The sequence below is a fragment of the Cydia amplana genome, chromosome 5 (assembly GCF_948474715.1).
Source record: "Cydia amplana chromosome 5, ilCydAmpl1.1, whole genome shotgun sequence".
Classification (NCBI taxonomy): Eukaryota; Metazoa; Arthropoda; class Insecta; order Lepidoptera; family Tortricidae; genus Cydia; species Cydia amplana.
The window spans coordinates 12,471,123-12,615,301 of NC_086073.1; the positions used below are offsets into that span (position 1 = coordinate 12,471,123).

Consider the following 144,179-nt stretch of genomic DNA (forward strand, 5'->3'; position numbering starts at 1 on the left):
CTAAACCACTTCGTGTTTGGGCTCGTTTGATTCGTCTCAACAAGATCTTTGACACAAGATAGTACTGAGGGTCTGATGATGGAGCTGGACGGTGGTCACCAGTACCAGTCAACCATGCAACTAAACCACTTCGTGTTTGGGCTCGTTTGATTCCTCTCAACGAGATCTTTGACACAAGATAGTACTGAGGGTCTGATGATGGAGCTGGAAGGTGGTCAACGGTACCAGTCAACCATGCAACTAAACCACTTCGTGTTTCGGCTCGTTTGATTCCTCTCAACGAGATCTTTGTCACAAGATAGGACTCAGGGTCTGATGATGGAGCTGGACGGTGGTCACCAGTACCAGTCAACCATGCAACTAAACCACTTCGTGTTGGGGCTCGTTTGATTCCTCTCAACGAGATCTTTGACACAAGATAATACTGAAAGTCTGATGATGGAGCTGGAAGGTGGTCACTGGTACCAGTCAATCATGCAACTAAACCACTTCGTGTTTGGGCTCGTTTGATTTGTCTCAACAAGATCTTGGACACTAGGTGATACTCAGGGTCTGATGTGCAGCTGGAAGGTTGTCATCCCAGACACGAAGTGGTTTAGTTGCATGGTTGACTGGTACCGGTGACCACCATTCAGCTCCATCATCAGACCCTGAGTATCACCTAGTGTCCAAGATCTTGTTGAGACGAATCAAACGAGCATAAACACGAAGTGGTTTAGTTTCATGGTTGACAGGTACCGGTGACCACCTTCCAGCTCCATCATCAGACCCTGAGTATCACCTAGTGTCCAAGATCTTGTTGAGACGAATCAAACGAGCATAAACACGAAGTGGTTTAGTTTCATGGTTGACAGGTACCGGTGACCACCTTCCAGCTCCATCATCAGACCCTGAGTATCACCTAGTGTCAAAGATCTTGTTGAGACGAATCAAACGAGCTCAAACACGAAGTGGTTTAGTTGCATGGTTGACTGGTACCGGTGACCACCTTCCAGCTTCATCATCAGACCCTGAGTCCTATCTTGTGTCAAAGATCTTGTTGAAATGAATAAAACGAGCCCAAACACGAAGTGGTTTAGTTTCATAGTTTACTGGTACCGGTGACCACCTTCCAGCTCCATCATTAGACCCTGAATATCACCTAGTGTCCAAGATCTTGTTGAAATGAATGAAACGGGCCCAAACACGAAGTGGTTTAGTTGCATGGTTGAATGGTACCGGTGACCACCTTCCAGCTCCATCATCAGACCCTGAGTATCACCTAGTGCCAAAGATCTTGTTGAAACGAATCAAACGAGCTCAAACACGAAGTGGTTTAATTGCATAGTTGACTGGTACCAGTGGCCACCTTCCAGCTCCATTATCAGACCCTGAGTGTCACCTAGTGCCAAAGATCTTGTTGAGACGAATCAAACGAGCCTAATCATGTTACTACATGGTTGATTGGTATCCGTGACCACCTTCATCATCATCATCAGGCTTCATCATCAGATGCTTAGTATCAGCTCGTTTCTAAACTTAAGATACAAATTAAAGGTTTTATTATATAGCTAAAATAGTTTCACTATACAACCTATACCATATGCAATGACGGAAAATGAAAATAAGCGAGTACCTAAGTAAGTACGTATAATTTCTTTCTAGTAATAATGACCTACATAAGTATGTATATTTGCACTGGATTTAGTATTTTCGTACCAAATAACATTTTTAGGACTTTGATATTAAAGTACAGTTAGTGTTGTTATGATTGATTTCAATGTGCTTCACGATCGGATCAAGAATGTTTAATCCATCATTGTAGTGCGACCGAGGGAAAATGCGGTGGAAGGGTTCGGCGACCTGAGATCGCGGGGCCTGCCGCAGCGCGTAAAATACCTAAACTCGCTCATCCCCGAAATGTAATAGCACTCTTAACCTTTGGACGCCAATGGCCGATATATCCGCACCGTAGGTTCAACGCCAAAGACCGATTAATCGGTCACAGATCACAGAGCAACATCGACCTAAGTTCAACACATACATAAAGTTCAACTTCAGTTTTGACACTTCAATGATGTGACAGCTTTTGTGTTTGACACGGCGTGGAAAAGGTTAAAAGCGACATGCCTGTTATACCAAATTGAAATCAATTTGTAAAGTTCAGACAGGTCCTTTGCTTCCGAATGTTAAGGGTACGTTATACTATTCATCTTATTACGCTTTCCCGTGCAGCAAAAAAAATCCACGATTAAGTGTATAGTGTAACCACATGTAACTATGCCTAATAGCTAGCGTTATTGGCCGCTACATAGTAATTGGCCTTTCCTAACAAATCAGAAAGAAACAAGCCAATTCAAACCTTATTGTTAACAGCGGCCAATCACTATGTAGTGACCTATAGCTATAGCAGTCACCATAATATATATAATGAGAAACGTTTTAAAAAGTCAATCTCTTTTCGGTGTTGACATACGGGTTAATTCACCTGGCCTGTGGCAGTATTTACATTTACATACAACCGGTTATCCATAGCTACAGATAATTGGTGAGTTCCTGTTAGTCATTGCACGACTTTTAGTACAGTTTTGTTTTTAACTATCAAAAGTAGGAAATACAAATTTAACTTATGTTGGCATTTAAGGCGCATAGTATTTGCCCAAACATTCGTGTTGCATAATAAAAAGGAAAACAGTTGAGGAGCCATATTTGTGTAAATATGTAAAGTGTCATTCAATAGAACTTGCTAACTATGTAAACAAAAGTTACTAGTAAATTGATTCAGTGTCAATTTTAGTATGGCGGTTTGTTTACATAGTTAGCAAGTTCTATTGAATGACACTTTAAGGTGAGATGAATTTCCACGATTAAACGAAAAAACTAATAAAAAATGCATAGCCGTGTCTTGCCGAAAGTATACCGGTTAAATAGTTAGAGTTGTTATGTAAATTATAGGTACTTGTTGTATTTGAAGATCGGTTGTCGCAGAGCTGTTAGCCCTATCGACAAGCCGATTGGGAAGTTGTTATCGTATGTTTAAATAAAAATAGAAGTTGTAAATATTGTAAGCCTTAATATATAATTGTTTACCAAAAGAGATGCTGTTATGTTGTATATAAGAGATATAATTATGGATAGTATTGGTTTATACGTAAATAAAGCGCTGCGATGATAGTAGAATCGATGGCAACACTCGAAAGTAAGAGCACTACAGTAATTTTGAAGTGTCCAGAGATAAAGTCACATTTTCATTTATCAGTATCACAATATATTTATGTAAACGTGGCTGTTGAACGTTGACGACTACAGGTGCATAAATATTTTTACCTATAGCAGATAAGATTGCTATCGCGCTCCGCTTGAATTAAGTTTTTTCGTTTATATTTGTTGTTTACAGTAATTAAATGATGCATACATGACTCAAACAATATACTAATGAGTAATACTACTAGTTTTACAGCAAATTACAACAATGTCAGTGAGTTCATTCACTATAAGTACTACAACGCACATGGAGGCTAGTACTACATCGTGTTTGTATTATTCTGAGTATTTTTTACTCAAACAACAGTGTTTTAAAGATTTTAAGATTATTTTGTCTACCGAGAAAACCCTTTAATATTGTGGATTATCTTACTCATAATGGAGTGTTTATTTTTACTTAATTATGTATGTGGCGATTTCAAGAAGTGTACTCAATGTCGGTAGTTATTAATACACATAAAATAATGATAATTTTTGCGTCACATATAGTTTAAACACTACTGTGCTGTACCTACTCGTAAACACGTTGTATAGGCGTGATGGCGTTAAAGTATTAATTTATTAAGTACAGCAATATTTTTAAATTTTATTATATTTTGAACTTCGGACTTCTTCTCATTGACTGATAAACCGTGTTGTAATGTTAACCTTTGGGGTTTGGGGGCATGTTTTATTTTACTTTACTGGTTTTATGATGTGAATTTTAAACAGGTATTTTACCAAAACTGTCACCGTACCAATCAGTAACTTGTCTTTTCATTTTTAAAAGTCTTATGACTATGTATCATTAGCGAAATATTACAACATGGGAACATAAGCTGGTTATACACCGAATATTGTTTTCTTGTAGCGATACTTACCTTTGTTCTTAAAAGGTACGTTGTACAAAGCCTTGTAGATAATTGAGTCCACAGGATTCATCGAGTTTCCTAATAATTTAAGATCGCGTGATGGGTGCGCATTTTTGGGGGGCAGCACGCGATTTCAGTACAGTTCAAACGTTTGATACGAATCACTGTAAACAAGTATAGGTATAGGTACTAGGTTCAGGAGGGAAAGAAAAGTTACTGTATTAGTACCCCATTATGTATTATATGTTTACTAGACAAATTGAAAATATGTAGGTTGTTATTGTGTGTATAATTATAGTAACAGATAATGTGGGTACATACCTACATACTGGTTGTTTTGTATATAACTAAGGTAAACATACCTACTAAAAATAGACGTAAACATATTTATTCCTTTGATAATTAAGTACTTATATATCGGATTTCACAGTGATATTAATATTAGGTTACATTTATAATTATCCTTGTATATTTCTTTGTACCGCGCTTGTTGCCCAATAAAGTTTAAACTTTATAATCTTTTGTTTGTTTTGCAAAGGAGAGAGGTCACTCATGATCACAATGTACCTAAGTGATACTTGTATACATGACATTTGTTTGATAAGTGCAGGAGTAGCATATGGTGCATGTGGAAATGAATCTGTCGCCTACAGTAGGCCCGCGGCGCGCCGGCTACTGTTCTGTTTTGATCTCTGAGAGCGGTCGGGCCGTCAGACGAGCGCTCGGGTCGCCTCAGTAAAGCGCTAGCTACCGTTGAGAGAACGCGTTGTCGTCGCGATTTCTCTTTAGTTTTCCGCGCGCTTTCATCGACTACAATAAAGTTGATACTTAAAAATAAATCATCTAGATTATTATATTGAAAAAAAAAATATATTCAGTAGTGAAAAAAAAAACTTCGATTATGCTGAATACGAATAACAATTGACTGATACTGAAAAAGTTAAGGGATTAAGTTGGTGTAAAAAAAAAGAAAAAAGCATGATGATGGCCAGTGCGAAGTTGGTGCGGGAGTGCAGCTCGGACCTGAGCTCCGACGTGCGGTCGCTGTCCATGTCTTCTACGGAGGAACACGACTCCACCACCACGGAATCCGAGTTTTCTGAGGAGGAGAAAGAGTATGAGCTGGATGACCTACAAATCCTTAAAACCATAGGTAAGTTTTTATTTTCCATTTTTCCATGTGCTTGATGAATTTCAGGTAAGTAGAGCGCCTAATCTTCTGCATGGACCTTTGGCGGTATTGTTTAAAAAACAATTTGTTTAACGTAACGTGTACCTATTTTCGGATTCAACGTTAATTGTTACACCAAAATATAGTTCAACTCAAATATTTGTTGGATTTTTGGCGTACAACGTTCTGATGCACACGCATTTTTTATGTTGTTTCATCCCAATCGGTATTTATATATTTTTCTATTTCTAGAATTACCTTCAGAACTAATAACGTAGAGTCTGTGCGGAAAGAGAAGAGTCGTGGAATGTATTGGGCTCCATACATTCCACGACTCTTCTCTTTCCGCACAGACTCTACCTACTTTAAACTTCGATGGGATATATTTCATTCATTATTTTAATGTTGCAACTTTAAAATAATGAATGAGTGAAATATATCGCAAACTGCATGACTTAAGAGTCATGTGCATGACTCTTAAAACTAATTTCTGGAATTTTATAAGGGGTCTGCCATAAATTACGTCACACGAATTTCAAGTTTTTTTATCCTTCTCCCTCTCCTTGTCACTCCCCATACCATTTGGCAATCCCCTTATCCCCTTGGTGTGACGTCATATTTTTGGCATTTTTGTTTTCAATGAAAGTGGCAGATCGAACTCGTAGGTAAAAATATTTATACTATAATATGTAGACCTATATATTATATGGACCTATACCTAACTATAATATATAGAAAAAAAAATCAACTAAAAGCAATATTACAAATTTTATGACTTGAAATCGATTAGGAATAAAAATTGACGAACAGAAATGATTATCATAACGAAAGCTATTTATTTAACTGTAGCTAATAACAAAAATCGAAACAATTTTTCTCTTTCCCCCTTGTCACAACATGTCATATTTTCTTGACACCCTCCCTCCCCCTAAACACGTGACGTACCTAATTAATGGATGACCTGACCCCTAATCCTCAGCAGTTATTTATATTCCTCCCTAGTTATTCATATTTATTTAAAAACTGGATCCCTAAATTGACTCTATGGTCTCTTGATGAACCTCGTTGGAAATCCTCAAAATATTTTTGATACAAACATGTATTGGGTTTTACTTGTGACGCATGTATTTCTAAGGTACTTATCTGCTGTGCTGTCAAAAGCAATCGTGTCGGGATTGATAAGGATGAGGCATAGAACTAGTATCATATTTTTTTTTTTTTATTAATTTGAATCGCTATGTCGGATCGGGTCGATGTTAGTTGTATATACATATTTAAGTTCATATACAAGTTAGTGGTCATGTCCCATAAGTTGCAACAGAGAAAGCCCGTCTTACTGCACGTGCGCAAATGACCGGAGTCATTGGAAGCCTGGAAAGCTCCTCACAATTACCTACCGTGACTTAACGTTGACAGACTGTTAGTTAGAGACGAACACAAACAAACATTACTGATTTCAATGGACTAGGTACCTACGTTAAACATAATGTTCACAACATCCGGTGTAGTAGAAAGTATGCAACTCTAGCCGGGCGTCTAGGAGAAACATCCTAATTAATAATCAAAACAATGTGATTTGGGTATGCATAAAACTCGTCGTCTTTCGTCGAGTTAGATGAACTAGATACTAAGAAACATCTTGGAAAAATACTGAATAGTAAAAGAACAGTTTTTATCAGTTTGTTATTAATTCGATATGTCACATCATTAATTAGGTAGGGATTATTAAACCAATATTTTCCTTCATAAATAATCCGTGCATATGAATAGGTTATAAGTATGTTAGGTAATTTATGATCTTTGGTATCGTTAGTTGACCTTCAGCTTGCACTTCAGTTAATTATTAAAAAATATGGCAGATTAGAAATATTGTATGTTACTGCTGCCGCTCACATGTAGGTAATCAGATTAAAAAATAATAATAAATATACAAATGAGATTAAGGCAACTGTTCTGAGCACAAACATTTACTGCCGTAGCAATTTAAACCATAATAAAGTTTCAAGGACGATGCAATTAAGAAGTAAAGTTGTTCATACATAATCATGTAAACTTATGAGTAACGCTGAATCAGGGTTACTAAAATTATGCTAAGGTTTTTCGTCGAGACGTCCCCGTAAAGTAGACACAGCGCTCATCAACAGGTGGGGCGACCGTGAATACCTATAGTAATACCTATAGCTACTCCGAGATGTGGCTACAAAATGCGCAATAGTTTTCTCAATATCAAATCACCATAAAAACAAAATATAGTCAGTGATAATCTATTTTTTATCTACTTAATAGGTATAGAGGCATTATTTCTAGGATAAAATTTGTTTCTAAATCTGTACCATAAGTAGAACAGACTTTTTAATATACCTAGATAAAGATTACACATCCATCGTCACAAATTCGCGTTCATGATATTATTACGTAGTACTCAGGTAGGTACCATTTACCTACAGTTAATTATTTGTTTCTTGGTAATCAAAGTAACATTACTAAATTACATTCAACCCAATAATATTGCCCGTACACAGGTTATTTGTTTGCGTAATATCGAAAATTGTTTATTAGTATTATCATCGAGCGTATAAACTCGATGCAATTGGAAGGGACGAGGTCTAATCAACCTCTCGACCTAGTTTCGCGGGCAGATATGGGCCAAGGGCGATCGACCTGCACAAGTAGGATGAAAGGCCCCGTGACATTTCGCTCTAGTTTTGAACATTCGTCCTTCGGAATTACGCCCGATAAATTCGCAATGGTACAATTATTGTTATGATACTGTAAAGGTACCGGTACCTATTTGCCGAGAAATATGCTAAACATGCTAATAATATACCTAAGTAACAATATTAAAGATGTCTTAAGTTTATATTGCCTCACTTATATTAGCGCTTTCCCAATTGTACCCTAAAGGGACCGCTTTGGCAACCTAATGCTAATTGACATAGGCACTAGTTTTTATGAAAGTGACTGCCATCTGACCTTCCAACCTAAAGGGGAAACTAGGTCATTTCTGGATTATTCCTGGCTTCTCACGATGTTTACCTCCATTGAAATACGTTGCAAGTCCCAAGATAGGTACTCATTGGTACAAGCAGGGCAGGGCTGGCTCGAGACCTCATGTTTGAATGTCGTACGCCTTAGGTACCACTAGGCTACCAACGCTAGCGCTCCGTTCCTGTTTACGGTTTCATTTTGAAAAAAAAAAGTACATAAATACAAATATGTATCCTATAAATAAATAAATTTGTATTTTCGACACCTAGCGTTGAAACTGGAACGGTGAAGTATCATTGTCATACCTAGTTGTAACTTGCTTTGTGCACCTTATAGTTATGTTAAATTAACGCGACGGAACCGTAGTTAGGTATGTATAAAAACTCTTATAGGCAAACATAGTAAATTCAGCATGAGCAAATTTAATATTACTTAGACGGTCGAAATCAGACCACCTGGTCCCGTGACTTATTCATTATTGCCCTCTCGGGTTATCGCACACCAACGATGTGCAAACATATTTTGACCGTGATAAATTGTAATATTATTTTCTTGCATCTTATTCAATGAAAACCAATCGGTTACTTATGTTAAAATCAAGTACGTAGGTACAATAAAGTCACAGGAACTGCATAAAACGTATTGCAATATATATGTAGTTACGAAAACGTGATGCTTAATTTGGAAACAGATTGGCGAAAGTCGCACCAAAATTACAAATAAAGATCCGAATCGGAGCAGGTTTGTCCATTAATTTGGTTGGAAGACACGCCTTTACGTTTAGTAATTTATGTGAAATTATAGTTGCGTGGAGTTTCGCAGTTAAACCCTATAAGAAATAAACGAGTCATCGTAAGTATACCGTCCATAGTCGGCTCAGGTACATAGTGAGTGACACCGGCTTTGGCTGTCTAGAATTATTGTGAAGGTGAAACAGAGCACAAATCGTCTCGAAGTTAGAATACAGATCTAGTTTGTGTATTATATTCACTCGACGCTCTAGTTACAGCAGTAATGATTGCAGTCTGCAACACGGCGGCGCGGGCCCAAGCTAATATTAGGTTCCGCTGACAGAACGCACAATTAAGAGTCCTTGGGACCAGTTATTAAGGAAAAGTCACTTGATTTGCAAATTCCTCATAGGAGAAAAGCAAAATATACGTTTAATTAATGTGTAACGTTTACTTAATAAGTTAACGCACGCGAACGATTGTGTTTTGTCACGCGCGATTAGAAACAGATATGTGGGTCAGTGTGTCGTGGCAAATAGAGTAAGGAGTTGTAGGTAACCGGCAAATATTCATTTAGGTTTAGTAAATGAATTCTATCACTGGGCCGATGCCACCTCGTTATCTTACACTTTCGAGGCGAGTTATTTGATTACCCTGCCAGATAATGCAATTGGTGTACAATTATTTGTAGACCACAAATTCTACTTCTATTCGGTTATTTACGACGTATTTGTCCTTCTCAATAGGTAAGTATATGAGATAAACTAACGTTCTTGGCTAAACATTGAAACTCCATGCGTGAGACGTTATTTGGGATTTGTGTTGTTTATGCCAAAGTCATAAAATTATCCTTGCTCTATTAAACAGGTGCCACAGCGACTAGGTTGCACTCTGCTATTAGGTACGTAATGTTTAATTTATATGACTGTATGGATCAATAAAACATTAAGTTACTGTCCGAGCTATTGTTCACTCGTACAAAAAAAAAAATTGAAAGCAATACTCATTCTTGAAACGAAGTTCAACACGAGCCAAAGAAGCTGATAAGACAAACTTGTTTTGAGATTGTTCTGTGACACTGTGCATGAAACATAAAAAATACACTACTGATTTACACGTGGAGTTACAGCCGCTCACAAGGCTAGAGAAATAAGAGAAAATCCTTAATGAGATGTTTTTGAGAGAAATTTATTTCTCACAATGACTATGCAGTCAAATTAAGATAAGAAGAAACTAAAAGACAATGCGGTGCGAGCGAGTCGCCCCGGCGCACGTATAACAGGGTCACGCGCATCACGCCGCTTGAGGAACTTTATGACTCTCACTAAGAGACGAGACAGTTGGACATATAGTTTATGAGATTATGGGCCCTTAATAGTACATTACTGCAGACGCCGGGAAAGAAGGGCTTGCCGGGAGAGTAGGTATAGCCGGCCGACCGTAGGGAGGCCGGATAGTGATACGAAGCCGGCAAGACCTTTTCACGGCTAGGCATGTATAGTGCTTTTCTCAAACATGCAATGAAATAAAAAAATACACCACTCAAAAAAACAAATTTATAATCTTTATAATAAAAATCCAACTTCACAACAAAAGTTTTTTAATTTTTCTTCCAATCACGCCATAATTGTTTTTTTTTTACGGAAGTCGTCCGTATTTCGCGTGTGTAGTGTTCGAATAGACCTTATTAGGGCCATTATACACAATCTGATAATAAGAATCTCAATTTCTATAAATAAAATAAATGCAGAGGATTTTAAATATTGTCTATGGTCTCTGGTGACTTACGTATAGACAAAATTTTAAATTTATTCATCTACACATTGAATCATACAGATTCGTATTCTTAATATCAGTACGTTCGTGTATAACAGGCGTTAACACGGATATTTTGGTCCGATAACCATTCATTCACCAAAAATATAAAAAAAATATATATAATTCGGCTGTTTAGTCTGTTCATGGACACAGACCCCATGTTTACATTAGAATTTAAAAAAAAAATTACTTCCCGGCCTAGGCCTTCAATTTCGTATGAAATTCCTTTACAGTTGCTCCGCCCTAAACGTGATACTTCGAAGCCTGATATAACGCCCGGAGCGACGACATTTCATTGCATGTTTGAGAAAAATAGGTTTGCAAGCGATAAGTTATGGGTACCTACTTGATTCTTGGGCATTTATGCAATAAACCGAACGTTAGAGATTTATGGTGTTATCCATTAACGTCTGTCAAATCTAACAAACCATTGATAATCCTTTGTTTCTATTCGTCATTTTGACATGTGTGTTTGTTTGAAAGAGACAAAGTAGAACGGAGGTTCGTTAAGCTTTATGAATAAATTTTAGTACATCAACTCCTTGGCCGTAATCCTCAGTCGGTATCTTCGCTGTTCATTACTTTTGCAGCCTGATGGGTATCGGTGAGGGGTGGGTAATGCGAATGAGTGACGGACTCAAGTGCTATCAACACCGATCAAAGCATGTTTAATTTTAAATCATCGCTTATAATATTAGAAGTGCGAAAATGCCTTACGGTTACCGGCTTTTGTTGACAGCTTTTCAAAGTGGTCGTTTGCAAAAATCCAGTTTCACAACACCAAATGGCTGAAGAGTGTACAATTAGTAACTATTGATAAGGAATTACCATCATCATTTATTTGTATTTGATTTGATTACTTACACTGTTTGTTTATATTTACTTACAGACCTACTAATAAGCTAATTTCAGAGGAAAATGAGGGAAACGCAGATGGTCTACATACCTACATACAGAATTATTTCTATATTTGTCATGGTAAAAAAAGCGACTTTAAAGCACAAAAGGTAATTTAATAAGAAAAAATAAGGGAATAAAGATGTTTTCCCATACTCTAGGAACAAATGAAATTAATTACTTTCTATTATTATTATTATTTATTTATGCTCGCAAAACAGGTTACAGTCATTACGTTTAAAGTCATCCCATGCGGATCCGGTCACTTACGGCCACATTAATTTTAAGGCCAAATATTATGAACGGCCACTTCCCCGATGGGCTACTTCCTTTAAGGGCCACTTACAAACAACATTCCCCGAAAGGCCACAATCCTCTAACGGCCTCTTCTCCTTAGGGCCACTTCCTCAAACGGCCTTTTCTCCTTATGGCCACTTTCTCAAACGCGAACTTCTCTATATGACAACCTTCCTCGTAAAGGCATCCTTTTGAATGAGCACAATATGAATGATGATGGTCATTCACATTCTTCTATAGAGATTGTCCCGGCTTATTGCTAATACTGCACCATTCTAACCCTGGAGTCCGCCTGGCAACCTTATCACAATAATTGGCGTGTGCACTAGAGTTTAAGAAAGCAACTGACATCGGAACTTAACAACCCGACGTTTAATTAGTACTCTATGAATGTCCAATGTAAAGTGAACCCTAAATGGCTCTTCAATTAAGTCCGTGATTGTACAGTACCTACACCAGTGGTTCCTAACCTGGAGGTAATTACCCCCGTGGGGGTAAAACTGGTATTTTACGGGGGTAATAAGCTAACCTAATATAACAATACAACAAACACATACACAACGGGTGGCCGGACTGAAAAGGTTAGGAACCACTGACCTACACTTAGGAAAATTGATTTTCGAAATTATGCTACGGACCCAACTATACAGGGTGTAATCGTTAATTGTAGCCCATACGATCACTCTGTAAATATAACAGATATCAGAAAACTTTAAACTGATATCGAAAGTACTAGGCTTTAGTAGTGTAGTTAGTAGTAGTGGCCAATCGGGGAATTGGACAAACTAGTTATTTTAACAATGGCCGTTCAGGGAATTGGACAAACAAGGAATTTTTACAGCGGCCGTTCGGGGAACTGGACATAGAAGGAATTCCAACAGTGGTCAATCGGGGAAATGGCCGGATAAGGAAACGGACGAACTAGGAAATGGACCATAAAGGAATTTGGAAGGTGGACGTTCAGGGAAGTGGCCGTAGGTGACCGGATCCCTTACATGCATATAGAGGCAAACATCGTTCTGAACTGGACTCTAACCCTAAATATGTGTGCACATTAAGAACAAAATTTACATGCGATAAACTTATGTACATAATTATATGTATCAACTATCAAATGTAAAAAAAAATATATATATTATATTATATACCTACTTGCGGCGTCAAAATTACAAACAATAGCGATAAATCATGTCAGTATTACATGTGTTAGTAAAAGTAAGGAGATACATAATGATGAAAATTACAATAGCATAAGTGAGTAGCATAACAAAGAATTACAATTTGGAACAAAATGTTCTTATAATACTAATTTTAAATTTAATTCTATGTCAATATTTCAATTTGTGTTTTTTTACAAGTAATCACACAACTATTAGCTAGGGGGCGCCACAAGCCTTCGGCAATTGTCATATACTTGGAAATGTTAACCCATGCCACCGAGCCCGGGTGGCAGAGCGGTTCAGGCTTCTTCTCAAAAAGTATAAGTAGGTACTATAAATGGTTGACCTTTTCCTTAAAGAGTATAGAATTGTATATTTAGTACCTACAAGAAATGGTACATTTGGGCAAATCAGCGAACAGAAACATCTTTATAACACTAAATTGCTTAAAACCGTTAAACGAAACGTGTCGGTTTAACTTTGCATTTGGCTCTAAATCTGCTTTCGTTTGGAATAATATAAAACGATTTCAGTTAAGTAGATCAAACAAAAGAATAAGTAGGTGCGCAATAAGGAACCGTAGATTTCCTATTCAACTGATGAACCATGGATGAACAATAGGGTACTTGTCTACTAGTCAAATCAGTTTCGTTTAAGTGTCAAAACGATTAGCCCCTACCTGTGGAATTTATATCTAGATAAGAATAGATATATTTTTCGCAAGACCTTTGTTTTCCTTTAGACGCGTAAAATTGATTTAGTGCGTAACCATCATACTCAGCAAACTTACATAATGCGAAGGAGCACTTCCACGCTTTACGCGATCCGACTACTCCGCAGTCGACATCCACTTTCTCTGATTAGTGAGTACCTACACCGGTGACATGCTCTCGTGTTCGGAATATAGCCAATATTTTATAATAATAATGTTAAAACGGTAGAACATTATACCTACTAGTATTAGCATGTAATAATAGCATTTGTATGTGGGGATTCGGTAATAAAATCTAAATTAAAACAAAATGGTTGACTGATAGATGCCATTTGGCACGAGATTATTTTATATAGGTACTAAAATTTATATTTTAATATTATTATAGGTAGGTACCTAATACATATAACAATTTTAAGAGAGCATCGTAATTACTATCGGAACAGGTTTGATATATTGTGTCTTGGATTTGAAATTTTCGTTATAATCGATTATCAATCGTTGCGTAAGACTACATATTTGAAGAACTCGGCTGTACATGCGCGCGGTGACGGAAAAGAGAAATGTTTGGGAGAGACATTTTAAAGCAAAGACAGGCAACGCCGGCGGAAATTTGTATTGCATTAAATTTCTCACACTTCCATAAAATAAATATAGTTACTTTCCATTCGATTTCGTAATGTTTGATTCTCTTTTAATATGATGGTTATACCACGTTATACCTATTATGAGTGTTATATATGGTAATTTAAATGAAATAAATGCTATTTTGCAGCTTCAACGAACTGTAAGCATATGATTTTATAACAACCAATCAACAGACTACTTTTTTTCATAGCATGATAAATAGGATGGGATCGAGTATCTACTTACTGGCATACTTGTCGATAATCGCGTATAATGAGGTTGACTTGTGCGAACCGAAAATAGCCAATAAAATATAAAAGAGTTCCCCGTTCTGGCGAATTTAGGCGACCTACATACGGTCCCACGTGGGTAAACGCCCACACTTCTGGGAAAATGCTCGTCATCTTTTTAATGTTATATAAATTAACAAGCGAATTACAGCGACGCGCGTTTTATATAGCTAACGTAAAGGACCCTATAATGGACGTGGAACCGGTAATGGGACATAAAACCACAAATCCTCTAAAATAAGTATGTAAAAGTAGTTTATAAACACTGGCAACATTTTACCATAAATAAGAGTCATAGAGCTGTTTAAGTTTGACTTTTTATTAATTTCGGTTAATTTTTAAGAAATTGGCGCCAACCCAAAAGTTGTCGTGTCACTGGAAAAAATAACCAGTAAGAATTCTTAACAACTTCGCTAAGAGAGGTGAGTTCATATATTAAATTGTAATTAATGATTACTTGGTGTAAACTAGAATGTGTTTTGTTAATTGCATTTACCATGAGATAAGGTATACAACACATTATGTTGTGACTCTAGAGATGTATAAAAAATAGTGGTATTTTGCCCAATCCCATTATAGGAGCTGTAAAACTGCATACCTCCTATGATGGGATAATTTACATAATTATGCTTGCCATGGCGTAATTTCATGTTTAAACAATACAGAAGTATAATGTAGTTACTCGTACGAACTATGTCAGGAGGTCTTCTCGGACTTCGGATAAATTAATATCGTTTTTACAAAATTTTATTTAACTTGCCCTGTTAGTTTGTATACAGGGTGGATTTTCTTTTTGGGTCAGTGAGGGCAGCTACCAGATCCCGTGCTGCGACGAGAAAACGGTCTTAGAAAACCTTCCCTCGATTTCAAATTAATGAAGATTGGCTTTTACAGATTTCGGAAAAAACATACAGGGTGCGAGAAAAAGGTAATTTTTGCCAATCTTTTTTTTTGATGCCAATCGATCCCATTCCTATTGAGGATCAAAAGCTTGTATGGAACTAAAAAAAAATTTCCGGCTAGAAAAGCCACAAATCGAGGAAAACTTTTCCTATACAATTTGTATGAAAATTAAAACTTTTATTTTTCACATGCTATTTTTCTATGCCAATTGATTCCATTTTTATCTAGTATCAATAGTTTCTTTGGGGTCAACTTACGATAATGTACTAAAAAGCCACAAATTAATAAAAACTTTTTCCATAGGTACATTTACTATGGAGAAAATGTGAAATTTAATTTTGACCCCAAAAAAACTATTGATACTGGATAGGAATGGAATCGATTGGCATACAAAAATAGCATGTGAAAAATATAAGTTTTCATTTTCATACAAATTGTATGGCAAATGTTTTCCTCGATTTGTGGCTTTTCTAGCCGGAATTTTTTTTTGTTCCATACAAGCTTTTGATCCTCAATAGGAATGGGATCGATTGGCATCAAAAAAAAAAGTTTGTCAAAAATTACCTTTTCCTCGCACCCTGTATGTTTTTTCCAAAATCTGTAAAAGCCAATCTTCATTAATTTGAAATCGAGGGAAGGTCTTCTAAGACCGTTTTCTCGTAGCAGCACGGGATCTGGTAGCTGCCCTCACTGACCCAAAAAGAAAATCCACCCTGTATTAGTTAGTGTGGTTCAAATCTTGGAAATGGCATTTGAGCCACTTTCGGATTTCCGATTGAGTTGAAATTTTGGATACGTATGCAAATCGGATGACAATGCAATCGGGTGACAAAAATGACTAAAACTTATTCCCTATTCCAATATCTTATACTGATAGGGTATGCCCATTATAGGGGGCCCATTACTGGATCCACGTCCATTACCGGGGTTCCATTACTGGAGCTTTGGTGTCCATGACTGGAGAAAAAAAACATACTTTTAATTTATTAATTATGTGGAAACTAACTGCAGTATCTTTGATACAACACGCCTGAAACATGAGAGAAGGATAGGATATTCATCTTTTAAGAAGCTAAGCGGTAGAACTTTTACATGTATCAGGGAAATATCACAAATACTCCAAATTTCCTCTTAAATGTCCCATGACTGGTGCCGTTACTATATAGGTATTTTTGTAATTTTCATTGTCAAGCGCCACGACGATATTTTATCGCTAACGGCTATCAAGAATTCTTGTCTTAATTAATCAAAGTGGGAAAATGCAACTGTGTTCAGTGCTGATATTACTGTATCGGCACCGAATAAAACTATACCTAGTTACCTATTTCATTTGGCGTCGAGTCGAGGCCGAGTCGATTATGGTAGGTACAGTTTAACTTAATTAATATCATATTAGGTACCATTTGTCATTAAATGTTTACGAATGCTTTTTGTCATTTCGAAATCATTTTTTTTGTATACCGAGTTTACCTATATTATACAATTGCAATTTTTATATTTCTTTTAAATATATGAGCCGTGGGAGCGGACAGGTTAATCAATATACACGTTTAAAGACATATCGTAGCTAAATAGAGTAATATATGCTTTGTTGTAGACTTAAGTTATAAATAAACTATTAACTGTTTATGTCACCCTATGGAACTTTAAAACGATTCACTAAATATACGAGTAATTGTAGTACATGGAAGTAATAAATAAACAATACATATATTGATTAACATCATCTTACTGTTCATATATCAAAATATGACTGTTATAGCGGCACCAGTGCAATAGCTGATGTATTTTTCTTGGAACGATTTTAGTATGGGTGTGGATCTGACGTTCGATATGGTACCTACCTCTCATGCTCAAAATTAACAGATATCTACCAAAATAATCATATTCAAATTTAAGCGATGATGCCGTTTTTGCAATAACATTAAAAATGCATTAGAAATTCAGTAGTGCTGTCCATTTGGTAAATTGACACTACATTACCATAACGAAAGTTAAGAAGATGGGTAGAAATTAGAATTGCAATTAAGTTTGAAAAATGTGCTCCGTTTTTTTAAGTCTTTGAGTCGAACTAGTTTTAAAACATTCTAATGCCATTGTAATGGCTGAATAAGCAGATTATTTTAGACTCTTTGCTTACTTATTTTATACCATCGCTGACACAGTTACCTAATTGACTTTATTGCATGATGTCTGCCAATGTGTTACTGTTAAATATCGAATGTATTAACACACACATCAAATAAACGTAATTGTTAGCATCTATGTACAGTTACAAAATACTCACGTCTTAATTTTCTAACAAGGATTGTAGTTTTATTTTAAATTTAAGTAAATTATCGGAGACAGCTACATTCTAAATGGCACTGGAGAAGCACTAACGACTTCGTCGTGACATAGCCGGTGTGTCGATAATTCTTTCGTCGAAGCCATAATAATACAGGTCATCCTTGGATAGGTTTTCAGAATAAAGATTATAGTGGGAGGAAAAGTGATATATTTAACATTGTTATGAGTGATTTGCGTAGCAGCCAACACGTGCCCGACGCAGGTCCGGTGCAGAGAACTCTATAGGGAAGTCTTACCAGTGTAAACAGGGATTTTGTTTTATTCAAGATACGTCATAACACTAATAACCGTTTATACTAGCAATAACATCCAGAGATTATCATAACGGGCTTCTATTTATGTTATTTATAAGCTATTCCAAGTTTTGTAAATTTAGGAACGTGTGCACCAATAGAGGCAATCTAGCCTTATTTTTATAAAGAGCAGTTAATAGACTAAGTATATAATTTGAAAGACGAAAGCAGGTGGAAGTAACACATTTATTAATAGGTTTAGATACTCGTAGAATATCGCAATGAGTAACGAAACAGAATATATGTGCGCGAATATTCTAGCCTGGCACTTGCCCTTAGTGTAGGTAGCGAAAAATCACCAGCTGCTGAATAGGGATTTAGTGAGCCAAAATGTAATTAGTACGCACTCTTGGCGATAGGAAACAATCTAATATACCTACCTTATTTATTACAGGGCAAAGCAGACAATAGTATTAATTCAAGTGTACTGAACTAATGATTCAATCGAACCAAAACCTCGAATTGTAAATTGACATATTAAAGTTAGGCTGTTGAACTGTAGGTATGTGTAATAAAACTTTGGAACGTATGCTTCGGCCCAATATAATAGTAGGTATTTAGATCTTTCGTTCAAGACAGTAAAGAAAGGTGTACATAAATTACATGAACAATGCGCGTATCCGATTCCGCTTGCGTTTAGCTGGCGGTGAAACGAAACTCTCGTATTTGTCGGGAAACGCGGTAAAAATGTATTATTAAAGAAATGTTCACACCGCACCGGATCTAAGGCTTGCCTGCGCATTATATAATGTTTATATTATACTTCAATATCTTTGTGTGTTAATTACACTCAGAAAAAAAATAAAGCTCGTAATTATAAAATGATTAATCTAGAATTACATTGACTTATATAGCACTTTGTATATTCTTATTCTGTTTGTTTCACAGTCATACCATGTAATTACTCACATCACAGTGATACATTGCAATTGACATTACATAATTTGTGTAACAAATAAACATTTTATTTGCGATTAAGTTGTCTTAAGGTTTCTTTAATTTCATTTTTCCTTTTAGTATGATTTAGGCGGTTATACATAGGTATAGGTATACATATTGGCGATAAATGCAGAGTGATTTAAGCCTGTTGAACCTCTGTAGGCCGCACATGAATATAAATCACCTCGCTACTGTAGACTCATTAAACATTCATTGTTTACCCGCCCGTTATTAGCATATTAGGGACTCACTTGCATACAACTGAGTGTACACTACAGACACATTGACTTATATAATTACAATGTATGTATACATAGAATTGTCTATTTATGGGAAAAGTGGTATCAACAATCAGCGTGTGAAAGAACCACTTGCATTTTTTCAGGTAAATTAAGAACTCTGAATAACACAATTATTTTACTAAATAATTGTGTTATTCAGAGTGTCTTAAAATAAATAAAAGTAATTAATAAATACAAATAATCGTTCAATTTAACTATCTTAATATTAAATTACATTATGCGAGCCTTCAAATGAAAACTCGCGTATAATAAACATGTTCGTGTTCTTTTGAACTAAACAATTATAATCTAACTAGGTATTTTACGGTAGTCGTGAACTTGATTATTGAGAAGTACAAGCCACACGGCCGAGGTTGAGGTCATCGGTTTAATAAGTTCTGACTGTTGTGTTGAGTCAACATCGCATGTAGCGGTCACTCTTGACTTTTTCCTGATCTACCTGGCACGCGATACAGGGAACATGAAAAACCTTTAAAACCTTCACCTTCGTCACGAAACTAACTTCACTTCCGCTAAAATAAAGTATAACCTGTTAGAAAAACTGAAAATCGATTTACGGGTTTCTTGTCTCACTTACAGTTTCTACTTAGTGTATTGTCCTGGACCGGTTTTGTAAATATAACATTAATTTGGAAACCACTAGACTAAATTTAAAATTACTATTGCTGTTACGGTAAATCATCCTTAGGTAATACGCAAATGTAAATACTTCTGAGTAACTGGTACTGAGGTATATACTTACCTATGTATAAGTAAACGTATAAAAAGTATTAATTATGTAACCAAGGTGGTATTGACTGTAAGCAGGGTTGGGCAAAATACTGGCTTCCACGTATTTGAAATACAAATTACAAAATACATTTTTAAAAGTATCTGAAATACAAAATACAAACTACTTTGGTGACGGGTATTTGAAATACAAAATACAAATTACAGTGTTTAAAATAATGTATTTCAATTACAAAATATACCTTTATTTATTTTTTTGTTTAGCATTTAGTTTTAACGTTAACGAATATCCTTTCATATAAACTTATAGGGTCATTGCGCTAGTTTTCGTCCAGCTCTAGTTTACGTCCACTTGACGAAATTTGAATATATACCTACATTCCTGCACAAATTTGGACTGATTTCAATCCTTATGTCTAAGGCGTCTAAGCAATATATCTGTCTACATATAACAATGATATTTCGCAAAAAGGAAGCGCTGATGGTGGCCTAGCGGTAAGAGCGTGCGACTTGCAATCCGGAGGTCGCGAGTTCGAACCCCGGCTCGAACCAATGAGTTTTTCGGAACTATGTACGAAATATCATTTGATATTTACCAGTCGCTTTTCGGTGAAGGAAAACATCGTGAGGAAACCGGACTAATTCCAATTACGGCCCTAGTTTACCCTCTGGGTTGGAAGGTCAGATGGCAGTCGCTATCGTAAAAACTAGTGCCAACGCCAATTACTGGGATTAGTTTCCAAGCGGACCCCAGGCTCGCATGAGCCGTGGCAAAATGCCGGGACAACGCGAGGAAGATGAAGATTTCGCAAAAAGTAGTAAATTAAAAATGAAATATATATTTGATAATCCGTCAAGTCGTCGAAAACTACTGCAATGACCCTATCCCCTAGATTTAAACGAAAAGTTCCACGCAGAAGTTGACCTAATATAGATCCAGTATCCAGCCAATGAAAATTGTATCTCGGCTGGATCGGAGGTTCGCGGTCGGCTCACAGCTTGTGCGAGACATTTTAGGATTATAGAATTTAATAAAATGTATTTATAGAAATGTATTTTGAAGCTTGAAGTATTTGAAATACAAAATACTAAATACATGTGAGTGCAGTATTTGAAATACCAAATACAAAATACTTTTGAGGTAGTATTTGAAATACAAATACAAAATACTAATTTGTATTTCAAATACGTATTTCAAATACATGTAATTGAAATACTGCCCAACCCTGACTGTAAGTAAGGCCAGTCGGGCATGGTCACGGGGGCAGTGCTGTAACCCTTACACCATACAGGATGTTTTTTTAATTACCGGCAATATTTTGGGATGTACTTAAATAAATATGTAGGTCATACTTTTACTAGGGTGCGTAGTATAATGAATACGCACTTTTGGTATAATTTCAGTTCACAAACGTTCAAAACATATACTAATCTTATGTTTAAGTAATGCACTAAATCTATATTTTCAATTAGTATAACATAAAAATAATATAACATACAATATACATACCGCTGTTTCGCATAACATACAAATAAACTAATTACATTTAATATAACATTCATTATGATATAAATTAAAATAATGAATAACATCTCATATAAGTATTTGAACAAAACATCAGTAAAATTATTTGGATAGCTCAGTATTTCATAGGTCATCGAAACTAATTACTGTCAGAAAAGTAGGTTAGGTTAGGTTAGAACTGTCACTCCCCAGAAAAAGAAACTGCTACCAGAAAAGTAGGTTAGGTTAGGTTAGAACTGTGACTCCCCAGAAAAGTAGGTTAGGTTAGAACTGTGACCCCTCAAAGAAAGAAACTGCTACCAGAAAAGTAGGTTAGGTTAGAATTGTTACCCCACAGAAAAAGAAACTGCTACCATAAAAATAGGTTAGGTTAGGTTAGAACTGTGACCCCCCCCACAGAAAAAACTGCTATCAGAAAAGTAGGTTAGGTTAGGTTGGAACTGTGACCCCTCAGAAAAATAAAAGGTTAGGTTTATTGCGTGGTATTTGTTTTGTAAATTATATTATTTCAACGTTATACCTTTTTATACTTATCATAAACGATATTATATGTAAAGTTCATTATTCATTATAAAATTATAGAATTCATTGTTATACGTATCGCACGTTATACTTATTGCACGTTATGCCATTCAAAATTATACTAATTGAATGTATATATTCTGAGCTATATGTTATAGGTTTGTATACGTTCTATTACTTACCCCTTTTACTATAAGTCAACCCCGATATCACGAATAAAAATTGGCTCTCCCATAGAAAGCATCTACATTTGATCAGCCAAAATGGATGAAACATTCAATTTTTTTTCGTCGAACAAATGCAAATACAAAAAAAATATTGGTACTTAACTAAAATATTGTTTTGTCTTAAACCCGTATAAGTGCAAACAAGCAGTAGGCTAGGTACCTAACGTAAACAGTCTAAGATACATATCGACTTATACTATAATATTATCTACATACATCATATATAGTAGACGGATACCACATTACCACAGGCTTACCGCGGCTTGCTATAAGGTAATCGCTGTTATGTCATAATTCCATTAAATAACTTTATTAACTTAGTCCACAAGCAATCATTGCAATCAATATTATTCGTTCGCATTCATTCCATAATACGTACAATTATATGTTACAAATGTATAGGTGTAAGATTTATGTTTAGATTCATATAAAAAAAAATTGTAGTAACTTAAATATAAATACAAACTAAATACATAAAAAATAACTACCTACTAAAGCCCGTCCCGGGCTGCCTCCGACGCTTATATAATTTGTACTTTTATAAATCAGAGTGGTACTTATATTAGTGGCTTGTGCCATTTAAAAAGAAACACGTTGTTCTGAATAATAGGCTATGTACTTGGTAGCCGATTGAAAGGACTGGCCATGATTTTGCATTCGATAAGTTACACGATTTATTATTAGGTTGCTGATCAAATTGGTATTTGTTTCTAGTGAAGCATGAAGATATACTTGAAACAAAATTACTTGTGTTTCTCGTGGCAGCGCTCAATGTAATTCAAAACCCTTTAAATCCAAAAGCGGCTGACATTATGTTTGTATAATTAAATGATTTCAAAAGTTCTTTATGTGTTTAAGTACTGGATTGGCATATTGGACTTCTTCCAAATGTATATTTTCCTGTCCATGACGATAACTACGATTCGGAAGGTACTTGTAAAGTATGAGACTACTTTACAGTCCGGAAATGCCTTGGTCCATGACCAAAATGGGGTCGTTAACGCCCGAGCAAGGTACTGCTAGAAGTTAGGCCCTGCCGTTAGGGGTAGGTCATAAGAAAGTCGACTACCTATTTTGATATCTAACTTTAAGCTTTTATATTTCCTCTCTGTACATCTTCTATTATAGTAGTATGGTCAATTTTTTTAGAGGCTATAGAAAAATACATTTAAATTGTGCGCTGTAGAGTGCAAAGTACAACTGTTGACCCGGTGTAAACACGCCCTAAGAAGAATCGGAAGCAACAATACTATCGTACCTATAATACCGACAGCATGCGGTAATGTTGCCGTTAGTGCAAGGCGACACCTGCATATTTGTTTAAGTATTACTTAATTCCACTCAGTAGTCATAAACTAATCATACATTATGAAGTACAGCCTACATAACTATTTAGGTATAGTTCGTTTTTTTAGCATTAGAAAGAAGGTAAGCGATCTTGACATGTCTTTTAATTGAAAAACGCTTTTTAAAAATCAGTAACTGTTATTTATGAAAGCAGAAGAATATAAATGATCATTGATCGTATTAGATTCATAATTGTTACATATTTGCCATTATTTATTTTTAAAACATGTTTTTCAATAAAAAGACACGTCAAGATTGTTTACCTTATTTCTAATGCTAAAAAAAACGAACTGTGGTACCTACTGCCTTTTATTAATGTATTAAAATGTATATGTCGCAGCCATCTGATTTAGTTAGGCCGATAGAAAATCACTCAACGTTTAACAACTTGGTGTATCTATTGTAAGTCAGCTCTTTGAAAACGACTTGTTCACTCAACTAAGTGATTTAAATGTAACCTATAAAAGAATAATGAAATAAAATATAATAAATTAATTAACAATATATGTAATACTAACCTAACTGAATGTCAAATTCATCATTGTCCAAATTAACTAAATGACTACACTACACGACGTTCAGCCATCTGGTTAAACGTTGCGATCAATGACTTGGCTGGTTATTCTTCAGCTGGTTAATTTAACCAGTTGGCTGCGATATATATATATAGGTAGGTACTCTTATCATAAAATGAACCTAAAACTTAATAGATTGTACATGTAGCATGTCATAGATAAAGATAACATGGAACCCAATTCCTACTGCCTCGCATTCTGAGGGTACCATCCTTTGATATAATTCTAACTGTAAGTGAAACAGGCTCCGAGTTATAAAATATATATAGTTATATAAATATATATAGTTATATAAATATATATATATAATATGTACAGTACCGAACGATATTTTTTTCATACGCCGTGCCGCCGGAAGATGGCCATAGTGGGCGTGGTCATAGACTGACCAACGATTAATGCGTTAAAATAAAAGCTTTTTAATAAATGACACTTGTCAAGCGTGGTTAGGTAAATACGTTTTGTCTAGTAGACAGAAGCAGTTGCGTACATACGTCAACAACTGGAAAGAATTTTGTTTATGGCTTCGTTGAATTCGTTCTTTATAAATTACTTCACTTCTTGATTTATTCAGCATCTATTCATAGATAAAATGGTTGAAAAAAATATTAGATTACACTGTAGTTCATAATTATTACCTTCTTATCTTGGGATATGCAGTTGCATTATATGTACATAGTCTTTTTCAATCTGGAAGCGTACGATGATAGATGTTAATTCAACACAATTTTGTCCCATTTGGCATTTTTAGGTTATACCTAAATTGTATGGAGATGACATTTATCATCGTCATCAACTTATCATCATCATAACTTAGAGCTTTGCTCTAGTCGTTGGAGTATATCATCGTACCCTTCCAGTTTGAAAAATACTTATACCTAGCCTGTATAGCATGTTTAATAGAGCTTAGTGAGGCGTTGATGAAAATGACGTATTTTTAGGGTTCCGTAGCCAAATGGCAAAAAACGGAACCCTTATGGATTCGTCATGTCTGTCTGTCTGTCTGTCTGTCCGTCCGTATGTCATAGCCGCTTTTTTCCGAAACTATAAGAACTATACTGTTGAAACTTGGTAAGTAGATGTATTATGTGAACCGCATTAAGATTTTCATACAAAAATAGAAAAAAAAAACAATAAATTTTCGGGGTTCCCTATACTTAGAACTGAAACTCAAAATATTTTTTTCATCAAACCCATACGTGTGGGGTATCTATGGATAGGTCTTCAAAAATGATATTGAGGTTTCTAATATCATTTTTTTCTAAACTGAATAGTTTGCGCGAGAGATAGTTCCAAAGTGGTAAAATGTGACCCCCCCTGTAACTTCTAAAATAAGAGAATGATAAAACTAAAAAAAAATATATGATGTACATTACCATGCAAACTTCCACCGAAAATTGGTTTGAACGAGATCTAGTGAGTAGTTTTTTTTAATACGTCATAAATCCCCTAAATACGGAACCCTTCATGGGCGAGTCCGACTCGCACTTGACCGCTTTTTTTTTATAACCATGTCGAATGCGGGAGGCAATGAATAAGAACATTTGGTTTAGTAATCAATTAATAATGTATGGTGATGCATTATCAAACAAAATGGTTATTAAAAATAGACAATAGATTTTTGTTACTGTTTATTTAACTATCCTTGGCAGAGTATCGGTTGATGCTGTAACGCGGGGATGTGAGACATTTGCGTCAGTGGCTACTGATTTGCGTTAGTAAGACGGCAATAATAAGACAAAACACTGTACTTATGTAAAATATGGCAGGTAATTCATGTTTTCATCATATTTAATAAGTGTCACATGCCGTTGGCGTCTTGTTACCACGACGGGTGCACCGGGGGCGTGGCGGTTCATTGTTCATTGGAGACAAAGAACAAAAAAGTTGATTGAGTGGCCTTGCCCCTTGTAGGCATTGGGCCGGTGCGATCGCCTTGTTAAATCAATAGACTGTATAACAACTTTATTCTAACAAAATAGTTAATTGTTTGATTGGCATTGCAAATGTGCACTTTATTTAATTCAATTTTATATACCTACCTACACTTACTTCCATACGTAACATATTAAAATATATGCACACTCATGATACTCATCAATAGTGTTCTTATTAACTAGATGCCATCATTGTAACATGAAGGTCATCAGACATTGCTCTTTGATTTATTTATCTTATACTTAAACAAAAAACACATAGTATTCCGTACATACATATCATAATATCCTCTACAAATTAGTGGTCATAGCAACAAGCAACAAACATCAATACCGACTCAGTTAATGCAATGCGAGCAGGTATACTCATAGGAGTCATAGGCAAAACATTTTCATATTGTAAGTAAACCTACACGTCATACGTGGAAATATTGTTTGTTTTGAAACGCATAATCACACACGGCGGTGTACAGTTTTGATCTTTAATGATCATAAAAATGTGCTGTTTATGTATGTTCGTTTATTTTAAGAGTAAACGAATTACCCGTTGTAGCAATTAAGACTGGGCTATATAGACTAGCTACAGATAGCACGTCATGCTCGTTGTGTATCTTGTTCATACTTCACGGTCGAATCTTCCGCCTCATTGTCAAAAGGCTTATGGGCTCCGACGCGTACGTAATCTGAGTAGAGTGACGTAAATCACTGTGAACGCTTCTCGAAGCGTGTCTTCGGCGCCCGCGCTGCGCCGTTATGAGTGCTCAGTGAAAGTGGTCCGGCAACCCACGGGGTCGTCTCGCCGACACTCCCACCGTGCCCAAAAGTCTCACATGTTAATTATTTGTTGACATGGGACAACTAATGATGGAAAATTTCTTGGTTACGTATATTCCATTTTTTTTTGTCAACCGGCTCCGTAATCCGTAGGTAAGGTTTAAGTGCTGATCAACACTGGATCTAAATATGTTGCTGCATTTATGAGAGCAGTATAAAAGGGGTCACTTTGTATAGATTTGTATGTATTTCCAAAACGGAAATCCGCCACTGCTTCGCAAACAGCCTTATACAGCTGTAAAGCCAATTATGCTACTCACTGAGATGAATAATATCTGGGTGACCGAGCTTCGCTCGGAAAACATATAATAACTCGGAAATGCGTGTTTTCTCAGAGATAAGACCTAGCTAGATCGATTTTTCGCCCCCGAAAACCCCTATATACCAAATTTTATCGAAATCGTTAGGGCCGTTTCCGAGATCCCCGAAATATATATATATATATAAATAAATAAACAAGAATTGCTCGTTTAAAGGTATTAGATAGATATCACCCGACGGGATGAGCTTCATATTGCTAACTGTAAAAGCAGTAAGTAGGATACTTAGATCTGGGACTTATTGCAAACACTGCGTAGCAAATAGAATAAAATAGATGATGCGTAATTAAGGTCACGGATTTCAGGCGGCACTAATAATAAATAGTGAATAAATACGACAGCTGCAGAGCAGGTTATATTTTCTGACTTTTTAGGTTTAGGGCTCATTTAGACATTGCGTCGTTTGATCGGTCGGCTGAATTGATGTACCCGCAATAGTCCGCAATGTAACTAAAATCGTGTACGAATTTCCGCGCCCTTAGTACCCTTAGGAAATATGGTAAAAACGTCCTCCGCGTTAGACAGTTACCTACTCGGCTCCTAAATGTTTCGAAATTAGTTCAGCAGCCCTTACAAATGTATATCAGTTTCAGAACAAGAAATTAAAATTAGAACCGGGCTCCTGATTAGTTTAGTTAGGTACTTTTTGAATACAAGAACATTTTTAAAGACCGAATTACAATTGACAATACGGGAGTTGTCATTTTTTACTTTGACTAAGAGCTCGGGTGGGTTGGATTGAGAAATTGTTTGGTATTAAGAAACAGATCTTTACAAATGTGCCAGCTTAATCAAATGATCATTGCAAAGATAAAAATGACTAACTTGTGATGAAAGTATTCAATGTCAATGTGTAAGGCGATTGTCATGTCGGTAGGTATATTGTGATAAAAAGTACCTAACAAACGTTATTTCATCTGATGATGTTACGTATCTTACACGCCTACTTTGAACTTGATTCGTTTTACAAGGAGAATTTTAGAAAGACAATACGGTTTAAGTGACAGTTTAGTTTTTTTTAGGGTTCCGTACCCAAAGGGTAAAAACGGGACCCTATTACTAAGACTCCGCTGTCCGTCCGTCCGTCCGTCCGTCTGTCACCAGGCTGTATCTCACGAACCGTGACAGCTAGACAGTTGAAATTTTCACAGATGATGTATTTCTGTTGCCGCTATAACAACAAATACTAAAAACAGAATAAAATAAAGATTTAAGTGGGGCTCCCATACAACAAACGTGATTTTTGACCGAAGTTAAGCAACGTCGGGCGGGGTCAGTACTTGGATGGGTGACCGTGTTTTTGCTTGTTTTGCTCTATTTTTTGTTGATGGTGCGGAACCCTCCGTGCGCGAGTCCGACTCGCACTTGGCCGGTTTTTTTTAATTTGGCTAGGCTGGATGAAGGATTTATTTAAGTACTGGTAAATTGGGGCATTGTTGTAAAGACTCAGGAGTTGAAAATACACTTGAAACAGTGTTGGTCTTGGTCGTTTATTTATCGATATGTGGTGCATTTAAGTCTGTTCATAAATAATTTGACTTACTTAGTTAATTTTCTGAAGACGTACTCATATTCCCGAGAAATTGAATACTAGTTTATTTCGAAAACATCAAAAATACCTCAAAAGAAAATCTTTATTTTATAATTTGCTTTAGTATTGTATCACGTAGCTACTTGAATACTTTTAGATAAAAGATAAAATGAAAATAAGTACGAGAAACTATCTGGCTGGGTTTTTTGAATAACATTTTTTTATCGGTTGGTTCTCATCAATCTTGTCAGGATCAGAAATAATAGAAACCTGCTGATTGTTCATCAATGTTTTCGTTGAAACCTTTGTGTGGTATATAGAGCCATCCTTCCTCATAAGATATTGCCTCGCATTTAGATATTTTTTTCTACTTCACTTATTATTTGGCTAGCGTTAATTTTGTTTAGTTACTGGGCTAGCCAGACAGACTTAAGACTATAATACATTTAACGTTATACCGAAACGGTGGGTCGAGACCGGACGATGAACTGTACGTGTAATAGCCAAATGGATATCTTCAGTCCCTGCGATTGCCACTAGACTGCGGTAGAGAGTGTCACGTCACGTGCAAAGGCAAATGTGAATCCCAAAACCCAGAATCTTATTTAACCTGTTGACGGTTGGCGTCCTGCCATACATATGTAAACCAAACTGAAATTTTGACTCTTTGTCAATTTGACAGAGTTAAATTTAGGTAAGCTGGCAAATTTAGAAACTCAGTCGTCAAGATGTTAAGTCTCAAATGCTAAAATTGGTAACAATTAAGTAGATGGTAGATGAATCCAAACCCAAATGCGTGTTGAGGTCTGCTCAACTTTACTGAATGTCTACGTTATGTTTTAGTATATTTTTCTTTTCTAAAAACGAAAAATAGGGCAAGGAGATTAAACATATCCATTTGTTAGCGGTTCAGGTGTAAAGCGAATGGTTTGCGCAAGGGCTATCGAATAGGACGCAATCATTCTCATCGTTTACTAGCCTATCCGAGGAGAAGCTAGAAGCTGTATAGGTGTAATCTCGATTACGCATAGCTGTTACGGATGTTGAGGTCCAATTTATGCTGGTTTGTCTGAGGTTAGCATTCTGTGAAGGGGAGTGTATCTATAGCTAGTAATATGGAATCTTACGACACACTCGCGTCACGGGATCTCGAATTAACAAGTGTTACGCAAAATTTACACTGGGTTAAGAATACCGACGATATTGGGTTAGCCGACCTTCGGGTTTGATACTGTGTATCTGGCAACAAAATTTATATATTCGTTAAGTCTTCATGTTATTGTCAAGTATAAACACGCGTAAGCAATATAGTTTTGATTCGTACCGATAAAATAAAATAACACATTTACATAAAAAATCAAATAAGTGAGTTGTAGGTAATAAATAAACCATTTAATTATCTACCTATTTGTCGATAACATCGTCAAGTATTAGCGTAACCATTTGAACAATCAAAAGTTTAAATAAATTGGACATGAAAGTGAGTTGTAACCTCATTTGTAACTGGATCACTAGTTCGCTAATAGCGACTGAAGTTCATTGAACGGACCGTCGCCTACTCCTAGATTATAATTAGGTTACTGTACAAAAATTACTAAAATAAACCTCTGGGCTAAAATTAAGAAACTGCATACCTAGGTGTTGACTGGCTTCGTCTTTACAGCTAATACCCTCTACATCGTTAATTTGATTAAGCTCATTTGTTCCAGCAATTGTAAAGGTCAAAATGATTTTAACATCTGGTGATTTTGTAAATAAGATACACTATTTAACGATGTTAGTTATTTTTTTAACCGTAATCTATTCGGTCTATATACGGATAGAGATTCTGTACAGGGAAAGCACCCAATTATCCAGATTAATCACTCTGACCGTGAATATTAAACTGTTCATTTTAGTTTCAAATAGCATTTGCATATAAATGGAACAAAACTGAAATACACCGTGTTGCTAAACAAGAGTAAACTTATCAGATGTCTAAGAATACCGCCGTGACTCACGCTATATTGATAGGTAAAGAAAAGCCGCGTATCTCCTTCCTCTGAACTTGTTGTAGATACAATTTATTGCTACGTTTACGTACCCACCGATACGATCCGAAACCTATCATCAATTGTTTAATTGCTACTCAAGCGGTTTGGAAATCCTGGAATTGCTTTTCTTTATTTTTATTTTGAGATACAATATAAGGCCGAAAATCACTCTTACTTAGATCAGAAATAAATCGCTTTCATTAAGTGGTTCGTTAGTTTTATAGTCCATGAAATGAATAACTTAAACAATCAGCATTGTTTTTTACAGGCACTGGTACATTCGGACGGGTCTGTTTGTGTCGCGACAAGGCCGCGGACGAGTACTTGGCTATGAAAATCCTGTCCATGGCAGACGTCATTCGCTTGAAGCAAGTGGACCATGTCATGAACGAGAAGAGCATCCTCGCGGAGATCAACCATCCATTCATAGTCAATTTGTAAGTGCTCTTTCATTTGTTTTTATCAGATTTTAAGTTGCTGCAACAGTGCAACTCATGTGGCAAAGTTCCCAACAGCTGGCAGCATTACCTCTCAGGTCGCTCGTTACTCCAATAAAAGTACCGCTTGTGTAGGTTGTCAAAAAATTAAACCGTGTCATGGGATATTTACGTCTTCGTTTAATGTGTTCACCGGCTTCTATCTACAGACCATTATATTTAGTTTAACGTTTTCATGTCGTGTCCGGCGGTTCCCTTTATGAGCTTGTTAACATGGTAAATCAGTTATAATTTAAAAGTAAGGCTGGTTTTATCCTTATGAAATTTTAAATAAGGCAATTTGTGTACAAAAAAAATTCCTATATTTAAAAATAACTGAGAATGTAAGGCTTTAATAGTAGGTTATAGTTATTGAACTTGAGTTCGGTTAGATTCTACATAAGTCACTGTCAAATAAACTCAATTATATTGTTAAGAGGTGTCTCTAAATAATTCTAAGTCATTATTTTTATTTATGATAGTTGTGTTCTATGGAAAGTTAAATAGGACAGTAGTAAATAAATTAACAGACTTAGTTTTATATTACTTACATCTCAAAACTTTTGGTAGAACGAGTGCATTGCGAGACTTGCATTTTTTTACATGCAACCTAACCATACCACAGCAAACGGCTGGACGAAGGATATACGTACCTACTTGCGTATCATGATACAATATGATCGGATTTTCATGGTTCTTTCACGCACATGGAGTTGCGTGAAATAGAAAATGTTATGATATTTTCATATTCATGTGATGCATTTTCTCACACCATGACCAAATGTTAAGATTATTTATGTATTCATAATTTTACCAAAAAAATTGTTATTGTTCTGGTACTTGTAATTAAAGTGCAATATGGAATAGCTGCCATAAAATAAATCACTACGTGCCACGTGTCTTACTGGGATGGATCTTAGGCGAGGAACCAGACAAGATAATATATATTTCGCCTTATAAAGCACGTTATAAATAGGTATGCAGTAGCAAGTGTTGAAATAAATGTGAAGATAAAAAAGTAATAAATTAGAATAAAAAGAGCAAAATGTACCTACAAAATAATTCCAACCCCCAGGTTTTTTAATAGAAATAATGATAAGATTAATGATTACACAGTCGTTTAAACATAGATATAAAGTTACGCGAGATGATTACCGGCTTTCGTGTTATCTTGTTGTAAGTAGCCTTAATACCTAGTAATAAAGTCAAATCACCTTTTCTTGTAGCAGTAGTTTCATTAAAAATAAAATCTACAACAACAATATTTAAACATACAACTAAGTTGACTATTATTTATGAGGCCTAGGCCTAATGATGATAGGATTGTGAGTTTGAAGCGCCGAGCCTGAGCCAACTGTTTGCCGTGCCGTCACATTTCAATCGCATGCCTTGCTGATTGCGGTCTGGCAACTTATCGGACACACTTTTATTTGACTTTACGTGCAGTGATCTATTATCATGCAACTGCGTACATTGATTTCGTTAATAAACAAGAGCGGTTCAAAGGACATTATATGGTGCTTTAAATAGGTAGACATTTTGGCTCTATTTTAAAGAACTCAAATAAGAAATCGGGCGTTATAGGGCTGGACACAATATCTCACGTACGGTGGCTGTCTGAACGCTCTATTCTGAGCTACTGTACCGAGTACAGTATCCATAACTACAGAAAGGTCCCTTTAGTTAAATACATAGAGATATACACTAAATGGGCCCATAATTGTAAGATGATGCGTAAAATTAGAATATATATTAGTTTCCGACTTTCTCTAGCAAAAAGACTCTTTAAAAATATTATAACTTAAAAGTCTAAAAAAGTCAAAATATTCTTTATTCAAGTAGAGGACTAACAAAAAGCAATTTTAAATCGTCATATACAAATATCATCATAGTCCGGAAATATATTATTATTTTGTTTTATTGCAGACGGTGGTGGACGCACGATGACTCGTGTATTTACATGCTGTTCGACTACGTTTCTGGTGGAGAGCTGTTCACATATCTGAGGAGTGCAGGACGCTTTAGCAATACTACTGGTAAGTCATTTATCGTCCGTTACTAACCGTGATTTATGGCTTCCCGTACTCAGCTATATCCACCACAACACAAAATGTATTGGAATGACAGATGTGAACGAAAAGTCACGTGATATTTGCTATATATATTATTTAAGTTTAATAAACGGTTTTTTTTAAACGATTATCACTTTGCTAGGTTCCTAGGTGTCCCAGAAAGTGTCGTTAAATCGAAATCGGCTGTTGCTCTGTCAGCTCGCTATCGGGTAGTACAGTTTCAAAAGATACTGTCATTTCTCATTTTTATGGTTATTCGTAGAGATAACAACCAAATTAACGGTTCTTATTAACGTGGACTAAAATGGGCAATGGGGTTGATTTTGTTAACTTATGTGCTACTCTGACTCTGAGCTCAGCCATCTTCGTTAAACCGTCGCTTAACGGGACACCTTGTTTACCGCCACATCCTTTAGATCATATACATGATGATAACGGCTCGAGAAACTAATGTCTCTAAAGTCTTACTCACTATATACTTAGTTAATCTATAACTAGGTTGCTGAAGTAAATCAACTAGGTAATCACGGGAAGTCATAATAACGCGGGCACTAATTTATTCATGTCGACTGACATTTGATTACAGTGCTCAATCAGTGTCATGATTACTCTTACCGATTGCTCTAATTTGATATGTACAATTTGTACACACATATATAGGTATGTTACTTCTAAAAGTAATCAAAAAACTAAACATATTGATAAATGAAATAAAATAAAATTAAGGTTGATTTGATATCAACGTAAATACATTTTTTGTTTGGAATATTCCTCAAGTAAATAAATTAGACGAAATATAATCTATATATATAAATGCACGTGTCCTGACTGATTGACTGACTGACTGACTGACTGACTGACTGACTCATCAACGCAGAGCCGAAACTACAAACGCTAGAAAGTTGAAATTTGGACACTAGGTTGCATTTATAAAATGTATAAGAGCTAAGAAGCGATTTTGAGAAATTCAACCCCTAAGGGGGTTAAAAAGGGGATGAAAGGTTGTATGGGGTGCAAGTTTTATTTTAAGCTAGGAATTTGAAACATTGTAAAAATGTACTATATTAAAAAACAAGAAAACTAATTTCTGCGTTTTCGAAAATTCATCCCCCAAGGTGGTGAAAAAGGGGTTGAAAGTTTGTATGGAGATCAAATATTTTTGTGAGTGTTGGACTTGAAACTTTGTACATGGGGATATTATTATAAGACGGGAAAAGTAATTTCAGCGTTTTTGAAAATTCATCCCCTAACAGGGTTAAAAAGGGGTTGAAAGTTTGAACCCATTACAAATGCTTTGAAACTTCTTAGAAAGACATAATAGCCGATGACAAAAAAAAAGGAATTGCGACGTTTTAGGTAATACAACCCCTAAGGGGGTAAAAAAGGGGATGAAACTTTGTCCTGGGGTGCAAATTTTATTTTAAGCTAGGACCTTGAAACTTCGTAAAAAGGTATTAAATTAAAAAACAAGAAAACTAATTTCTGCGTTTTCGAAAATTCATCCCCCAAGGTGGTGAAAAAGGGGTTGAAAGTTTGTATGGAGATCAAATATTTTTGTGAGTGTTGGACTTGAAACTTTGTATATGGGGATATTATTATAAGACGGGAAAAGTAATTTCAGCGTTTTTGAAAATTCATCCCCCAAGGTGGTGAAAAAGGGGTTGAAAGTTTGTATGGAGATCAAATATTTTTGTGAGTGTTGGACTTGAAACTTTGTATATGGGGATATTATTATAAGATGGGAAAAGTAATTTCAGCGTTTTTGAAAATTCATCCCCTAACAGGGTTAAAAAGGGGTTGAAAGTTTGAATCCATTAAAAATGCTTTGAAACTTCTTAGAAAGACATAATAGCCGATGACAAAAAACAGGAATTGCGACGTTTTAGGTAATTCAACCCCTAAGGGGGTAAAAAAGGAGATGAAACTTTGTCCTGGGGTGCAAATTTTATTTTAAGCTAGGACCTTAAAACTTCGTAAAAAGATAATTAATTAAAAAAACAAGAAAACTAATTTCAGCGTTTTTAAAACTTCTTCCCCCGAGGTGGTAAAAACGGGGTTGAAAGTTTGTACGGAGATCAAATATTTTTGAGAGTACGGGACTTGAATCTTTGTATTTGGGGATATTATTAGAAGACAGGAAAAGTTATTTCAGCGTTTTGTAAAATTCATCCCCTAACAGGGTTAAAAGGGGGATGAAAGATTGTATGGAGTTCAAATTTTATTTTAAGTTAGGAACTTGAAACTTCGTAAAAATATATGTTATTAAAATACAAGAAAACTAAATTTCAGCGTTTTTGAATTATCATCCCCTAAGGTGGTAAAAAGGGGGTTGAAAGTTTGTATGGATATCAAACATTTTTTCGAACGCGGGACTTGAATCTTTGTATTTCGGGATATTATTAAAATACAGGAAAAATAATTTCAGCGTTTTGTAAAATTCATCCCCCAACAGGATTAAAAAGGGGTTGAAAGTTTTAATCCATTACAAATGCTTTGAAACTTCTTAGAAAGGCATAATAGCCGATTACAAGAAAGTAATTGCTATTTTTTGGAAATTCAACCCCTAAGGGGGATAAAAAGAGGATGAAAGTTCGTCTTAGGGTGCAAATTTTATTTTAAGCTAGGAACTTGAAACTTTGCAAAAAGGTATTAAATTAAGATACAAGAAAACTAATTTTAGCGTTTTTGAAAATTCATCCCCTAAGGTGGTGAAAAAGGGGTTGGAAGTTTGTATGGATATCAAACATTTTTTCGAACGCTCGACTTGAATCTTTCTATTTGGGGATATTATTAGAAGACAGGAAAAGTTATTTTAGCGTTTTGTAAAATTAATCCCCTAACAGGGTTAAAACAGGGGGTTGAAAGTTTGTATAGGGTTCAAATTTTATTTAAAGCTACAAACTTGAAACTTTGTAAAAATGTATTTTATTAAAAGAGAAGAAAACTAATTTCAGAGATTTTGATAATTCATCCCCCGAGGTGGTGAAAAAGGGGTTGAAAATTTGTTTGGAGGCCAAACATTTTTTTGAGTGCGGGACTTGAATCGTTGTATAAAGGCATATTATTAGAATACAAGAAAAATAATTTCAGCTTTTAAAAAATCATCCCCTAAAATGATTAAAAAGGGGTTGAAAATTTGTATAGGGTTCAAATTTTATTTAAAGCTAGGAACTTCAAACTTCGTAAATAGGTAGTTAGGTAGTAGGTTTTATTAAATAGAGGACATGAAAATCTTCTAAGGGGGTTTAGAGGGATTATATCGAGGACAATTTTATTCAGTTAGGGGCTTGAAACTTCGTAGGTTGTGAAAGACAAAGTCTCATGCGTTGTATAATATTAATAATTAACAAATGATTAACCGTCCTACCGCAATCACTTGCTGCACAATGTTCTAAGCTAATGTAGAAATATATAACCACCAATATACAAATCCACGCGTACGAAGTCGCGGGCAACAGCTAGTAAATATATAAGTGCTGGATTTACGCCAAAGTAATGTTACGAACTTACGATAAATGTCCAGCTCCGTGGCCCGTGCAGCCACACACGATGCGATGATTGACATTGCAGATATAGACTAATATCCCTTTGTATTGTTTTACTCGAATTTAACTAAATCATTTGAATGTCCAATTCAATAAAAACTTATTAAGTTTAAATTATGACATGGAAATAAGTACACGTTACAGATGTAGTGCATAATTATCTTCCATCGTATTTTCACGGAATCTTACGAACGTGTCTTGCTGTTTCAGTCAGTCTCGGTATAAAAAGTACTACATTGACTGAACTAGCATGACAATTAGGTACGAAAGTTTCCGAGAAAATACGATGGAAAACAATTATGCACTACCTATATGTGTAATTCAAATACCTATCGCTATTCGAAAAATTTGTTGGTTGTATTTGCAGAAAAATGCAAGCAAATAAATGTTGGTACAAAATTCTGAAATTTGATGCATATTTTAAATAAGGGTAGCGGCAGTCAGCGCACAAATGTGGCGAGTAAAAATATCACAAGGCCTTTCTTGCAGTTTTTTACTACAAGATACACAGGTAGTTAAAAGATTTCTGACACCGGGTTGTTTACGCCAAGTGTCCTTAATATTACTTTTCCTTGTTTTCTGGTGTTTACTGTCTGTAATTTTCGATCGTGTATTCGGGTATTTCCGAATGAACGAATAGTGGCGGATAATTCCGAAAGCTGACTCTTACTACAACGGAATATGAGTGATTTTACAATGATTTTCGGGATTACCCGATTTCCCGAATTACCCGAACAACTTTAAATGATAATGTACAAGTCACATAACAAATGAAAAATTCACACGTCAAATTTAATTTGTTTGCAGTGACGCTTTCTTTGACGTCATAGTTTTCACCTCGGGCCTCGTGCCAGTAGATACGTCTTATCCGCAGATCTAAGCTCAGTTTAGATGGTGGGAGTTGGCTCTCAAACGTACATTTCAGTCTAGTAATTGGCGCCTTTTGGCATGACAACGCAAATGGTTTAATGGCCGTAGTAATTTGCGTTTCAAATGCAGCGTGTACTGCGAATACAGTGTGTAAATTTAGAGATAGTTGCACTTGATATTAAATATATATAACTCCGTGTTCATGCACAGTAAGTGGGAAGGTACCTATTTGTAATGATAATGAATTAAACCATGGATAATTATTCAATTATTATCTATTCTTCACAAATTTCACAATAAATTTTTGGTTGCCTGCCGTGTGTTCACGCCACGTCACTGACATAGTTGTATCAATAATATTTCTAAACTTCTGTGTGTGCAGTCAGCATCAGGAGTAGTTGATGAAGCAATGCGCCAAAAGTGTCTGACACCCTCTATTAGTTTTACAAATAGAGATAGTAGAGTTCGGTTTAAAGAAATTTTATTGTCTAAGAAATTACAGAAATTTCACTTATAAGACAACTTATAAATAGATAACTTACAGTATTTACAAGTTACGCAATAAGCAAGCACTTAATGACAGTGTTTAACAATAAACAGTTGCATTTAGATTTAAACTAATAATTAAAACACAAGAATAAGACTAAAAATCGACCCTAATGGTCTTAACATAAGGTTTAGATTTAATTGGTTAGTAATAGGAACATGCGAGGGTATCTTTTTTGTTCGACTCATGACGGCCAGACTTGTTTATAGGGCCAGTTAAACGAGACATTTAAGCTGTAGTTAATTATCGGTTATCGATATGACTTTTCTATTTTTATTTTTATAATATTATTATTTTAAATATACTTAAGTTATTATAACTATTTTATCCTATATATTTATTTTTTATCTTTTCTATTTTATTTTATTTACTTGAACTCTCTAGGCTAGGTGATTTATAATATGAATATAAAAGTAAAATATAAAAACACTTACAAAACAATAAAAAATACATATAAACACATTATAAAAAACCTAACCTAGGGTGCCGCCAGCAGCGGGGCAAGGCCCAAGCTGCCGGTGGTCAGGGCCGCAGAGAGAGGAACCGGCGGACTATCCGCGCCGTGTCCAAGATCACCGCCTTCTGCATCTGGCCCTTGATCCAACCACCTAGCGAGAGTCTCTCAAGATGTTGGTCGAGACTCTTCGCTATTAGACCGTTCGCTGAAACAACTATCGGGACAATGATCGTCGAATCAACATCCCACATGGCGGTTATCTCGTGGGCCAAGTCTAGGTACTTACTGGACTTGTCCTTCTCGGCTTTCACGAGATTCTCATCATGGGGGATGGTGATGTCAACGAGCACGGCCCGGCGTTGCGCTCGATCTATTATCACAATGTCAGGCTTATTGGCTACAATAGTCCTGTCAGTGATGATAGATCGATCCCAATAGAGCGTGGCACGACCATTCTCGAGAACAGGCGCAGGTAAGTACTTGTAGTACGGTACTTCGCGGTCCACAAGGCCGTATAGAAGAGCAAGCTGCTGGTGAATAATCCTGGCTACGAGATTATGTCTGTGCAAGTACTCGCCGTTAGCAAGATGAGAGCAACCGGAAATGATATGCCTGAGTGACTCTCCGGGACGGCGGCATGCCCGACAAATGTCGACCGTACCGTCCTTCAGGATATATTTCCGATAGTTGTTCGTCATCATTACTTCGTCCGCAATTGCACAGGCAAAACCCTCGGTTTCTCCGAAGAGGTCCCCGAATCGTAACCAGTTCACCGACGCGAGCAGGTCCACATCGGGTCCCGTGAGGGCCTTGTAGAACCGCCCGTGTAGCACCTTACTCTCCCATGCCGCCTTGCGATCCGCAGTACTTAGTACCACAGGTTTGCGCCAGTTCTCGTTTGCCAAGGAGAGCGGCGTGAGGTTCCTGTCTGCTGCCACCACATCACGATGCATCCCACACTCGTTATTAAGGAAATAATTCCTGAGATTGTACACCTCGCGGTTGTGGAGATCCTTGGCGTTTAGGAAGCCTCGGCCTCCACATTTCCGTGGGATGTACAATCTCATGACTGACGAGCGTGGGTGTAGCATACGATGTGCGGTGAGCAATGATCGGACCCTCCGATCCAGGGCATCCAGCTCGGTCTGAGTCCACCTTAGTATGCCAAAGGAGTATGTGAGTAGGGGCATTACCCAGGCGTTGAAGGCGCGCACTTTGTTGCCTCCTGACAAAAGACTGTTAAGGACTTTTGTGAGCCGACTAAAAAAGCGCTCCTTCACCGACCGTCTAATACCCTCGTCCTCAATACCCAACGACTGTGACATACCGAGGTATTTATAGGTTTCTGATTCAGAGATAGATCTGAAAGACATTGTCTCAGAAGGTTGTAAATTTGTTGAATTTACAACCCTCCCCCGCTGTACATGCATAACCGCACATTTATCGACACCAAACTCCATGTTGATGGCACTACTGAAGACTTCGGTGGTTTTCAGTAGCTCCTTCAAGTCTTGGTTATTTGGTGCAAATAATTTGAGGTCATCCATGTACAGAAGGTGAGAAATGACTTCACCCTCTCTCCGAAGCCGACAACCTAGTCCCAAATCCTTCAACAGGGTGCTGAGGGGATTCAAAGCTAGGCAGAACCACAGGGGACTCAGACTGTCGCCCTGAAATATTCCTCGCTCAATCCTTATGAAATCCTGCGGGCCAGGGCGGTCATCTCCGCCTCCTGGTTGACGAAGGACTGTGGTCCACTGCCTCATACACGCACTTAGAAAGGCTCTCAAAGATGCATCAACTTTATACAGCTCTAAGACCCTCCCCAGCCATGAATGAGGCACCGAATCATAGGCCTTCTTATAGTCAATCCAAGCGGCTGAGAGGGCCTCCTTGTTCCGCCGGATTTGCTGGCAAATGGTCATGTCTATGAGGAGGAGCTCTTTAGTACCACGGGACCCAACCCTACATCCATTTTATTTATTATTATTATTTTATGAATATTCGTTTATTTTACACATTTGATAAAACCAGTGTACCTATGTGTATTAATTGAACTGAAGTAAGCATTTTAAGCCTTTTTTTTCACATACATAGTAATTTTATATTACGTTATATTTCTAGGTAGGTATATTTTTAAGGAGTTACAGTTCGCGTTCAAAAGTATTTGCCACATTGTAATCGTATTAATAGAGACATATCGCATTTTATAAAGCTACTAGCTTGGCTGCCATTAATGCTGACTACCTGGGTATATCCAGTAGTGAGGAAAAGTTTAAAAGAAAAATATGGATATAATGTAACTACCTAATTAATGAATGAATATAAATGTATTTCCCTCCTCCAAATACTCCAAATACTACTTATTAGAGCATTAAAACGTTTTCAACAAATAAATGGAAAATTTTATTATCTTAAGAAATGATTGCTTAATACTTGAAACGTCTTAATAAGAATCAGTTCATGATTGACGCAATAAACTTCACGCTACACCTAGTTATGCTTCAAACGCGTTTTAAACCATTCCACTAAACAACATTAATCAATTCATTTGTGTCTGTATTTCTGGAGAAAAGACATGAATGTCAAAGTGTACAGAAATAGTCGGTCAGTGACGCGGGCACTGCGATTGGGTGTTGAGAGGATTGTCGCTGTTTGTGGGGTTTTGTCGGCGATTTCCACAGTGGTTTGTCGACAGGGACGTAAACCGGCGATCACACAATATATGTCTGATCCGTGGCGTCGCCAGACAACGTGACGCCCGCGTGCGTCCTGCTCTCATTCGAACATTGTCTGTAAACTTGCCTCGTGTAGCTGGTATTTTTACTTTTGTGTCCAACGCAATTTTTTCAACCACGAGCAGGGTTCATTAACGCTTAGTGAAACGTAATGTTATGCCTCGATAAAGTAGTTGGGCCGAGACTTATATATGAAATTTTATGTCTACCACCAAACTACGTAGCAAGTTGGAAATTTGTATTTTCTATTTTACATGGCATCCGAGTGGAGACTTATTTAGAGCAGGTGATTAGTTCAAATAGGAAACAAGTCATCATCGCCTATTATGATGCATCACGTCGGTTGAATGATCTTGGGCTGGTGAGGTCATACCATACGCAGGCGTCGCTGATGGAGCGCCGAAGCCTGCGCGGTTCCGGGATCGCGCCGCGCCGCCGGGCCGTGCGCACTCGCCCACTAACTTCTAACTTTATGTCCTCCTTTTGTCTCGGTTCCAACTAGACCTCGCTAATTTATTGCGCCAACACAAAAACAATACTAGACGACTTCTCAGATAGGTTAAATACACCGACCGAGTAATAAATTTGTGTGTTGATTTCTCGGCGATTTTTAAATACTGGCATTAAATCAAACTATGAACATGCAATCAAAATTTGAAAGCCCGGTTGAATTTATTTTGACTTTATTCTAGTTTTAAGATTTGAAAAATAATAAATCACCCGACTTTAACAGAACTATAATCGTGTCCCTAATATCAATAAGGTACTCAACCAACGTAGGCCGTATTGCAGCACCTGAATCACAACTACCTATCTACATACTTTTTCAATGAACTTACCTACTTCATGTATCGAATTTACTTGTAAATCCTATTTAATCATGAAAATAGTTTAAAACTCACGATCACGTGACTTGTTACGTTTTACAAATGTAGCAATACATGTCTGCTCCGAGTTTCAGGCGTCTAAATTAAAGCCAATAGTTCGTTTTTCACTACATGTAGGTACTTACCTACTAAATAATCCACTGTATTGATGCTACCGCAAAATTGACAGAGCTTTCCTGTGTCACTGTCGGGCCGACACTAATACTAATAATACTGATGACGGCACCACCCGCTCCAGTGCTGACTTCTAACACCCAAAATAAAAATGATTTCTACATACTCTCATTATTAAACCGACTAGCTAGCCAATTTTATTAAAATCCCACATATCTGATCTGTGATAATAGTTCACATTCAGAAAACAATAAATCTCTCTGTTCGTCAGAGATAGGATAAGTACAATACTATTATTTATAGCGATGACTGTAGAATGTTTCCATTAAGTAATATGATATTGGAAAGGTTTGAAAGAAACAAAAGATTACGAAGTTAAAGGTCAAGCGAAAGACACGCTTTCTAATTTTATTGACAGATTTGACAGTCATAGTTTTTGGATTGATAATGCTATGCATCATAACATTTATGGCCTTATAATCATGCTAATACCTAGACGTGCCAGGTTCGGATTTATTACGAGAGTGTCTAGGTTGTTGAATTTTTATGTGAAAAGTATGTATATTATGAATATAGACTTCTAAGATATTACGACCAGTTTTTGGATATACATTCTAATTTCCGGTTTCATGTAGCACCAGAGAAAGGTGCTACATATGAAAGTAGTACAAAATCTGTTATTAATAAAGTAAATGAAGACTTTTTCTGTATCATTTAAATTTATTGCCCGTTAATTAATGTATCCCCAATTTTTGTCTTAATTGTTACCTATGATTAGTTGTTATTCGAAATGATTATTTTTTTAGGTATATTTGATTAATGATGAGGAAATTGATATTCCGATGTACATACTTCTTTTGTGTTTTTATTTATTTATTTGACATTTAGATTTTATTCTAGAAATATTCTAGACTAGTATTTTTTATACAATTTTTTTTTCATGTTTGACGATCCTTTTGTGAAATTCTTAATTTAATTTAATTTGTGTTTAATTTGATTTGTATAATAATCCAATATTCTTATGGAATAATAACATCAATAAATTGCTCTGATAATTAGCTTAAGATAATTTATAAGTATGTTACGATTCATAAGTGCTTGTTGCTAGGCCTACATGAATAAAGTATATTTTGACTTGACTTGACTTGACTTATGTAACATAACGAAAGTCAATCTTATTATTACGTTAGCAGTGTAAATTTGGATATAAATTTAATTTTTGCAGGTAATTTTTATGCCGCGGAGATAGTGTCGGCTTTGGAGTATCTTCACGCGCGGAACATCGTGTACCGGGACCTGAAGCCCGAGAACCTGCTGCTGGCGAAGGACGGGCATTTGAAGATCACGGACTTCGGGTTCGCGAAGAAGCTCACGGACCGGACGTGGACTCTCTGCGGCACTCCGGAATATTTGGCGCCGGAAATCATACAGAGCAAAGGGCATAATAAGGCTGTGGATTGGTGGGCATTAGGTAAGGATTACTTATTTAAAAGCTATGTTTTGAAAACTCTCTTATATGTGTTTTCTTAGGGTAATCGAATAGTACCACTTTCGAGTTCATATGTCTATATAAAGTTCACTTACAAGTCTTGATAGGTAAGGTTTATTTATAAACTCTGTTTAGGAAACGAATTGAACCAGTAAATGGTCCTGTCAAAAAAAACATATATCGTTAAAATTACCTCTTTAGCCGAGTACTTATCGCTAGAGAACGAGTCATTATAACAAGTTAACTGCTATCAACAGCCACGCAGCAGCAGCTATCGTCCTATCATACGGCTTTTTCTCTCACGAAATATGCCAAAGGAGTATGTGAGTAGGGGCATTACCCAGGCGTTGAAGGCGCGCACTTTGTTGCCTCCTGACAAAAGACTGTTAAGGACTTTTGTGAGCCGACTAAAAAAGCGCTCCTTCACCGACCGTCTAATACCCTCGTCCTCAATACCCAACGACTGTGACATACCGAGGTATTTATAGGTTTCTGATTCAGAGATAGATCTGAAAGACATTGTCTCAGAAGGTTGTAAATTTGTTGAATTTACAACCCTCCCCCGCTGTACATGCATAACCGCACATTTATCGACACCAAACTCCATGTTGATGGCACTACTGAAGACTTCGGTGGTTTTCAGTAGCTCCTTCAAGTCTTGGTTATTTGGTGCAAATAATTTGAGGTCATCCATGTACAGAAGGTGAGAAATGACTTCACCCTCTCTCCGAAGCCGACAACCTAGTCCCAAATCCTTCAACAGGGTGCTGAGGGGATTCAAAGCTAGGCAGAACCACAGGGGACTCAGACTGTCGCCCTGAAATATTCCTCGCTCAATCCTTATGAAATCCTGCGGGCCAGGGCGGTCATCTCCGCCTCCTGGTTGACGAAGGACTGTGGTCCACTGCCTCATACACGCACTTAGAAAGGCTCTCAAAGATGCATCAACTTTATACAGCTCTAAGACCCTCCCCAGCCATGAATGAGGCACCGAATCATAGGCCTTCTTATAGTCAATCCAAGCGGCTGAGAGGGCCTCCTTGTTCCGCCGGATTTGCTGGCAAATGGTCATGTCTATGAGGAGGAGCTCTTTAGTACCACGGGACCCAACCCTACATCCATTTTATTTATTATTATTATTTTATGAATATTCGTTTATTTTACACATTTGATAAAACCAGTGTACCTATGTGTATTAATTGAACTGAAGTAAGCATTTTAAGCCTTTTTTTTCACATACATAGTAATTTTATATTACGTTATATTTCTAGGTAGGTATATTTTTAAGGAGTTACAGTTCGCGTTCAAAAGTATTTGCCACATTGTAATCGTATTAATAGAGACATATCGCATTTTATAAAGCTACTAGCTTGGCTGCCATTAATGCTGACTACCTGGGTATATCCAGTAGTGAGGAAAAGTTTAAAAGAAAAATATGGATATAATGTAACTACCTAATTAATGAATGAATATAAATGTATTTCCCTCCTCCAAATACTCCAAATACTACTTATTAGAGCATTAAAACGTTTTCAACAAATAAATGGAAAATTTTATTATCTTAAGAAATGATTGCTTAATACTTGAAACGTCTTAATAAGAATCAGTTCATGATTGACGCAATAAACTTCACGCTACACCTAGTTATGCTTCAAACGCGTTTTAAACCATTCCACTAAACAACATTAATCAATTCATTTGTGTCTGTGGATTGGTGGGCATTAGGTAAGGATTACTTATTTAAAAGCTATGTTTTGAAAACTCTCTTATATGTGTTTTCTTAGGGTAATCGAATAGTACCACTTTCGAGTTCATATGTCTATATAAAGTTCACTTACAAGTCTTGATAGGTAAGGTTTATTTATAAACTCTGTTTAGGAAACGAATTGAACCAGTAAATGGTCCTGTCAAAAAAAACATATATCGTTAAAATTACCTCTTTAGCCGAGTACTTATCGCTAGAGAACGAGTCATTATAACAAGTTAACTGCTATCAACAGCCACGCAGCAGCAGCTATCGTCCTATCATACGGCTTTTTCTCTCACTTATCCTTTATTATTTGTCGTGATCGTGCTGTATAGAGGGCATATTTGAATCGACCGACTGGATGCCGTTCGGTAGGTCATCCTAAGAGTATCGGTGGGCGGATAGAGTACCTCCATGGAGGTAGATCTCCGGGAACTCGGCGTCAGTGAAAACTGGCGTGAATCCGCGCATCAGTTTTAACCATCCTTTATGCGTGGTCCGATACGCAAGTGGCCGGTTTTGAAGAATATTTCTTGATGAAAATGACATACTGACATTTGAGACGCCAATGAGACCATTAAAATAGAATTTGCAAAAAAAATATAGGTCTAATATAAAAAGTCGAAAATTGATGCGGAACCGGTTTTATGCTTGTGAACGTTTCCGCAATAAATGTCTAAATAACTGCATAGGTAATTAAAATACGACTCTTTAGATCACCATTATCTAAATTTTGGCCTTACTAAATAAACACACACAAAGCAGCATAATTAATAAACAATGTCCCAAGAAATTTGACATGCATAACTAATCGAAACATTAGAAAGTAACTACAACTATTTAAATCTTTAAAACAGCACTCAGTTAACACTAAGCGTTTAATCAATGTGACCAATACTTAAAATGTGCTAACTTACCAACAGGCCAAATTGGTGACTTAAGGGGCCTCATTCGACAAGCGATTTTTGACGTCTCGTGTTGAACTTCCGTTGAATCTGAACAATCCTGTGTCAAAGTTTGACATTAGCGTTCCACAGTTAGGTGACAACCAAACCAAACCATTATAAACCTTAAAGTAGTAATAAAACAAAGTAGATTTTGGTTGAATTATTGGTTGTATCAAATGATAGTATCCGCACTTGATGAACATGCGATTCATTCAACTGTTGAATTGAAGTGGACACGAAATCTGACAGATGTGCATCTCGAATAGGAGCCAAGGTCTTTTGCCGTACCTACTCGATTTTCGATTTAACAGATGTCTTTAGGTTATGATAAAGGTTACAGTCCGATCTCAACTGTAGCTGAATTAGACTTGCGGCGTCTTTGTTGACTGTACATTTCCTAGATAAAACGAGCTCACCACCGCATTACTGCCGCGATTATGACGTTATCCGTCACTCATTTTATCAAGGAAATTGACAGATATAGCGGCGGTAACAACGATGCCGCAACAGTAATGCAGCTGCAGTTGACATCCAAACGTCACCTTCTACTAAGCGAAGAAGATACGGCCTCTTGGTCTAGTTGGGAGTGACCCTGCGCACGATGCTGAAGCTTATTTTGATTTGTGTTGTAGGCGTCGAGATCGATCGATCATCGCAATTCACTCGTCGCGCTGTGGATACATATAATATTCATTTACGACTCTTGTCTGCTGCCACCGACGGTTTAATGCGGTGTTTACATTACTATTATTTAGTGTTGTGATATATTCCCTTAGATCCTATATTTACTCAGATGATGAAGCTGGCAAGCGTTTATTAAAATAACTGACTTACATGCAATGTAGTGTGTCGTGTCGTTAATAAAATAAGGCAGCACTATTTAAGTGCTGATTACAACAACTTGAGGTTGAATCATGGTAGTCATTTATTAACCATTTTGCTTATATTTTTATAACGGTAACGTACGTACGCCATAATATCCTCCATACGTTTATGATTTAATGTCAATGTGATTTTAGTATATTGGATTCAAGTGTTTATGAGCGCGTTATAATCTGCTTTTGTTGGTATTTTCAGGAGTACTCATTTACGAGATGCTCGTTGGTTACCCGCCGTTCTACGATGAGAACCCCTTCGGGATCTACGAGAAAATCCTCAACGGACGGGTGGAGTGGCCGCGGCACCTCGACCCTGTTGGGAAGGACATTATAAAGAAACTACTCGTACAAGACAGAACTAAGAGACTTGGAAATATGAAGGTAATTTATCACATAAAACTGTTAGCAAAATCGTCTACAAAAATAACTGTACCTCCCATATGATAGCCATCGTAATTCGGTTGCGACATGTTGTAAGTCGTACTAAACTACCTATAGGTATCGACACTCAAATCTTTTGATGTAGATGTGGGCATAGAAAGCCTAAAAGATATAGCAACATTACAGATATGATAAAGAAAATGTTTCAGAAATCAATATTGAAGTGGATAATCGTTGCTGTGTACAGACGCGTGTTTACATTGGGCGGAAAATATCTAGCCTTGCGCTTGACCCGTTGTCTTAAATTACGTATGCGTTACGAGGATTATCGCTGTCTACGAGGAAAAAATGTTAGGTTTTTGTCTTTTGTATGCTTAGTACTTTATGTAAAGCTCGGGTTCATGTGCACTAAAAATATTTTTTTTTCGAAGCTATTGGCTATGATGTTGGCCGCTCTCCAGCCGATTCCATATATAACTTCTAATCTTACACTTGACAACTTGTCTGTAGGAATTTTATAAAGGTTGATTTAGACTCATCGGTACAAGGTCTTGGTACAGTTGATATTAGTCAAACTGTCACGTTTATAATCCAGGAATTTGTAATATTTTAATGCATGGAAAGTCAATTTAAGAAAAACCATTTGAGTAAAAAATTACCAAATACCAAACCAAATACCTACTGACCAAAATTTTCAATAATTTTATAATAGGTAGGTAACTAGGAAACAATACATTTTAGTTATTATTTTTCTTATGTGCATAATATGACATCTATTGCAGTTTATAATTGTATATGAAATGTATTACAATACCGTATACGTATTGTTTTAGAATGTAGGGTCTGTTAATTCCTTAGCTTCATAATTGTTTAGAACCATAGTAATAATGAAATATCGAGGAAATTGTTGAAAATTTTACGTATAATTTACTTAAGTAGGTACAATCGTTTTTGTAAATTTCCCTTCTCACCATTTCAATGATTCTTTGAAAAAATGGGACATCTCACATAAAACTCATGGAAAATATAATTTAGACATGTAGTAAGCTCGGCGTAAACACAAACCGGAAACACTCGATTCCAAAGAAAAACTTTCAATATACAAAGTCAATGTAATTAGATCATTCTATTCCCATCGAGTGAAGTCCGATGATCGTTAGTTTGGAATTGGTTGCAGTTTCTAGTGGTTTGTTTTCTCCGAGCTTTTTGCCGCGGGCCGGTTGCGCGTCACCGCGATGTCGCCATGTCACCACGATGTTTAGAAAGCCATCCATCAGGCGGATAGCGGCGACATTAAACAGTCGCCACTACCACTGACTTATGTCTCGACGCAAATACGCGTACCATGTTCCTACCCGGTCAATCTAGATAAGTGAGCTAGCCATCGGCTAGGTGGCCGTCCCGATGACTTGCATAACTCAAAACATGTTCAATAAACCACGCGAAGCGACAAGCGGGTAGGTTGGAGCTACATTAAATAAATGATGAGAGTACTACTCCTCCTCTCTCCTCTACTCCTACTCTCAAACCTAGGTAGGTACCTACCTATACCTAATAATGCGGCATGACACATGTGTCATTGTTTATGAATCTTTGGTACCTAACTATTAAAAATTGACTGAGAAATGTAATGATTTTGTAAACAAATATGAATATTTTAATTAAATTTATTCAAAAAATAGTTTAGAAAAACAACAAAAATAATACATACTATTACTCGTACAAGCAAGACGAACGCGCTGTGACTAAAGTCTATTTTTTTATTCGGTAGATTAAAATGACATTTCATAGTATGAAATGATATTTTATGTTCGTACTATGAACTGTCATTTCAGTCTACCGAATAAAAAAATAGACTTTAGTGTGTCATAACGTCCTCGATAGGCGCATTCTTATAAATAGTAATAGTAGTGGCATATTACGTCGCTTCAAAGTCACCCATTTTTTGGATGTCTTATTTACGAGGTGAGTGTCCCGATAAACAATGATGCTCTAATTCCTTCAGTCGTAACCGACCCCGAATTTGTGGCAGTGATTGTTTAAAAAATCAATACAGCTGACTTGATTTATGACTTTTGGAAATCTTTCTTAGTTTGTACTAAGTGTTTGTTTTCTTTATATTGCAGTGCGGTTCAGAAGACGTAAAAAGACACAGGTGGTTCAAGAATATCGATTGGGCCGATGTTTTCTTGAAGAAAATGCAGGTATGTAATTAATTATTTAACGGCACCTATTTTTTTTTGTGACGAGACCATGTTTCATTATAATCATTGTATATTATTTATGATTGCATTACATATTATAGGTATCGTGTAGGTACTTATAGAATCTAGTCTAGTGTAAAGGGTTTAGCAGTAATTTGAAAGTGAATATAAATTCCACGCGAACCAAGTATAGCGGCCAAGTTATTTATTACATTTTAGAAATGAACATGTGTCTTCAAACGTGTTGTTTGTGTGCAGCCTCCCATCATGCCGACGGTGTCGTACGAGGGCGACACGTCCAATTTCGACGAGTACACCGAGACGGACTGGAAGGCGGCGCGAGCGCTTGACCCCGACGAACTGAAGCTTTTCGCCAACTTCTGATCTCCTGCGCATAAGCAATCCAATGGAAACTGATAGAATCCTTGTAGTTCTCGCTACCATACATAGGTATATTAACCTGATAGTTCCAAACGGAAATTATCGATATTCGTTTCCTAATAGTTTTTATTATAACGGTAGATAGGTATGTACTTAATTTAAGAGCTTATAAAAGTATTTACTGGTGTAACATGTTAAGTTATATGGCATATTTATTTAATAATCTGACAAAAAAATATTTCGTAGCCGTTAATTCATTATTTAGAAAAATAACTCTAAATAACTACGGCTGCAATACCTACATAGTATAACTGCGTAACGAAGAAGATTGTATAACTTTATTTTGTGGTCAAAGTATGATTTTTTTGGCAAAAGATGAAACGAATCACACTTACTTTACGGTGACGTACTTATTGGTGAAACCTATCTACATTCATGATATTGTAACTGATGAAAGTGATGAATAAGAAGCTAATAATTGAAAAGAAATAATATGCATTTATAAATTGTTAAAACAAAAAAAAAACTAATAGCCGTTTTCAAGTTTTATTTGTTCATATACTTCCATATTGATTATTTTTTTTGTACCATTCAGTAATGCTGTCTTTATTTAAGTAGTGTAGGTGTTTATTAATGACGCACTGATAAATATTTTTGACGCAAACAATTATTATTTAATATACATGTCCAATCTGGTATTTTTTATTTGTTTTTTTTGCTAGGCGTATTTAGCGTGTAAATAGCAAAGACTTGCATGCTTTTTTCATATTTGTGTATAAATGTGTAGATATATAAAATTAGTACTTAGTTAGTTAAACTAATGCAGAGCTGCTAAAGTAGGTAATTGACTGTTAACCTGTTTCAAATGTGGATCAATATATTTAGTAACAGGGTTCAACAGTTTAGTGAAAACTCACTTAATATTATTCCAATGCTTGTTTATTGAAATAGTAGTTTAAGGTATATATCTTGTAAAGAAATCATCTTCGCTAAGCTGCGATGTCCAATGTTTGTGATTTACCTAAGCTTAAAATAGGCCTTAAAGTATGTTAAATGTAAGCTAGGTATATAATATTATTACTAAGTATTTATTTCAATCTTATTCTTTGAGTAACCATCATTGCACCGTTTTTGTGATATAACTAATAAATTTAATGATCCTGAGTTTAGGCAATTTAATTAATTAAGTCCAAAATTATTTATAAATTTTAAGATTCAAGGCAAGCAACGCGCCATATTATATTGTCACCAATTATCGTATTAAGTAATCTGCAAGGTTTGTACAAAGCACGCGTTTTTGATAATAAGTAATATGTGTAGGTATATAAAAAAATAATATAAGTTTATGAAAAAAAAAAATATCACGATATGTTTCCTTTATCACTTTCATGACTAGATCACAAAATATCACTATCTAAAAGGTTTTATGCATTGATTGATATGTAGTATAATTTATTTGGATGAGTTCCCGAGAACTCTGTACAAGTGAGGAGTGTCTTTTCAAAAGGACTTATTTCTCTATGAAAACCATACAAAAATAAGCCCTTCTGAAACGCCACCCCTCAAGTGTACACATCACATAATATTTTCGGTGGCTCTCGCTGTTACCGTTAATATATTATTAGACATTTTGCTTAGGGCAATGCGCGAAGTCACCTCATCGAAGCGATGTATTGTTTACGCACGAAGTGCGTCAATCACACCTGCTCAGACGTACCTACGTGGCTCTAAAGTCCTTCTAAGCTAACTTTGCACCAACTTGACTATATAGAACAAAGTGGGGGGTGTCATTATAAGTGTTAGTTAGAGTTTGACATTAATTATGACATGGCCACACTTTGTCATTGCAAATGCCATGCAAAGGTAGCTTGCATTTTAAATAAAGGAACGATAAAAACATTATTTATCGGAATAACTGAGTAAATATAGATTTACATTTCATGTTCTTTTGTCGTTTTGTTAAAGTGTACCTAGCTTTTTTATCGGTAACTGGTTAAAGTTGGCTAGTAGTACCGAATGAAGATACTGTTGCCCAATGAAGAGTATACTTATTCCATAAATTATGTCTATTTTCATTTACATGCCATTTAAAATTATATATTTTTTTTATACCAATTGCCTAGGTAGTTGATTACAGGTGAAAAACTGGAATTGCTAGTTATGGTCCCTTATATCCAAAATGGATTAATCAAAACAAGGTACCTACTACCTAGTAGGTAAGACTGTATGTCGAAGAGCCTTCTTGCCGTTTTTTTTCCGGGTCGCGGCGTAATTAGTTTGAATTCAGGCCATAAGTATAATATTCTCTGTGATTTCATTTAGTCGTTAAGTATAAGATAATTAAAGTTATTACTAACTTATTTCAGTCAATGATCAGTATGATCACAGAGGAGTAAGTTATTGAAACTTGCCTACTTTGTAACCGTCAACAATCTACATAAGAAACAACAGGGTTGTAAACTATAAAATAAATGTACTTTTACCGAAATAAATGTGTTATAAATCTACTATGCCTATAATTTTAAACAATATTTACAGTACATATGGGGCTACTTTTCCGCACTAGTGCGTAAAATAGCACTTTTCGTGCGTATGTCGAAACTTTAAAGTGCCATATGTACTGTAAAACGTTGTTCGATACACGTGCGAATAGGTAATTCGCAACTCGTGTCGATTTAAAACACTCCCTTCGGTCGTGTTTTAATTTATGGCCACTCGTTTCGAATTTCCTCTTTTTCGCACTTGTATCTAAAATAACTATTAAACCATTTCGTGGTTATTTACATGTTATGTTGGAAATTATATGTGTTGTAATGTTAAGTGTGAGTTTTATTTTTGTTCCCCTGTTTTATCTGTTATATCTTTATTGCCACGAATAAACTATTTCTATTCTATTCTATTCTATTCTATTGAATGTTGCCAGGAATAGTGATGGCAGATGGACCAAAATGTTAACAGAATGAGGCGCTATCAGATAGAAAATATCTGTTTAGGACGAATGAATAGTATAATAGGTAAGTACATAATTTTATCAGAAAATATCGCTATTTAACTTAGGTCTAGTAGGTACTCAAGAATATGTGATGTCAAAAGTCTACTGTGTATTGTCTCGACATAATCAATTTGACTTGGACAGTGACTTGGAGGCCGTTTTTTATTTATAAGGTTTATTTTAAGTTTATCTATAAATAGTTTATATTATTATTTTATTTAATGTTCCATATGTATTTTTTTTAAATATCGTTGGTTTAGACGAAATCTTCCGTCAGACGTACTACCGTTTTCGAGCTACAAGCAAAAATTTTGTGGTAAGTACTTTCGTAGTCTATAGTCATGCCTATAGTTATCTATACATATGTATAAATTTAAAATTACTATTATAATACATGATGCGTCAGTTACGAATAATGAAAAGTTGTTTATTCAATTTCAAATATTAGTATAATCTACGTTCTTTCTGATTTAGATCAAACAAACACATGCGTGCACAAAAACATGGTTTGGTTTGATTTAAGATAGGTTTAAAATAAACTTTGTAACTATTTTAAAACTCTTGACGTAATTGCACAAAGGGGTTTGGCGATTAAGTGTAGCGTTCAATGCTGTGGTCCCAGTTGTGTTACGTATATAAGCATTCACGCATATAATGGCTACTTGTTTAACATCCTCATTAACACAGCGTCGAAACTAAATATTTACCTACTAATGATAGAAAGTTGCTATTTTCAAGATAAGTAACTTTCATAATGTAGACAAGCAATGAGGTCTGTCATAAACATAAAACTGAAAAGTAATAAAATGAAAAATAGTTTAGTTTAGCTTTTATGATGACACACATTTCTTTACCGTCCTAGTTCGGTAATTAGCACAATACGTCCCTATGTCGAAGTATTAAAGGGCCATATGTACTGTAAAATGTTGCATGTATGCTCATAGGGACAAGGAAGCGAAACGTGGACCAAGCGGCAACGAGATAGGGAGCGTCTGGAAATATTCTTAATGTGGTGCTGGTGGTTAATGAAGTCGATAACCTGGAAGGAGAAAAATCCAATAAAGAGGTTGGATATGGTGAAAGAGAACTGTGCCTTTGAAAACAATTGAGAATACGAGTAGAATATACAATACATATCTTTATCTTTATATTAGCCGTATTTTATATCGATAATAATAAGCATTACGAGTAAGTCACCGTTATCGAGTGCTTAAACACACAATGACAGATAAATGAGTGATATCGGGTTACCGTGCTAGATATCCCACAAATTAAGTTTATTCGATTCTGAAAGTTAATTCAGCAATATGTCTGTGCGACCTTTGCCTCCAGTGCTTGCAGAAAAGGCTCGAAAAGAGCTTAATGAAGACCCTCAGAGGCTTCCCAATGACTTACAACATATAAAGGATTGGATAGCCAAGCAGCCGCATCTTAAAGCAAGAACCGGTAATATTATTGCACAATAATATCAATTTTTGAACTAAGGAGTTGGCGCTGACAGTGTTCAAATAGTTATTTTCGATACTAGTGCGAAAAAGAAGAAATTCGAAACGAGTGGCGACTAATTAAAACACGACCGAAGGGAGTGTTTTAAATCGACACGAGTTGCGAATTACCTATTCGCACGTGTATCGAACAACGTTTTACAGTACACATGGCACTTTAAAGTTTCGACATACGCACGAAAAGTGCTATTTTACGCACTAGTGCGGAAAAGTAGCCCCATATGTACCTACTGTAAATGTATTTTTTTTAAACTTACATATTACATTCATTAATCTCGAATTGATTTACTGACGCGTGTACGTTGTTTTATTTCTAGACGATCAATGGCTGACTACATTTTTACGAGCCTGCAAATTTAGTTTGGAACGGGCAAAAGAAAAAATTGACTTATACTATTCGGTTCGTACTACGGCACCAGATTTCTTTCAGCTTACGCCAAAAAACCCGCGATTTTGGGAAATTTTGGAGACTGGGTAAGTTTATCAAAAATATAGTTAGAACCTAAAAGCTTTTAAATGTACAGTACGTATTCGTGTATAAAAATCTAAAAGTATATACATAATAGAATAGGTACAGTCTCTTGCATATTTAAATAACAAATATCTGGGCGACCGAGCTTTGCAAAACATATAAAAACTCAAAAACGCGCGTTTTCCCAGGGATAAGACCTAGCTAGATCGATTTTTTGCCCCCAAAAACCCCTATATAGCAAATTTCATCGAAATCGTTAGAGCCGTTTCCGAGATCCCCGAAATATATATATAAATACATAAATAAGTATACAAGAATTGCTCGTTTAAAGGTATAAGATAAATAAATAAGTAAATAAATATACAACAATTGCTCGTTTAAAGGTATAAGATAAACATTATCTACAGTAAGAAAACAATTGATTAAAGATAAAGTTTTCATTAATATTTGTTTAGATACAGGATACTTTTGATTTTTACAGGTCTTTTCTTCCTTTGCCAAAAGTTGCCGCTCCTGGTTCTCCTAAGGTATCAATTATCAGACCGGGAAGATATGATCCCGACAAATTCTCAATATCGGAAGTGATGTCAGTTTCCAATACGATAGAAAAGGTAAAGATAAAGATAAAATTTATTTCATTGAAAAATATCCAACAATTACAAACAATCATAATACGCTTAAATAGTAATGGACATAGTCGTATTAAAAGTACATAGTTTAAGTTAGTAGGGTCGACTTGAACTTAAACATTTTGGTGCTTATTTGATGTTTGTTTGCAGATTATGTATTTGGAAGATGATGATGCTGTCGTATCAGGGGTAATGGGCGTACTTGACTTAGAAGGAGTTACTATGGGACATTTCTTACAAATGACCCCACTACAAATGAAAAAGATGGCGGTTGTGAGCCAGGTAACATTTTACAGCGCTTTTAAAACACCACATATATGTATATTTTATACATGACGTCAAAGACAGATTATAGATATGATGACCTATTGTGTCCAAAGAGTAAAAGTAAGTATAATAGGTAAGATTAAGATTGTGTCTGTAAGTTACCGTAGCGTAAAACGGTCCTACTTTGCTCCAAAATTGGCTCCAATTTAAGGAAATTTTAAATATTTTTTAAACTGTTCCTCATTTAAATATTTACACAAATTGAATATGAAGAAGAACATCTCTTGTGACATATTTCATCGATAAATCAACTTTATGAAATGTTGTTTTATATAAGACGAAGCTTTGAATACGGGGCACAACGTACTCATTGTTGGGGGTATTTTTGCTCCTACCTATAGTTCACTTAGAGGTGCAAAGTCACCCCATTGTGCCCAAATTATTAGACCCCGCCAAGAAGAGATTAATTTTATGACTAAAGTAGCAATTCAAAAAATATATACAATTTCGTTTATCTAAGTATATAAATAATAATATAGAAATATCATGGTTGGATATAATAAACGAAAAGTCTTTTTTTTAAATTGGAACATAGTTACCCATCAAGGAGCAAAGTAGGCACATTTTACGGTCCATCTAATTAGAAAACCAAAGGATATGCTTATAAGTTAAATAATATCATGTACCTATCCCCTCATGTACCCTCATGTACCTAATAATGTGTTAACAACATAATAATTTAATTGACCGAAGCGTAGCGAAGGTCTACGTTTTGACTCGGGCATTTTGCTTTTGTATGTCCGGATGTTCTCCTCTACAGGTCGCAATTCTTAACCTATTTTCGTGAAATTTTGTGACCGAATTCTATGACTAAATAAAAAAAAATTGTCGATCCGGTTTTTGCAAATTTTTCAAAATGGCGGAGTCGTGATAGCTCTCGCCTAAACAAATAGTCGTATCGGTATCATAAGAGTTTTTTCTTTTTGAGATATGTTTATAGATTAAATGGCCAAAAATTCAGAAAATTTGTATCGCTAGTTTTGGCGGTATTTAGATATTTAGTTTTTACTTGAGAATGAGTACCTAAATTTCGTCAGCTTTAGTAAGAACTATAATGGCGTATTTTGCAAACGTTCGCTTTTTTGTTTGCATCGGCAGGTCCCTGGTTCCATCCCCAGTAATTGTATACTGCTACATAACTTTTTGTATTTTTTTTATACTTAAATTTCGTATAAGTAGTTGTTTTTTATTTTATTTTTTATTTTTAAAAAATGAAAAATTTCGTATTTTTTATTTATCAAGCGCGGGTTAAGCGTATTCGTTTAATTTTTGTTTGTAGCTTTATGTAGTTTTTAATTTTTTGTTTATATTACATGTACTATACCTATATTTTAATAAATATTTTTGCCATACATTTATTCAGTTTTAAGCTCTGCTCGCGAGGTGTACAGCTCACAGAGCCACTAGTTTTTATTTTGAATATTTTGTATTTATTGTTTGACATGTAAATGAAATGTACATTTACGAATAAATCATCTGAAATCTGAAATCTGAAATGCTAGTAACGAGTAGGTACCTATATCCTAAATCAGTTCTGAAGGGGTCTGGGATAGATATCTTGCTCACAATAGTCACAATTTAGAATTTCAAAACGTAAAATTTTTACAAGACGGCTGTCACAGACTCGTTAAATGTTATATTCATATTTTTTCTTCACACTTGTTAATAAAGGCCAAAGAGTAGGTAGTATTTCACGCAGATGTAGCGAAAAAAATAAGGATGTAACATTTGTTTTTTTTTGTTGCTATGCCCCGAAATCATATGAACTAAAAAGGTCAAAGTTAGGTACACTTTTAAAATTATACCTACTTGGTCAACCAGATCTTGACAGTAGAAAAAGGCGGCAAATTTGAAAAATGTAGGCGCGAAGTGATATCGTCCCATAGAAAATTTGAATTTCGCGCCTTTTTTTACTGACAAGATTTGGTTGACCAGCTATAGTGTTTTTTATTATTAAATTTCTTTTATTCATAATTTAATAGCTGATTAAATATTTTTTACAATATTAAATCGTAGCTGTGTGACTGATAGTAAGTTTACCTTGATGGTGCATATGCATACCCGTGAGGGATAGAACTGACGCAATGCGACGAAATTAAAAACAAGTTTTAACATTTCTGACAACATACCAGAAACAACCTACGTAATTTAGTCGGATTCATTGCTGGTGGGTAACAATAATAAGTTAATTATTTTGATGTGTCACTAAGGACTTTTTTAGAACTAGGCGTAAATGAAAAATGAGACTAATACAAGAAAAAACAATAATAGCGCTTACTGTAATCCTCCTCTCCACTCCGCTTGATTATTTTACTTAAATAACTTCCAGGATGCGACACCATTCCGTATGAAAGGAGTTCACTATTTGAATACGCCAACAGGGTTTGAGACTATTTTTAACGCAATGAAAGCACTCCTCAATGAAAAAAATAAAAGCAGAGTAAGTGATTATAGTTACCTAAGTAATTGAATAACAATTGACCTAGAATTATTAAAGTAATATATTGAATTTTTCAGTTATATGTCCATAATAAAAACTATGATGCGATGTACGAACATATCCCAAAACATATGTTAACAGCAGAGTATGGCGGTAACGCGGGAACTGAAAAGGACATTATAGGTACGTGCGTATGTATATGTTATCATAAAAACACGTGTCAAGTTAAATACTTCTCCATTTAAACCAGTTTTCCCTAAATGTCTTGAACTGAAATAGTTATTTACGATACAAGTGCGGAGAGAAGGAAATTCGCAACAAGTGGTGATAAATTAAAACATGACCGAAAGGAGTCCACCAACCAACTAACCACCACCACAACCAGCAACCAATCTATAAAGGGATTTTTTTTCTGAAAAAACAGTAATTTCTATCTGTTGGAAAATCTTGCTTAAAAGAGCTACGTTGCGTTGATTAATAGTAATATAACTTGTCACTAAAATAATAAACATCTTGCAGATTACTGGAAGAAGAAGGTCCAAGAATACAGTGAATGGTTAGAAGAAGATATTCAGTATCGCACTGACGAATCCAAGAGAGCCGGAAAAGCAAAAACAGCTGAAAGTATGTTCGGCGCTGAGGGTTCCTTCCGGCAACTTCAGTTCGATTGATTGCAAAATACTCTTCAATCTGTTTCTCTTTCTCTCTCTCTCATTGTCATTTTTTATTCCCATCTGGTGGTGGGTTCTGCCTTCCTTATCTTCTCTCTATATTACTTTTGTATACCTATGTAGAATTAATTCCTTTTTGAATAAATACTGTTTTGTTATTTACTTTTTGTTAGATAAGTTAAGATACCTAGTCAATTGTAGCCAAAAATCGACTTACAAAAATCTTACAGCTTGTGTTTCTCCCGTGACGGATTTTCAAAAGTAAGCCGAGATTATTATCTCCTTATTAGGCCGAGGAAAATAACATAGAGACAATAATACTTGCGTTTAAGAAACATCGCACGGCCCCTTTTTTCTTTAGTCAATTTTTATATCGAGAATTAGGGCTCTTAGATGTATTCTAAAATTATTGGATTCAAATTGTGACGACGCGCGACGCAACATTTACAGATTTAAAATAATCCTAGAAAACAATCCAATATAGGTAATTTACCCCAAAAACGTTTATTTTCAAAATATAATTATCTGGCACATTCTAATTAGTAAATACTCCCATGAATACAGTGTGTAAATCTAATACGGACAATAAATCAAACCAGACGTTGAATTTACCCGTGTAATTATGAATAAAAAAGTTTTAAAAGTTACAATTAATTATGATCCTGTAATTAATGATTGATTGAAAATGTACCGAGGATTAATGTACCTACCTACTGCAAACATTACGAGACGTACCTAACATGAGATGACAGATGACATTACGAGATACGAGCTTTTTAAAAAAAGGCATTTTTTTAGGGTATAAAAGCTCGTAACTTGTGTGTCCCTTTAGGTACAGGGCCGAATTATTTTGTATGTTTACTTTCTCATTCATACTTTGTATTTCGAAGCAAAAGACTTCTTAGGTCATATACTAACCACCGTTTAAATGTTTGTATTGAATTTACACACTGTATAAAAAGTATTGAAGGCTTATAATAAAAAAAAGCCTATTCATACTACCGTAAAATGGCGCGAGTAGGGTTCGCGGGGAGAGTTGGGTTATGAATGGGGAGAGAAGGGATGAAAGGGGGGTGAGCTGGGATTTTAAGGCTACTGCTACAAAAATAATGTATTCCAATTTAAAATGGAGCTATAGTAATATGTACCCATAATAAAAAAAATCAATCCAACAATCTTCCAAAATCACCTTTGTATGAAATCCCATCTTACCCCAATTACGAGCGACTACGGGGTGAGGTGGGATTTCCTGTTTATCGTCAAAGGTATGAAATGGAACTGCCTAAAATAAAATACAAACGTCCGGAACACTTATTATATAGGTACACCATTCAGTTTACATATGTCAAAATAAAATGTTATCGAGGTTTGAATGTCAGTTTTGCCCCTACTCACCCCATTTTACGGTATCAACCGGAGTTAAAAAGCGATATATTATCAGAAAAATACTAATCAGTGTGATAATATTAATGTGGGGGATTTATAATAATTAGGACCAAATGTTACTCTACTTTTGACGATGCCTGTTCGACCTTTGTCTCCGGTATTGGCGGAAAAAGCACGTTTGGAACTAAACGAAGACCCTAAAAAACTTGAAGATGGAATACAATATCTCAAGGAATGGATTGCTAAGCAGCCACACTTACGCGCCAGAACCGGTGAGTTTCGATTACGATTATGAAGCTGATAATTAAATCTACTATTTTAAATTTTTGTATTGTGTAAGTAAAGCAATATTTTAAACAGTGAATATAGTTTAGTTTTCGCAAAGAGAATGTTTAATAATAGAAAAAACCATTCTTAAAATGTGCGCCTCTTTCCTGAGCATCTACGGTCCTATGCCCACAACCACATCTAAAACTACAATAGTCTTATACCTTGTCTATGACTATAGTAGAGATAGCATTCAATTCAGTTAAAAAAACATATTAAATTGAAGAATTTTTTTGTACAATAAAGATTGTATATAATAAATAATAGGAATAAGTAAACGAAACACGGTAAAAGTACCTTACGAAAATGTTTTTATTTGTGAATGAATTATCTATTATGTTATTTGTGTTACCTACATACCTATATGTTTATTTGTAAAATGTTTTAAGATGATCAATGGTTGGCTACATTTCTGAGGGGATGCAAATTTAGTCTTGAGCGAGCAAAGGAGAAAATCGATCTAAATTACTCTTTGAGGAGCACTGCCCCCGAACTTTATAGTATAAACCACAGAAATCCTAAGTTTAAGGAGATTTTGAATTTAGGGTAAGTACCTACCTACTTTTTTCGAACTATCAAAACGATATGCTACTATGGGATTTATATGAAACACTAGTAATGTGACGTCACGATCAAATTATGTACATACTCTTTATAGTTTTATACGAGTTTTAAACTAGAAATTTAAAGCATTTATTTACAAACAAGATATATACAGTGGTAATACTAAAATAAATTAAAAACTAGCTTAACCTAGAAATTGTCTCTAAAAATAACTGTCTACGTTTATCTATTAATCTTCTGGTGCTTTATTTCTTGCACATTGTAAAATAATTTATTTTAAATACAGTCAAATAACCAAATCAAATATTAATCAAATAAAGTCAAATATTAGGTACATTTAATTAGATTATGTGACCTCGTACGACTGAACTAACCTGTTAATAATGTTAATGCTTTTGATTATTCCGTTTTCAGCTGCGGTCTCGTTTTACCCAAATCACTGAAGCCCACCGATCAAAGAGTAGTATTAATCAGGCCCGGTGCATATGATCCTGCCAAATATTCTCTTACTGACGTTATGTCAGTTATGGGTATTATAATGCGGGTAGGTTAGATATATCAGTTTAAGATTTACATTTTAGTCTAGTATAGGTGAACCAGGATCTATTAAGGGTGCGCCATGTTGCGGAATTTCACTGGAACTAATTTTTTCACACTACACTGAATTGTCACCCTATACATGAGGATAACAGCGCCCTCTTGACAATTATCATATATTACTGGTCAGGCTATAATTGAAAAAAAAAAAAAAATACGTTGAAGCGAGTGTGAAGTGCGAGAGAAACGCCTCCGTTTCAGGCGGCTTACCGCGAAAATAGAAATTCACAATTTGCGTGGATCTTTCTTTTTTACTCCAATGAAGGCGTAATTAGAGTGACAGAGAAAGATGCCCGTAATTTTAGAACTTCGATTTTCGCGGTTATAGCCCTGCTTGGGATAATGCTTTCGTGTGTTTTTTTACAACCGATTATCGCGAAAATTTGTGAGCCGTATCGATATGGATTCATTGTTAATAAAACTTTTGAATTAAAATAAAATAAAATGTGGTGAAGCCATGGGGGTTCACAAGGTCACTGAGCCTCTAAAGTGTCATTCTATGGAACTTGCTAACTATGTAAACACAAGTCACTAGTAAATTGGCATTCAGAGACAATTTTAATATGGCGGTTTGTTTACATAGTTAGCAAGTTCCATAAAATGACACTTTAGTTATTTCATTTCCAGATAATGTATGTAGAAGATGATGCGTTTGTGGTGTGCGGCGGCGTGAATATAATGGATCTACAGGGAGCGACTATGGCTCACGCCGCACAGGCCTCGCCGGCTATGATGAAGAAAATGGCTGTTGTTGGCCAGGTAACGCGTCATTGGTTTAAGATTTACAGTGATCTTTAGAATAACAAAGATAAAAATAGGTACAGCAGCTTGAAAAAAAAGTATCTCAAATACATTTTTGTGAAAATACTTAATAGGATTAACCTAAAATACCTATACTATGAAAAATAGACACAAAGGTAGGGAACATGTGATCTCAAAAAAGTCATACAATTCCAAACGTAAAATTATTATTATTATTATTATATAATTATAGGCGAGCAGCTATTGAGCTGATGAGCCTATGTCACACAGCGTCCAGTGTTATATAGTTCAAAGTTTGTATAGTCATATCACTTCACTAGTAATCATCAGTCTAACTTATTGCTTAAAAGCCAATTGTCCAATCTGTTTTTAAACACATTGACCGAGGGGGCAGTCACAACACTATCCGGTAAACGGTTCCAAGCCGCCACGACATGGTTGGACAAGGAATGATATGCAGCTTTAGTAGTAGTGGGAGTGCGAACAATTCGTAGGCTGTGACCTCGGGTCTCGCGGCTGACAGTTCTCTTATTGATTATTTTGTGGATGTCAGGGAGGTTGTAACAGTGGGTGATAATCTTAAAACACTCGATGAGGTCTCCTCTCACTCTCCTAGCTTTGAGTGTGGGCAGCTTCAGTACCTTTAGCCTTTCTTCATAAGGCAAGCGTTTCAGCTTAAAAGGAATCTTGGTGGCTCTTCGCTGCGCACTTTCTAGAAGGTCAATGTCTTTGACGAAATAAGGATTCCATACTTGAAAAGCATATTCTAGCAAGGGCCGGACATATGTTTTATAAATTTTGATAAAAGCTTCAACAGATATGCATTGAAATGAGCGTTTTATAACATACAAGAACGAATTCGCCTTTTTGACTATGTTATTTATGTGCTCACCCCACTTCAGGTTATTTGTAACTGTCACACCGAGATCCTTTTGGGACGTCACCGCTGCAATTGGAGAGTTCCCTATCATGTATTGGACCATAGGGTTTCTTTTACCGAGGTGCAGAACTGCGCATTTGTTAACATTCAATTTCAATATCCACTTCGAAGTCCACTCCGTTAACCGATTCAAATCAGCTTGCAGCTGGCCCGAAGAAACATGAGGGTTGGCAAAGAACTTGCCATCGTCAGCAAAGAAGCACGACTCTGACTCTATTAGTGCTATTAAGTCAGTCACAAATATTCCAAACAGAGTTGGAGACAAGACAGATCCTTGAGGTACTCCACTCAGCACGTTTAGTGGCTGAGACAGGCAGTCGCCGACTCGCACACTGAAGGTTCTGTCTGACAGGTACCCTTCTATCCATTTTAGTAGCTTTCCACGGATTCCAAAATGATCTAGTTTCAAAAGTAGTCTCTGATGAGGAACCTTGTCGAATGCACGTTCAAAATCTAAGTATATAATATCTACTGGGAGGTTAAGGTCCATACTTTCGGTCCAAGCATGTACACAGGTTAAGAGATTAGTAACTGTAGATCTTTTTTGCACAAAACCATGCTGCTTCACCGATATTAAATTTTCCCTATTGAGGAAACCTGTTAACTCCTTGCATATAATCTTTTCCATACACTTGCAGATGATGCTTGTGAGACTTATAGGTCTAAATTTGGATGGGTCGGTTTTGTCACCATTTTTAAAAATTGGGGTTACTAGGGCATGTTTCCAATCCCGGGGTACACAACCAGAGTCAAAGGAGCAATTCATAACTTCTGCCAGTTTCGGGGATATCACCGCAGCAGCCTGCTTCAATACAATACTTGGAAAACTATCAGGGCCAGCAGCCGAGTTAACATCCAAGGCATTCAGGACATCAAAAACTTGCTTTGGTGTGAAAAGTACGTCACATAGTGCGGTCTGAACACGAGCCACCTTATCGACTACAGGATGTACAGTAAAATCCGGTTCCTGAGAGTAAGCTTTATGAAATTCAGCAGCAAAAGCGTTGGCAATGTCTATGGGGTTGGTAAGTAGGTCTCCACTAGGACTTTTAATTGCAGGCGGAATTTCCACTCTGGATGCACTGAGCCTGCGAATGTGGGCATAGAATTTCTTGTCACCGTTTGATAGTATGTTATTTTCGTACCGACTCCTACTTTTTCTAGTCTACTTACTATTTTTTTATTCACCTTATCCGATATCGGATTCCGATAGCATGTCTTTCTTTTAGTTTGTCTGCACCTATGTTGAACGTATATTTTTACTTTGTCTTGTTACTAAATCAGCTTGCCAATCCTAAGTAATGCCTATTCACAACCAGTTGAAGATAAATTAAACACATTTAACGCAAATAAAGAGCTTACTTACTTAAATGTTAGCCAACGAAGATAAGCATTACTAGATTAGGTAACTAGACATTTGCATATAGTGAGAGAGTAGATTAATGAATTGTGTGTATTGTTTAATTTCAGGATGCTTCTCCTACTCGCATAAAAGGTGCTCATTATATAAACACACCTCCGGGATTCGAAACTATTCTCAACATCGGTAAATCATTCCTCAATGAAAAAAACCGAAACAGGGTGCGTATTACTACCTACTACAATTGCGATATTGATATATATATGGTGGTATGGGTATGCCAGGTTCCATGCCTTCAACTTCATAAAATACAAAAAACCGGCCAGGTGCGTGTAGGGCCAAGCATAATGGAGGGTTCCTTACCTTCATAGGATATTAAAAAGGTACCTATACAATCAAAAGGGCGTTACAGTTTTCCAGTAAAATAGCTGTAACGTATGAAAAAACAGACGGATGCACAGATGGATGGACAGACATGACGAAACTATACCTAAGGGTTCTGTTTTCGCCATTTTGGCTACCTACGGAACCCTAAAAACGCAATTTACTCGGACGTTACAATACTCGTAATGATAAAAATAATACATTGTAGGTAACGTTGGTCTGTGTAGGTAACCTAACGACCAAGTCACGTGGTTACTTAGTTTACATTCTTTTAAATTCTGCATGAATTATGGTTAATAGTTACATTTTCATTTCAGTTGCACGTGCATAATAAAGATTTTGAATCGCTGTATAAGCACGTGCCTCGAGAGGTTCTACCCGCGGAGTACGGAGGACACGGAGGCACTTTCCAGGAAATTATAGGTTAGTTTCTTAAGAATGTCTACCCTACACATTAGTGCTAATGGTTGGCACATACGCACATACTTACCTACTTAATGACGACAGTATTGACTTTCCTTACTGTTACCTGAAAAAAAAACGTATATTCGTTAAAGGTGATGATGATAACGCTTCACTCTGACTTTTTCTTTTGCGTTCGTCTAAATTTGTCCATGAGTGCAGTACTCTACAAATTCATTTTAACTGTCAAAATTTACTTATAATTATGTTAACTCCTCTAAAAAGTAGTTTCTCTGGAGGGCCCTATAAATTCTTCCATATTTATAAAGTACTTGTAAAATATAACATAAGTAGAAGTATCTTCTTATAGTCTGTCAAACAACTTTATCAGTAGAAAAAGGCACGAAATTCAAATTTTCTATGGAACGATAACCCTTCGTGCCTTATACTTTTTTTAAATTGGCCGCTTATTTTACTGACGGAAAGGGCTTGCCAGACTATACTTGCTAACATTTTTTTCTTAATTATGCCATTTAGATTACTGGCAGAGGAAGGTCGAAGAGTACAGCAACTGGCTCGATGAGGACCTGAAGTACGGCACGGACGAGGACAAGCGGCCCGGGAATCCCAAAACAGCCCAGGACATGTTCGGCATCGATGGATCCTTCAGACAATTGGAATTCGATTAAACACCCGTTGCCATTTAACACACGTCTCCCATTGCTATTAATTAACACAGGCCACAGACACGACATCCTCTAGACTGAGCATAGTAACGCTACCCCCTCTGCCACAAATATACGGTACTTTTACTCCATCTTCGAGTCAAGTGTCAGAATCCCGTGCCGTGATTGGTCCGTGTCTTTGAACGGACCAATCACGGCACGGGATTCGCTCACCTCGTCCCCCGCACCCCAGTATTTTTGGCAGCATCGGTTTCATGAAATAATTGCTTTAAACTCCGTCTAGAGGATTCCTAGTCTATGACACAGGCCTATATGACACTTTATGTAGTTGAATACTGGCCTCCACACTTGGGCTACTATTTCTAGACCCATGTGGACTAGGTACGGACTAATAATAATATATGAGATGTGGAGCCTTTATACAAAGTACAGCAGGGGTCTCTAAACTGTATGACCCAAGCCAAGGGCCTGCTTAGTGCTTCGTTTTCGCGTGCAAATTGGTAGGCTCGCGGTACGTATTCGGCCTGGGTCCTGTTTCTCAAAAGCTTGTAACTTTTATAATACAAGTGGAAGTCCCTTTCTAACAAAAGCTGTCAAAAAGTGACATCCGCTTGTATTACAAGTTACAAGCTTTTGAGAAACGGGCCCCTGATCGGTGATCAACACAATTTCATTTTTACGATGGATTTCAATACCTACATACAGGTGCCCTAGCTATGTTTAACTTTAGCGATGGGACTACTCGTAAATAAAGCAATTTATAAGTCCTACGAGTTAGATACATTGTGAGTAATCTTAAATAATCAATTTTATATTTTTATACAGTTTGAACGCCTTATGACTATTAATGATTTGGGAGGGTTCTAAAATAATTGAAAATTAATTAATAGTAAATGCCTCATGGACCTATTATTTATACATTTAAGCTTGTTATTAATTTAGTTCAGTATTTGTAATGTGGTACCTCTGTATATAATTATTTATTATGTAAATAAATGTTTTAACACAGAGTAAATATATTTAAAGAAATATATATATATGTGTTTGATTCTATAAAACGAGACCTTGTATAATATTTTCATCAAGATTTAAGCGGCGTATCGTAATAAGTTGTAATTTTAAAATAAAGTTACAAATGTAGTACGTAATTGTTTTCCATCGTATTTTCTCGGAAACGTTCGTATTTGTCATGCTACTTCCTTCAACCTCAATATTTTTTGTACCGAGACTGACTGAAATAGCAAGACAAGTTCGTACGTTTCCGTGAAAATATTATGGAAAATAATTGTACACTACCTATCCTCTCTACTGGGTTGCGAACCTAGTCATTGACACGTTCTAGGATTCAGTAGGATATTCTGCTGTCAGCCAGGCTTCATTTGATAACGATATCAATCGTAATTTATCAGTTAGTCGATACACACCGGCAAACACGGCGGTGGATAGTGATACGCGGATAACTTTCGTCAGTTGTAAGTTTTTCTACAAAATATTTAAAAGCATTTGATTTGTTTAATATGATAATAAAGTGCTTGCACGTTTATATCATTACAAACTTGTGTCTAATGAAAAACATAGTACTAGAAATCATAAGTAGTTTTTTGTCATGTGAGTGACTTATCGAGAAGTTTTCATAGATTAAATCTACAATATACCATACAATCTTTAAGTATTGCACTTAACAACTTAAATTTTTATTTTTTAAATAAATAATAATTATTATTTCCAGTAAGACACGAAGATGATCCGTGAACTGCCTCCCACTTTAGCTAAGATAGCTAAAGATGAGTTGGGTGAAAATCCAAAAAGGACACAAGAAGACGTGCAACACCTGAAGGAGTGGATCACAAAGCAGCCACATTTGAAGGCTCGGACGGGTACGTGCTTATCTTACTGTTTGTTAATGATAAATATCGATCAAATTTAAGTATTATGGATACGACGACACAAACAAAGAGAAAAACCTATAGATAAGAAAGTACCTACTAAAATAATATATGTTAAGTGTAAGTATCTTAATAAGATTTACCATAATCTAAGCAATCATGTAGCTCAGATCCTGTTAGGCTTTGGCAAAATGAATATTGACACTGAAATTCGGAGGCCTGAAGTTGTCACCATTTTATTTAGGTACTTTTCTTACAAGTTTAATTACAACTGGGCTTATAGTAGTCACGTCGTTCGCGCGCAATAAATACCATGATCTGACTGATTTTTCAATGTCACTTACGGTTATTTATTATGTCTGCTGGAGCAGAATAGGCCCCCAGAAACTTATTTATTATTGATTTGTTTTTTACAGATGATCAGTGGTTGCTAGCCGTCCTGAGAGGCTGCAAGTTCAGTCTGGAACGAGTTAAGAAGAAATTGGATTTGTATTATACGTTGAGAACAACGGCACCTGATGTAACTCTTCGCCTTAAACCTACTGAAAATAAGTTTCTGGAGTTTCTCAGACTTGGGTTAGTTGTATCATAAATATTATTAGACAATGTATTTTAAGAGGTAACGAGTATAAACGGAGCTCGGATAGGTAATCGCAAAAACAAATACGGTAACAGAAAAAAGGCGCAAACTTTTGGACATTAGTGGGTTCCGACAATATAATTTAGAAATCAATTAAAAATCACAGTAAACAACGCGGATTTAAAATATCTTGTTCTACTTTCGAGTAACAACTGGCTTGCGATGATATGTCGGAGCTCTGTTTAAAAAATTAACGTAGGTAACTGTTTATTTGTTCGTATTATTAAATTTTCGTAATGGATTGCAATTAAATAATTAATAATTATTATGGGACAATTTACACAAATCGACCTAGGTCCTAGTCCCACAGTAAGGTTTGTGTCGTGGGTACTAGTCGACGATGTAGGTATGAATAATGGACAGATATAAAATATAAATAAATAGGTAATTAAATACAGAGAAAACATCCATAGCTCAGGAACAAATATCTGCGTTATCACGTAAATGGATTCGAACCCGGGACTTGTTTCGTAGGCAGGGTCACTACAGACTAGGCTAGGAGGCCGTTTTTTATTTGGAACATTATATTTCAGAACTGTTGTCATCCTTCCCGAGGCGACTCAGAAGCTGTCACCGTGCATCATTCTTATCCGCCCAGGCTCCTACCACCCTAACACACATAATGTAGCCGACATCATGTGTATCTTGATTTATTTGGTGCAAGTAAGTGACTATTTTTACAAGCTTTTATTTACTTTCACCTGTCCCGTTGTCTGTCAGTCTGTAATCAAATCTTGCAAGTTAAATTTGATCCACTTCCCGGTTTCCGATTGAGCAGAAATTTTGCATACACATGTAAGTCGGGTGACAATGCAATATTATGGTACCATAGAGCTGATCTGATGATGGAGACAGGAGGTGGCCATAGGAACTCTGTGATGAAACAACGCAACCTAATTGTGTTAGGGATTTTTAGAATTGGCTCGATGAGTATTAGTTGTCAGTCGTAAGAAAAGTACAGTCAGCGATAAAAGCTTGTACCGAAAATGAAATTTTTGCCAAAAACTTATTCTTAATAAATACGTCTGGACTAGAGTGAGGTACTTTATTTTACGTACTTTTAATACTTAATATTAACTAAGTTTAGATATGCACTTTATAATTACCTTTACTTGTTTCTGCCCGCGTCTTCGTCTGTGAAGAATGATGATTTCTGTAATTATAAATAATCACATCAATGTATTGTCCCGAGATTGAAAATATCTCTATACCAAAAATAATGTAAATCAGTTCGGCGGTTTAAGCGTGAAGAGGTTACAGGCAAACAGTTAGTTTTTTTAATATGTATGTAATATGTATTTTTAACAGATGTACGATAAAAAATTAAATACTACAATAATTTGAAATAGGTAAATACGTACTTATCTAATTGTATTACCAAAGAAACTCATTTTATTTATTGTTTGTCTTATACCTTTCAACAAGCAATTCTTGTTTTTTTATTTATTTATATATATATTTTGGGGATCTCGGAAACGGCTCTAACGATTTCGATGCGAAAAATCGATCCAGCTAGGTCTTACCTCTGGGAAAACGCTCATTTTTGGGTTTTTATATGTTTTCCGAGCAAAGCTCGGTCTCCTAGATATTTAAGTATTGAAATGTAAAAATAAAAAAAACAATTAAATATGTAATATTGGGAGTTTAAAACTTTATTTACAAACATAAACATATAAAAACAGAAATAATACCTAAAAAATTAAAATTAACTAAAACTATCTACCTGCAAATAAAATATGGGAGCTAGCTCGGCGCCGGATGGAAGGGTGCCCAGAAGGCTGGTGGCGTTGCCGCGCTGAATGAAATATTTGTATTTGAAACGTAATATTTCAATACTAACGTTTACAATAATATTTTGCAGATTTTGGTCGTAGAAAGCGATGCGGCGACGGTATTGGGTACGAAGATCGTGGTAGATTACCAAGGAGTCACCATGGCTCACCTGGCGCAGGCCAACCCGACATTACTCAAGAAAATGATAGCTGTTAGCCAAGTATGTAATTATTTAGGTATAATTATTATAATATACTAAAAACCAATGCCCGTATTTCTGTACCGAGTGTATCCATTGTGTAGAATAAGTAAGTACATTTTGTAAACAAGAGATTTGAGCTTTCTTTTTGATTCACCAAGGGCACCGAGAAAAAACTAGCAATAGATACATATGCGTTTTATTCTGCATGTATGTACATAGGTACTTATAAAAAAATTAACAATGTCAATTTTTAGTACATAGTTCACATACCGGCAGAATGATAAAAAATATTTTTTCTCAACCCGAAAGTTACGCTTACATAGCAAGTTTTTGGATGTATCAAAATTAAGCGCATTAAAATCACAATTTTTTCTAACATTGGGGAATAGAAAACACAATACATATACCTATATACGCTTTTCGGAAGCTGTTTCAGCTATTTTGCATTTTGACAGAGACTCTGCGATTCAAACATTTTCAATCTAAACATTTGTTACCATTTGCAGGACTCAATGCCCCTACGGTTAAAAGGTAGCCATCACGTGAACCTACCCGCTGGAATTGAAGCCATTTTTCAACTAATCAAAGGACTCTTAAATGCAAAAGCGAGAGATAGGGTAAGTACCTACAGTAAATAATAATAAACATATTTTGTTAATATTCGTATAGAATGATATATAATCAGTGTTTGTTTATTTTAAGTTGAAGATACACAAACATTACGAAGAATTAAGGGAATTTGTACCGCAAGAATCTTTACCAAAAGAATACGGAGGCAGTGGCGGAAGTATTGCGGAAATAACAGGTAAGATGGAAGCAAAACAATGCAACAGACAGGTAACAGCTAATTTTAGATGATGCCTTTGAGATAAGATTCCACATTGCCAGCATGGACAGGTTAATATGTTTTCACCACACGAGCCGGTAAAGGCTCTCTTGATTGAATAAAAACTGATGAGATAGTTGCATTTTATCCACATATGGGGCAAAGTAATCAGATACAATTTTTGAGTAATTTTCTTATGTTTTGTGACCTCTACTATGCCCGTATTTTATTGTTGAACTTTCGAATCAGAATAAACAGTTGAAATTAATTTTACAGAAAAATGGGTGTTGAAAATGGCAGAATACAAGTCATGGATGCAGCAGGAAGAGACCCTCGGCACAGACGAGTCGCGGCGCGCCGGAGCGCCGCGCACCGCAGAGGAAATGTTCGGCGCGGACGGATCATTTAGAAAACTCGACATTGACTGAATATTTCCAATTGTAGTTTCCAAAAACAGTTTTCCTAAAAATATGTATGTTAAATAAATATAGTATGTTTGGATTAGGTAGGACATAATACAAATAATTCAATTGATACCTTTCACAACTCACATAGCTCTAAATTTTGTCTCTTGTTTATATAGGCTAGTTCTACTCTTTGCAAATCTCGGCGGAGACTACTTTATTGACATCATTATTAATAGATACCTGCCTACTGCCAGAAGACCGAGATGTCTAAGGGCCTGTTAATTTACACATTGATTAGTGTTTAGTACGAGTACATTTACTACTAAATGCAAGTTGCAAAAGTAATTTTAACGTATGTTTACATCGGGCCTAATGTGGCCGACGTTACACAGGGGCTACTCGCAGTTGTAGCGTGACGATAATATGACTAATTACCTATATTGACACACCACAAATGAAGGCTGGTTTCCAATTTCCAAATTTGCTCTCCCACAAACAATTTTCACGAGTTCCCTATATTTCGGCGTAGATGTATTATTCATGTCATCTTCTCGGAGTCACAAAAACAAATATACCTACATACTTACATAGTAAATAAATACCCCGTAAACAATAGCAACAGTACCTACCTATCGTGCTCCATACACGCTCGTGATGTTATTAATCTTTAATTACTTATTACCTACCAAACGCCAGTGTTTTTATGGTTCTTTGGATGTTCAGGCCGGAATAAACATGCGCATGGTTGCCATGGTTCAAATGAAATTTGTCTTATAGCAAAGAACGAGTGAGCACGACAGGTATTTTGAAGTAAATTGTTATTTATTTGAAAGATACTGACCATGGGGCATGGCGTAGATAGCCGTCTGGGGTTATGAATCGTGATGTGACACGAAGCTACGAATGTTGGCACGATAAGACAACCTTTTATCTACACATATTATTATAATAGGTCACATAGCTACATTACCACCAGTAGGTACTTACTGTACTGGTATAGTAGTGCAGTAGTGTATATGTCGCAGTACGATAGATAAAGCCGTTATATAATATAAAGGAATATGATTATAATACGTACTATACGGCATATAACTATATCCCTAATAGGGATATAACTATACTTCCGCCGCACCGCCACACTCCTACCTACAATTATTTCACTAAACTTAATCCAGTAATATAACTATAATTATCACTAAACTAAAGACGTATTATAGTTATATGTATTCCTAGTAAGATAGTAATGAATCGCTTTCGTATAACTATGTTACGACATATAATTATATCCCTAGGGTTATAACTACAGGGTGGCCAACTTAGAGGTACATACAACTTTTTTTTGCCGCCATTTTATTTTGGCGGCAAATATGACAGTTATTGCATGAAAATTAGTTTGTGTAGATACGGCAAATTTATTATGGAGCGTTTTACGACGGAACAACGTGTTTTAATCATTAAAAACAATAGTAACATTAAAAATAACGTTTCCCGGTCGATTAATTTCGAGAAACGGTGACATTGACTGGCCCCCAAGATCGCCTGATTTAACAGCTCCTGACTTTTTTCTGTGGGGCTATCTAAAGGGACGTGTCTATGCTAATAGGCCAACGAACCTTCAGCAATTAAAACAAAATATTCGAAACACTGTCGCTGAGATAACGCCAGAAATGTGTGAAAAAGTTATGAAAAACGCGATGAAAAGGGTTCGCATCTGCCATGCTGCTAGAGGTGGACATATGTCTAACATTATTTTCCATGTGTAATTGCTGACCCTACATATTATATTTAACAAGGAATACTTAATATTTTTTATGTTTTATAGAATAAAATTTCAAAAATAAAGTGTATACCTCTTATTTGGCCACCCTGTATATAACGGCTTTATCTATCGTACTGCGACATATACTTCGTTTTTTTTAGCATTAGAAAGAAGGTAAGCGATCTTGACATGACTTTTACTTGAAAAACGCTTTTTAAAAATCAGTAACTATTACTTATGAAAGCAGAAGAATATAAATGATCGTATTAGATTCATAATTGTTACATATTTGCCATTATTTATTTTTAAAACGTGTTTTTCAAAAAAAGACACGTCAAGATTGTTTACCTTATTTCTAATGCTAAAAAAAAAACGAACTATAGTAGTGTATAGTAGGTAGTGGTAGTGTTTATCTATTTCTCTTTAGATAAGGGTTAAATAACACTGGTTCAAATGAACATACAGTGCCTAGTAAAATGTAGATATCAAGGTCTGGAGACTATTATTTTCCTCGCCAATTAAGAATAACTGCGGCAAGAGTAGGTACCTGCATAAGTGCATCCACCCTTTGATATACATATAAATACTTGTTCTTATTTCTAGATTAGTTGAACTAGGCCCTTACCTTTACCTTATGTTATAAAGTTATTGAACTTATCTACAGTTAAATAAGGTATTATGTATTTACTTATAGATCTACCGTTTAACTAAGGCGGTTGGTAAGAAGTTATTCTAGTCAGCTACAGATTGGTTGAAGGCTTGGCTTGGCAAATTTATATTATAATAAGTACTTATTTAAGTAACAATGTAATATCTAAAACTAGTTTTAGTCTAAGTACATACTTATCAATTATATCATATATCAGTAAATCATATTTTGAGATGAATCATTTTTCTGTTTTTGTTTGTAGGTAGACAAACTGTCTGATTTGTCTGAAGCAAGAAATATATCGACCGTATTACCAATATTACCATACTTAATCCTTGGAATCGGTTTTGTGCTCTCAGTGTCTGTCTATCTAGCCCGCAGAACGCACGTAGGAAGCACTATCTAATCACCTCAGTGATAGCCTATACAGTCGCGTCGCGACAAAATTATCACGATCCCAGTTTGGTGTTAACCGGTCTTGACTTCGGTTGGTGAATGATTTTGTAAACATTTTTCAGTGAAATATTATATGCCGCTCGAAATATGAATTTGCTGCATAGTTAGCGCAGCGTTTGGAAACTTGTCACGTTCATATGTAAGTCTCTTCATAAAGTACTACATAGATTATCTATTATTGTGTAAACATTTGCGCTGATAAATGGCTGATAATGGATATTCATGTGCTTAATAACATAGTTTATTAACGAAACGTATTTTAGTTAACCTTGGCCTATAATATAACAAACATACTTAATTAGGTACGATATAATAATAAAAATGATTACTTACAGTTGAATTGAATACCGCCCGCTTCTAGTCTTAATCGTCATTATGTACCTATATTCATAATAAACCAACCTATTAAAATATATATTAGTATTTAGTGTTTTTGTGGTGTTTAGGTTTTTTTTTGTGTTAAAGGTGAAGCCACTGAAGATAAACACATTACCGTCATAAATTAATTATCAAAATGACGATTCGACCACTGCCTGCGGCACTCAAGAAGAAAGCAGCGAAGGAAATAAATGAAGATGATCGCAGAATAGCGTCTGACATCATGGCGTTGAGGCACTGGCTAATGAAACAGCCGCATCTTCATGCAATACAGCCAAGTAAGTAAGTGATATCGAAGAGAATTTGAGACACTCTATTCTTTTTGGTGATATTAATATGTGAAAATACAAAATATAATAAATAATTAAACCACGAGCATGGCGCGAGGTTCGAAAAGTGGAACCAATTTTAAGAGTTGCGAGGGTTTCAAGGCACGGGTTAAACAAACATTGCTACGGAGTGAAACACAAAATTTTACATCAAATTAACGTTATAAAATATTTAGCATTCAAAATCATAGGTAATTTAAAAGTTCCTCCGGCGACATAAACATTTAATGAGAAAGTCCTCAACTGGAATCATTTTTCTACCTGCTATACTAGGAGAAAATCCTCAACTGGAAACTTTTTCTACCTGCTATATTGGACGATATTTCCTTGTAGAGAAAACCACAAGTTAGATTTATATTTGTAGCCTTGAATATCATCTAGAGAGAATACGTTTTAATTATCTCATTTAGTGTTCTCATTATCATTCGATTACAGCCTGGAAAAACACAAAAAATGCCGATGTAATGATTAGACCATTTTCTAAACATTATTCAAACCGTAAAGTTCTTTATGAAAATTTTTTACAGTACCTAATTAAATCGATAAGAAGTTTAATAAAGTATACCTATCTAGTACTCTACCCGTAATTAGTATGTTTATTAGTCGAGTCATTGTTTTGTATTTTACCATAGTGTTCCGTGTTCCGATCTGACAGCGCCATCTGTGTTCATTACTCCATAGCTCGTAGGCGCGTAGCAGTTACAGTCGCTATTGGTACAACTTTTACCGACAACATGCCGACCAACGGCATTCTGACAACAAACATTTTTTATTAAGGTAGTCCTGAACAATATTGTTAGATGGCGCTAATTAGGAAATTTTTGAACTTATGGAAGTAGTTATACTCATAATTTTTACTAAAATTTCAGATGATCAATGGCTGCTGGCATTTTTACGGGGATGCAAGTTCAGCCTAGAGCGTACTAAGGAAAAACTAGATATGTATTATACTTTAAAAGGGTTGGTGCCAGAGTTTTTAACTAACAGAGATCCAATGGATTCGAAGATTCAAGACATACTAAAATTAGGGTAAGAAAAGTTTACACTGAGTGCGTTATTAACCTTTTCGACGCCGTGTCAAACACAAAAGCTGTCACGCTGTCGCCACGTCACCGAAGTGTCAAAACTGAAATTGAACTTTAAGCATATGCACGTAGGTCTATGTTGCTCTGTGATATGTATGTGACCGATTAATCGGTCTGGTGTTGAACCTACGGTGCGGATATATCGGTATCGGTCATTGGAGTCCAAAAGGTTCATAACATGTAAGGCACATAAATAGTACCTACCTACACTTGTTAAGAGAGCCTAATGTTGTAAATTTAAAGTACTAATTAACCCTAATACATTCAAGGTTACAGTCGCTAATGATTCTTTTAAAGTACCTATTCCTAGTATGCATGTAATACATCATTCACATAGTTGTAATCGTACCTAATATCTGGCGTCCCATTGAAGAAAACTTGTAACATGGAACAAGCCAACATCTTTTTTCAATAAAAGGATACGTTTGGTATAATAAATGTATTTTGTTTACTTTTTTGTTTATCAATTCACATGTTATAAGTTTTCATGAAACAGGCATCTAATAAGCAATACGTAAACGGACAATCAGTTTTCTTTGTAGAATCTAATAAATATGAACAACATGTTATTTACGAAAAAAAACGCGCCAACATTACCTGACTCCCCTATATTAAGTAGTTTTATAAATATGTATACCTATTTAACATTATGTAGGTAACCTATTTTATTCTGTAGAGCTATTGTAGATACTTTTGACGTGTACCTAATCTTTTCTGCTAGGTATTATTGATGCTTCATATTATAATCATTAGATATGTCTTTTCCATCACGGAACAATGGTATTTCGGACATATGGGAGGAGGTCGCTACTCCCCAATAGCTCGCCAGAAGGCCTAAGATGGCCGGCTCTTTATCATTTGTCACCATGCCTGTCACGTTCTAACAAGTATGTAAGTGCGAAAGTGACGCATGACATGACATGACAGTTGACAAAACTCGACCATGATACCGCTGCTGAAGTTGCCTGCTTTCATTACTGCTTTCATTACCTGTCGTGATTGTTTCATCGGATGGTCTCACCGGAAGATCAGCGCTGGAAATCGCCAGTAACATGCTGAGGTGAGACCATTTCGTCGCACTTTCTCCTTTTTTATATTTCTCTGCTTGTAGGTATAATTTTCTTTTTTTGTGTTTGTGCTCACGAATAAAAATATTTCTATTCTATTCTATTTTATTAGTTGTTAGTTTCAAGCTGGTCCTGACGTCTATTGTAAGTACCTGAAACCGCACATGCTACTTACCTGCATAAAAATGGTTCAATGGAAAAATATCTTGAGCGAGTTTTCCTTACAATGTGTTAACCGTTAACCGTAATTGAATTCCTCCTTTTTTGGAAATACTATGTATAGTAAGAACATTATTTTTCTTTTAGTCTCTTTTTACCACTGAAGAAATGTCAGGGCGAAGATTCATCACGCACCTGTATCGTGAGGGTCGGGGTGTTCGATGCCTCCAAGTATCACCTGACGGACGTTTTGAAGATTGCCTTTATGATCACGGAGATCATGATGCTGGAGGACGACAATTTCAATGTGGCTGGCGAGGTACAGAGGGCCTACCGCGAATCACGTTCCTCGTGTTGCCTCTCTGTCACACTTACGTACAAATTTACAAGTACGACAGAGACGCAACACTTCGAACGTGGTTCGCGGTAGGCCCTCAGGGTCATTATAGACATGCTGTGATTTACGGTATTACGAAAAGAGACATGAGATAGATAAGAAATAATATTGTCCAAAAATAGGTCCAACTTGGCTCAGAACATAAAACGGTATGCATGTAGTTGTCACAAAGACAGTAAAAGCTACAACCCGTACAACTATAAATACAGGATACCCGCCTGTAAACCAAATGGCATACCCACAAATTTCTGATAGTAAAATTTGATATATTTATTTTAACGAATTCTTTCTTCTATTTATTCCTCGAAATACGAGTATTAAGAACCTAAATAAATCTGAACTACCTACGTCATAGCAAATTGTTGTGTTAAGGGGACGGTATATGACGTTTTCGATTTAGACCTCACTTTGTGCAATCAATTTGTTCAATGAATGATTAATAACTGCATTAAATTATACGCAAATCTGTTCACGAAGAAGCCGTGTACCGGCTCTTCACGCCATATTTTTTTTTATTTCCTGTAATTCTCTACAAATCGACACTAAAAGTGTCCAAAAATCAAAATATGGAGTTCCGTTTGAGCAAGACGCATTACAGTTTTGTCTTTGACAGTAATTGAGTTGTTGTGGGATTTTGAAGGCTAGATAACTAAACTACCAGATTATTATCTACTTATATTTTTACTCACAAATACAACACAGAAATTCAATCCCAAATGTAAACTTTCGTATAATTTCCATACATTGACGACATCACTCAAAACTCTTCTTCGAGTCAGATGGCCGTTGGCCTTGCATCGAAGCAGACGTGTACATCGTCATAGCTCGTTTTTGACATTAATAAAGACATTTCATCATATACGCATACGAAAATGTATACCAGTAGATAAATTGTATTTCATAAAATAGGGTAAATAAATATAATCACGTCGAGCTCCAGTCAAATTTTAAATGTGAGTTGTTGTTATTTACGGGTCGTAACGGTCGAAAACAGCAGTAAATTATCCTAAAACAATACGATTACAATCGAATTTAAGTAACTTGTTCCTTCAAAACCCGCTTAAAATGAAAAAAGTTTAAAGACTCGTTTTACTGATTGGGATTGATTTTCATTATGCTGGTATCAATTTTGCGTCATTATAAAAATGTATATGACTTCTGTACGTCAATGACTTTTGATGTCAATTAATTGTAATCTTGTATTTATGTTAGAGAATATTATATGTTCATTTAAATATTACTCATCTATTAATACGAAGCGTAATTCGTTTAATACCTAAAGACTTGCAGTTTCTACACCTACTTTGTTGACGTTCGTTCCGTCTATGTATGCGATTACGTAACGTGCTGTTCTGATAATCTTCAAGAATCAAGATAATTAATAACGGCAAGACCAGCATTTAGTACCAGCGAGTTTTGCGGATTTGGAGACCGAGATGAAGCTTACAGGCCAATATCGCTGCGGCCTGGCCTGCTTATTGTTATGTGTATAAATCGAATGTTATATTAATTTACTATAAAAAACAATGTTTTATTTCAATGACATTCTGTGCGTAGAGGTATGTATGTTTCGGTGATTATAAGAATTATGTCCACACAATAATCGTGCAAAGCAGAGACTGCATTATTTCTTTACGGTATAAGCGGTAAGGAAAAACTCATTGGTATCCTGGCTCGTACCAATGAGTTTTTCGGAACTTATGTACGAAATATCATTTGATATTTACCACTAGCTTTTCGGTGAAGGAGGAAACATCGTGAGGAAACCTGCATACTCGTAGTGCATACATTTGCGAAGAAATTCAAAGCTGTGTGTGAAGTCCCCAATCCGCATTGGGCTAGCGTTGAGATTATTGTCTATACAGGGTGGTCCAAACCGTGACGTCCAAAAATCGTGGGCTATCATAATGTACCCCATATGTATGTTAGCCGATTTTTCGTAGTTTTCAAGTTATGATTTTTTAAGCTTTTAACTTTTCCTATGTAGGTAATATTCTCCGACCGTCCTTAGTCTGGGACCGGTCTGAAAACCAGCGCCGGGCACCTAGGCCCGGCACACGCTGAGACTGGAACCCTTTGCCTAATACAAAGATCTTCTCACTTTTGTTTTGTATATGATAACAACTGTTTTATTTTATTATGTAAGTAATTCTAACTCTATTTTATGTTCATGTATGTGGCAATAAACAATTCTTATTCTTATTCTATTCTTATTCTTATTCCTATGAAATTCCGGGGTTCCCATACAGAGTGGCTGAAAAATAACTGCATTCCGTTGCCAGGGAGGTGTTGGGATTATACTGAGCAACTTTTATTATGGGACCAACCCCGAAATCGCGAAAAAAAAATTGGCTTTTTATACATTTTGGCTAGTCCATTTTCTATGGAAGGGTAATTTTTTTTCGCGGTTTCGGGGTTGGCCCCATTGTAAAAGTTGCTCAGTATAATCCCAAAACCTCCCTGGCAACGGAAATGCAGTTATTTTTTAGCCACTCTGTATGGGAACCCCGGAATTTCATATGAAAAGTTAAAAGTAAAAAAAAATCATAACTCGATAACTACGAAAAATCGGCTAACATACATGGGGTATATTCTGATAGCCCACGACGTGAGGAATCTAAAAAAAAATTTTTGGACGTCAAGGTTTGGACCACCCTGTATATAGGCTGAATTATTATTATTATTTATAGGCGGTACGGTACCGTTATTATTTATCAATACCGCTTCGTTTTGAAGGTACTATACCTGTTGAAATATAAAGTACGGTACCGGTATAAAATTGCAGCAGGTACAACAATTTTTTATAGGTGTACAGTCAGCTGCAGAGAAAAGGTACCACCCCTGCATACAATCTTCTATGCAGGGGTGACCTGCAGCTGACTGTACCTAAACCATCACTGACCGAGCGTAGGCGAAGGTCTCCGTTTCAGCTTGGGCAAAAATACTTTCGTTTGTTCGAATGTTCTCCTTTGCATATCACATTTCTCAAATATCTCGAGAAAATTTGTAAGCAGGTTCGGTAGTTGGATATAATTACTCGGTTTCTTTTTTTTTTTATAAGTTCTAATAGGCAGAGATTGTCATAAAGGACTTAAGCGACAGTAGGGTCTGTGGTACTTAAGACCATTGTGATTATTCGTAGTGTCCGACCGAAGATTCGGTTTCGGTTTCGGTTTCGGCCATAAAATCATGTTTCGGCCGTAGTTTCGGTTTCGGCCAAAAAACGGCCGAATCTTTCGGCCTGGCCGAAACATACGAAATAGTACTTCGTATTATGAAACTAACTATGTGACAAAGACCAAAAGTTGGCGAGCAAGTAGGACAACAATATTTATATATACAGAAATTTGTGTTTCGGTCGGACACTAATTATTAGGTACTTACTGATTACGCTGCGCCGCGTGGAACGTGAGGTGCGTTGGGGTAAGTACATACAAATCATTCAAGAAAAAAATCCCTTTTAAGATCACTCGTGTGTCTGCCCCTAATAGACTAATTCAATTGAAATTTGGTACACATTTTTCACATATGACAAAGAGTCGGTGATCCAAAGATGGACTAGTAACGTAAATAAATAAACTTTTAACTTTGCGGCCATTTTTTTGTATCGTGTGATATATCAGATATTAAATTGTAAGATATTTACTAATAATAAGCATTGGTCACGTAAATTATTTTTAGTCTTTTTTTGCAAGTATGAATGATATAGAACATTATTTCAATTATTTTTAAAATTAAGCCTATCCAAAGGCGACTTGGAAGATGTGTCATGGGGATCTATATTCGTTGGGTGAAAAACAAGTTTTTTTGTCTAATTATCGTTTAAAACACAATCGATCGGCAATAACGCGGGCACATAAAACAAAAAACTTCTTTTTTCACTCATAAAACTCCTTAAACCTAATAAGAGCTAAACAAAAACAAGTGCGAGTCGGACTCGCATTCTAAGGGTTCCGTATATTAAGTCCGTCTCACGCTTGACTGCACATTTCTTATAGATTTTCCTGACATATATAGGTAAAGAACTACTTTGTGTATTTTTTTCAAAATTTTAGATCCAGTTGTTTCGGAGAAAGTGGGCGGAGAATGATCATTTTTTGCCTATTTTCATGAATAACTGCTGAACTATTAATCCTAAAATTATAAAAAAGTTATGTTTGAGATTCTTACAATGAGCTCTTTTATTTGATATGTAACACTATATAGTTTAAAAAACATATTTTTTAATTTTTTCATTTACCCCCCCCAAAAATGGCTACCGTATTTCAAATTCTCTAAAATACATTTTATTTACGTTACACGTCCATCTTTGGGTCACAAATTTACATTTGTGTGCCAAATTTACATATGTGTGCCAAATTTCAACTGAATTGGTCCAGTAGTTTCGGAGAAAATAGACTGTGACAGACGGACGGACAGACAGACAGACGCACGAAGAATTATATGTATATGCACTTATCCCAACGCACCTCTCGTTCTACGCTGCGCGGGGTTCATTGCCGCTTCTACCGCCGTAAGTGTAAGTACAACTACATCATCAAGGCTACGATCGAAGATAATCAGTTCAGCACTGAAATAATAGCGGTGGAATGCCAGTATAATATTTAATTATTTATTTTAATTTTATAAATTTAATAGCAAAATAAATAGCGAATATAGGATACTCGTACAAGTAAATCTGTAAAGATCTTAGGGGTACATCAGCCGACATATATTATTAAATTTTATTTTGTCGGCCTTAATTAAATTTCCACCCTGCCGAAACTTTATTTATTTAAATTTTTAATTGAATTGATTTTTCGCCTTATGAATAACCGTATAGAGTAGTAAATAACATTTTACATCTGACTTAATGACATCTGGGTTTATTCGGTTTAACTTTACAAAACGCGTATCTCGACAAAGCCATAATATGCAGAAAATAGTTAACAATCAAATGAATTAAATTAGAATTTAAATACGTCACGTGTGACATGAACAGACAAGGAGAGCAAGATTTAATGTATTGTTTCTCTTTCTTCTTTCAATGGAACGTTTTTACAGTTTCTGTTCCTCAAAAGAGGTCAGTGGTTAACACTAAACTCAAAACGCAATCTTAAAAAAACTTGATGGGTCAATGACCTGTCCCAGTAAAGTGAGGTAGTGTGCGTGAAGTGCGCTTGTGTGTGAAATGGGGTAAATTGACAGAATCTGAAAATTTACCCACCTCTACCGTCACCTTAAGAGGCCGGTATCGATTTTAGTTGCAAAAATGTAAAATTGATAGATTTAGTCGATGAAATTGTGCACCTTTTGTTACGTAATAGAAATAACAAGTACTGGTATCTTTTAGCACGTCTTCTTATCTGGCATTTGTACAGATCATTTTTTTGAAAACTGGCTCACTAAATTAGTAATGATTTTTTTTTCGATGGACGTTTAGGTAAACGCGCGTAAAGCACTGATTTAGTCGATCTTATTTGTAAATTTCGTAAAGTTTGGACTCCTAAAAATGGTAATTTTGTATTACACATATCCTGTACTCCAACTTGCATAGCCTACATTTTTGTTATATGATATTGAACAAGAGTAAATGAAAGTTAGACGAAATCAATTTTTACCAGAAATTACTTCAAAACAAGTGAACATTTTTCGTGAAAATCGACTTAATTTCAACGTAATTTTGATACTTAAACAATCTACAACATTTCCTGAAACTGTTCTTATACATCATTTTTTATAATTTATAACTATAATTTATTGATGAATTTTTAAAAACTGCCCCTTAGCGTCATATATTGCCGGTGACGCACGCTCGGGACCTTATTATTAAAAGACAAGATGAGAAGACGTGTTAATAGAAACCAATACTTGTTATTTAGATATTACGTAACAAAAGGAGTGCAATTTCAAAGACTAAATCTATCAATTTTACATTTTGGCTCTAAAATCGTTAACGGAGCCTCAAAGATCTTCAAATTACGGTATTTTCCGAAAACATCATTTAAATGAAGTAATTTGCATAATTTGAAGCTTATTGAAATAAATCAATTAGTTAATATCCAATTCGTAACGTATTATGCACTTGGCTATAGGTATAAAGTACCATTTATATTTGTCTAATTTAGTGGCTCACCGTAACATTACAGCAGATGAAATCTACCTAATGCATAATAATTATGTTTTAATTACAAAAGTAGACTGGTTTACAATCATGGCAGTATGAACCTGTCGAAATTGGGAATATCGCAAATATTCCTATTTTAATGGGCCTCAATTTATACCAACTTAATAATGATTTATTAATTAATTCACTTCGTTTTCGTAGTTGTTATACTTTTCTTCGATATAGGTGAAAATCCGTCAACAGGGAGATTTTACATGAAAGATATGCCAAACTGTTTTTGTAGTGTTTTTTTTCTTCCCTAGACATTGAATGAAGATACTTATACATAAATCGAATAGAAAAGTATTAAATAACATAGCATAAACAAGAGATCACATATGACAAATATATATATCATCTTATCACCTGGAGTAATTAGGGATTAATTACTTACTCTGAGGATTAACCCGATGAAGCTTAGTTAGCCAATACATAATGGAGCTCAATAGTCAAGTAAAATTATATGCCTATACAGTGTGTGGCCTATAACGCGGGCAAAAAATTAAAACGTAGATTCTACTCCTCAAACTAAACAATGTTTGTTCAGCGACTTTTAAAAATAACTTGTGATTTGTATTTTAAAACACTTTAAAATTTAATCGAACACGCAATGTATTACGAAATTGATTATGCCTTTACGGTGACAAGACTGACGGGCAATGTCAATTAGACGGAATTTAAAGTACATTGAAAATATTATTTAGTTTGTTTGAAAAAGGGACAATTTTAAGACTACATAATTTCAAAAAGTTGTTGAACAAAAGTTTTATTGTTTGAGGAGTAGAATCTACGTTTTAATTTTTCGCCCGCGTTATAGGCCACACACTGTATATGTATATATATATCGAACGGAATCCAAAGGTTAATGCATACCTACACTATCTCATACTCGGGCACGGGCTCCCTCATGCATTGTAAGAGGTGGAGGAACATTTGAACGCCGTATGTGAATGTGAAGATAGTGTTAGATATAGTTAAAACGAATAAAGATCTTAATTTATATATATATATTTTTTCGCACTTATTTCGTGAATTTAAGTATTTGACATATTTATGCGTCATTCATGCACATTTCATGCATTAGTGTGATTACGTCAACGCTCGGAAATAAACGTTGATAACAGCCGAGTTTTCCCGACAGCGCTTCCTTTAATTTAACCATACTATGGTATAGGGTTATCAACACAGTTAAAAATTGTTATTTTTGATTTTTATTTAATTCGTGATTCTGGCCCTTACTAATCTATTCTATATAACTTAAACGACGCTATATTTCCGGGAAGGTCTTTCGTGGCGTTCCACCCTGTATATAATGGTGCACTCTGCTGCTTTCCTGAAATTATTTTGCATAGTCACATAGACGTTCATGCGGCTTGATTCATGTTCATGCATGTGATTAGAAAAGTATAACAAAACGATGTTGATTTGGGAAAACTGAAACCGTCTGTATAAAAGTTTTAAAAGTTTAAAACTCGGCTGTTGATGAATAATTAAAGTACACGTCCGAGTTCTCGTCACTGTTCATCTTTAGCATTAGCATGTCGAGCACTAGGCCATATAGTGAAACGCCTTTGCCCTCAGGTCCCTAACTAAAAATGAAACTACTAACTAAAAATTAAACTACTAACTAAAAATTAAACTTATTGAAAAGTAAAGCAATGTTAGTTGATATTCTTAAACACTAATTAATGAAATCCAATTTATTACTTCTCAGGAAGTAATCATCGACATGAAAGGTGTGGGCATCAGCGTGCTGAGCCAATGGACGCCAACGTTAGCAAAAAAAGCGATCTCCTGCTTCGAGAAGGCTTTCCCAGTGCGCGTGAGGTCCAACTACATAATCAGCACTCCACCGGGATTCGAGGCTGCGTATGCTATTTTAAAAACCTTCCTTGGAGAAAAACTGAAGAAAAGAGTGAGTATTTTAACATCAACCGCTTTTTGTTCCTCGGACTCCTTTAGGAAATCATCAAGATAAGAGACGAGTTAAAAGTAAAACTGACTTCATACATGAACCATTAAATCGAAATACAAGGACAGACGAATTATAGGCTAAAACTTTATTCTTGTGACCAATGCAGGTTAAGATACAATTTTACAGAAATTAAAGTTAATAAATGTAAGTATACTAATTAATTATTTTCAGATAAAGGTTTATAACAAGGACTACAAAGCTATATACCATGCCGTCCCTCAAGCAATGCTCCCGACAGACTTTGGAGGACAAGACGGATCTCTACAGGAATTGATTGGTAAATATCATTACAATGAGCTTCGCATTCAATTCGCTTGCTAGCGATAAGATCGCCTACCTTATTATTATATGTAATTTCTTTGTTACTTGTGTTTGCTTTGAGGCAAAAAATAATATTCATATTTACTTACAATGTAATTCGATTGTTCATCTTTTCACCTAAATGGAAATTGAATCTTCAACAAAACGACGAAATATTTACTGTACTTCAATCAGATACCGCTTGCAAGATTCTTATAGGAATATGTTTTTTTTTATCAGGTATAACAAATAAATGCCAAAAACGTAAAAAATCAATAAGACAATAATATAATAAAGGGCTTCTTGAAGTACGAAGTAGCTATCAGCGCCATTCGGGAAACGAATTAGCGATTCACTAGATATGAAATACCTAGTAAAGATATGTGACGTTCCACGGCAAAAGGTACCCTATGGCGGCTGGCGCTTACGCTATTATTAACGCCGCTCCAATATTCAGCCGGGGCAATGGTACCTTTTGCCGTGGAACGTCACATATCTTTACTATTTCATATCTAGTGAATCTCTAAATCATTTCCCAAACCGCGCCGTATGTCAGTGATGTTTTACACGTTCAACATTGAGATAATGATTTACACGATTCTTATTTTTGTAGATTACTGGAAGCTGAAAGTGGAGAACTACCGCGACTGGTTCGTGGCCCAGGAGACGGCTCAGTCAGACGAAGCCAAGCGGCCGGGCGCGCCCGCCACCTCCTCCACTCTGTTCGGCGTCGATGGCTCCTTCAGGACTTTGCAGTTCGATTGAGTGATTTTAAATAAAACGTATCAGTGCAAGTTGCTTCTTATTTAAACCTTTATATGTATGTCTGTACAGTCAGCATCAAATATGTAGTGCCGGCCAAAGTGGCCAAATATCGTAACACACATTTGTTAGACGGTCGGCCAAAAATGTGGTCTACCACCCTACGGTTGAGGTTCGTTTGAACGTTATGAGACAACAAGGTCGATTTGACATGAATGTCAGTGATAATTGTCAACCTTAGCGATCGTTAGATCTCGCAGAAACTTTTTTCTACCAGTATAGACTACTTTCTTGGCCCACTGTACCATACAAATAATCTAATTGATGCTGACTGTACATGTTGTATGTTGCATGCATGCCATGACGAACTGGGAATAATTTAAATCATATAAAAGTAATTTCTAAAAATATAAATAATTCAAGGCTTGATAACAAGATAGTGATAAGCAGTAAGTAGGTACAATTATCACTTCTAGTACTCGTAGAGTACGCTAGTCTAGTATTACTTAGTAGTGGTACGAGTTCCTACTTATATACCAACCTCAAAAAGTTATAACAGTAACTTACTAATTTAAAAATCTGCCCTAATGCGTACCATTGCAAAAAAATTTATCGTTTCCTTTATAGACCAAAATTAGTAAATACCTAATAGATTTGAAATATAAAACCTATATGGCCTGCTTAAGACAGATGAAAATGGTAAAATTGATAAGATGATAATGGACAATAACATACAATAAATTGTGTAAAAATATTTTCCATAAAGTGAATATCCAAGGAGGAAAACGGAGACTACGTTTGTATGGAGAAACTCTTAGCCCTTTTACGGTCCAGATTTAAAAAAAAAGACAATTCACGCCTCATCGCCTCTTCAAAGTCCTAAAAATTCTGTAAAAGAAAAAAATGATGATGATATTATAGGGTGGTCATTTTTGTCGTGTATGTAGGTACATATATACGTGTACCTTATATTGATATACATATACTGTATAGTTGCTAGTTTGATTACGGAACCATCAATCGATGTTACAAATTAAATTTTGTATAAAACTAGCGACCCACCCCGGCTTCACACTTCTTGGTCTTGGCTATAGGTAAGGTGTTTGTTAAAGTTTGTTCCAAGCTGCATACTGTGTATAATTTAGTAATTAGCTCATGGATTTATAAGTAGGTATAGATATGTCTAGCCTTATTTATACGTAGAAGGACGAAATTAGTTAAGAAAGGCAAAACAATAAATAACTAGGTAGGTATATTTAAATTACAATGCGCGCTTATCACTACGAAGAAGGCCGATTCCAACTTACAAATTAATGGCAATTTGATTTTATTTTGATATAAGTATGATATCATGCGCACTATCGATTTCGATAACAAATCGCTCGAAGTTCGAATGCCGCTCTGTCTAGTTATCTCGATTTGGAAAATGAGTATACGGCGGCCGGCAAGAGCGCGGCGGCGGGCGCGCACGTCGCGTCAGTTGTGATTCGCTGTCAGTGTCAACCGCGCGTCGATTGTGCGCACTCACAGTGCGCCTTGATATGAGCGGGCGCACCTGGCCTCGCGAGCACTTGTGCAACCGATTTGCCTCCATTTCACCATGACACAAGAGGAATTCTGTACTTACCTTGCTGACGAGCTGCAACAACGCTCCGACGACGAGGATGTCGTCATCAGGAGGGACCGCACCAGTGTCAAGGAAATGATACTGCGCTTCGAGAAGACGTCGATGACCAACCTCGCGGGCTCCACTGAATCTTTAGAAAGAGTTAAAGACATAGACCTAGACATAAACTTAACGAGTGTGGTAAACCCGGTGCAACTTCATATTCAAAATTTGCATCCAGTGAATAGATCTCATGACCGTAACTCAAATGTATCGGTGAATTCGATTTTGTCCAATGTGTCAGAAATTAGTTATGAATCGAATTCATCAGGTTTTGTATCCGATCGGAAATCAGGTGTGGAGAGGCTACGTCCTCATAGGCCTGCACCACCGCCTCCGGAGCCATTTAACGATAACTCGTCCGCTGAAAGTAAATCCCCCAGGTCCGAGGTGGTACAGCCGCCGAGACGATTTTCCTTCGCGACACCGAACTCTTCCCCCGTTGTTCTGCGTCGACGCCAACCTCCAGTTATACGGAGGAAATCAACTGTTTCCAATCAACATTTAGGAGAAGCTCATTGGTCATATGGTGTTACACAAGGTGACCTAGAGAAATTACTGAGACTGAAAACGTCCGAAGTATCAGATGGCGAAGAACCTAAAAATACTCGTCCAGTAATATCGGAATCTGATAGCAGCAGTGATGATTCTTCTGATAGTGACAAGGCCGATCGGGGCGAGGATTACGTAGTGAATATTGACGATAGTAAAGCGGACACCCTGTCGACGACCACTGATACTCTAATTAACGAGGAATGCAGTGATGAAGGAGACTATTTCTCTGTTACATCAGGTGCTTCCGGTGAACGTAGTAATTATGATAACGTTAGCATTAAGTCCATATCTTCATTCGACGGTATGGTTCCGTACCAAAAATATGACAGTATTACAGTGTCCTCAGACGAGTTCGGTTCCGAGGTGTGCCATGCGCCAGACACCGAGTTCCTTACAGTGAGTGCAGTGAACGAGTGGTGTGTTACAAAGTCTGCGGAACCGGTATTGCTAGCAGTGGAATCGAAAAAGGAGAAATATCGACGGTGAGGTCACTTCACATTTATCCGATAACGTGTAAAAATATTTGCGATATCGATGCTAGGCTTTGTCATGCCATAGATAACTGATATAGGTACTTATCTTTTACCGCTAAGATATGGATATTGCGTCTTTGTCCACTTAGTTTATTTATTCATTAATGGCGTTATTCATAAACCGCTGTTAACTTAATGAGTTGATGATCGTCGTTTGTTCCTATCTGTCGTTATGCCATAGAGAGGGACAAAGATGATCATCAGCTGATAACTTAGCAGACGTTTATGAATAACGCCGTAAATCATTAGCTGTTTCACATACGTACCTTTTATGCATTCAAAGTGTCACACACATATATAAACCTGCTGGTATTCCTATAAGAACATGCCATTACTTATTATATCGTATGAACATCATACAAATGTATCGGTGACTTTAATTTTACCCAACGTATCAGAAATTTGTGAAAATGAATCTTAGAATTTCAGGTTTTGTATCTTATAAATAGATATAATACCTATTTGATTTGTAAAAGTTTCCTTCTCAAAGAAAAATCTATCTAACAAAGTAACGCTCGGTCTTTTAAAACATGGTGTGCATTCATTATATTATTCACAAAACTATACAATATTGGATCATACCAAGGACACACATCACATACTATTATAGTTCGCAAATTTATGAATAATTGCAAGCTACATTTATAACAGGCATAACAGGTGACTGTGATGTTTGTAGTAGGTATGTCTTTATGGCCTCGCCATGATGTTTATTCAAATGCTTTGAGCCATACAGCCATGCGTTTACAAGTCATATTTGACATTCAGTTCCGTTTGATACAAAGAAAATTAAGTGTTCATACACAAATCTTATACCTTTAAACGAGCAATTCTTGTATATTTATTTATATGTATATATATATATATATTTCGGAGATCTCGGGAACGGCTCTAACGGTTTCCATTAAATTTGCTATATGGGGGTTTTCGGGAGCGAAAAATCGATCTAACTAGGTTTTATCTCTGGGATAACGCCCATTTTTGAGTTTTGATATGTTTTTCGAACATAATCGGTCTCCTACATATTGACGTTTAATTAGGTACTCGTATTTAGTTGAACTACCCAATACACGTCACACGATAATATATATGCTTGGGAACTACAAGATGAACAGATTATTATTAGGGACTTCGCTTTTCCTTTTTAGGGTTCCGTAGCCAAATGGCAAAAAACGGAACCCTTATAGATTCGTCATGTCTGTCTGTTTGTCTGTCTGTCCGTCCGTCCGTATGTCACAGCCACTTTTTTTCGAAACTATAAGAACTATACTGTTGAAACTTGGTAAGTAGATGTATTCTGTGAACCGCATTAAGATTTTCACACAAAAATAGAAATTTTTGGGGGTTCCTACTTAGAACTGAAACTCAAAAATTTTTTTTTTCATCAAACCCATACGTGTGGGGTATCTAGGGATAGGTCTTCAAAAAGATGTTGAGGTTTCTAATATCATTTTTTTCTAAACTGAATAGTTTGCGCGAGAGACACTTCCAAAGTGGTAAAATGTGTGTCCCCCCCCCCCCTGTAACTTCTAAAGTAAGAGAACGATAAAACTAAAAAAAAAAATGATGTACATTACCATGCAAACTTTCACCGAAAATTGGTTTGAACGAGATCTAGTAAGTAGTTTTTTTTAATACGTCATAAATCCCCTAAATACGGAACCCGCACGAAACATGGGCGAGTCCGACTCGCACTTGGCCGCTTTTACTCATTTGTGTCTTCAATATTCTTTGGTCCTTTTAATTCTTTTGGTTCTATTTGGTATTTAAAAATAATAATTTCTGCATGTGTCTGACTTATCGACAGTGTTTTGGCGGGATTTTTCTTAACAGCGGCCAATAGATGCCTAATTCTGGAGTAAATAATATGACCAAGTAAAGTATAGGGTGTAAAGCAAATTAATTAGGTAGGTACTTTGAAACCTCTTTTTAAGACTTCCAATGATACATTTTACATTTGACTCTTCAAATTATACATTTATGATATCAAAACAACAAAAAGCGCTGGTGGCCTAGCGGTAAGAGCGTGCGACTTGCAATCCGGAGGTCGCGGGTTCGAACCCCGGCTCGTACCAATGAGTTTTTCGGAACTTATGTACGAAATATCATTTGATATTTACCAGTCGCTTTTCGGTGAAGGAAAACATCGTGAGGAAACCGGACTAATCCCAATACGGGCCTAGTTTACCCTCTGGGTTGGAAGGTCAGATGTCAGTCGCTTTCGTAAAAACTAGTGCCCACCCCAATAACTGGGATTAGTTGCCAAGCGGACCCCAGGCTCCCATGAGCCGTGGCAAAATGCCGGAACAACGCGAGGAAAATGATGATATCAAAACAACAGCGTAAATGCGTGGGTACCTACCTATTGTTAGTCGAGTTGTGTTCGCAACGAAAGAAGCATCTTACCGGCCTTAGCGTGGGCAGCAAGGTTGCGTAATATTTATTACTTCACATCGGTAACCATTTTTCTTGTTCTAAATTATAGGAAAATAATTTCCCTTCTTCATAAGCTACATGAATTTGAATAACAATACACTTTTATGAGTATACATTACATATACAGTGAAACCTGGTTAAGTGGGACATGGATAAGTGAGAAACCTCTATAGCTGGGACTCATGGTGCGGTCCCGACACTTTAGCACTGAATGACCTCTGTTAGTGAGATAAAACGAACCTCTATAACTGGGATTAGCTGTTGTGATTTTATAGTCACATTTACCTCTATAAGTGAGACAGGGAGTGTATTTTACCTCTTTTACTGAGACTATATTTATAAGATTACATTTTCCTAATTGTTTTTTTAGAATTGTATAGGAATTGACCTCTGTATCTGAGATAACGTCAATCTATGACCTCTCTAACTTGGACTTTATTGATCAATTTACGTATTCTTACTAACTCTTAGTCTATTCACAAATTCCGCATTTGCTTAATTGTGTCTAAACGACTTCAAGTTTCATTTAGTTACTTTATATAGTTAAAACTATCGAAACGAAAGCTGAAATTTTGATAAGTAACACGAATAAACAGATTTTCATTTAATACATTTCTAAGACGCAAAGAAGTCCGTATCAAATTTAATTGAAAAAATCTATCCTTTGGAGAATCATTCAAAATAAATTCAAAGAAATATTTAAACAGACTTATATTTAGGAACAAGGATTATTATACCTTATTTATTTTTAAAGATAATTACAAAATACCTTATTAACCACCTCTATAACTGAAATATATCCTCTATTCTCACCTCTATTAATTGGACCCTCTGTAAATGAGACAGACATTTATTTGTATCTGGCTAACTGAGAGCCTGGGTAAGTGAAATACCTCTTTAAGTGAGACAAATCTGCTCGTCCCTTGAAGTCTCACTTATCCAGGTTTCACTGTACCTATTACGTATCGATTCTCGTGTGTTAGGTGGTCTATACCCAGCAGTGGGACGTGTATATTAAATGTAACAATATATATGTGTATATTATGGGACAATCTTACACAAATAGACCAAGTCCCACACTATATAATATAATGCCTGCGTTGCAGGTATTAAATTAAATTAAATATCATTTATTATCATTTATTTATTATTTATTATGAGATCAAGGGGAGAGTCCTTTGCCCAGCAGTGGGAAACTAAAACGAGCTATTGAAAATTGACCCATCGTTCCTTTCTATTGAAAAACTTTAGTTCCGAAATTGCTGGAGAGTGAGCTTGTTTAAAATTCGAAATTCATGTAGCGTTAATTGTTTAAAATTCGAATAGAAATTGTAAAGTTACCTTGCAGACCTCGCATCTAAATATATTTGGTCATGATATTTTGAGTTTTATTCACCAGTACTAGAGTTCACTTTTATTAGCGATTTCATCAAGATGTAGCTTTATTGAATTATATTTGAGTGATATAAAGTTAGAATGTAACTGTGAGATCCTCGTATTTCATCCTGTAAAAGATTAGAATCTTTTTCATGTAATGTCATTGAGTTTTTCTTTATTGATTTAAATGCCATCTAAATGAGTGGCCATCTAAACCTTACGGTCACGTGATCGCCTTACGCTGTCTCGAGTTTATCATTTTTTCCCCACCTCAAAAAGTGCCCAGCGGCGCTAAAGAAGTTTTCACTTCAATAATTTATTATCAGGCATCTACTTAAAAACACACAAAAACTAAATACTTAAATACACAAAAAACATCGTATACACTCACTAATCTACACGTTTTTAATAAACCTCAAAATATTTGCAGGTCTCTATAGGTAACCTGGGTGCAATTTACAATGGCTATAATTCGTAAGATGTAGTTATGTTATTGACCGACGAATGAGGAGGTGTCAAGAAGAGTGAGTGTAAGGAGAGCTATCCTAAACACTATTGCAAATAGACGCGGAAAAATGATTCGATTTGATACGACACGACCGTTTCTTTAAAACTATCCTGGAGGGGTGGATAGGGCACAATCGTGGTAGAGGAAAACCCAGACAGACTGTTACTTAGAGCAAGTGAAAGAAAAAGTAGGGGTCGTGTCGTATCAAAAAGTCAACGAGCTGGCTCAAGATGGGGAAAGCTGGAAGATACTCCACCGACAAGAGAATGACTCTTAAGTTCGTGATGATGATGCGATAATGTTATGTCGTACGATGCGAACGCGTAGACGTATTACTTATATAGTAAAACAAGTAAGGAATATTGCTAAATCTTAGCATAATAGGGTTTTCGACTATTGTTAGTGATATAATACTACGTAGGTAGGTACTAACAGGTTTCTGTTGTTAATCGCATAAGCCACTGTTGACATAATATTGAGCGGTGCGATCATTTCGCGATGCTAATTGTAAATAATCACTTTGCGAAACCATCCATTTATATCAACAATCTGACCATGATGTTTTAGTAGGTATGTGCCATATAATAATTAGGTTAGTAGTGTCATACATATCATAATCAGACATTGAAGTTTTTGTAGTAGGTACTTACCTACTTTCTGAAATATCTTGTTTAAAGGCCTTGTCGCAAGTATGATTTTCATTTGATATCGTAAACATATCAAATATAATTATGTAATTTTAACGTTAAATTTTTGGCAATATTATAAAAGCTTCAGGGCCAATTCTTTTAACAGCATATTAGATTGTACAGGTTGTTGTTATTATTAATTAAAGCAAATAAAATAATATAGACAACTGTACAACTGTACGGATATGATGGTCGTTCTTGTCTACGTGACAGCGTGATAAAACGGTGTCCGTCACTTTCTTTCCCACGGTGTTAAACAGTGACAGTTATTTTATCACGTGGATAAAGATGGATAAAGCTATCCATAATAGGCTGGCTGATGACCTATCGGTCCAGGCAGGTATAGGTAGTCAGTAGTAAGCTAGTTTGATTTTCCTGGCTAAGCCTGCAGTTGGTGTTAACAATCCTAGGATCAAAACCATGGATGCATAGGCATTTATTTATGAATTTAGGAATTTTGAATATTAAATCTTTGTTCCTGAGACATGGGTATTTTCTATATTTATGGGTATTTTATTTATTTTCTTTATGTGTATTTATATATTAAATTTATTTTTGTCTAGCTATCTTGGGTTCGAGAAAATTACATATAGTATTTGCTTATTTATTTATTTAACTCTCGGTCTTCAAAATTAAGTGGATTATTCGCCGGAATCGGTATCTGGCTTTTTACGGCGAAAAATATGTATTTGCCTCCGTTTATAGATTCCAATTAATTTTGTAGTTAAACTTGCAATTTAAATATTTATGTAGGTATCTATAAATCGACTACAATGATTTTCAAACGTTTAAGAATAATTGCATGACATCATAAAGGTATGTGTAGGTATACGACTCGCGCGGACGATTGCCAAGGTTGCTGAACTAGAATATTGTTGTGTAGTGAAAATGCGCGAAAATTCTCGCGTTTTCAAGTGTTTTCTGTAAGACGTATATTTTTCACTAAGGTGTAAATTGTGTGTACAATTGAATTAGCTTTAATGCTGTTTTAATATACATCGTATTTTCATAGAAACTGTTCATTCAGAGTAAAAGGCGAATATCTAAAAGATTAATATATTTTCTAACAAGGCGGTAGTTCCACCACAGAATAACTAATAGTAGTAATAGTACTACCGTTCCACAATGCAATGTCTAAAAAAGTCAAATGCTCTGGACATAGAAATGGGACTTCTAGTTAATGAAGCAAATAATCAAATGTTAGGAATTTTCTCGAGCGTTCGACGTGCGTTCTATAAAGAATGAAGGAAGGTCTAAAATGTCTTATATGCGTATAATGAGTAAGACACTAGTTTGATAATTAGCCTTAATACTCGGTTCTTTCTAAGCAATAACTGACACATAAAATATTTTGAACGACGTACCTATCCCACGACATCCCGTAACATAAAAGGAAGATACTCATAAATATGTTATTAAGATTTGATTTTAGTGATTAATATTTAAAAGAACATCACAAAACTAAGAATTCCATATTACGGCACTCTATGAATATATTATGGAAAGTGGAAAAAAGATTAAGTTTTGATGTTATTAACAGAAACCATTAGCAAATGATACCAATTAGAGCTATTTACTAACCAGATTACCAAGACAATTATATTACGTATTGTGCATTCTTGAATGGATATGCATATTTATACATTCCTATTATACCTAAACTTAAAATATGTCACACACATCAACATCCAATGCAAAAGCCAAACAATAGTGCATTCAATTTTTATGATATCATGCACTTTATTTGAAAGTTGAACACGCATAACAAGTATCATAGTCGATATTAAACTTTCGTGAGACATATTTTAAACTGTTTATACGACAACGGTTTCACTCACTTGAATTTTTAGTCGCTATTGGCGACATGTTTCGGGCCCTTCGGGGGTCCTACCTCAGGCTCGAGTGCTCGCGGCGACTGCACGCGCGAGTGGCGTGATCAGTGCACGAGTTGCAGTCGCCGCGAGCACTCGAGCCTGAGGATGGACCCCCGAAGGGCCCGAAACATGTCGCCAATAGCGACTAAAAATTCAAGTGAGTGAAACCGTTGTCGTATAAACAGTTTAAGTATCATCGTAATTGTGGTTTTGTGTCATCCCCTTGCAGGCGACTGACAGAAAGAGTAAATGAGTTGCTTCACACCGAGAGCGTGTACGTGGAACGACTGAGGCATGTGGTCGAGAACTACATTCCCGAAATGGGCAGAGATGACCTTCCCAACACCCTCCAGGGTATGAAGACTGACATTTTCGCCAACATCGAGCGTATCTTCAGGTTCCACTCCGAAGAGTTCCTGCCGGCTTTACAAGACTGTGAGAATGATCTCAGAAAGTTGGGACAATGTTTTAGGAAGTTCGTAAGTACCGCTTATGAATTTATATACGTTTTCAGGGTGAAGGAAGTCAGTTTAGACTGTTAGGATAAATCAGAACTGAAGATCCGTCTTCCGAATTAGAAAAACTAGTGTCAAAAATGTGCAGTCTGCGTTACAGATCTCAAATATTTTATGGTTTTGCCTCACTGACCTATTTTAATTGGTCAGCGTATTACTATTTGCTCCAGTTTTAAGTTTTTGGAATAAATATTATAGAAATATACAATACAGTGAAAAGGTAAACGAAAAAATCTTAAGAACACTAAACTGCTTAAAGAAACAGATTCTGAGATAAATCTGCACGAATAGTAATTGATGTAATTAATAAAGGTAACTTTAATTATCCAGTAGTCATAAAAACATCGGTGTCATGGACTGCGGCGCGCGTGATTCCGTCTATTCTTGTTACCGTCCACTGTAATCTGGCCTTTCTCATAATAAACTTGATCCGTTATTTTTACAACATTAGCGATATTTGGATTAGACAGCGGTTCTAACAAATTTGGTCGGTCTATATCCATGATATTAGTAATGCACGATTTTTCACAGTTCCGTAAGTTACCGCCAGATTGCCCGGGTTACAGATACTTTTACGGCAAGCCGTTTTAGCCCGGAGAAAGTACTTGATGAAATTTCACTAACTTCGACACGCATTGCATGATAATTCACACAGTTTTGCTGTAATCTTCAAAAACATAAATGTTTCTTGTACCACCTACCCTAAAATATACATTTTTAGTTTGCCATAGAAGTGTTGAACAAATATTTTATTTTCAGGAGCAAAAATTCAATATGTACGTAATGTACTCCAGAGGTAATAAGAGAGCTACGAGACTGGTATTTGAGCACAAACAATTCTTTCAGGTAAGCTGTTTTAAAATTATTTTCATACTGCTTATTATCGACGTTAAACTAAAACTTAATGCAAAAAGTAGTTACCAATTAACTGTACTAGGTACTACTGTCACATCATGCATAACAGCTGTAAGGCAGTTATGACACTGGTGACATGTCTGGCGTACTCTGATTGTAAGAACAGGTTATACATTAAATCTGTTTTTGTTATAGGTACCTATGATCTGTCAGTGTCAAAAGTGACATTTCTTCAATCAGAAATCGTATCCGTGACAAATCCAGGTCGAATTTATAACCTGTTATTAAAATCAGAATATTGCTCCGGATATGATACCAGTATGATGACTATCTAACAGCAAAGATAATAGATAGTATAGAGGGTTATTGTCATAGTAAATTTTGTAATCACAATAAGTTTACTGCCATCTATCGACACGTGATTAAAACTGAATATGAAAATATATAAAAATATCAAAAATTGTAGGTATATGTGTCTATATACATGTATAGGTATGGACACATGTTTTTATTATTATTTTTTTAGAACGCCATATGACTTTGAACTTTGACCCATGTTCTTTCACTGATATACGTGATAAAATTGTTAAGTATCAAACGGTCTCGCCAACGCCATCTACCCGAGCAAAGGTGTGGCGCCATCTATTCGAGAATAACTTTTTTTTTTATTTCCGTGGTACGTTTTTTCCCTAGACTTTACTTATCTTATACGGAGTTACGAGTACATATATCTTTGCTAACAGTCATAGGAAATCTTATTCAATTGTTTACTGTGTTTTCGCACAATAAATTCCACGTTCAACCTGGCTTTCCAATTTTTTTTACAACTGTTACGCATGGTGGTGCAATTTCTTTAATAGGTACAGGATACCGATGATCAACTTGAGTAATCAATGTGAAGTGGTGACAGGCTATTGAAATCGGTCCTTGGATTAAGGGTCGGCTGTTTTTTAAAATAATGTCTTTTATTCTATTCATACCAAAATACATCTCAATTAAGTCACATTACAGATAATTTACAATAAATACCTATAAACTAACTTATATACTAAAACTACAAATAAATACAGCATAAAAATCTAAAATAAACCACCCTGAATCGTACCTGGCTCAAAGGTCCCCATTATTCCTGCTGCGTTCCCCCGCTGAACTGCAATGGAAACCTGCTGAACCAGATACGACCCAGAGCGAGGATCGCAGCCCCTCTCACGCAAACAACGCCCCAAATCCCTAAAGAAAGCGCGCGCCTCTGACCCCCAAGGCCCTGCCGTCTCGATAGCCACCGGCACAAAGTCGTACGAGGATTCCAGCGCGGAATACTTCGCGTGCTTAGCCCTTGCCGCGGACTCCGCTGCTGAGCCAGCACAGCTTGTGGTCTGCCTCAAATGGAAAAAATGTCTGTTTTTTAATAAGTTTATACTTAGTGTCAAAATGCTAAGGTGTAATAAAAGTTTTTGACCTTGAAATTTATGTACATATTTCTAAAATTAAAACGTAAATAAATGAAATACGTACAATGTTTATCCCCGTAATCAAAAAAGGAAGCTGCATCAGTTTATTACGTATGTATAACATCCGATTATAATATTAGTTATTTTTATGTCAATATACAGTATGTAAACTAATGAAAAACATTTACTCAAACCCGTTAATGTGTAGGTCACATTGAGCAACTTTTACTATGGCACCAACCCCGAAATCGCGAAAAAAATTGAAATTTTCAATGGGAGAGTCAATTTTTTTTTCGCGATTTCGGGGTTGGTGCTGTAGTAAAAGTTGCTCAGTGTGACCTACACATTAACGGGTGTTATTCGTTAGTTTACATACTGTATACTTACTTACTAGTTTAGCGTGATGACCCAAAATGAGTCTTGGCCTCCAATACGAGAGCACGCCATTTTACCCGGTCCTGCGCGGAATCAGGCCAGTTTTGACACTTTTGACTGATGCCGAGCTCCCGGAGATCTGCTTCCACTCTATGCGCCCGCCCATATACATTGAAAAAAAAAAAATCGAAACATAATTATTTAAAGTTATATAAAGTACTGTTTTAATATACAACCTACATCTTTATTGCAATATAGTGCATGCGGTAAGCGAGTCTTTATATACCTATAAAATGAAAAAAATATGTTGTTGTATTCGTTATAAAACGATCTGCGATGCTCGGTAAGCTACGGGAACCGGAATTGCAAACTTTTCACAAATCACTGGAGAGATGCCGTTATCATGATGGACATGAAGTGTCATAAACAGCAAATTGATCGTACGTCTTATTGGCAAGAGCGCATTGTGTAGTACGGTGCGTACATTACGACTGGTATCTCTTAAATCACATCATTTTTATATACAGTACAGAAATACTAACCTTATCTTGAGTACGACAAGGTTGCTTTTGTAGTAATTTAAATTTGTGAGATAGGAGTTAGAAACAGTATCTGTGGCATTATTTTCTCATATGCGACGTACGCGCCGGTGGCCGGTAGAATGGCAAGCGCAGTTGAATAAACTAACTGTCGGGAAAACCGTTACAAATGCATTCTCTTATTAAAGTCGGTTTTAGAACACTTAATAATAATTTCACCATGAAATCATATATGCACGTCGATAAGCTTTAAGCGGTATTAGTTTGTTTGGATACGGTGTTTATTAGCGCTTATATTTAGTGAAAGTTAAAAGGCGTTCTGGTCTTGCGCCATTGCGTTGCAACCACCTTCTCACTCTACTTGGTAGATTGAAAAATTCTGCTCCAGTTAATCCCACTTCTCAATAGTGATCACATATCACTTGACCTAAATTGTCTGCGAAAGCCAGAGAAAGGCGATAACCGCAATTGATACAAATACGTTAATAACACTCGTACTCTTTTAAAATAATGCGAGAATATAATACGTCGACGTCGGTTTCCAGTATCGTTATCTTTACGGGTATAATTGTGGAACGAAGTGAATGACCAGCGTACATTATTGACAATGCTATTCAGTTATTTTTAACAGTATGCAAATCACTCTTGTGTGTTTTTTTGCAGGAGAAACAATTAGAATTAGGCGATAGATTAGACTTATCAAGCTACCTGCTAGAACCAGTGCAAAGGATACCCAGGTACAAGTTGTTCATCGATGACCTCGTGAAGACGTATACTAATTACGAGAATGAAAGAAGCGAGTCGGATTCGAATATTTCGAAGCTGAGTGTGGACAGCGACGAGACGGGCGGGAGCAACGGCGAATCGGAGGGCGAGGAGTCGCCGCTCGAGAGCCTGAAGCTGACGAAGGCTATGATCGAGTGCGTGCTCACCGCCGTCGACGGCATCATGGCGCTCGAGAACATCAGGGACTGCCCGGTGAGTCACCTCACGTTTCCTCATAATACCCATCCTATCATGCTTGGGTACAAACTGTTCATTGAAATCGCATACGAATATTAGCACACTTTATGTAAGTACCTACTAAGTGCCTGTGCCAATTCCTGGAATTAGGTTGCCGAGCGGAACCCAGGCTCGTAATTAAGCTATAGCAAAATGCTGGGATAACGTTAGAAAGTGCTATACGTATCTATTTTGGAAATGTGTATTAAGTACTACACCTAAATTCTCATTCACATTGACTCCATTCATTTAGACCCTGTATTTTTATGAATAGATTATTACAAATCTGAAAAGTCCAAGAATAACAAATTAAAAGAAGTACTTTTAGCATTTTGTAACTTTGCTCTGACTTGTTGTATAATCGTTTAAGCAAAAAATACTGTCTTTAAATATCTGACGGTAAAGTTGTTACGCTAGAAAGCGGCCTTTTAAACGTAAAGTAAACAATCCCAACTTCACAAGATTCGATAGGCATCTTAACATGTTGATTACTTTATCGTATAATCCTCTGAGCCATATATTTACTTTTACTTAGCGCCGTTCTCACAGAGTTCCACTTAGTTTCTATTAGCTTAATTAGCAGCTGAAATTATGTCGAAGGAATTTTAATGGAAGGGGACAATTTAGGCCGTACAGATATAACGATATTCTAAACGATATTCAACGCGTTGTGGTTACATGTTGTAGGTATACTTTCTTTAGATACACACGTTAAGTATACATAGCTTATCTTGTTATTGTTTACATATTTACTAGTAATAAAAACAACGTGCACCTCGGAGCACATGTCGCCTACTAGACCTGGAAAGAGTGGAAAGCGTAAGTAAGCTAAACCTGCTTGAGAAAAGTGTAATGTCACAGTCACTGGAATGACTGACTATTAAGTACCTATCAGCTGTCATAAGTGGTATCCAGACGGGACTGATCAAATCAGTTGATTCGATCAGAAATGAAATTGGCGTCAATCTCCAATTTTCGATTTATGGTGATATTAGAGCCCTCTAAATTGAAAAAATGCCCCTAAACGAAAATACTGGCCTCACAAATAGGTATTCTTGCGTCTGCACCTCATTTTATCGGTAATATCGGTCATTATCGGCGGTTGAATTCGGCGAGCCAAATTGGTATTTGCGTCCGCACCTCCTGATTCAATCGGGCAAAAATTGACTAATCTGGATACGCCTATATTCTTATAAGATTACATTAATTTCTAATGGGTATACTTAACGCTATCTTAGCGGAACACTTAACTACCTACTATAGTCCACCGGTTCCCATGTCAGTGGAAGTAATAAGTCTTTGTAAACAAACAAATTAGGTGTGCAAACATTACGTAAATTTACATATATGAAAGTGCGAATTAGTTCGTAAACAAATGTGTAAAATGTGTTTTAGATATACCGTAGAGTTTGAGAGTATGTTTCTGAAAATATATTATGTTTTCATTTTACTTCTAAAGCATAGATAATTAGAGGCTTGTAAAAAATACGTTTCATAATAATAATAAATGCGATGGTTATTGACAGGATATCACAAAAACGCACAATCGAATGCCTTTAAAACATTCGTGGTGCCGTTATTTTCAGCTTGATGCCTGTTTTTAAATATGACTTATTGTATGTTGCAGCCTCAGATAAACCTCATGAACCAGGGCCGGTTGCTGCGGCAGCAGGAGTTCTACGCTATGGACAGCGCGCGTCGACGGCGCCAGCTTATGCGGATATTCCTCTTCGACAAACTAGTGCTGCTCACTCTAGTCTACCGCAAGGTTAGTATTTACTCAAATCGGTTCATTCTTTATATTGTGTTAGGCACAGAACATATTAAAGAGGTTAGAACGGCTATCGCGCGCAGTTAGTATCGGAACCGGTGTCGCCGCTCATTCCTCTCCACATTTCCACATTTCTCGCGCAACGGTAGTAAAAACTTGTGTGCCTGGCCTGGTGAATGGATACGCCTCCTTTAGACAGATTTGATGTCTGGCTTCTTAATCAACGTTATTGTGGCGCAAAAGGCATGTTTACGTTTTTCGGTCAGCGCGGGCGAGTACTAGCATGCGAGCGTTTGCTCATAACCGGCGGCGACACGTACCCTGCTCGCATCGCCATTCTACTTGTTCTGTGGTGTTAGGGATCTTATTCATAAAACTGAGCAACTTCTTAAATCCTCTAAAATGTCAAAACGACCGATAGGGACAAACGACTATCAAAGTTTTGTTAAATTTGACCAACAGCTGACAGACAGTTTGATGTAACCGAACTATGGGTAATCCAGTAAAATGTAACGAACCAAAATTACTTCGGTATGGAGTTTGTGATATTGCGTTTTGACTACCAACACATAACACATATTTGGCCAGGTGACCTAGATATCTCATGAAGGCTCCTCGTCGGTAAACGGCATGTGCAATGTGTTTTGTTTCCTATCAAATGTAGGTAAATCGACTACTATTTTCAATTTGTCGTGGTGATACATCATAAAAGACAGAATCGGAATTAAAAGTTTATCTATCATTAATTATATTAAATTTCTTGAATAATTATATTATCTGAATGATTTATCTACTTAGTAAATTTATTTATTTACCTATTCATATGAATTTTATTATAAGTATACAATTAAAGTATTTTTTGTTTGACGCAAACTAACCAGTAATTCAGATACGATTTCCAATTCTTACGTAGAAAGGTAGGTATCGCGGAATATTACCTGCAGGCGCTTTTAAGTGACGACAAGGCTTTAGACCGGTTCCTATCTCGTCCGTATGCGTCTTACAACTACTTACGACGTCACTGATAAATACAAAGAAATATACATTGGGCGGTGCCTGTGTCGCTTGAGAAATATAGGTATATAGGTACCGGCTATTTCGGGTTTGACTCTAAAAGTAAATTTATACCTACAATAGACGTGTCAATATGTACGTGAAATCAGGTTATCCAAATTCAAACTCAATAACGAATGCATGACATCTTTAGGTACTTACTTATAGACTCATATTACAACGTACTCGTATTTATGTTTTTGGTGCTCGGATAAGTATATAATAAAAAAAATTAGTAACAATTAACTATTTAACTTGTTTTACTTTGCTTTTATTTTAGTTTTAAGTTTTAATATTTAGTTTGATATGGGTGTACTATCTACTGTACGTGATGCCTGAAAATAAAACTTTATTTATTTTTATTTATTTATTTTATTTTATTTATTTTTATAAGACTTGCATTAATAATAATAAGTAATCACGTAGCTCAATCAATCAATCAATACCATTATAAAGCCGTTTTCTCTCGTAAGGATGACTCATTCACTATGAATCACAATGTTTATCAACATAATAAAAATAAGAACTTATAATAATTTATTCCTACATGTCGGGTGGTAGTGATAGCATTATCACACATTGACAAAGGTTAATTTTATTCTACAAAATATATTCAAATAGCCTCGTAGATCAAATAAATAATGACAAAGTATACACGCTAGACTGACTGCATTAGGTATTTAAGTATGCATCTAATCAATTTCACTCAATCGTAATATCTAGAACAAGTAAAATTATCGTGGCCCGACAATTGATACTGATAACTTTTACTTAAAATACTATTAAGGACTTTTATACATAGTGTATGTTAAGACGCGGCATAAAGCCAGGAAATTAGAAGGAAAAAAATGACTGGTGTAGTGATTTGTTTTCTATGAGTAGTGAGCGTGCACAAAGTTTATTTTATGACCTCCTCAATTAATATGAGTATTTGAGTACCTATGTATGCTCTTTTGTAATCTAATCTGTAGGTACTGATGATATCGTAGTTCATTTAATTAAGTACTCTCAAATTCGACGAATTAAATATATTCCCATGATATTTATCAACGTCACGATGATTGATTACAGTTCTGGATAGGACTTTTAAAAAGGTATAGATAACTATTGAAACTACACATTATGTAAACCCCTATATGAAAGTAAAGAATAAAATCATTCTTGAAAATAAATGTACATGTTCGTATGTTATAAATAAATTATAATACAAAGTATATTTAAGTAGGTAACTCACTTTTCATTTTATTTGGCTAGGTATATTGTATATTCAATGATTTATAACTCAAGATAGGTTATAGGCGTTCCAAAATTTAAGCGCTTAACTTGTGACAAATTGGACAAGTTGCCTTTAGACGCGGTTGGACAAGCGATAAATGTGCACGTGCTAACGATCTCCCGCACACCGAAAGAGAAAGACAACCTTATGTTTAACAACGAGTGTGACAAAGATGGATGGAATGAGAAAATTAATCAAAAATAACAGATTTCTTCGTAGGCACAGAAATAAATATGGAAGTATTTTTTGTGCTCCTCAAGTACAGTATAACCTATCTATGGTTATATAATATCATTGGATATATTGTTTAATTATGTAACCGAAATTAAAAACCGAACATATTGCAAGCCAGCCGTCGTGCATACTTCATAACATATTTAGTGCTCGCTGCAGTTCCGATCCCTACTTAGTGGCGGGCGGACTAAGGCTTGTATGAGCAAGTTCTACTTAAATTGGCAGCGTTATGAAATATTGAGCAGTTATGACAATAGATGACGTAAAGACGCCGGCCGCCCGGCGCTATGGCGACGACACTGATATGCGCGACCACCACATGTATACCTACAGGTACAGTCAGTTTCAATAGTAACGGATGAAATAACGCACTAAATGTATCTGCCACCCTCGAATACTTTTCCAAACAGAGATATTTATTTCTGTAGTTCGCGTTAAAAAGTATTTTCCACTGTCCTATTAGACCGTGACATAATTATATATCTCGCTGTGTTAAGCTGTTAGAGAACAGGGGGCCGATTTTTGAATTTCGACCACTCGATTTCGTGTATTTCGTTAAATAATATCTCCACTAAGTACTGGGCATTTAAATTCTACTAATAGAATTGAAATCGAGTGGTCAATACCAATAGATTCCAAATTACGATCGCGCGTAGTCGGTGGAAAACGGCGAAATGCTAATTTTTGAAATACGAGCGATCGAAATTTGGAATCTATTGGCATTGACCACTCGATTTCAATTCTATTAGTACATTTTAAATACCTAGTAGTGGAGATATTATTTAACGAAATACACGAAATCGAGTGGTCGAAATTCAAAAATCGGCCCCAGTAGATACCTACTTTTGACGCGTAGTCTGATCCGCTGATTTAGATGCTGACCTACCTACCAATAACGTTACTTTTTTTTAAATATGTAAACAAGGATTCTTTTTAATAGCGGTTTGTAGGTACCTATTCATGTGTTTGTTGGGTAGATTTGCAACTTGGATGACCCTAAAGGAGCTCTTGAGCGTTGGCTCATAACTATCATAAGTTATAAGTATCACCAGTTTTTTAAATAGGTATTTTAAAAACGAAGATAGTATACCAACGAAAGTAGAAACTGTGATGATGCTGCATTTAGTTGCAGTGTCAGACACAAATTCAATTCCTTTAATTTTTAACACAAATTTTAAACATATAATTTACTTAGATATATAAACATTGTGCAATATGTCATGCGATAAACTTAAATTCTTGGTAATGTGTGCTGTGTACCTTGTTATCTTCTATGTACCTATTGACAAGACCTATTAGTTAAACATAATATCTCGTCTCAATATGGCAGTAACTTTAGAATAACAATATTTACATCGATCGATTTATATGAGTCACAAAACAATTAACCTAAGATACCAACGATTTCTATATTATTATTATATTTATTGCTATGCTATGGCTTAGTCAAAGTTTGTGTAAGGTTTGTGAAGTACTATTAAACTGCATTCATTGAAATTATGTTTATGAATGTTGCTTGCATTACCGAATGACTAAGTACGCCAAGTAGTTACCTACTTAATGCAGGCTGATAAAGCTAAGTCAACAATTAATGAATGAAACAATGGTACATTACAATACTGGAATGATAAAGAGTTTTTGTGTTTAATGTCAGCCCCTGGTCGTTAATGGCCGAGTAACCTTGTCGGGAGCGACTAATATATCACGCATCGGTGATTACGAATGTTTGGTGATAGAGCACACACGAGTATCGTGTGTTATCGACGCCTTTACGTATTTGACCGAACCACATTTAGTTTATTACTTATACTGACCAATGTTAATCCGGTGTGTACCATTGACACAGACGAGTCCAGTACACGGACCAATTTTCAAACGAGAACGTAACGTTTTGTAATTAAATAGAATTTGTATATACATATTAATTCGTGCATATTAATGCAAAATGAATTAAATAGATATTCATATTTATTAATATGAACAAGCTAATTGATACTAACTATAGGTACGAGCGGAAGAACTATTAACATTCTTGTATTAATGTAATGAATATTTTTATTATGAATAAGAATCAGTGCATTTTTAGGGTTCCGTACCCAAAGGGTAAAAACGGGACCCTATTACTAAGACTCCGCTGTCCGTCCGTCCGTCCGTCCGTCCGTCCGTCCGTCCGTCTGTCACCAGGCTGTATCTCACGAACCGTGATAGCTAGAGTGTTGAAATTTTCACAGATGATGTATTTCTGTTGCCGCTATAACAACAAATACTAAAAACAGAATAAAATAAAGATTTAAGTGGGGCTCCCATACAACAAACGTAATTTTTGGCCGAAGTTAAGCAACGTCGGGCGCGGTCAGTACTTGGATGGCTGACCGTTTTTTGTCTTGTTTTGCTCTATTTTTTGTTGATGGTGCGGAACCCTCCGTGCGCGAGTCCGACTCGCACTTGGCCGGTTTTTAAAACAGTCATGGCGTACAATCTTGCATAAATATACTATGATACTTCGATATACAGACGTGAATATTTTGTTAAAATATAAATAATACTACATTCAAACTTTCGTCAATAGTCAGTTAAAACCTATCATGGTACCTAGAAGTTTTGTAAACCGCACTCAAATCGGAGCATCCGTATGGTAGTTCTCATGCCTCACATATTAGAAACACTATAGGTTTTTTTTTGTATTTTGTGTTTTACGAAACGATGCGTTTTGTCCTAATAGTTGGTATGTTTTTTACAGCAACCGACAGTGGAGTTCTTCTTCTACAAAGACCATATTCCTGTGGACGATCTCGGCATCACGGCGAAAGAAGTAGACCAGTATAAATTTACTATTTGGTACAAGAAACGGAATATGAAGTCCTACAAGTTGGAGACCAGGGACCCGGCCGTGCGGAGCGCCTGGGTCGAGGAGATCACGTCGCTTCTGTGGGAACAGGCTATGCAAAAGAAAGGTGAGATCGCATCATTAAATAATTCATCTACGTGTAACTATACACCGTGTTTTTTTTATTTCCGTTAATTTCAAGAGTGCATTCCTGAGCTTAAGGGGACGGTATATGACGTTTTCGATTTAGAGCTCACTTTGTGCAATCAATTTGTTCAAGAAATGTTTAATAACTGCATTAAATTATACGTAAATTTGTTCACGAAGAAGCCGTGTACCGGCTCTTCACGGCATAATATTTTTTATTTGCTGTAATTCTCTACAAATCGACACTAAAAGTATCCAAAAATCAAAATATGGAGTTCCGTTTGAGCAACACGCATTACAGTTTTGCCTTTAACAGTAATTGAGTTGTTGTGTGATTTTGAAAGCTAGATAACTAAACTAGCAAATTATTATCTACTTATATTTTTACTCACAAATATAACACAGAAATTCAATCCCAAATGTAAACTTTCGTACAATTTCCATACATTGACGACATCACTCACAATTCTTCTTCGAGTCAGATGGCCGCTGGCCTTGGATCGAAGCAGACGTGTACGTCGTCGTAGCTCGTTTTTGTCATTATTTAGACATTTCATCATATACGCATACGAAAATGTATACCAGTAGATAAATTGTATTTCAAAAAATAGGGTAAATAAATTTATTTAAAATTTGATTTGTTGTTATTTACAGGTCGTAACGATCGAAAACAGCAGTAAACTATCCTAAAACAATACGATTACAATTGAATTTAAGTAACTTGTTCCTTCAAAACCCGCTTAAAATGAAAAAAGTTTAAAGACTCGTTTTACTGATTGGGATTGATTTTCATTATGCTGGTATCAATTTTGCGTCATTAAAAAAAAGTATATGACTTCTGTACGTCAATGACATTTGATGTCAATTGTAATCTTGTATTTACGTTAGAGAATATTATATATTCATTTAAATAATACTTACCTATTAATACGAAGCGTAATTCGTTTAATACCTGAAAGTCTTAGTGTCTACACCTACTTTGTTGCCGTTCGTTCCGTCTATATGTGTGCGATTACGTGCTGTTCTCAATAATCAAGAAACAAGCCATAATCTTCAAGAATAAAATAACAGCAAGACCAGCATTTAGTACTAACTAGTTTTTGCTGATTTGGAGACAAGAGACAGCTTACAGCTATGAAACACAGCTTACAGCTTACAGGCTAATACCGCTGCGGTCTGGTTATTGTTATGTGTATATATCGAGTATTATATAAATTTACTATAAAATAACAATGTTTTATTTCAATGACATTATGTGCGTAGGTATGTATGTTTCGGTGATTATAAGAATTTTGTCCACACAATAATTGTGCAAAGCAGAGACTGCATCATGCTTTCTTTACGGTATAAGCGGTATGGTTCGTTTTAAAGGTAAAATTATACCGGTTGAAATACAAAGTACGGTACCGGTATAAAATTACAGCAGGGACAACCATTTTTATAGGTGTACAGTCAGCTGCAGAGAAAAGGTACGACCAGATAGATAATTGTATGCAGGGGTGGTACCTTTTCTCTGCAGCTAGCTGTACCTAAACCATCATTGACCGAGCGTTGGCGAAGGTCTCCGTTTCAACTTGGGCAAAAATGCTTTCGTATGTCCGAATTCTTCTCCTTTGCATATCACATTTCTCAACTGATTCTCGTGAAAATTCGGTAGTCCGATATAATTATTCGGTTTCTTTTTTTTTGAACAATTTAAAATAGGCAGAAATAGTCATAAAGGACTTAAGCGCCAGTAGGGTCTGTGACACTTAAGACCACTGCGATTATTAGGTACTTACTGGCCCCTATTTCACCACGACCACGGTGACAGGTGCGACAGTTGTCGACATCACTGTTGCTGACGTCACAGGCCTCCATAGGCTACGGTAACCGCTTACCATCGGACGGGCGATGTGCTTGTTTGCCACCAACATTTTAATAAATAAATAAACTCCATTATATTGCCACTAAAAAATTCTTATTTTGCGAAGCTAATGACAATTGTCACAAGAAACACGGCAACTGTATCGAAATTGCGACACAGAACTCATTTCCTGTCAAGACTTACCGAAAATTCTTTGAAAAATCTTGTGACAATTGTCACAAGATTTTTTCGCGAGAGAAATGTCTGTTTTATCCGATATAATAAAGTTTTTTTTTAATAATAGGTACAATGACGGTGGCAAACACGAATACGGCCCGCCCGATGGTAAGCGGTAACTGTATTATTAAATTGTACAACGGGACTTAATCGCGTATCTAAGTTTTAAGATTTACCTCCGACGTTTCGAGGACGGCGTTGTCCCCGTGGTCTCGGAGAAGACTGGCTTAAGTTGACATCAGCATCTTCTAACCGCGCGAGTTTTTCGAACTACCCGCACTTGGTCTTGTTTATCCGCTTGAACGTTTTGCGGTTCCGTTGTACAATTTAATAATGTGTAAAAATCGTGAAAGTTTAAATCAGTGTTAGCGGTAACTGTAGTCCATGGATGCCTATGGCGTCAATAACAGTGATGTTTTTGTCGTACCTGTCACCGTGGTGAAATAGGGGCCAGATTACGCCGCGCCGCGTGGAACGTGAGGTGCATTGGGGTAAATGCATACCATTCACTCGAGGAAAATAATCTCCCTTATAAGATCACTCGTGTGTCTGCCATTTTGTTAAAGCCAATTTTCACCGTAACTACTGGACTAGTTCAATTGAAATTTAGTACACATATGTCAAGTAAGGAAGTAGTAAGTCGGTGATCCGAAGATGAGTAACGTAAATAAATGAACTTTTAACTTTGCGGCGATTTTTGGTATCATGTGACATATCAGATATAATACATAACTATAAGTAGGTGAGCAAAAATGTACCATAACCTAACTCAGAATTGTATTACATAAATACATATACAAAAAATAGTTCAACGCCAAAAGATTAATGGAAGACCTATGTCCTATTATAGGTGAGTTGGTCTTAAACAAAAACGCAATAAAAATGTGTAACTGTGGAACCCATAGTGAATCCTACTCGTACATGATCGGTTTTTATATTATGTACCTATAAGATATTTTCTACTTTATACTTTATAAGTGTACCTACATAATATTTACTTATAAGCAGTTGTCACGTAAAATATTTGTAGATTTTTTTGGAAGTATGTGTCACATCATCATCATCTTCCTCGCGTTGTCCCGGCATTTTGACACGGCTCATGGGAGCCTGGGGTCCGCTTGGCAATTAATCCCATAAATTGGCGTGGGCACTAATTTTTATGAAAGCGACTGCCATCTGACCTTCCAACCCATAGGGGGTAAACTAGGCTCTTATTGGGATTAGTCCGGTTTTCTCACGATGTTTTCCTTCACCGAAAAGCGACTGGTAAATATCAAATGATATTTCGTACATAAGTTCCGAAAAACTCATTGGTACGAGCCGGAATTGCAATTCGCACGCTGTTACCGCTAGGCCTCCAGCGATTTTTTTGAAGTATGTATAGCACAAAAAAAATATTTAGAAATGTAACATTTAAGGTAGGTAATTAAAATACGGTATAAACATTATTGGAGAAGACTTGGAGGAAGTGTCATAGGGATCTACATTCGATGCGTGGAAAACAAGTTCTTTTGTCTAATTATAATCCATCGGCAATCACGCGAGCGCATAAAACGAAAATCATTTTTTTTTTCACTCCCTAAAACTCCCTTAACCTAATAACAGTAAAACAAAAAATAAAATATAGAGGGTTACCAACCAGCCAAAGAATTATAAGTAGATATATGCACTTATCCCAACGCACCTCACGTTCTACTCTGCACGGGGTTCATTGCCGCTCCTACCGCCGTAAGTAACTATCAACTCCTACATTATCAAGGCTACGATCGAAGATAATCGCTTCAGCACTGAAATAATACCGGTGGAATACCGGTATAATATTTTTTATTTTAATTGTATTAATTTAATAGTGAAACAAAAGGCGAATATACCACATAAAAGTAAATCGGTAAAGATATTAGGGGTACATTAGCCAACACTGTTTCCATATATTTTCAAATTTTATTTTGTCCGCCTTAATTAAATTTTGCACCCTGCCGGAACTTTATTTATTTAAATTCTCATTTAATTGATTTTGAGCCTTATGAAAAGTCGTATAGAGTAGTAAATAAAATTTTACATCTGACTTAATGACATCTGGTTTTATTCGGTTTAACTTTAGAAAACGCTTATCTCGACAAAGCCATAATGTAGAAAATTGTCAACAACCAAATGAATTATTAGAATTTAAATACGTCACGTGAAGCAAGATTCAATGTATTGTTTCTCTTTCTTCTTTCAATGGAACGCTTTTCCTAAAAGGAGGCCACTAAACTCAAAACGCTATCTTAAAAAAAAACTTGATGGGTCAGTGACCTGTCCCAGTAAAGTGAGGTAGTGTGCGTGAAGTGCGCTTGTGTGTGAAATGGGGTAAATTGACAGAATCTGAAAATTTACCCACCTCTACCGTCACCTTAAATCAAGTAACTTTCTCATAGACACCGATATTCTAATTAACTCCATTTCGGAGATAATCAATCATTTATTTTTTTGCTATAAGGCACACACTGTACCTTGCTTTGCGTGTACACTTGCTTTAGGGCCGGTTTACATATTAATTAGTGTTTAGAATGAGTTCATACATTTGCTACTAAACTTAAGTACAATCTCGGTCGATCGATGTTCGAAATGACATTGATGTGTCACAGATTTCAATTGTTTGGTTGAGTTAAATGTAATGCCCGTGTTACAACTACGCTATATGCTACATTTAATTAGTTTTTAAACATATTTTTTTTTGTAAAAAAAGCAAAAAAAAAAATTTTTTTTTTAAATTATCTATGCCATTTAGTTCTCTTAAACGTACTTAACCATACCCCGAAGTTAACGGAATTCAATAAAAACACGGTGTATGTACCTATATATTTTTATGAATGTCTTGTTATGATGTGATCGCTTAGCCAATTCGCATATTTTTTTGATTAAAAAAAACGACGATGATGATGATGATGACTAGGACATTCATTTGCTACTGTAACTCTTTATACCGACCAAGAAAAGGTAAAGTCCTATTTCTCTAATTATAATACCATGTATGTTGAAATTTTATCACATGGATTACTTTTATCTAATCTTTTTAATTTAATGTTTGGGAATTTTCACTTACTCACTCACAAAAAATGTAATATATTGATAATATTAAATAATGCAACATCGAGACTACCATATTAATAGACAAACAGTAGCAAGGTTAGTTGCCTATAAATAGTTTGTACTCTTCTGCGCGTTCCAAGGAAATTTCCGATGACTCTCGTCAAGAAAATATTGCTTTATAAAACTACTATATAACGAAATTAACTTAAAAGGAATATGATGAATAAGCACTTCAGTCCATAATACGTAGTATATGCATTATAAAAGATATACCTAGCGCAATCAACAGTGGATGAACACAGAAGGCATTATGCAGTACAATGGCGTGTCACACATACTCGCATCTACATATCTACAGCTCGGCGGCATCACGTCCGATAGTTATGCCACTCGAATCAAATTGTGAAGATGTTTGTACGGAATACTTGTCCTCAGGACTGTACCTCGTTAAACACTGCAGTGACTAGATACGAGTTCCGCGCGTGTGCCGGAATTATGTGTTGTCTTTGACTACCTACACGGCAAGTTCAACCAGATAGATATACCTTTATCTAATTCGCAAAACGTTGTCGGTACCGTGGGATATAATTTGAGCTTGAAATCCGGAATAGCTATACTAAATATGACATACGACGCTACACAAAATAGAAATTCGAATAAGTATAATAACAAAATATAACGGTCATTTAATGCAATATTATTCACAATAAAAGCTTTCAATAGAATTCGAGTCGACGGGGAGTTTAACTATGTAAGTACTAACTAAATGAAATCACAGTTACCTAATCACTACATATAGGTACTCTGTATATATCCATTTATTCGCGTAACTTACGAGGCAATGTTGTGAACCTCATCAAGAACTGCTTTCTAGTTTAAGCCAAAGTAATTACTCATAAAAGGGACTTGTTGAGTCCATCTGGCACGCAAGCCGGGAACTAATTCCCGCATAGTTATACGGACAAACTTTTTAATTGGTCGTCATCTGCTCCCGTGTTTGTACGTGACGGAAGAGTGCGAGCTTCTTTATCTTATATGACGCACTTAGAGGTCGACGACTGCATTTTTTATTGGGTCCCCTGGCGGGCTGCATGTGTGCATTTCTCGCCTGAGAACGGCGGGAACTCGGCACTCGTTGGCGTCCTTTTTGTTTTTTAAACAACCCATATGCATGTAAGATAGCTTTGTTTGCAACGTTTTTTCCTTGGTGTAAATGTGTAAATATTTAAACAGATAGGACAATTCGTGCTAGGTACCGCCGCATAATTTGTTTTGTAACAAATTTTAGAAGCATAGAAACGGTCAATATCTTATGGTTATTTTTATTACGCAAACCAGAGAAAGCATTATTTTAGTCGTTGTTCGCAAGTGCGACGCGTTATCGTCCCCTGATAGGATGAACACGAGAGCGCGGCGGAGGTGCTATCGCTTGAACTCTGACTGTTACAATGCCTATTTTTCGCGGAGATTGCTCCGATAAACGCAAAGTGGTGTTTAAATCTTTCTGGTAACGCGTTTCTTTGTTACCTCATAGCTGTTTAGTGACAAAGCCTGTTTTCTCAAATACTACATATTACAATAGGCTTTGTCTAATGCGAAATTCGGTTTGGAGATGCAGTTTTCAAGATTCGGTGTTACGGACGTTTTTTTAGTTTTACATATTCGCAAATATCGTAACGATTTTTTGACAATATTTTCTAGTTACGGATGTAGGATACCATTTTATCTAATAACTCGTATATTAGCAAAGTTGAATTCAATTTACGAATCACTGTCAATGATCGATAACAATCAGCATAATTAGAAATTTATTACATGAGTCATGTTGTCGAAATTAATAGTGCCACTTTCATTAGTGTTTATCTTTTGTTTAATCGCAATGTCGTCTGTTTTACATGCTTATTGTTCTTTCTATATAGGGCATAATTTGGTGAACTAGTGCCACAGACAAGACATCCTCTAGACTGAGCATAGTAACGCTACCCCCTCTGCCACTATATACGGTAGTTTTACTCCATCTTCGAGTCAAAGCTTCAGAATCCCGGGGATTCGCTCACCTCGTCCCCCGCACGCCCGTATTTTTGGCAGCATCGGTTTCATAAAATAATTGCTCTAAACTCCGTCTAGAGGATTCCTAGTCTGTAGTGTGCGCTGTCAGTGTTGCAGGCTTGTGTCCGTCACTGTAATGTCAGTTTATCAACAATAGGTTCCTGTATAAACTGCGGACGGAATCTTTTGCACCAACCCATCCACATACATGTTGGATTAATATTCATGACTAGCGTGTTGCTTGGGTCGACAGGAGCTGGCAACTTTTATCTAGAATCGGCTCGTGCAAAAACCGAATAATATTTTTATCCAAACAGCCTTGTTCATTTTTCTATGCGTATCGGTATCATCGCATAGAAACACGTTTGCAGAAAATTCCCAATCATTTCGGATGCAAGAGGATTTTTACTGGAAAGCTGTTATTTTTTCTCTATGTCATAAATATGTTCTAAGAAATGTATACGTATAAGGCGAGAGAGTTATTTGTGTCTTTATGTATTATACTTATTTATTATAAAGATATGAATACGACTGCTCAATTCATATTTTTAACAATGTTTTGACAGTTACTAGTATTCCAGTTATTCATTGATAAATTGATTATTTGGTAATATCTAAGTGTACGAATATTCCCATTACTCGTAAATTACTATTTTGTAACAAGATATCGACACAACACTTTCATAAGTGTCATCAACTGTAAGTCAGACTGTAAGTCATCAACTAATAAGAATAATGGATAACTGCAAAAGTAATTTGTTTGAATATCATGAACTAATCACAGATTAACAGGTGTATGTATGTAATGTTGGATGGCTTCGTGGAAGCTATTGTTGTTATCGTGTTATCAATGCGTTATCAGGGCTGAGCGGTAGGTGCGGACTGCGATAGCCTCGATCCTACACTCCACTTGACTAACTGTGAATACAAACTAAAAACACATTATCTTCACAATCAAAAGTCAAATTGTAGGTATATATAAAAAGGTAAGGTCAATGTGGTCTAATTTGTCTGCGGGAAAATCCGTACATAAGCAAATCCGCATTTTTTTTTCAACTGTTGGAAATAGAGCCCATCTGCTTTTGACTGCTGAAACTAAAAGCAATCGCTACGGAGTCGATGAATTGAACAATCGTGTACTATGGTTTAAAATAAAAATAGCACTCGTTTACGGAATTTCCCGCAGGTGGATTAAGCCGCACTGACCTTGCTTAAAGAAAGCAAATTACTTATAAAAATAAATGCCATTAAAGTCGCGTGAGTTGAGTTAACTTGTAAGTTGAACGTCATACACTGAAATTTTACAATCCAAGCTAAACGAGTTTTCACTGCTCGAGAGAATGTATGTTAAAAGTGTTAAAACTGATCAATATGACCGAGTCTAAAGTTCTTTTTGGTGAATTTAAATTGCTGAATAAATTGCTAAAATGTTGTCCACAGAACTACTCCTCCAGCAACGAAATAAAAGGATTTCAATGGTATCTATGAACAGTCAGGACTCAAACGAAGACGACAGAAATGATGACAAATGTAAGTTATCGAATCATTATTAACTATGAATGCTACACACTGTAATGATAATATACGCGTGTCATTTCATTATCCCTAGAATCCTAATCATTTATAGGGCTACGGTCTCGAATGTTTACATTGATGACGCAAATAAATAGCATATTTATTTAGGTGTCACGTTATGTTTGAATGGCATATCAAAAATGATGTGCTCATTCGAGGGCTAAGTACCTATCGACGATATGGACATTTCCCGATGTATCTAAATAGGCTTTCGATTAAATCGTCCACGAAATGCAATATTGATCCAATTGGAATTATTCTTGTTTATTATTTTATATTGAAATAAGTTGAAACTAATATTTACAAAAATATTTCTTTAAATATAGAATCATCTCTCCTCCAGGTCTATTAGATGGTTTCGTATACGTGAAGTTGCATCGATGAGTTGCTTTGTAGGTCAGTAATTTTATTAGGCACGCTTCCAATTATTTTCCAAAACTACTCTGGCTTTCGTTTTCCGTAAACAAGCTTCTTTTCATGGAATAATTTAATGGGTTGTGTTGGTTGTTTGTATTTGTTTCTTGTAAAAATTTCTTCATTTTCTAAAAGTCAAACTCTGGTAAATTGTAGCCCATGGTACTCGTATTCGTATGCCCTAGATTGTGATAGCTGTATCTATATTATTATGTATTATAAACAAAATCTGGGACCTCTTTTGTAATATACTAAACAACGAGTATGTTCTGAATCACGTAGTTACAATGTTTATGACTAACAAATGTTTAGATCTTTTAAAAAAATTGTTTTTGTTTTCTTTTACAATCTTCTGTATTAAATTTACATCTAAATTTGAGCTACCAATAGTAATCAATCTTGGTTATGTAAAAAATATTTAAAGATCAAGAAAGCAAGAAAGAAAAAGTGCAAAAAATACATTGTACAACAAATTATTATTATTTACTTCATGAAATGAACACAAATATCAAATAGGTACGTTTAGTTTAGATGCATAGCAGTTACGAAACGGAATAATCTATCACAAATGTTAGATGAGGATAGTATATTGCTACCTAGGCTATCCATGATATTGTTAGCGATACATATTTATTTAGGTACCCTTTTTTCCATTAACTTCTCGTTTATTGTTTTCTTATCTGAAATTATTCTATTAGATAATTTTTATTTTATTTTCTTCTATTTCAGACAATTCACTTCGCGGCGTGCCAGGTGAAGTTCGACGATCAAGTGATAAAAAAGTCCGAAGAACTACTTGGTACTGTGAATGAAAATTCCTATACTTTATTGAAACTTGGGTTCTCTTCTGTTTAACGCTGACATCCTTTCAAAGGGGAAAGTATTTATGAACTTCGTTTATTGTTTAAGAAGTATGACGTATTAAGTAGGTGGAATAATAAGTACTTATGTCACAGAATAAGTAATAGTATTATCATACAGAACGGACACGCACCGCCCCGCCCCGAATCGGATTACCTCACCCCGCGACTGTCGCTCTACTGAGAGCATGCCAGAAGTCCGTCAGATACACAATGACGCGTGTACAGACGTGCCGCGCACACATATAAACGCAAATCCTTTTTGATGTATGGCGTGTCCGCCCTGTGCTTATGTCACGAGTTGTTTTAGGCATGGGGTACATGAGAAGAGAAAGCGGTAGAATTTAGGTCTACCACTTATCTCAGGTTGTAGAAGGTTGCTTATATGTCACATACTCGTATTTATACTAAATATATATTAGAAATCAGCTTCATGCAGCGAAGCCTTCAACCTGTCCGTAGTTAACCATAACAACATCTTACCGATCGCCTCAGTTAAACGGTAGACCCGATTCTAACTAGTAAAGTAGTTATAACTAATCTATTCATATACAAACAATGGTGTTTGTCTAATATAAATAATTGGCAGCTAGAATACACCCAAAAAATACGCATACGGTGGACTACTTAAATTGGCCTCATGCAGTCTTATTGGAATTTTAACATGAATGGGTTTTTGTAATCCTGATACATATGTCCAATGAGTTTTGTTATTATTACTTAGTTAGTAGATACTATGCGGTAGTCAATTAACTATTGGATGTAATTCATGCACTAGCTATCAAAAACGTGACATAAGTAAGTTTTATAATAAAATGTAACCAAAGTGTGGTAGTAAACATTTAATGATATTTCCACAAGATGTGATAATTGTTTTTGCATTAGGAATAATTTTATATTATTATACTTTACGTTTTAGTTACAGTCATTATTATATAGAACATATATTGTTATACAATGTTGTTTAATGAAAGCTACTTGTAAGATATTTTATTGATGTAAAATAGACGATAGCTCACTGCTATAACTATGTAAAATAATTTAGAAATCATTCAATAAAATCATATTATAACTATTTGTTATTTTTGACTTAGTTACTATGGCTCCAAATACGTTGTAGAAAGACAATAGACTAACAACAATAAACGAATGCTTAGAAATAAAGGCAACTCACCGGTTAGGGCGAGACTCGAACTCTACTTATCCTTTATTTCTTAGCATTCTGGTATCGTTGCGTAGACGTTTCTGTGTAATACAAAATCAGTTTAGAATCAGCCCTTAAGAAATTCCTCGGTTTAAGAAATTAAAAACGTTTCTTTTAAGAAGCTTAAAGTGCTATTAACACGGGAACTGTGTTGTCCGCACAATTTAACCATTTTTAGTGCATAAAACAAATATGTAAAGATCATATAAATACGAAATTATTTAATTTAAAAGCAGTCAAAAGTACACATGGCTCCTACCGAACCATGGCCATCGTCACAAATATCGCTACCGCTACGTACGTCGCTAAATTCCTGCAACTTTACGAGCAAGTAGCAATCCAAATACACATGGCAATCACGCAATATATGTAATGTTTAGTAATAAAACATTTGTTTTGTGTTATACTGAGTCTGTATTAATTTTAAAATATATTTTACACAAATGCGATAAAACAACCTCTAGCCAAATCTAGCTCCAAGTGATCTCAGCTAAGGCGAACCTATAAGTTACACAGTTCATTCTAATTTTACAGCGTCTGTACTCAACAAATGCCGCTCGCTGTCACTGTCACTTCCATATGCATTGGGTCATTATAAACGGTCTGTAGTTGCGTTCTGTTACAAGCATACATTACATCATCCCCCTTTTACAAAAAAAAAAACAAAACATTTTTTTTTATAACTTAAGAAGACTAATCAAACAGTCTAACAAACTTAAAACAACCTTAAGTTACAATAATAAAAATATAATGCTCCCGCACTACACATTCTTAACTAACACACACAGGAACACCGAATTATTGAGGTCGAACATGAAATGAAGTTCTAGTATATCTACAACCGTTGCTATCTTCAATATTATATGATCTAAAATTATTTTTGTTAACAATTTTACCCAACAACCATTTCTTCGAACTTGGGTCTATCTTAAACCAAACATTTTGGCCTATTTCAAAATGAGGCTTCTCTTTAGTATTTTTATTATAATTAATTATGTTTCTATTCCTAACCTTATCAAATTCCATATTAGTATTATGATTCAACTGAGGCTTCAAATATTTATAAGTACATGGTAATTTTGTTTTTAAATTCCGATTCATCATTAATTGAGAAGGCGTAAAATGTGTGCCAGAAACAGGAGAAGATCTATATTTTAACAAAGCAATTCTATAATCTGTTTTATCTTCATTACATTTTGTTAACATTTTTTTAGCAATTTGCACCCCACGTTCTGCCATACCGTTGGACTGTGCATATCTTGGACTTGAATAAATGAATTTAAAGCCCCATTCACTTGCAAACTGTTTGCATTGAAGTGAATCAAATGGAACATGATCTGCCACTACTGCCAATGGTATGCCAAAACAACTGAACACATCTGTTAAAACGTTAATTATGCACTGAGAGGACTTATTCGAAATGGGTTTAATATCTAACCATTTTGACATGTAATCATAAATAACTAAGTAACTTTTCCTCTTATAATCCATTATGTCAATTCCAATTTTTACAAATGGTAAAGAAGGTACATCATGACATAACAATGGCTCTTTTATATTATTATTTTGATATGTTTGACAGATGAAGCATTGTTTAACAAATGATTCAATATGAGCATCCATTTGTGGCCAATAATATAAACCCCTAACAGTTTGTTTCATCTTTGTTATTCCTAAATGACCTTCATGTAATTTTTTTAAAATTGTTAATCTTAATGATTTAGGAACAATCAATCTATCATTCATAAAAAGCAATTTCTGATCTATAGTAACTTCATGTCTCAATTTAAAAAAATGCTTAACATTATCTGGTACCATATTAATAGACTCAGGCCAACCTTCCTGTGTGTACAACAACAATGTGGCTAAAGTCTCATCTTTGGAAGTTTCGTCAATTAATTCTTGTTTCTGTTCATCTGTACATTGTAAATAATTTCCTAAACCAATACAATGTATAACTTCAAACATATATGATTGATCTTCATCTACTTCATTTAAATAACTACGTGACAACAAATCTGCAATATGCATCAAGCGGCCTTTTAAATATTTAAAATCAATATCATATTTTAATAATTTTAGTTTAAGTCTTTGTAATCTAGCAGAAGGGATTTCATGGATACCTTTCTTTAATAGAGTTTCTAATGGTTTATGATCATTAAGTACAGTACATTTTTTTCCATAGATGTAATAATGAAACTTTTTAGTTGCCCAAACTACACTCAACAATTCTTTCTCAATCTGTGAAAAATTTTTTTCTGCACTGGTAAGACTTCTTGATGCATAACATACAGGCTTGCCCTGCTGCATTAGGCAGCAACCCAAACCATCCTTACTAGCGTCACATTGTATAGTCACAGGTAGAGAAACATTAAAATTTTTCAATACAGGTGTTGCACTTATGCATTTTTTTATATTACAAAAAGCATTTTCATGTATTTCAGTCCAAAGCCAACCAACATGTTTCTTCATTAATGCTTGTAAAGGTGCTACTAAATCTGCCAGATTACTGATAAAATTTCTTAAATAATTTACCATACCCAGAAAAGATTGCAGTTCCGTTTTATTAGAAGGGCTTTTAATATTTAATAATGCTCTTACTCGTTCTGGATCAATTTTCATTCCCTCTCTTGAAAACACATGACCAAAATATTTAACCTCCTTTAATTTATATTGAAACTTTCTTTTATTAAATTTTACATTGCTTACTCTAGCTCTTTCAAAAACGCGTTCTAATATTTTGTCATGTTCGTCTTCATTATCAGCACAAATCAACAGATCATCGCAGTATATGACCACACCAAGAATGTCACCAAAAGTTTGTTCGCTATATTTTTGAAAAATTTCAGGAGCTACTGACAAACCGAAAGGTAATCTTAAAAATTTATAACAACCAAAAGGACTACTAAAAGTACACAGGTCTGTTGAGTTATCTGTTAATCTAATATTATAAAAACCATCTGACAGGTCAAGTACCGAAAATACAGATTTATTACTTAACTTTGTAAGCATTTCTTCTAATTTTGGTATGAGATGATATTCCCTTATTAATACCTTATTTAATTCCTGTGGGTCAAGGCAGATTCTTAAATTACCATCACTTTTCTCTATTATTACAAGATTACTTACAAAGGATTTCGGATGTTCGACTTTCTCAATAATTCGCTGCTCTTGAAGACTCTGCAATTTACAAGCCAAACGCTCCCTTATTGCATAAGGAACTCGCCGAGGTGGCTTTACTACCACCTGTGCGCCCGGTTGAATGTGTAGTTCAAGAGGTACCTTAAATTCTCCGACACCCTGGAAAAGTGACAAATTTTTGTTAACAATAGCCTCCTTGTTATTAATATTAATACTGTTCATGCTACTATTTTGTAGTAGTTTTAATTCAATTAATGAGTTTAAACCCAAAATTGGATTTACATTATTTTTAATTATTATAAACTCAGTGTCAACCTTTTCATATTTATTCACCCCAATGTTCAATATTATTTTCCCTAAGGGCTTAAGCTTATTACCCCCAAATACTTCTAATATTATATTTGTCTCAGACCACTTAGGATTTTCATCATTGACAATCATTTTTAAATCTTTTAATGAAATGACATTTACCTGAGCCCCTGTGTCACATTTAAAAGTTACTTTTTTATTTTCAATGAACAAATCTGACAACCATTCATTATTATTAATCTTACTAGTATTTCCTATAGAGTGAACTAACTTTACTAGTCACAAATCATGTACGAGGTTATTATCCTCAGTATTTTCCACTTCAATTGATGCTACATTTTTATTTTTACAACCCTTAGCAAAGTGGTTTAATTTTTTACATTTATAACATGTTTGGCCAAACGCTGGACATTCAGCTGGTCCATGTTCAAGATTACATTTCAGACACCTATAAAATTTACTACTATACTTCGTGTTTTTCTTAGTATTATTAAAATACTTAGCTTCATGCTTAGGCTGACTTGACACAAGATCAACCGACACAGGTTCTTTCTTCTGCATCACCTGTGCATGTTCCTTTGACAGCTCCGCTACTCTGCACTTGTTCACGGCTTCATCTAAAGTAAGGTCCTTATTTTCCAATAGTTTCTGTTGCAGCTTTTTGTCCCTGATGCCCATGACAATTCGGTCCCTCAGCATTCTATCTTCCAGTTCTTTGAAATTACAATTTTTTACTAATTTTCTAATTGCGATGTAAAAGTTGTCAAAAGTCTCTCCATCTTCTTGTTTTCTGTTATTAAAATTAAAAGTGTTGATGAGTTCATTTTGCTTGGGTTCAAAGTATTCGTCAAACAATTTGAGAAGCTCATCAAATTTTGTCGTATCTTCCGAGCCCTTTATTAAGTTATAATACAGTTCCAGTCCTTCTTGTCCAATACAATTCAACAAAATTGCCGACTTTCTAGCATCAGTCACGTTTGTTAATCCAGCGGCCGTAATAAAAATCTTAAGCTGTTGCTTGAAATTCGTCCACTTTAATAACATATCACCAACTGAATCTAATTGCAGCGGTGCAGGCATTTTAAATTCTATACCCGACATTATTGCTTCTGTGCCTCTCTTGTCCTCCGTATCCTTGTATTAATTTATTATTCAGAATAAATCTTCATATGTTCGATAGACGACTGCGCCATGTAATGTTTAGTAATAAAACATTTGTTTTGTGTTATACTGAGTCTGTATTAATTTTAAAATATATTTTACACAAATGCGATAAAACAACCTCTAGCCAAATCTAGCTCCAAGTGATCTCAGCTAAGGCGAACCTATAAGTTCAGTGTTGCCAACTTTATTTTTATCAACCCACCAAATAAGGCCGTATTAACCACCAGAAAACCACTAAACTTTGTCGGGCTCTCAAACCACCAGAATTCCACTAGAAATTACAGTGCGACACAAAATATTACTTATTCATGAGCGACAACCATCTGCGATACTTGTGAAATGTCGCGTGCTTAAGCGTAGTGTTATATAGCTGCAAACTCGCTATAGTAAAATCACTAGGTTCTTTAATTCGCCCGTTGGAACGCGGTAGGGCGTTCCAACTCGCGGTGTGGTAAAGGAAAGCGGGAAAATATTAGATTTTAAATTTAAAACAGAGTAGGAATAATTAAAAATAATAAAATAGAGTACTTAGATTTTGATTTGCTATGACCCGACAGATTTGATTTGAGCAATGTTGCCTACATCCTAAACTTAAACCATGTTTGAAGTTCCGGGCCTAAATGCTCATTTTTAACTATAAAGTATACAGAGCATTTTATGAATCACACTAGCGGTTAAATTACGTAAATTACCACTAACTGGAACAATCTAATCCACTATAAAATCCACTAGCCACTAAAACCAAAAAAATCTCGCTGTAAGGCATGCCTAAACCACCAGATCTAGTGGAAAATCCACTAAGTTGGCAACACTGTATAAGTTACACAGTTCATTCTAATTTTACAGCGTCTGTACTCAACAAATGCCGCTCGCTGTCACTGTCACTTCCATATGCATTGGGTCATTATAAACGGTCTGTAGTTGCGTTCTGTTACAAGCATACATTACAATATAAACTGAATTTTTGTGATAATTTTAATTCAAATAAAAGCATTGAATCGAAACAAGATCACTCAAGGTTGCGCTGAAGTTGGCGAAATGGCTTTGGCGCAGACAATCCAAAAACTTGCGGCCCCGACAGCCAAACGATGATGCCTCGGTGCATTTGCCATTTGTATCCGTGAGCTCAGCCGGCGCTCTACCTGTCGATAGCACTCCAAAACGACGCTCTTTATTCTTATTTCAAGCTCCAAAATATCACGATCACGTCTTTGTATGTATTTCTAAATTGCTCGTAATAGTACGAAAGCGCCTGTAAGTATTTTCATTGCTCTTGCAATGTTTAATACTTCTAGTTACTTTATTGACAAACGTAGGAGCAATTGCAGATAACATTAATATCTATTTTTCACTCCCCGGAAGAAGGTATCGAAGAAAGCAGCATGCCAAATAAAATAAAATCGCCTTGGATATTTTTTCTTTTTGTTTAACATTGATGTCCTCCAAAAAGTCCATAAGTATAAAACGGACTTTACAGACCGTGGAATGGAATAATAAAATACTTTATTAGAAACCCCGCAATGCGAGAAATTATGGGTAAGGCTACGAAGTGGGGCGCAATATTCTGAAAATACCTGAAGGCTAAATTTTATAGCCGCGCGCTGTTTTCGAACAATTGCATTAATAGTGTATCACCGGGGCGCGCATCTTTACAGCCGCCGTGCCGGCTACGACTGGCCCAAAACACAATTAAGTTTTTAATATTTAAACTCTGGGAAATCACATTCGTACGCTTTTCGGAATGAAACTGTAGAAGCATAATTAAATGAGTATAATAAAGGAGGGTTTATAGTTCCTAAATGCGCTCATAAACACGATTGGTGATTTTCTTCTTCCATCAGAATACCTTATATATTAGGTAGGTAGGTAGGTATTACAGAGTCGAGGACTACTTGACAGACAAACATGCATGGTCCAAACCAGAAACTAATAAAAAGTAGTAGCAATTAAAAACATTGTATTATGTATAGAGTTATAGGTGACACAGCTCAGGTAAGCAGGAAAACACATCAAATATTATATGTTGGTAATTCATAATAATCAATCAGATTTATATAATATGTTTTCCCATTTCTTTTAATAACTTTATTTTCTTTTCCTTTTGTAAGAATTTGATATGTTTTCTGAAAGAGCTACGAATTTGTATGATTCCATGTATATTTTCTAAATCAAATTTCTATTACACCTTATGTGTATAATTGCATGAATTCTATAGTGATTTAAATTGTATTTTTTTTCCTTATTTTCTCGTAATGCATGTTAATTATAAGATGTAATTATTTTTGAATAGATGTGTCCCGCCGAGTTTGTTGCCGGCCCCATAATGGGATACCCTCCTCCAATTGAGGGGGGATTTAAATTTTCTCGGGGCAGAGGTGTAGGGTTGGAGCCGGTCTACCTAGCTTTATTTGACGTTCATAAGCGCATTGTAATTATGCCTACTTGAATAAACTATCTTTTATCTTATCTTTATCTCTATTATGTTTCATAAATACATATTAAAATGAATTTATTGGTTGATGGATATCTTTTACGAGTTTGAAGTCCTTTTTTTTTTTTTTTTTTTTTGATGACCCAGGGGGAATCCCTTATGGATCCCACTGGCCCGGGAGAAGCCCTGTGGGTATGTCCGACTTCCACGGACTAAACCCCCTGGGGTGTTCCGCCGCGCGCTTTGTAGGCGGGGTTTCGGGAACTCTATTGTAGACCTCCGATACCCCGTCGGCGATGCTCTTGCGAGCTCACCATATGGGGCTGCTCTAGCAGCTTACTCCGCTGAAGACACCTCGGAACACTTGAGGGTCTTCCAGCTCGAAACCTCTTCAGGCGAGTGATGGAACTCCCGACCCATCACCCGCAGGTTCCCGTTAAGGCGGCATTAGCCTTGCTGCGAAGGCTCTTCTCCGCCTACCTGGCCTCCTTCGGCGCTGAGGGAGCGAGTTCGCGTCGTCCTCGCGCGATCGTTCTGCGGCTTCCTTTTGTGTCAGAACGGTGACGCTAAAGGAAGCCACTGCCGCCCATGCCTCTTCACTGCTAATCATTCGGCGTATTAGCGCCGGCAGTGAGAGGTCTCCTCCTACAGCCGCGGACAGGGCAGCGCGAGGCTCCGCCCACGCAGGGCATGTCTCGCGTGTGTGTTGTGCCGTGTCCACGGCTCTTCCATCACAATGGTGGCACGCTGTCGTCGGCTCTCTTCCCACCCTCTCACACAGGTACCAGCCGAAGCAGCCGTGCCCCGTCAGGAGCTGTGTGAGGTGGAAGGAGGGTGCACCGTGCTTGCGTTCGACCCATTCTTTCAGAACAGGCCGAACAGCGGCCACCAGGTCCCGGCTAGCTCCCGGGATCTCCAGACGCTCCGACCATTTTTCATACAGCACTTCTCGTGCTTCTTCCCGCCACTTGCGAACTTCTTGAGGGGCGGGCCAGTTTTCCTCCCTCCTTGCTGCTAGCACCCGCCAATAGACCGCACGAGTTTGAAGTCCTCGTGTATCCTTGAATCTATAATATTAGCCATCCATCAATTGATATCTCGATTCTTGACATATTGGCATTTGAGAAATCGCTGCGTTGCATTTTATTAGATATATGTATGTGTTCCTTTATATTTCCTTCACCTAAACAAATAACATATGAATTAACTCTAATAGTAGGTAATCTTTCAGAATGCAATGACTATGGGTACCTAATGTAACAGTAAACTTTTCATCTATCACCGGTGAGTAATACGTATACGACTCTTATTTTTGCAAACATCAGTTTTGTACAAAGCGCAAAATGACGTCTCAGAGGATGGGGAGCTTTACAGCGCCATTTCAGAGAGCCAGACTTGTTCGACAGGAGTTCTTTAGCGGCATCTTTAACACTCCCCTGGGGGTTCATTTATATATTCGCAACACGGAGTCTGCAATAAAACGGTGTTATCCTGGTCATTATTTAGTCATCGCTCGGCCTCTGCCGATGCTACGAAAATAAAATGCATCCGAATTACTCTGTTAGTTCTTTCGGCTTAGACATAGCCGCGTGAGTTGATTGCCTGTGTAAATGTCTTTTTTTATAAACGACATAGTTTTAACTAAAGTATGTATATATCAATAAGCCTTTTAAGTATGTGTTCCTTGTTAGTCTAAAGAGCTGGCAGTACATCACTGTTTCAAGTTTAGTAAAGTAGGTACCAACCTAATAGTGTCTCGATAAATTCCTCTCGGTGAATTCCTCAGCCAGGCAGCTCTGGTGTAAACTACCGCAAATTGATGCTCTGATCTTAGCAGATGAACGCCCGACCCGGTACGATGGATACTCGAAACTCACAAATGCCTTATTTAACTATACCTACATTATTCCTGATATACTTAGATGTACTTATTAGTGTACCTACTTAGACTATTAGTATTTCAGTAGTCTATGTGTGTGTGTCATAAAGGTGAAACTGAAATGAAAAGTTATTGTTGATGTTATCGAGAAAAGTTAGTTAGGGGAGTGGTCAGGCCTGGTTACGAGCTAGCCATTTTATGAGGCGGCGCCCGGCGTTGCCGCTAAATCTCCTTATTTATCCGGGAAACATAAACTTTGGTCTCAGCAAAAATTAATTGGCTCCCACGCTCCTTCTGGTCCACAATATTTGCGGCTTACTGTTTCGCTGTTGCTTTGTCGTGGATATTTACTGTCTGTCGTATAAGTTAACAGTTCTGAAGGAAACCATGGTGTGGTATATATTTGATAGTTTTTATTTGCCATTACGCTGAACATATTGTTATATTTTCACATTGCCTTCCTTCTTATAGTTTCTGTGCCTGGATGTGGTAAATTTGATACCTACCTATATACAAGGTGTCCCAAGAAGTAGTGATATACTGAAGCTGGGAGGTAGAGGACCTAGAGGGCTATCTGAATCACCCCCATGTATGTTCCGCGATTTTTCGTATTTTCGGAGTTATGATTTTTTTTTAATTTTTCACCTATCGCCGAGTACGATGAGATTTTTATTTATGGTGACGTGAATTATTGCGGTAGATGCTTAATTTTTTTTGTGTGCTAAGCTGATAGATAGGCCAATTCAGTATGGTAACATTTACTATCGTGAGATCTTTGAATGGAATTAAAAAAAATTTAATGCCAAGAAAGATAAAATTACCCAGTATGTTTTATTTTTTTAAGCGCCCTTGAAGTTGTGAACATACTGGGTAATTTTATCTTTCTTGGCATTATTTTTTTTTTAATTCCATTCAAAGATCTAACGATAGTAAATGTTACCATACTGAATTGGCCTATCTATCAGCTTAGCACACAAAAAAAATCAAGCATCTACCGCAATAATTCACGTCACCATAAATAAAAATCTCATCGTACTCGGCGATACGTGAAAAATTAAAAAAAATCATAACTCCGAAAATACGAAAAATCGCGGAATATACATGGGGGTGATTCAGATAGCCCTCTAGGTCCTCTACCTCCCAGCTTCAGTATATCACTACTTCTTGGGACACCTTGTATATAGATAGATACATATATGTAATATTGTTTAGAACTTGTTGCTATTGAAATTAAGCCTTTCAAAAACAAAGTCAAAATGTAAGAATCCGACTATGAAAAATATCATACCATTTTGTTATCAAACATAAACAAAAATACTGACAGCATTGACAGCCATCATCGCAATTCGCCATCAGATATATCGGAGAAGTCAAGGTGCACACGAATATCTGAACACACATTCTAACGCGTTAACAATAGAGATTCAGGTATTTGTGAGCGCCTTGGCCCTTGGCAGCTCCGATATACTAATCTGATGCATCTGAGTGATTCTTAAATCGTGTCCAAAAATTTTTTTTTTCATAAACGTTTTTATTTTTCACATATTATTACATATATCAAAAGTACATACAAAAAGCAATTTTTTGATTCATATGGTCCAGCTTAATACCCTCAGGAAAGGTAAATAAAATGAGTACATAAAAACGGTTGTGACAAAGTGTCCCTCAGTCGTGACATTTCGGCATTTTGGTGGCCAACTCGGCTATTTTGATTCTCGGATATAGTTATTTTAACATAGCCTAAGTCACTCCTATGACTACGACGAACCTAATGATTCAGACGTTGAAATCCGTCAAACTATAAAGGCTGTAGAGCGTGACAAAGAATTCGATACAAATCATACATACATACTTGCGAAAAACATTTTTTTTGCTTTGGCAGTCAGGCAATAATAGCAAATGATTTGTAGCTAATAAAAATGCATTTCTGAAAAGTGCATATGCCTCCAAATTAATCAAACTAATTAAGAATGACACGACCACGTGTCTATATGTCACGAACGTGGACTCAAAAGTCCGTGGCGGTGACAGATTTTTGAGGCCACGGTCGTGATGATTTGGAACATGTTCGATATTACATAAACATTTCCTTTGATTTTGAAAATGTTAAATAATTAGCTTAATCTGCAATGTATGAGGTATATCTTATGTTACAAACAATAACGTGAAACTGCAACTTACTCTTAAAACTCTAACACGGCGGTGACGCGTTAAGGTTGACCGTTTTTTCAAATGAACACAAATAAATAATTTTCGACAAAACTTCTCTCTTCAGCCATTTGTAAACCTGACAACAAGACAGTGTTGCTGTTCTAAAAAAAACTTTAATAAGGCTGCCAGTAGTAAAGATAATTTTCTACCGAGTACTGCATGTTTATATTACCACGCGCGGTGGTGACGCGAAAACTAATCACAAAATGTATGTTGTTTAAAATTATATAAAATCGTTATAAATCCATACAATTTTTAAACAGTGTTGTAGAACAAGGATTAGTGTTTTATATTTGATAAAAATTATTGCAAAATCACTTCATATTTAAAAAAAAAAAATCAAATGTCACAAAATCTGGGGAAGTCTCACTACACGGTCCGTGACATTTCGCACTTGTAATTTTTTTTTATATGTTTCTAAACCTCGTAGAACAATACATTTAGGTTGACCTAAAACTAGAGGTAAATTGCTAAGCATATTGATATAGAGTTTACTTATTTTCACAAAAATACATGCTATTCTTACGTGTTACACAAAAAATGCATAAGAATAAGAATCACCCATCTGATGGCGACTGTACGAAGCTATAAAGCGAATTCATAATAGGTACTTAATACAATATATTTTATAACACAGCTTTTTATTTTTATGAGGGGCACGTATTTAGAGTGTTGCTGAAACGGGGGACCATAACCGTTGGACACCCGACACCGCAACTGTTTGCAATCTCATCTCTAAGCCGTACACCGTTTCATGCTGAGTAAAACAAGTTTGTCAAGAGTTTTCGTTTTGTTCAATTTTCTATTATTTATTTTAAATTTTATTGCACAAAAGGTGGACTTATTAATGCCTAATGGCGTTTAATCACTAAGTAATAAATAGGCTTGTTTCCTGTACATAAATTACGAATAAATCATCGCATAGGTATATGGCGGTTTTGAAATCTTCCATAGCCAGGTTTTTTTAATATAGGTACCTCTTCTTCTTCTTCTTCTTCTTCCTCGCGTTCTCCCGGCATTTTGCCACGGCTCATGGGAGCCTGGGGTCCGCTTGGCAACTAATCCCAGTAATTGGCGTGGGCACTAGTTTTTACGAAAGCGACTGCCATCTGACCTTCCAACCCAGAGGGTAAACTAGGCCCGTATTGGGATTAGTCCGGTTTCCTCACGATGTTTTCCTTCACCGAAAAGCGACTGGTAAATATCAAATGATATTTCGTACATAAGTTCCGAAAAACTCATTGGTACGAGCCGGGGTTCGAACCCGCGACCTCCGGATTGCAAGTCGCACGCTCTTACCGCTAGGCCACCAGCGCTTTTTTAATATAGGTACCTAATGCTGTATAAATATGAATATATATATTTATATTTATAGGTAGCTCCGTGATACATCAGATAGAAATGGTCACATATTGCTCAGATTTTATCAGGATGAAAATGTTTTACCGATTCTGAGTAAGAAAACTCCAAAAAAGGTTTAGCTAGTTATGGGGTAAAGGGTATTTTTGCAAAATAATTGAAAATTACAATTTGTGTAATTTCAAGCTTTCAGCTAAAATTCTCTAAGTCTTGAAATATACCTACAGATTACGAAATCACGAATACCTTTTGCAAGTTTTGTCACAGTTACATCCGTGTGGAGTGTGCACGCGTACTCATTCGTGCCGCCATGAAAAGAACTCTTTCACCTGGCTGGTACCTACTTCTTACAGCTTGTGTGGCGAGCAAACATACTTCATTAAGACAGTGTTTGCCGCTTTATGAAAACTGTCTTTTTTGCTGCTTGAACATTTTTGCTCACATCGACTGTTGTCGTAACGTTTTTTCTAAAAATATTGCGCATTTGGTGCGATACTGCACTTGTGCTTACGAGACACGTTTTGTATGAAAGAACAAAACAATTGCGTTCAGTAAAGATCACATGCGGCCTGTTGTTGCCAAGTGCGGCACAGATGAGATTGGAGGCGCTCCAGAACTATGCACCTGACTACTTGCATTGTTTGCACTTTTGTTCGGTGCTCATTGAGTTTCGCTTCATTATGCACTTTCATTTGTTCGGCTAAAATAGGAACATTTAATTAAACGTTTCAGTTTTCAATATAGTTCTATGAATGTTCAGGCTGTGACTATCAATTCTAATGGGTATGGCTAATAATGTTGGTACCAGAAGAATCTTATCCTAAGGAAGTACTTATTTCAAGCGGGTATGATAAATAGGAATCCTTTTTTCAGTAACTTTCAAAACTTTATTAAACAAATAACCATGAAACTGTTCAACCTGTTGATCGATAATTTTATTTTATTTGATTTTAGAAATTATGTTCCTACTCAATGTAATTAGGTTTAAAGTATCATGAAAGTACCTACTTACTTTTACAAAATAGATTTATTATGGTTGAAAAAAATATAAACTAACAAAAATATATAGGTCAAATATATGTAATTGGTCTGTAGAGTAGGGATTCAAAAGTAGGTACCTACATAACCGATCCCGTTTGATATCGATGTGGCATTGCAAATGGCGAGCGGAGTCGCAAATGACTGGCGCCGCCCGTCGGCCAGTTAGTCAGGTGCCGTTTTGTTTAGACACCATATCAAAGGCTGCAGTGATCCATTGCGATGGCCGAGTAATCCCGGCTAGAGGCTCTGTCTCACGTCCAGCTTACTTTTATTACCGTGCCTGCATCGCGAAATAAAACAAAATTGGCGGGAATTTATGGGCCACAGCCCCAGAATGGCTAGTGGGGTGGAAAGTTTTCAATTTGAAACGAATAACTTGTTTGTCTCATGTAATAAGGGGGGTTTTGCGGCGTAATAAGGGGCTGCTATGGCTGTCGCGGGCTTCCTTAAAACTACTTTCTTGGTTTTATTACCTAAGTGCTGCGGGTGGGTGTAAGTCGTGCGAGTCTTTATGGGTGTCACCGTACTTACCCCTAACGCCCGTAACCTAACCGAATAAATGATTATTTGACGAAAAAGTGAATAATATATTAAATTAATATGTGTCCTTGGGTATACTATGTCTATTTAAGTACCCTGTGACCCAGGAGACGTGGTTAATTTTGGTCGTTTAAAAAATCCGCCATTCGAACTGTGTACATATAAGTATATGCAATTTAAATAAACAAGTAAAACGAAACACATACACATACTTTATAAACATAAAGTGTATATACTTGGCTTTTCCACTAACGTACATTTTTTGCAAGATCATAATTTCCATTGCTGCTTTACAAAAAACTTTTTTTCACTTTATCGTACCGAGCGCTCGTTAGACATCTAAAATAAAGTTAAGGAAAATAGTCGTACATAGCTCGGTTTTTGGAGTCGCGACGTTTACAACGGCATAACGTTTCTTCAGGTAGCAAATTGAATGTTAAAACGCGTTACCTGCCCCTAACTGAATAAGTTATGAGCCTGGAGCTATTGGTAATGAAACTTGAATGACCCCGGGCGTGTATACAGTCTACGGGATGGAATTTCCGTGTTTACGCAGCACCGCCGCCAGTTTATTCTGTTGCGTTAAGTGGCACTTGTGGAAGTACTGCTGCCCTAAAAGGACGCGCGTATTGTTTTGCTGAGAACCAGAGGGTTGCTAGGGATTTATCTCGGAATAATAAACCAACAGGAACCGCCATTAACAGGCGTTCCCCTCTGCCAAAAGTCGGCGGCCGCCGGTCAAGGAGGTTATATAAAACTAGTTGCCATACGTCATACGCCATTCAGCAAACGTCAGTCTAAGCGGAATGTTAGGAGCAGAAAATGCCGAATTGTAGCGTTTTCTCCTGTAAAAACCGATCGGACACATCTAGCGTACTTAAAGAACACGTTTCTTTTCATATGTAAGTACTATTACATGTAAATATTATCAAATAGTGCACTAATTTAGCAAAAAACTAAAAAACATTGTCAGTCTGAAAGTGATACCACTTCATGGTACTAGATCTAATTTAGGGTAATATTTAAAGAAGACTTTCTAAATATTCATTAGGTATACCTAACTTCTAATTTGCGTTGCTTATTATTATATAATTTATATAACACATTATTTTTCTATAACACCTTATTTTTATATCAACATAATCCATTCAAACAAATAAATAGTATAAATCATAAGTAACGTGATATTACCGATCTGGTCATTGTGCTAGTTTCCGTCCATGCTCTAGTCTCTAGTTTTCGTCCACATGACAAAATAAATAAAAAATAGCAAATTAAATATCAAATATGTTATTTGCTAATCAGCAAATCAGCAAATAACATATTTGATATTTAATTTGCTTCTTGCCAAATACATTTTTTATGTAGATAGATACTCGTATATTGTCTCGACATTAAGGATTGCTTTAAGTCCAAATTTTTGCAGCAATGTAGATTTGACAGGCGTGACCTCCAGATTGACAGCAATAGGTCTTCAGACAGCGTTGGCCCGCCTAGGCCTCTGAGATGTCTGAGGAACTGCGATGGTTTGCGGTCTCCAAGTTCCTCATGCATCAGCAGTTGTTTCACCTTCTTATCTTTCGAATCCGAGAGTCGTTTGATTAGTTCTTCTTATAGTTTTTTATATTTATTTTCGGCGGGTGGTGAAACAATCAAATCTTTGACGTCTTTGCAGTGTTGCTGATCTAGGTGACTGATCACGTAGTTGAATTTGGTCTGGTCATATTCGTAATATTCGACAGGCTAAATTGCCCTTCTATCTGAGCAAACCATATCTCGGGCTCCTCCGGCCAAAATGGTGGAACTTTGACGCTTACGCGATATACTTCGGGAGCGGGTGTAGTGGGGACCGGCTCTCCAAATGTTGCAGGTTGCTCGGGCATGGTGCCTTCAGCCGGTGCTTTCGTTGTGTCGTCGGTCATTTTCTGCGAGGTTTAATTTTTTGCTTCGTGTTCGGCGGGGTCACCAGTGTGGGTAATGCAGTGCCCGACTATAATCTTCTTAACAGATGAAATGAAAGTCTTGATGTGAACACCAAATGGTATAATTCAGGACACAATAAATATTAAATTCAACGGCTAAGTAAAATAAATCGACATGTTTTTCATTGACGTGCCGAGAAGATGACATAGAGCATCGTGCAGGCATGCGCGAGTGTGCGCGCATCCGTACCCGCCACATATTCAATTTCTTTAAGTGGACGAAAACTAACGCACCTACCCTACTACTGTTTGAAAATTCATTTTTCTCTTAGTTTCTATCGTATATTTTTTATTTTACATGTCCAATATTTGTATTGTATTTTATTTATTTTAAGGTATTTACTGCCGTCATTTTCCATAAATAGGCACTTTTAATTTATTACTCTGGTATCACTCTACCATAGTTAGCGATGGGACACCATAAAAACCAATATCGATAAAATCTATATGAACATTATAAATATATTGTTATTTTGATTTATTTTTTTAGATTTCGAAAAGATGCAATAAATTTTAAACATAAGTAGTTTTCAGCTTACCAAGCCATCGAAAACCTAAAAATATTGCAATATCAGTCACGTTTTAAAGTTCTAAGAACTGCATAAGTAAGTTTGTAATTCCATATAAATATATGCTATTACAAAGTTACTGTTGCAGTTCCTACAAATAGTAGGTAAAGTAAAGGTACACTACGATGCAGGGATCGGAACCGGTTTTTTGCAAAAACTTAGAAATAACCATATTTTGCGGATTATTTTATACTAGAAATGTAGGACTCAGTTGTGTTTTTAGGTTACGACTTAGTATTATTAGATTGCCCGATTAGAAATGAAGTAATTAGCACAGAACGAAAAAATACCGTTTCCGTTCCCAAACAAAAAATACCGGTATCCGATTCCTGCTACGATGATACCCGACTTGGTTTCACATTAGCATTACATCTCAAAACTTTTTTGTAGTAGAAGCTTTGCGAGACTTGCACCTTTTTAGGGTTCCGTACCAAAAGGGTAAAAACGGGACCCTATTACTAAGACTCCGCTGTCCGTCCGTCCGTTCGTCCGTCTGTCACCAGGCTGTATCTCACGAACCGTGATAGCTAGACAGTTGAAAATTTCACAGATGATGTATTTCTGTTGCCGCTATAACAACAAATACTAAAAGCAGAATAAAATAAAGATTTAAGTGGGGCTCTCATACAACAAACGTGATTTTTGACCGAAGTTAAGCAACGTCGGGCGGGGTCAGTACTTGGATGGGTGACCGTTTTTTTGCTTGTTTTGCTCTATTTTTTGTTGATGGTGCGGAACCCTCCGTGCGCGAGTCCGACTCGCAATGGGCCGGTTTTCACATGTAATGTTTTTGATGGTTATAATTTGTGTAAAAAAAATGTCCTATAATATTTATTTATTTATTTATTTAATTGACTAAAGCAGACAGTTAAAATTCAGTCAATAAAATATCGACAATATTATCGACAAGTCCCTCGCACTTTTACGTTTACTTAAAACTGACATCATCTCGTTCACGGACAGGGTTGTTTGTGTTTGTTCTTGTATTTGTGTGAATATAGTTTATGCTAGTGTTTGATAATTTTGTCGTGTGCGTGTGTAGCGACGCATGCAAAAAATGCATTAGTGTTTACATTATTTGTGTGCGTTCCTCGCCCCCCGCGCCGAAAACGGCAGAATTTTTCACATAGAAATTAGTGCGTGTCACCACTCCATATTGGATTATTCCTCCGAGGGATTTATACTTGATTACCTAAACAAACGTTAAGGAAATTTGAGCTTATAGTGTCCAACAAATGGCTTGTTCTAAAAACCTTGATAATTAGTTTAACAATTATCGAACTCAGACGAAGGTACCTAAGGTTTTATTATAAGTTTATACATAATGTTTTTCATGAGTTCATGACTTAGGTACCTAGACTTGTTTAAATAAAGAGATGGGTGTTATTTTTCAAATTAATTTAAATAATGCTATAAAAAACCAAAATAACTCTTCATTTTCCTCTGTCAAAAATTTATCAGTGAAATATTTATGGTGAAAAGTCTGGTAAGGACATACCCGAGTCCACTTAAGTGTGGTGTACCTAATCATATATAATGTCACTGTAAAATCCCGTTTTTATAAGTAAAAATGCGTTATTTTTAGTTAAAACTAGTATGAATTCCGTTTCGCCTCAGTAAAAACGTATTTTTACACTGGTTTTCAACAAAGCCTCGGTGAAAACTAGTTTTAAATGAGATTTTTCAGTCAAAATTATCCATATCCATATACCAATGCCTTAGTTTTAACTAGGAAAAATGCGTTTACAGTACATATGGTGCTACTTTCCGGAACTAGTGCGCGAAAGAGCACTTTCTGTGCGTATGTCGAAAGTTTAAAGTGCCATATGTACTGTAAAACGTTGTATGTTATACGATACACGTACGAATAGGTAATTCGCAACTCCCTTCGGTCGTGTTTTATATCGCCCCACTCGTTTCGAATTTCCTTTTTTCCGCACTTGTATCCTAAATAACTATTTCACTAAAAACGGGTTTTTACGGAAATATAATATAAATAATATAACGATCCTTCTGGTCTTTTAAACGAAAACCCAGCAAATTTACAAATTACACTTAACCTACGCTGGAGGGACACGCGTAGACAATACCAATTATATAATCTGTGACCAAAGTAAAATAAATTTCCCGATTCCCACGTAAAGTTGGTGAAGAATGAGAGTTACTCAGTTCCGATCCTGGTATGTGGAGAACTTTCTATTTTTCGATTGGCCGTGTTAGTAAGTTGGCAAACGTAGTTTACTGAGTAGTTCACACGGCTGGAGTCTGTGCGGCAACTCAATTTTTGTAACTTATTTTGCATTGGTGTGATATGTTTTGACTCCATATTACTGACATGACTGTTGAAATAGTTCTATTTTTAATGTATTTTCATGCTCACACATAAACACACGCTTCACGGTCCTAGGACACGATTCGCTTGCGCTTCCCACTTGCGTGGTAAAAAGTATGCGGTACTTGCAATCCTTTAGAAATGTATACACCCATTCATATTTACACAATACACCTGATAATAATATAAGTTTTCCTTCCTACCCGTGCCCGTGTAAATAATGTGTTTCTATTATGGCTAATAGAAGCAAATACTAAAGGCAAGGTCTAGCTAGAATAATGGCAATAGTATTGCAGACACAAGTTCTTGCGCCGTCTGAGATGTTGTTCTTGTGTCATTTGTACGTCTCCGCCGACGATTATCAAAGCAATCAGCCGCCCGGCAAACTGTTACTGCCAAACACTAGCGTTTCGCATATTATCGATAGCATATTATATAGGTATTATTAATATTACTCGTACATGAACAACATTTATTTTGTTTTTCTGAATAAATACTAGCGCCAGGGACGACTCGCGGGGGACTTTTTGACTAGGCTTAAGTTAGTCTTATATTGTTATTGTCTTTTGTATTTTAATTTTTGTATTGACTTTTATTGAATAAACATTGAAACACATAAATACTATTATATGTATTTTTTATTTCTTTCTGTGATGATAGTTTTTTTGGCAAAGTGAAGTAAGTCCATCAATTATAGCCCTGAATACATACCAGTGGTTTTTCTTCAAGTCAAAAAACAATGACGTGAAGTTGCATTGTGATAAACTGTTTTATTGGGTATATTCAATAAATTATTTTCGAAATACTTGTTACCTATTAGCTAGGTACATACCGTCAATCGTTGTAACTTTACTACATTATTTTAAAAGCAGTGTAAATATTGCTATGAAAATTTCAGTTTGCTTTTCACTAGTGATTGTTTAAGCTAGATTCCCCGTAATTACTATTAAAAATCGCCCATCGATAGTAAGCCTGAAAAGCGCATCACTAAGGCAATTGGCGAAAATGTTTGCCCAAGTTTAGGCGCGACGGAAGTGGTTGAGGCGGACCAAGTTAACTGTTGCTTCGTTTCATTGTCACTCTCTTGTTTTTTTTTGGTGGGCAATATTAGCGATAATTTGTGAGATGGTGAGTTTTAAGTTTGTAACCTTACTCATTTTAATGAAAAATTATTAAAAATGTACATGCACATGGTTTAACATAACTGAAAGGTTGTAAATATTCAAAATTGTTTTAATGATAGACTCGTTCAGAGATTCGCTTCTCCTTATTTATTTGTTGTTGTAGAGATTAAGCGAAGAGAGTGGTGAAATCGGAACAGTAAAAGTGATTTACTTCTAAGTGAGAGCATCCAAGAATATATACTTGGAATTACTAAAGAAATTCGCTGCTTAATTCGTAGGCCGTCCGAGAAAGATGGGTGGCCGGCACGCAGGGTACAGGCCCGACTTTAATTACAACGCAGGTTTATTCACTCTAATTTCGTGAATTTTGCATTCCCCGCGCGAACCGCGGAAGGGTCAGGATAAAAGAAAATGACATTCGTTATTCTATTATGTTAACCAAAGGAGAAGCTTCGTATTTGTAATTACTTTTGCTAGACAACGGGCCTCGTTTTCGGCCAAGGTAACCCGTAGCTCCATGTGTAGCCGGCCCGGTGACTGTATTACGTACGTGAGAAAGCCCCTTACTTTGTCATGCGTAACGAGAAGATTGCCCTTTTGTGCTAGTTACTACACTTGCCTTTGCAATAAAGGGTTTGCGAAACGCATAATACGCTTTGCACCCAGGGGACTTTAAAAGCTTCGACGCAGGTAGAAAGTATGTAAGTAAGCGTTTATTTGGAGCGCCTCAGAGCTTGTAATGGACAATAACAAAATGCTTCTAATGTTACAGTAGGCATAAAACTTAATTTATCTAATCTAGTGAGAAAAACCTAATAATTAAGAACCGTCCATTTGTGTATCAATCACGTAAATTTCACCGAAAACTGCAACCACATCAGACTAACCTTTAAAGATAAATACTATAAATAGGAACTAATTAATTCGTGTGTACAAACACATACAATCAAACAGCATCTCAACATTCTTAACGTATAGATAGGTACATAGTTACCTATATTAAGTATAATTATAACGTCTCTGTTTCGGGAAAAACTTAGGTTATGAACTTATGAAGTGGCTTATTTAGATTGATAGAAGATGTTTTTTTATTGTAGTTATTTGTGAAGCCATAGGACCGCTCGCTGCAGGGCGGCGCGGCGCGGGCGCTTGGCCGTTAGGCTCGCGATAGTCGCGATGACGGCGGTTCGAGGCGGCCATCGCGCTCCAAACGGGCGAAGTTTTCTCCTCTCGGTCGTTACGAGGCGCGAATTGCCCGCGTTACAATTACAGCGCGGCCCGCCATATTTATGCCCGCGGTAACCAAATTGCCCGATATTATTCCATCCCATTGAGTGCGAAAAGCGCAAATTAAACCGACTTTATATTGGACGATTTTCCTCGAGAGCGGGGGCGAGATATGTTCGTTGTTAGATAAGGAGCCGAGAAGATTGCGTTATGAAATAAGAAAGGAATTGCACATTCTGACGAGTTGAGCGAGTTCGTTTTCCGCTCTCAGATAAAATTTATCCTGGCTTTGGAGTTGGTAATGTTTTTACTACTTACGCAATTCACCAGTGCAGCAGTGCTATAATTGCGAAACATCTTATGAAATTATGAAATAAAATTTCTAGTACTTGAAGAAACATGAAACGATACTATTAATTTTAGTAGGTATGTAGTAGTAGGTATACCTTATCATAAGTTTGACGGATTTATTCATTATACATAGTTTTATTCGTGATTCTAGATTCAGCGAAAATAGTAAGAATATTTAATGTCTATTTATTTATTCACGTAAGAAACATACTTTTCCTTATTTTAAAATTTACATTTAAATAATCCCATATACTTAAGTAAATAATATTTCTTGTTCACCGGCAAAAACAAAAATCGTTGCTTCGAAAACGCCATTCTTGGTCCTTTAATTCATTGAGTAACAACCGAGCTCAATTCCAAACAGTTGGTCTTACCGTTCGCTCAACCCACGTGCTAAAAGAAAACGGAAGGAAAGATATATTTGTGAGGGGCCCAGATATTTTGGGAACTATATAGCCTAATGAAAGCGAACGAGGGCGGCCGGGCGCTAACAACTAATTGGCTATTCCGAAAACTCATTTGAACACAAAATGGATTCTGTATTTAAATTCCAACATTGAGTAAAACAACGACGAAAGTTAAATGCGTAAGGCGTTTTGGTTTCGATACCTACCTATATATATTTTTACGTGATGTTTCCGCTTGGCCATTCGGCGGTGCTCTTAAATTTATGCAATTTTAAATCGTAAGCAACTTTATGGTAAAATGTCACATTTTTAATAAGTACAAGACACATGTCTTGAAAATCTGAAATTCAGATAGGTAGTGAATTTGTTGGTTGATGTACATGCACATAACGTACGTAATGAAAATAGGTATACCTCAAGAAATAGTTTTGTGTGTCCTGTGGTCATTTAGATATACCTAGGTAAATGAATTTAGCATCTCATATCATCATTATTCAGTTGGCTATGGTAGTACCTCGAGCCGCCACCTTTTGGGAAATCCAACGTCTGGCTCGGCTAATGACGACTGCGCTCTGAATACTGAACGGACAGCTACTAGCTAGACAGTCGACGTAGTTGCCGTGCCGCCTTACTCGCTCATCGAGCTGCG

At 36.1% G+C, this 144,179-nt stretch overlaps 4 protein-coding genes across 5 annotated transcripts; all 4 read left to right on the forward strand.

Annotated features, from left to right (window-relative positions):
- Positions 1–4,960: 4,960 nt before the first annotated feature.
- LOC134648087 (cAMP-dependent protein kinase catalytic subunit 3) lies at positions 4,961–51,083 on the forward strand. The gene is made up of 7 exons (XM_063502550.1): positions 4,961–5,247; positions 31,420–31,588; positions 33,554–33,663; positions 44,083–44,328; positions 48,118–48,299; positions 50,426–50,503; positions 50,762–51,083. The coding sequence occupies exons 1-7, from the start codon at positions 5,073–5,075 to the stop codon at positions 50,885–50,887; spliced, it is 1,086 nt and encodes a 361-aa protein (XP_063358620.1). The 5' UTR covers positions 4,961–5,072; the 3' UTR covers positions 50,888–51,083.
- Positions 51,084–55,071: 3,988 nt separating this feature from the next.
- On the forward strand, positions 55,072–67,331 carry LOC134648081 (uncharacterized). The gene is made up of 14 exons (XM_063502532.1): positions 55,072–55,322; positions 55,699–55,855; positions 56,335–56,464; positions 56,633–56,764; positions 59,139–59,249; positions 59,327–59,432; positions 59,769–59,873; positions 61,414–61,578; positions 62,023–62,179; positions 62,612–62,741; positions 63,422–63,553; positions 65,967–66,077; positions 66,558–66,663; positions 67,180–67,331. The coding sequence occupies exons 1-14, from the start codon at positions 55,184–55,186 to the stop codon at positions 67,329–67,331; spliced, it is 1,833 nt and encodes a 610-aa protein (XP_063358602.1). The 5' UTR covers positions 55,072–55,183.
- A 1,416-nt stretch (positions 67,332–68,747) lies between these two features.
- LOC134648252 (uncharacterized) lies at positions 68,748–88,555 on the forward strand. Its single transcript, XM_063502740.1, has 14 exons — positions 68,748–68,800; positions 69,058–69,205; positions 69,631–69,790; positions 70,388–70,517; positions 71,716–71,847; positions 72,336–72,446; positions 72,532–72,634; positions 72,932–73,082; positions 76,416–76,582; positions 77,503–77,662; positions 79,092–79,263; positions 87,201–87,401; positions 87,633–87,738; positions 88,375–88,555. The coding sequence occupies exons 2-14, from the start codon at positions 69,070–69,072 to the stop codon at positions 88,524–88,526; spliced, it is 1,881 nt and encodes a 626-aa protein (XP_063358810.1). The 5' UTR covers positions 68,748–68,800; positions 69,058–69,069; the 3' UTR covers positions 88,527–88,555.
- Positions 88,556–89,984: 1,429 nt separating this feature from the next.
- Positions 89,985–120,349, forward strand: LOC134648082 (uncharacterized). 2 transcript variants are annotated; one of them, XM_063502534.1, is made up of 9 exons: positions 89,985–91,226; positions 98,391–98,640; positions 99,436–99,522; positions 102,560–102,874; positions 104,526–104,666; positions 109,973–110,186; positions 118,851–118,940; positions 119,329–119,381; positions 120,129–120,349. In XM_063502534.1, the coding sequence occupies exons 1-8, from the start codon at positions 90,124–90,126 to the stop codon at positions 119,367–119,369; spliced, it is 2,241 nt and encodes a 746-aa protein (XP_063358604.1). In that variant the 5' UTR covers positions 89,985–90,123; the 3' UTR covers positions 119,370–119,381; positions 120,129–120,349. The 2 variants fall into 2 exon arrangements, with proteins under 2 accessions (XP_063358604.1, XP_063358603.1); XM_063502533.1 differs by lacking the exon at positions 119,329–119,381 and having other exon boundaries at positions 89,986–91,226.
- Positions 120,350–144,179: the final 23,830 nt, after the last annotated feature.

What these genes read in the sequence shown, in the direction of transcription:
- LOC134648087 (XM_063502550.1), top strand. Translation starts at nt 5,073, where the DNA reads ATGATGATGGCCAGTGCGAAGTTGGTGCGGGAGTGCAGCTCGGACCTG. An exon ending in ACGCTTTAGCAATACTACTG is followed by an intron (nt 33,664 to 44,082) that starts GTAAGTCATTTA and finishes TAATTTTTGCAG; the next exon opens with GTAATTTTTATGCCGCGGAG. An exon ending in TGTGGATTGGTGGGCATTAG is followed by an intron (nt 44,329 to 48,117) that starts GTAAGGATTACT and finishes TGGTATTTTCAG; the next exon opens with GAGTACTCATTTACGAGATG.
- LOC134648081 (XM_063502532.1), top strand. Translation starts at nt 55,184, where the DNA reads ATGTCTGTGCGACCTTTGCCTCCAGTGCTTGCAGAAAAGGCTCGAAAA. An exon ending in GCATCTTAAAGCAAGAACCG is followed by an intron (nt 55,323 to 55,698) that starts GTAATATTATTG and finishes TTTTATTTCTAG; the next exon opens with ACGATCAATGGCTGACTACA. An exon ending in AAAAGCAAAAACAGCTGAAA is followed by an intron (nt 59,874 to 61,413) that starts GTATGTTCGGCG and finishes TATAATAATTAG; the next exon opens with GACCAAATGTTACTCTACTT.
- LOC134648252 (XM_063502740.1), top strand. Translation starts at nt 69,070, where the DNA reads ATGATCCGTGAACTGCCTCCCACTTTAGCTAAGATAGCTAAAGATGAG. An exon ending in ACATTTGAAGGCTCGGACGG is followed by an intron (nt 69,206 to 69,630) that starts GTACGTGCTTAT and finishes TGTTTTTTACAG; the next exon opens with ATGATCAGTGGTTGCTAGCC. An exon ending in TCTTGATTTATTTGGTGCAA is followed by an intron (nt 70,518 to 71,715) that starts GTAAGTGACTAT and finishes AATATTTTGCAG; the next exon opens with ATTTTGGTCGTAGAAAGCGA.
- LOC134648082 (XM_063502533.1), top strand. Translation starts at nt 90,124, where the DNA reads ATGACACAAGAGGAATTCTGTACTTACCTTGCTGACGAGCTGCAACAA. An exon ending in AAAAAGGAGAAATATCGACG is followed by an intron (nt 91,227 to 98,390) that starts GTGAGGTCACTT and finishes ATCCCCTTGCAG; the next exon opens with GCGACTGACAGAAAGAGTAA. An exon ending in AGAACATCAGGGACTGCCCG is followed by an intron (nt 102,875 to 104,525) that starts GTGAGTCACCTC and finishes TGTATGTTGCAG; the next exon opens with CCTCAGATAAACCTCATGAA.